This window comes from Trichogramma pretiosum, unplaced genomic scaffold (genome assembly GCF_000599845.2).
Source record: "Trichogramma pretiosum strain Unisexual culture from Peru unplaced genomic scaffold, Tpre_2.0 scaffold78, whole genome shotgun sequence".
NCBI lineage: Eukaryota > Metazoa > Arthropoda > Insecta > Hymenoptera > Trichogrammatidae > Trichogramma > Trichogramma pretiosum.
Window position 1 is genome coordinate 108,665 of NW_019641605.1, and position 123,316 is coordinate 231,980.

The window sequence follows — 123,316 nt, forward strand, 5'->3', positions numbered from 1 at the left end:
TTGATTTAAACTCCATTTTTCCGCTTTTTGATTTTTGATATTCAAATATAAAATTACAACTGAAAAATTAAAATGAATTTAATGCTTTGTTAATCATTTTCAGGATTTACACAAACACTAATCTGTTTCATAGATTATTAATGTCCTCAGATCCTTTAGTTTTAATGTGCAGGAGTTTGAAAAAAAGAAAACAACATGTTTACTCGCAAGAGATGAAAAATTTAATCATAGATACTAATGTTAATGACATTTTTGAATACGAGTCTGAAAATGACGTAGATGATTCTGGAGAGGAGGATTAAAATAAAGATTACCATTTTATATTCCCTTAAAGAAAATTGTTATGTAAAAAGTCCTTATTTATTAATAATTCATTGATGAATTTATTCTGCTTCTGAAGATTTTTTTCGTTTTCACTCTTCATATTTACCTATTTACACGAATAGGAATATTTTTAAGATATTTCAAGCAGTTTTTCAACAAAATTGACGCTGAAATTGACGAATGGAAAAAATCTATTATCATTTATAAAACGCATGGATATTTTTTTCTAATTTTTTTGATCATTATTCATCACATTGACCTTCAAATGACCTAGAAAATGAGCGAACCAAGAAAACTGAGGTCGGATTCGGATTCAGAGACCCCAAAAACATGAAATACACTGAGCATGATGAATTTTTCTTCATTTCGTGTCATTTTCAAAAAAGTCGATTTTTATTATTCATCATTTGTTCATTTATGCTGTTAATAAATATTTGAGGTGCGGCGAAATTGACGTAGGTGTAAAGAGACTGTAAAAAGCTTCTCTAAGAATGTTTTGGACTTGATTTAGCGACGTTTTTAAAAGCATAATTGAACTTTAAACTTCATCAGCTCTTTGGACATTTACGCGAAATGACGAAAATATGATTGACGGGCAATAATTGAGTGGAGGTAATGTGTTAGCACTATTTTTTGCGCATCGGGTCGCGGATTCTCTTAAATGAGGTCCATATCTATTCAAAGTAATCGCTACAACAACGTTTTTCATCACTTTACTATTGCACACATAATTTTGATCATTTTCTGCCTATCCCGGCCAGTGTGGGACACAGGGATCCACCAGTGTCGATGATGTGCCAGGCGGGCTGTCCAGCAACCGAAACAACCGCCCTCGTGGTATAAAACTGCTACGACACCCGTGGGGGCAGAAGCCTCATGCACAATGCTGTTACCTGCTCCATTGCAACGGCCCTTGAACTGAAAGGATGGCATGTGGTGCAAGAGCCACGGTTTATCACCAATGAAGGTTTACGGAATCCTGACATCTTGGCATACAATAATGAGGAGGCCGTCATCATCGACGCCCAGATCATCTCGGGCTCGGGTGACATCGAGGAAACGGCCAAGCGGAAGAAAGAGTACTACCGGAGAAACCACTCTCTCATTCGAGAAGTCGCCAGGCAATGCGATCTTCCTCAGGAACAAGTCACCGTCGAAGCCGTCACCATCACCTGGAGAGCGGTCTGGGCTCGATCATCAGAGAACATCCTGAAGTCGATGGGATGCGGCCAAACGGTGCTGGATGGTATATCCAAGAGGATTCTCCTGGGATCCTACCTGAACTTCTGGGCATTCAACAAAAGGCGTCGACTTGGACACCAGGCGTACTACATCAAGATAAGGCTGAAAGGCGTTGCTGGAAGTGTGTAAAGTGCAAATAAACAAGTTGACACTAAAAGTGAAGTGATTAGTCTGTGATCTGTTATGAGTTATACCTAGTCCATGATGTATTCAAATCACAAATTTAGTTAATAATGTGTAGAAATTAGCTTTATGGCACGCTAACCTAAAATTCGCAACTTCGCTGCTACTTTTAGGCTTTTGTACTATAAAATATTGTATGCAACTGATACGGATATGCTTTTCCAACGAAACTCGTTACAGCCCTCGCCTTCGGCTCGTGCTGCAACCCCTCGTTTCGCTGAAAAAGTATATCCGTACCCGTTGCATAAAGTACTATTATTGCACATATTTATAATTTATTTTTTTCATTATCTTTATAGACAGAGGCCTTGCCAAAGTCTAACGCTTTTTGATGTGTAACGTCTTATGGCTCGTTAGGTAGGCTAGTGAATCCGTGAAAAACGAGCGAGCGGTACTCGGCAGTCAGTACTCATGTCTATGAAACGTACAATGTAGCGTTGTGTATCTCTGTACCTGCGTCTCTGTCTCTCGCTCGCGCGTTGCGTTTTCATGCGTCTGGATCGGTCAAATAATAACTCGAGTTGTTTTGTTGTATAGCTTCGCGCACATGTCTACAATCGTAAATCATAAATCGTAGTGTTCTGGTAGACTAATTTTTATAAATTTACGTAAATATAACTACAAATTTGTTGGTGAAAGATGGTAATATGTCGAGGCCGCGGAGCCGCCTCGGCAACCCCAACCAAACCTTAAGCTCAAAATTATAAAAACTAAATCAAAAATTTGAATTAAACTTGAATTCGTTTTGAAACGGAACTAATGTAAGTAGAGGCCGCGCAAGCGGCCTCGCCACTCATTAAACGAAATCACAATTAATCGGAAAGTATTGACAACAGAATAAATCGAAAAATCAGTTTTATTAAAAATTGATTAAAATTACATAAAAAACAAAATCAGCTGTATAAGAATAGCCGTAAGATGTGTAACGTCTTTATGAACATTAAAAATAGAATTTAACATTAAACAATTTAAGTAATTCTATCTAAAATTGGTGATTTTTGTATAATATGCTTGGACACCGGAAGTGCAACGTGAAATACTTTTTCGTTTTATTTGATTTATTTTATTTGTTAATTTTTTAAATTTTTTACCTTTAAATGTGACTTTAGTTACACATCTTGCAGCGCTTCTTTTTTTTCTATTGTAAATTAATTTACTTCAATTTTTTAAATCGAATTACTCGAATTTTGTTTTAATTTTTTATTAATATGTTAGCTCTACCGGTGAGAAGGTGATCCGGCAATAAATAACATTTCTAGCCAAATGCCTCGTCATCTAATTAGTGACGCGCATGAATGGATTAACGAGATTTCCACTGTCCCTATCTATCATTTAGCGAAGCTACTGACACGGGTACCTTGTCGCGCGCAGCATTTGCAGGGTCGGGTTTTCCGGCCGCACGGATCAAGGTGCTTTATGGTAGCATGCGCGGAAGTACGAAAGTCCTCGGAGTCAGGGCGACTGCCAGTCGTCTTAGCGCGTGCTGAATGGAAACTGGCCGTTTTCTATCCCTGTTCCTTCAGGTGGAAGGTCCATGGCGGAAGGCGTAGTCGGGCTAATCGTACTACGCTTTGGAGCATCACACACCGCACTCTTTCACTTCTCAATGCTTGTTGGTTTTTCGTCGCGCCACGTCTTGCGTTACGCTGCATCTCTTGACGCAGCGCTAGTCTTGTGTTACGCCGCATCTTGGATGCCGCGCTTCTATTTGCGTCTTTTTGCGATAGCATTGTGGGGTGGGCGAGATGTGAGGTGTGTGACTCTGGCAGATCATGCGTACGGACTTAGTCGCGGGAGGCGCTGGTCGTGCGTTTCGCTTGCCCGGCCTAGGCAATGCGTACGGACTCAGAGCAGTGAGTGACGAAAGATGTCATCAGTAGGAGCTGGGAGTTCTGCGCCGCGTCTGGTGGGTCACGTGGTTGATTCACCAGGGCGTGCGGCTGGCACCATCTAGCGACGGGTTGGTGCAAATGACCGGCCACCAAAGTATGCGATGAGGCAGCGTACCATAAACTCAAAGGCCTCGCCACGCTATTGTCTGAGCTCGGAACTGCTCGGCTTCCGCGAGTTCTGCGCCACAAGCCAGTGTCGTGGAGCGAACGGATCAGGGAATGGCGTTGTCGCTCGCTACCGCCACTGTCATCTTGGCGGCCTCCAGAGCGGCAAAAATCAAAGTTCCCCGTGAGCGCTGCACCGCAAGCCAGCGGTGTCGTGCTCTCGGACTTGTGCGTGTTGAGACTACGCACGTGAAACAATGGACCGACCGCCAATCATAGACCGTATAGAGGTTGACATGATCAAGGTGGCATGTGGCGCAGGTTTTCTGCGGCCTCTAACCGTGCTGTTAAATGCCTGTCTGGGTCTGGGAAGATTTCCGTCGGGATGGAAGTTAGGCGCTATATGCGTCCTACTGAAGTCTCGGGACAAGGATCGCTCGGCCCTGAAGTCATACCGGTCTGTTTGTCTGTAACCGATTCTCAGTAAGGTGCTAGAGAGATTGGTAAGATGGCGCCTTGCGCCGACGATTATGGATAACGACCATGCATCACATCGGCAGTTTGGCTTCAGGGCCGAGCGATCGACGGCTGATGCGATTGAACTCGCCAGATCAATTGTGTCTGGCAGCGATAGGTCCTTGGCATTTGGGATTCTCTTCGATGTCACAGGCGCCTTCGACAATCTGAGGTGGGATTCTGTTCTCGAGGAAATCAAGCGTAGACGCTGCCCGGGTAACCTCGGGCGGCTGATCACCGACTACCTCGACGACAGAACGGTTGCGCTTGCCTGCGAGGGCATTCGCGTGTGTAAGAAGGTGAAGAAAGGCGCACCGCAGGGCTCTATACTCGGGCCGGATCTATGGAATATTTGCATGGATCCGGTTCTCCGAGAGGTCCAAGACAGAGGTGGTGAGATTGTGGCATACGCAGATGACCTGCTGCTAATCGTCATGGGTGGCAGCTGGGAGGCATGCGAGTTTGGGGACTTGTCTCCCCGGCACTTGGTAGGCCAGCTCGGGTGCGCGGGACCGCCAGACCCGAAGGTGCCCAAGGACACCTCCTGCGTCTTACACCCTTCCTAACTCTAATTCCAACTACATTCTACTACCACAACATTCTACTACCAAAGAAGATATATGTTATGAATAGAAGTATTTTTCTATAGGAATAAATGGGACGAGTGAAATGAGCTCTGTACCCAAGAGGCAGGCGGCGACACCGTCGCTGGGTACAGATAAAATTAAAAGAAGTTTTGACTTGACGGGGTTTTGAACCCGCGACGTCCGCGTGTCTGGCGGGCGGGCTAGCCGCATCCCCAAGCAGACATATTACCTCTGACAACCCAAGCTGTCCATAAAGATTACACTCACCTATTTGCTAAAATAATTCGAATTCAATGCAGACAGACATGTAATTATAATAAACATTCCTTATATTATAAAATATTATGTTCTCTGCTAATTCCAGCTGTCTGTCTGAAATATACAGGGTGTCCCAAAAGTATGGAAACCTCTGAAAAGCGACGAAAAAAAAATCGATAACCCTAAATTCGACGTATTTTTTTACAGGGAATCCCATGGTGACCTCGGATTTGACCTTGAACTTAACCTCAAAGCTGCAGCGACTCAAAAATCAATTTTTCACATGTAACCTCCATTTTTTATTGCAGATTTGAAAAGAGCGAAAAATTTCACGTCAAAATGTATGTTTTGTTTTTTTTTCAAAGATCATTTTAAGGGTCCTACAGGCTCAAATGAAACCCCGATTTAACCTAAAATTAAGCTCAGAAGAACTTAATTTTCTAACTGTAGCGCCTCCAAAAATTATATTGGAAAAAAAAACATAAAGGCCTATTCAAACGTAAAATTTTTCGCTCTTTTCAAATCTGAAATAAAAAATTGCGGTTGCCGTGTAAAAACTCGACTTTGAGTTGCTGCAGCTTTTAGGTTATGTTCTAGGTCAAATTTAAGGTCACCATTGAAAAGAACGAAAAATTTTACGTTTGAGTAGCCCCTTATGTTTTTTTTCCAGTATCATTTTTGGGGGCGCTACAGTTAGAAAATAAAGTTCTTCTGAACTTAATTTTAGGTTACATCGGGGTTTCATTTGAGCCTGTAGGACCCTTAAAATGGTCTTTGAAAAAAAAAACAAAACATACATTTTGGCGTGAAATTTTCCGCTCTTTTCAAATCTGCAATAAAAAAATGGGGGTTACAATTGAAAAATCGATTTTTGAGTCGCTGCAGCTTTGAGGTTATGTTCAAGGTCAAATCCGAGGTCACCATTGGATTCCCCGTGAAAAAATACGTCGAATATAGGGTTATCGATTTTTTTTTCCCGCTTATTTTGGTCGCTTTTCAGAGGTTTCCATACTTTTGGGACACCCTGTATATATTTTTATTCTTATATTAGCAGATTGAAATCATTTAATTTTAGTAAATAATTGCTGAAACTGCTTGAAAACAGTAATTAGGTAAGTAATATTTATATTTAGTTTTTGCAAAACAAAAGTACTTTTTGAACAATTATGAAAATTCTTGTGCAAATCTTCAAAAATGCATAAACAAAAATGAATTCAAAACAATGAATACTTAAAATGTTGTTTGAATCATTAATACTACTATCATTTATATATGTGTAGCATTTCATGAGCTCTTTAAATCGGTTTATGTAAAGTCGAGTTTATATTTGAGTTGTGCGTTCACTCAATATGCCTGTAGTCTTCGATATGTTTACGTGCGTCTGCGATGAGCAAGTGCAGCAAGCAGAGAACCAATGTAGATTTGGCGCGCTTTCCGCGAGACTTTTTCGCGCGATCGTAAACAATCCGCTATCGATACGTGCATAAGTAGTCAACTGCTGATTTCCGGTCGTGATCGAACGTGCATCATTTTCTCGTGTGGTTATAATCCTTTTTTCAGTACTTCATTGGTCTTTCCTTTCATCGTTGAATTAGTGAAGTGATTTAGTGCTGTGTAACTGTGATTATAGTTTATTAGTACTTGAAAAACGTTTACAATGGCTCGACACAACTGTTGTTTTTCTGGGTGCAACAGTCGGAAGAATCGTAATCCCGACCTGACATTTCATCGTTTTTTCGTGCAACCACCCGATACGTAAGCAGTTAAAAATGTATTAATTGTAATCTGTAGAATCAAACAATAATCAAGTTTAAAGTGCATACATGTTAAAATAAATAAACGTGTCGTGTTCGTGTGTATTTACGTTTCCAAGAAGTGCTCTATTCTTGAAAACACAGTCGCACATCGTTGTTGTCGGACCATTTTTAGTATTTTTATTCGTATTTCAGAACTACGAACGTACTTTTTATAAACAATTATGAGCGTTGTGTCGATAAAGACCGGTGTCATTGTGTGATTTAAAAAAATCATAATATACCAACGCGTGAATGGCTGCAATGAGTAATCGTAGATGTATCTACTGCATTTTGAGTTTGAGAATTCGTTTCGATTTATTTTTTTTTTTAAATGCGCTACCCGACATCCCATAGATTAATGATGACAGGCCAGCAATTCATGATTTATTATGTAAAGCTCGCATTTAAATTTAAATCACGTAAGTGCATTATAATTACAAATGTTTAAAATGAATTTTGATAATATAGCTTCAGCTTGAATTGATATTTTTAAATTTTTCGTAGCATGACAGTTACTGGGAATGTTTGTGATGTTTTGCGAATATAACTTTGGTTTTTTTTCGTGACGTCCGATTTTTTGCTAATTGGCTTTTATTTTTGTGATTGAATAATTAAGATTGGTTATTAATGATTGAGTGCATATTTAAAAAATTGAAGTTGGTTTTGCTTTATTAATTCATGAAATTTTAATACTTTTCGAAACATAAAAACGAAAAACGACGAACTTTATTAAATAACTTTCGCTTGCTTATACTTATCACGATTTTCTTGTAAATTTTTTTGGCATTTTCATGTGTTTGTGTGGTCTTTTTTGCATACTATTTTATTTCTTTACAGTATGAAGGCATGGATTGCAGCGAGCGGTAACGCAGAGCTTGCAAATCTTAGTATCGAAGTAGTGATAGGGTAGCATAGAGAGACAGGCTCCCCCCCACTCTACCGTCCTTTTAGCTAGGCTTATAGCGCGCTTGGCGCCCCACACGCGCCTGCCTACGCACACGCACACGCACATACACGCACACGCACACATACACACACTGTAAAAAAAATCCCAAAAAGTCGATCCGAGCTGGGGTTCGAACTCGGATCGTCCGGATGGTAGGCTAGTGCCTTAGCCGCAACACCACTTAACAGAGGTTACACCCGAAGGCCTGAGCAGCTTTACAATCGTGTGCATGCGTGCATGCGTGCGTGCGTAACCACGCACGCACATGCATGCATGCTATAACGTACACACGCTATAACGTACACACATGCACTCGTACACATGAGCTCACACCTCGCACCACATGCACAGATATCTCGCGCCACATGCACATATACCTCGCACACGCACATACCCACACAAACACACACGCACATACCCACACAAACACACACGCACAAACGAGATTCACATACACATACACACACACACACACATACCCACACAAACACACACGCACAAACGAGATTCACATTCACGTAAGCACGCACGCACACGCACACGCATGCACACACACACACACATACCCACACAAACACACACGCACAAACGAGATTCACATGCACATACACTAGGAAATGAAAAATACTCTTGGTCCACTTTCACGAAAAAAACATTTTTATTCGCACTTATTGAACGTACACTTTTTTAATTCACAAAAAAAATGTTTTTATATCCACTATAGCTGTTGAAGAGCCTCCGCGACTTTATCCTTGCTTCTGGCATATGTAATGCCGTACCTGTTAAATCAAAAAGAATAGTATTAGTATGTCATTTTTACATTTGAAAATAGAAAAAAAAAAAAAAGAAAAACTCCCTTATCGTATACGCCCGGTAAAGCGAGCGTATTTCGTTTTCTTTTTGGCTGATCACCCGGTGATCCAAATGACCAGCCAATATTTCGGGGCTAAAGTTCGCTAAGAACTCGACCCCATGCCTGTAACAAGTAAATAATATATTATATATATTTATATTTTCTCTTTTAATAATTATTAAAAATAAAAATTTCCTGATTTAAAATGCTCTCTTTAGCTTGTTCAGCTCCTTCCCAAGTATGAGGATTGCGTGGCGCTCCCTTTGAGCAGCCACGCACCCGTCGATGAACTCGCGGGGGTACATATCCCATTATAAAAGAAAAAAAAAATGTTAATTTAATAAAAACACAAAGATAAATAAATTATTATAAATTACTATAAATAAATTACTTACCCCACCGTTATAAACGCGCAGGCTTAAGCCATGCGCGTCAACGTAGGTAGTGTAGTAGTTGTACTGTGCCATGCTTACTCTGCGGTAGTTCGTGAATAAATGACCAGCGAACTATTTTTCGTTGATCCGAAAATCGTCGACAAAGGCACATAAACAGTGCGCACGACGCTCGTTTATTAAAAGACGCCGTTGCACGAAATCGTAAAATCTTGCCTGAGAAAAAGGAATATGAGACTTACTGCAGACCCAAGTACGTATAAAGAGTCATATCGTAAAAACGCTGGTCTGTTCGCTAAGATATACTTAGCTATTGCTTCATTGGAAAAAAACGTTGAGTATTGTGCGCTTGAAAAAAATGTTGGTCATATATGTTTTGTTACGCTGATAACTTGCAAATATTAATATCATAGAAAGCATCAAATGAACATAGGGATCAAGCATCGAAGTATAAAAAACGGAGGAGTCGATTTGCAAGAGAACGGTGGATAGCAAAACGTCAACGCGCAAGCGGAACTGTAAATATTAAGTTTCGAGTTCGTATGAGAAATAAACAATATGTGAATTTGATACATGCAGGATAAAATTTGCACGATACAGACTTACGCTTGGAGAGGGTTTTTGCGTGATAACGCTTCTCCTTGTATTATAAATAGCGTTTTTACCCATGAGGACGCCAGTATTCTGCAGCACCTCTGTAGCTGAACTTTGCATTTTTTGTGCGTCAAAATGTGCGCGTCAATCCATTCCGAGTTTAAACGAGCTGTTTTATCAATTTCTCATTATTTAAATAACGGTACAGATGAGTTGCGTAGGCGAGTGCGTACCATGAGTGAAAATCAATTGAAAAGAGAAATTACACGCCTGATTTCGCGTTGCGGTGTGCGGAAGATCGTGAAAATATATAATAAATTTTTTAAAAGGTCCGATTCCGTGCTCGTTGTATTCTACAATTTTTTCAAGCAGCGAGGTTTGATACACCTGCATCACGCCTAGGCAATAAGAGACGATTACATCTCGCGTATCGGTAAGTAAATTTTTTTTTTTTTATTGATGAATATTCGATTAAATATTTCATCGTTGAATTCATTCGATTAAAGGAGAAGATGTCGACTCCGGCAGAGCTATAAGGATTTTTTCCAGCACGCAAAGGAATTTCGAAAGTGAGTTTAAAATTATTGTTTCCGCGTATCGTAGTTTTGTATATCTGTTAACGCTCGCTAACGACACGTTTTATTAATTAGACGCCGATCATCAGGAAGCCTCGACAAATCAGCAAGCAGGTGGTTCGGGCAATCGACGATTCGCAATCGAGGGAGAATCGGACGTTTTCTCGAGGAGATTTCAAGCGCGAACGAAGGAAATAGCGATAAAGGTCCTTCCACCTGCAAAAGACTGCGACATTTTGTCTTGGCTCGAACTCGCTGTAAAGGATATTTTTACGTCTGTTACTGGGCCGAGTGCATCGGAAAATTTTCGTGTAGGCATCAGTATAAGTAGCAGACATCTTTTAAACGGTAGCGCAGGCCTCTCCATACAACCGTTGAAAAATTTGGTGGTGAAAGATCTTGTTGATTGATCATGGGCCTGGCGCAGTCCAATACATCGTTTTACGTGGACGAGTCCTTCAATTTGAACGCTACTTTCATCGATGTACCTCACGGATACGGGCGTAAGAGGTAACCGGTGGATATAAATACAGCCACCAAGCGCTCTATCGTGGCGATAAATAACAACGAAGATCTCTGTCTGCCAAGAGCTTTGGTCGTGGGCGAGGCATATCTAAAGTTTCGATCGAATATAACTAGCGAAGCGCAGAAAGAGTGGACCTGCGCGTGAGATGCGCGACGTAGTCTATAGCGTGAATTAGCGACGCAGCTTATGCGAGACGCCGGCGTTACCATAGCCGGGCGTGGAGGCGGTTACGAAGAACTCGTAAAATTTCAACGACATTACGACGGGAAGCAAATTAGTATCGTGGCTTACGAAAAAATTACTTACGGTCAGGGGTTGGAGGCATTTTTCGACGGAAGAAAATCGAGGAACGATAAGATAATATATCTCTTGTACGACGGTCGCAAGAAACATTTCGACGCTATTATTAATCCTGTTGGGGTAGTGAAAGATCCGTATTTTTGCACCTTTTGTAACGTTCGCTATAGGAATATAAATTCTCATGTTTGCGATAAAATTTGCGACGCGTGCTTTCAACAAGGAAAATGCGATTCAACCGCTGAAAAAATATTATGCGATAAATGCTATCGCGGCTTTTACGGTGTAAATTGTCTGGCCAAATATACGGGCAAAGCGAAAGGTAGTAAATATTCGTTGTGCGATGTCGTTAAAATCTGCCAAAAATGTTTCGCAGTGATCAATACTCAACGTGGCTTGCACGAGTGCGGTCTTCATTACTGCGAGCACTGCCGAACGAAACATAGCCCGAACGAATTGTGTTTTATGCAACCGATAAAGGAGTCCGCGCAAGGCAATCCTAAATACATGTATATTTTTTTCGATTTCGAGACTCGCCAAGATTCCGCGTACAAAAACCACGCCTCTACGAAAGAGCATATCCCCACTTTGTGTGTAGCTCATCAAATCTTCACCGATTGCATGCAGGACGACGATATGAAAAACATATGCGGCACTTGCGGTATTCGCAAGTACGTCTTTAAAATAGATCCGGTTGGCCAGCTACTGGATATCGCTATACGGGAGAAGACAAAATTTAAAAAAATCGTGTGTGTCTCCCACAATGGAGCTCGCTACGATACACAACTGATTTTTAGGCGTCTAGTAGAGCAATCAAATTTAAAACGAGCGCCGAACCTTATTCTCAACGGGCATAACATAATTTTGTTCCAGTGCGGGCGCACCGTGTTTATCGAAAGCTTGAATTACTTTCACATGAAATTATCGGCTCTACCTCGTGTCTTTGGTCTGCCCAAAAGCAGTAAAAAAGGTTATTTTCCACACTTTTTCAACACCCTGGAAAATAAAGAATACATAGGCCCGATGCCTGCACCCTCGTTCTACGGGCCCGATACAATGACGACTAGCGAGAGAGAAAAGTTTTTAGCGTGGTACGAAACAGCCCGCACGCAGATTTTTGATATACGCACAGAAGAAATCGAATACTGTCGGATGGACGTGGAAATATTGCGGCGAGCCTGTCTGGAATTTCGTAAAATAATGATCGATCTCGTGGAAATCGATCCGTTCGTGCAAGCCACAACGATTGCTTCGGCCTGCTCTTACATGTTTAGAAAAAAATTTTTTAAAGAAAACACAGTAGCTCTGATCCCCTCCAACGGGTACAGACGTAGCGATACGCACTCACAGATCACTATCGAATAGTTGCTTCTTTGCGAACACGAGCTCGGGCGCGAAATCATCCATGCGGGGCGTTCGCGCGAATACTGTCTTATAGAGGGATATCGGGTGGATGGATATCTAGGACCGTCCGAGGACAACCCTAGAGGCATCGTCTTCAAGTTTCAAGGGTGTTTTTACCACGCGTGCTTAAAATATTATCCGTCCGGCCGTGACAGAGTCATGTTCGGTAATCGCACGCTCAACGAATATTACGAGCGGACAAAAGTCAAAATTGAGCGCTTAAAATCGCTCGGGTACACGGTGCGATCAATTTGGGAATGCGAATTTGAAAAAATTAAGCAAAACGTCGCTGGTGTTTTGCAGATCATTAACAAGCATCCCCTTATTTCCAAAATAAAGATAGATCCACGCGATGCTTTTTTCGGCGGTAGAACCGAGAATTTTGTAACTCATTACGACGTAAAGCCGGGCGAAAAGATAAGATACTGTGACGTTGTAGTCGTACAGCGGCCTGCCGTGACGCGCCGAGTCAACACAGAGTCGAGCTCACATTCGGAGCAAGGCTCTCGCTTGAGCTCGGTGGGTCTGCGGGCCGAAGGAGTGACTCGCTAGTCGGTCGCGAAGAGAGGGAAGCACAAGCGGCCACACGCGAAGCCACGATGCGTGTCAAGAGACGAGTCTGCGAGAGACAGTCGAGTAGTCGACCGATTGTGCAAACAATCGGACCTCAGCTCAGTCGAAGCGTATAGCTACGATAATAGCTCTCCTCGTGCGATTTCGTGTGAGAGAAGTAGAGCGATTTGGTGAGTAGAATTTGCTCGTGTTGTTGTGTGTGTGAGTCGAGTGCAGACCATATCACCGCTGTGATACGTGTGTGTTTGCGTGGCGCATAGGTGTGCCAGCAAACAGCCTCGTCGGGTGTGTGGGTCTGCGAGCACTTTCACTTGCAAGTGTAAGCGTGAGTGAGTGTGTGAGTGTTAGAGAGGACGTGGTGATTGACCTCGTCGTCTGGGTTCGGCGCGACGCGGCCTCAAGGCCCTCAGGCGACCCGTGCTTCGGCACGACCGGCCTCTTGGCCTCGCGAACGCGAGTAAATTCGTCCGGATTTAGGTGCGAGAGATATCGGGACGCGGAGATAGGCGCGATACATCGGCGCGTGCGAGCTGACCTAGCGCTGCATCGAATTCGCGGAGCCCTGAGCGAGTTGCGGGGTACCGGGGCTAGCCGGTCAGGTACTCGAGTAGGAGCGAGTGTTTGTGGCGCTCGTCGGTGACGACCTGTCGGTCGTCTGGCGCTCCGCACGTGCGGTAAAGCCGACGAGCACACCGAGACGCAAAAGCCAAATTGCGGCGCATCTACGAGCACAAAGCGAGGCGTACGTCGCCAGCGCGGATGCGCCGTCATAATACATAGTGCGACGGACGGCTGACCCCGGGTAGGAGAAAGCAGCAAATCACCTGCCGTCGAATAAATTTCTATAGGACCACCTTACCTGGTCGAGTACTCCCAGAGGGGATATTGGGCCCGTCGTCAGTGCGAGCTCGCTGTAGACTCGCTGGCTTACCGTTGACCTCCTGCAACTGATGCTGAAATCCGCGAAAAAGATCGGTCGCGAAATAACTAGGCTATGATGTCGATTAAATTTAATGCTTTATTTAATCCAAGGCCCAACTGGCCGAAAAACCACTTCAAATTGCCCAACGGGCGATATCTTACAATGATACGCGACGAGGCACAAGTTCGACTCAACTTTCCTTCCGACTTTGCTCACCAGGGGCGCGCTCGGCGCTCGCGTCTATCGTATCTCGTGATACGAGTTTAATCGGCCGAGCCAATATGGCCGCTGCGCGCGCGATCTATGCGACGATCTCGAGTGCACGTGTACCGACGCGACGTGGCACTCGAGCCGTGGTCTCGATGATGCGGCTTATACTTTGTCGCGGGTGATCCGCACTGATGTTACCGGCACGGATGTTGACGTACTCACGCACACCAATACGATGCTGGCTGCGTATCGCCGCTGCGATACTCGTCAGCCGAGCTCGAACACACACGCAATCACACGCTCGCGACCCGGCAGTCGCGTCGACCAATGACTCGCAGATAATCTTAAGAACTAACCCCAATTCTTCGGCGCCTCGGCGTTGGATCAGCTCCTTTCCTTACTGGCGTTCGGCCCTCGTCCGGGCGTCGCTGATCACGTGCGACGGAGCTGTGCGTTCTTGCGCCCACGTCTGGGCGACGATGTCCAATGACGTATACACGTGCGCACTCACTTGCACGAGCCCTACTGGGCGACACTCACACGGGTGCACTGACTTGCACGGGCCCGGCTGGGCGAGATTTGCCTTACTGCGGCCGACTGCTTCGCGAACACACACAATAACTAGCCCTCTTGGGCGAAATCACACACGTATCTTTGCGTCGGCTTTTTGTACGTGTCGTCTTCCACGAGCACAATCCGCGGCGACTTTTTACTTATCTGCTCTCGCACTTCTGACTTGGCGATAACCTCGAAACTCGTTATGGCTGCCGTATCTCTCACGTGTCTCCGTGTTGCTTGCTCGAGCTATTCTGCCGCGATCTATTGCGCGTCGGCACGTCTGCTCACGCGCAGCAGTCCGTCTCTCTCGCACGCGTACGCAGCCGCACGTGCCGAAACGTCGTTGCTTGCTGCTGCCGTTGCTGCTGTTCTTCTCGACCTGTAAGTCGCGAAAACATACACGCACACACACACGCTCGCGCGACTTATGCTAAAATACACAGCGCGACGCTTACATGCCTTGTGCCTTGTCACAATAGACGTTTGCTCTTTCTATCCGTACGTATGCAAATACGGTAAATACCCCCGTGGGCACCCCATCATATACGGGGGCGAAGAATGCGCTCAATTAACGGGCGACGAAGCAAATAATCTGTCGAACGTCGAAGGGCTCGTAAAGTGTAAAGTTCTGCCTCCCAGAGACTTGACAATAATCGTAATATGCGTAAGTACAGTGGTAGAGGTGACGATCGAACAGGTAGGAGAGGTGACGAACAATGGGTGAGTCCCCTCGGTAGCTAAGATGTTTTGGCTTCGACAGCTTCGATGTTTTGAGTTGCTGGTCCATTGTTCTTCGCACTCGCATTCGCACTCTCAGTCGCGCTTGCAATTATTAATGTGTATTAATCTTTGCAGGTCAGCGACAGCCACGCAGGTTGGTAAACTGGTGTTCATATAACTGCTCCCCGCCGAAGTTCAAGGCATTGGTCATATTGGTGAGTTCTTTTGATTTTGCTTGTTTTCTTGGTTGTCTTTTCTTGATATATATATATAACCAATGTATCCGCATATGAGGATTACTAGTCCAGCCATCAATGTTAAATTGCTTATAAAGATGTGAGATGTTTCGCTTTGCGGTTATTCAAATTTTGATATTGTTTTTAAAGTAGGTATTGTAAGCGTTTTTAGCAGTTCAAACCTGAGACGGTGATTGTCTATAAGAATTGGTTGTGTTTCCAATGGTTTTACATCTCCTATTACGTGTTGGATGCTGTGGCCTTGTATTTGAATATCTGTTCCTTTAAATGTTGCTGTACCATGTAACGAGGTGATGTTGTTATTTACCATGATGCTGATATCGTGATTGCATGATACAAGTGTTGTATCTGGTTCTAATGGGTAAGCCAGTATTAAAGGTGTATTGATTGTTACAATTACTGGCTCCGTTTCCTGTGTTGTAATTTGATAACACAAATAATTATCCTTAAATATTGTTTTACATTTATTAGCGTATAACTGTAACAAAGAGCAAACTAGTTTCCATGGTGTTAGTACTATTTCTGTTTGATTATATGAATTTATAGTAGCAAGTCTTTGAAAAAGGGAAAATTCGATTGGATTCAGGATTGGAATTTTAAGTGTATAAATAATGGCATTATAGGTGGAGACAATTGACCCTTTTGAAAATCTAAAATCTAGTAGATTATGATAGTGCATAATGAGTTGTCTTGGAGAGTAAACATTCGTCAAAATTTGTTTAATTTTCGTCAGTTGTTCTAACGTCAGAATTTCAAGATTAAAGATATAGTCATCAAATGAAAAGGATCGTTTAATTTTCCCTAGTAAAGAGAGAAAGCTCAACTCTTGAGTTATTAGTGTAGATATTGATTCTAGGTAATCAAAATTTTCATTTTGTTTTTCTATTGCAAGTCTTAGTTTTTTGTTAATAATATTTGTATTAATGTTAATATTTTCGTTAATTTTATTTATGGCTATTATCGAATTGTTGATCGCTATTCCATCTTTTTCTGCGTATTTTTCCAAATTTTGAATATGATCATTTATTCTGTCCAGATCATCGGCATCGGGGTTGCCAAAGACATATTTGATTGATGTACCTACACCATTTATAAGGCTTCTTTTAAATCTTGGTTCCTCGGGTGATATTTGCCCTATGTCCTGTGCTATTTGTTCCCGGAGATCTTCTGCTTGTGCGAAGAGGGTTGAGTTTCTCATTTCTGGTTTTTGTGATATTTTTTCAAGTGATAAAACAATTCTGTTATAGGTTTTCTTAAAGTTTTTAAGATTAATAGTTAGGTGCAAATAATGATGTTTTTCAATTATTCTTCCTACTCCCTGGTGGTGGTTTTCATGTGTCTTTTCTAGGTGTTCGCTTCTCATTGGGGGTGGCGCTAGTGCTAGGAATAGGCTCGTTATGATTATCAGAATTTTCTTCCCCATCCTCCTGTAACGGCTGTCGAGCCGCTACTTATTTTAAATAATAAGAGATCTTAATCTGGCGGGGAGAATGTGCAGGTAATAAATAAAAGGTCGTCTGCCTTCTACTAAGTATAACAATTATTTATTGCCCTACCCTTAGAAACTAATTACAAAGAATATCTTAGACTACTTAACATACAGCTATGGACGATTCTCGGCGTAGATCGTGGCTCACTCTGCGACTGGTTGGCTGGCGTTCCTGGTTCGCTGCACTGTACTAACTGCACTAGTCCCGATTAAAAATTACACTCCGCCTTAGACTCGCGGGACAATTTAATACAATACAAATACAATAATACGATACAAGTCTGAATGCTATAATGATATAAGTTTGAATATGAAGTCGCGGTACAAACTGACGTGAGCTCCGCACACCGTATAAGTTGATAATAGAATCGCGCAGAGGCCTCCGTGGGTCCTCAATATATACTGTGACGGGGCACAAGGCACATAAGCGTCGCGCCGTGAATTTGAGAATAAGTCGCGCGAGCATGTGTGTGTGTGTGTGTATGTTTTTGCGACTTACAGGTTGAGAAGAACAGCAGCAGCGGCAGCAGCGGCAGCAGCAAGCAACGACGTTTCGGCACGTGCGGCTGCGTACGCGTGCGAGAGAGACGGACTGCTGCGCGTGAGCAGACGTGCCGACGCGCAATAGATCGCGGGAGAATAGCTCGAGGAAGCAACACGAAGACACGTGAGATACGGCAGCCATAAAAAAAGTTTCGAGGTTATCGCAAGTGACGAGTGCGAGATTAGAAAAGTAGAAAGCCACCGCGGTCTGTGCTCGTGGAAGACGGCACCAATAAAGCCGACGCAGAAGTACAAGTGCGAGTTCGCCCAGGAGGGCTAGTTGTAGTGTGTGCCCGTGTGAGTGTCGCCCAGTAGGGCTCGTGCAAGTGAGTGTGCACGTGTGTACGCCGTCGAACATCGTTGCCCAGACGTGGGCGTAAGGACGCACAGCTCCGTCGCACGTAACCATCGACGCCCGGACGAGGGCCGAACGCCAGTCAGGAAAGGAGCCGATCCAACGCCGAGGCGCCGAAGAATTGGGGTTAGTTTTTAAGGTTATTTGCGAGTCATTGGTCGACGCGATTGCCGGGTCGTGAGCGTGTGATTGCGTGTGTGTTCGAGCTCGGCCGTCGAGTATCGCAGCGGCGATACGCAGCCAGCATCGTATTGGTGTGCGGGAGTACGTGAAAATCCGTGCCGGTAACATCAGAGCGGATCGCCCGCGACAAAGTATCAAACGCATCATCGAGACCACAGTGCGAGTGCCACGTCGCGCCGGTACACGTGCACTCGACATCGTCGCATAGATCGCGCGCGCAGCGGCCATATTGACTCGGCCGATTAAGCTCGCATCACGAGATACGGTAGACGCGAGCGCCGAGCGCGCCCCTGGTGGGCAAAGTCGGAAGTAAAGTCGAGTCGAACTGGTGCCTCGTCGCGTATTATTGTAAGATATCGCCCGTTGGGCAATTTGAAGTGGTTTTCGGCCAGTTGGGCATTGGATTAAATAAAGAAGTACATTTAATCGACACCATAGCCTAGTTATTTCGCGACCGTTCCTTTTCGCGGATTTTAGCATCAGTCATAGGAGGTCAACGGTAAGCCAGCGAGTCTACAGCAAGCTCGCACTGACGACGGGCCCAATATCCCCTCTGGGAGTACTCGACCAGGTAAGGTGGTCCTATAGAAATTTATTCGACGGCAGGTGATTTGCTGCTTTCTCCCACCCCGGGGTCAGCCGTCCGTCGCAATACCACTAGATTTCGCATACAAAAATAGGAGAAAGTACCTGTCAGCACCTGCTCATCCGTGAGAATCTGACGACAGCTTTTACTAATTTTTACGAGTTTATTGGTCTTCCTGTTAAACCGACATCGCCTCAAATTTAATCAATGCTTTGCATGGCGTGTCTATTTCACACCTTTGTAATAGGTGTCGATTTCGATGTTCTTTTCATAGAACTCGATGTTTTTACCAATTTTATAGCTTTGTTTTCTACTTAGCTTGATGTCGTCAGATCCCGTAGATCGAGGCTGGCGTGTCCGCTCGCAGAGTGAAATCTCATGAATATCGCTAATTGTTTATAATAATTGAGTGGAATGTGACATTTCCCTGCTTATTCTTAAGTACCGTCCCGGTACTTATCGGTGCCCTTTAGACCTTATTTCGAATTTTATCTTTGCTTCGTACGATTGGTTTTTACAATTTTATCTTAAGATTATGTGCAGCGGGCTTCAAAACAGTCACTCTTCCACAACAACAAATTTAAAAAAAATTTTGTATAGCTTCCTTATAACTTACACTATTTTTACGCAAAAGAGTTACATATATATTTTTTTGTTTCTTTTTAAATTTTTGATTTTTACAATTTCAAGTGAGAATGATTGCAATATGAGATTTTCATACTGCTTGCGAAATCCTTATTGAATACAGGGTTTTTCAATATACATTTTAGGGAAAGGAATGGGTGAGAGGGAGTCAACTAGTTTTCTTTTTGACTTTTCGCATTCTGCATTTCATGACTTATGGTTATTGATTGACATTCTTATATGCTAGTGCTTAAACTAATATTGCTAATTCTAAAATTTTACATGTATAATTTTTGTTGTACAATGCTGTTATTATATAAATATATTTTTTTTTGTTTTTTTTTTTGGTAAAGATGACTTATAAATAATATAACATAATATANTATAATAATAAGATACACATTTTTTTTTTTTTTTTTTATGAAGGCATATCGAAACTTCTCGACTTTAACGGACCTTGAAATGACTTTCTAACACTTTATTGCTGCGTATAGATGTATCGTGTTTGTGTTTGTAATTTAGAAAATTTTTTATGTTTGCGGAGAAACAAACGAGACCCCTACCCCCCTCGATTTAAGTCCGACTCCGTTCGGACGGGTATAAAACAAGTGAGATTGACCTGGACTATTCATTTGTGTTTCGGATTTTTAACGGCGTTCAACTATTTTCTATCACAATGGAGGATTTTATCTTTCAAGTAAGTCGATGCTTTTACTCTATATTATTTTTTTTTTTTTTTTTTTTTTTTTTTTTTAATTTCTAAGATTTTTGTCTTGCTATAATTAATAATATTTTGATTTTACTTTAATTTTTAGGATGAAAAACAAGCGTGGATCAACTGTCTACTCGCAACGCGTGCAATAATGTGGCACGACGAGGTGCCGCAAAAGCTCCAAGAGCTTGTGTGGAAGTCAATAAGTACTCTTTTAAGTACGCACGATGGTGTCTACGCCGGCCCTCAATGTCACGAGGAAACATGGGAACCGGAGGAAGAAGGAATTTGTTCTATCTGCCACCGTCTTTTTTAGTCACCGCCACCACCCGTTAGACTGTAACGTTCCACTCAATTATTATAAACAATTAGCGATATTCATGAGATTTCACTCTGCGAGCGAACGCGCTAGCCTCGATCTACGGGATCTGACGACATCAAGCTAAGTAGAAAACAAAGATATAAAAATGGTAAAGACATCGAGTTCTATGAAAAGAACATCGAAATTTACACCTCTTACAAAGGTGTGAAATAGACACGCCATATCAAGCATTGATTAAATGTGAGGCGATGTCAGTTTAGCAGGAAGATCAATGAACTCGTAAAAATTAGCAAAAGGCTGTCGTCAGGTTCTCACGGATGAGCAGGTGCTGACAGGTACTTTCTCTTAATTTTGCATGCGAAATTTAGCAGTATATATTGAGGACCCACGGAGGCCTCTGGGCGATTCTATTATCAACTTTTACGGTGCGCGGAGCTCTTGTCAGTCTGATTTGTAATATTAGCTATCAGTACGCAGTCTTGAATTATAAAATTTGTCAAGTAAGAATTATTTGCGTATGTTAAAATAAATTGCGAGTGAGTGCGCTAGCGACAAGTAAGGACTGCCATTTACTAAAAGGGCCCAGGTGCAGGAGGAGACCCATCCGCCACGAGAGCCAGCGCCTACATCATCATCGAGACTGTCACGAATCGTCCGTAGCTGTATGTTAAGTAATTTAAGATCTATCACCTTTGTAATTAGCATTTAAGTGTCGCGTAAATAAATGTATAATTGTTGTGATCAGGAGAAGGTATACGGCTTTTATTTGCCACCCATTCGTTCTCCCTTGCCAGATTAAGATCCCCTATTATTTAAAATAAGTAGCGGCTCGACAGCCGTTACAGGACCTTGGTTTTTGGCTGGTCCCTGGGACTGAGTTTATCCACTCAATGTTCTTGTTTAAAATGTTAATATAAGTTAAAATAAAGTTATAAATAATTCTTATATTGACCATCTTTTTATTTAATAATTCCTTTTCTTATTTTAAAATTTAACAATTCTTTATCTTTTATAATTATCAATTGAAGCATAGTTTCTCTAATGGTTTTTTCTTTAAAATTTTATAAAAGCGATAATAAGATAAATTCTTTTGCATTTATTATGACTTTACTATAAATGATTTTCGGTCTTTTATTTATTAGAATTTGTAACGATGTTACGGGCGACGGGCGCGAGCCGTGACGCCGGAATGCCATGTGTATGCGTGTGACGCGCGACCGACCAACTGACCGTGCAGGGTGAAGGAAGAGCCGAGCGCTTATAACCTCCGTGCGCCGCGGCAGCGTAGGCACGTGCTCGACGGTTACCGACTGAGCGAGCGGCGCGGCGACGAGCCGCAACTCGAGCAGCAGCAGCGGCAGCAGCACGGAAGACGAAGCGAGGAAGACGAAGGCACGTGAAGCGACGCCATTACGACTACGACTGCGTATCGTGCGAGTGCGAACGACAGAGTCCGAGGCTAAAAAGCAAGTTAAGTAGTAAAGAAGCCGACATAAAAACGAGTGATCGTCGCGTAGCGAGCGAGTGTGTTGGAGAGAGAACGAGAGTGAGAAACGCGAAAGAGAAGCTGTGTACGAGGCGAGTTCGCGAAAGATAGAAACCAAGTCGTGTGCGAGCGAGGTTAAGTCGGCCGAGTGCGCGACGACGACGAGCATCGCGACTCGCATACCAAGTGCTGTGCGATCACCGGCGTGGCCCCAGAGGCCCAACACGAGTCGACGAGTGAGCAGCGGCCAACCCACCACATCGGGACTCGGACAAGTTGCAGCGTGCCGCGAGCGGACAACGGCATGACGTCGTCGGACCGAGTCGAAGAGATTGTAAGCGTTTAATCTGTACTTGTTAATCTTGGTCGGTCGTGTGTGTGCGTCAGTGTGCTGTGTGTCGCATGACGTGTAACGAGCGAAGAGTCGGTCGCGTAATAAATAAGTCGAGTCAAGAATTGTCATCGTGTGTGTGTGTGTGATTGGTCCGAGGCGAACAAGTCGCAATTACGTCGCGCGCGTTTCGAGTTTGTAAGCGGCCATTTTGCAGTCCGTCGTCCCGCTCGCGCGAAAGCAGCGAAGCCGTCGCAGGCCGAGCCACGTGAAGTCAAGTCCGCGTGTTATTAAGGTCGCGTCACGAAACGGGACTCGAACCGGGCACGTGTTGTGACTCGGCGAGTCCCCTTGGACTTTTGCGAGCGAACTCACGCGACATAAGGCTTCGTGCATAGCGAGTCAGAGACGCGCGAGTGCAGGTGCGCGGCACGATATCGGGATTCGAACCGAGCTCGTATTGTGACTCGACGTTTTCCCCCTTGGACCTTATTGCACGAAACCCGTATGGTATTGTGACGTCACTAAAGTAATTGTCAGACTTTCCTTTGTCATTTATCTACATTTGCGTAATAATTCGACGAGGATCTCTTAATTAATAGAATAAATAGTAACTTAACGTAAGACAATAAACGATTGATTTGGATTTAAACTAACTCCCTCTGGTGGTCATTTCGCGAACCTTTCCGACTTTTCAGCACACAATCGCCGACGCTCGAGGCACATTTGGTGGAGGGCTCGACCCCCTTTGAGGTAAGACGACCAGTTAGGCTAACCGGAGCCTCCGAAATAAATAATTAGACGGCAGGGCGAGCACAGGCTGCTGCCTAGACCCTCGCACGTTACAAATTATTTAATACCTTATTGTTGTACTTTTATTTTTAGACTAAAGTTAGAACGAAAATTTGAGTGCCTAAAAGGTAATATGTTAGTTAAATTGAGTAAAATGAGAATGTTTACCATCACCTAAGAGTTTTAACTAAAACGATTTATTATTATTTTATTCTAAGTTACGACGATAATTAAGAGAAATATATTTTAATTGAGCTAAATTGTGTGAAGTGTGTCAAATGTTTTTATTTTGTTTAAACAGTGGGTCTCATTTTATAGCATACTCATGCGAATGGGTGGGTAAATAGGTGCTGTAGGTATCTGGGGAGCCGGTCGCTTTTTTCGTAATAATGGCTCTTCGGTTTCTTCAGATTCTGTAGATTCTGTGGACTTCGCCTGCTGCGCTCGTAAACGAGCTTCTCCTCTTTTCCTTTCTAGTCTGCGGTGCTCTTCTTCTCGCTCTCTTTCTCTCCTGCGTTGTCCAAAGTGTAGTAGCAGTTGTGTAACCGAATTCCATATCGCACCGACAAGTGCTATACTAAATCCGTATATATCGTATAAAGCTATGCCATGAACTACTGAATCTACAAGTAATTTTATTAGGCGGCAAATTAATATCACCCCAATTATACCTGCAGACGCATTTCCGAATATCATAAATCCTGACCAGAAAGAATCCCATGTCTTCTCGACAATTGCATTGATGTTGTTTTGGTCAAGGAAATTTGTTAATGACAATTGTCCGTCGTTCATTTCTTTACCCGTGATTGTTTTAGCAACTTTATTTAATATACTTGTGGATTCTATCGGGAAAAGTAGCAAGTCACGTAAACGATCCGTATCTTTTAATGAGTAAATGCCTCCAATCGCGAGCGATTGTGGCGATATGTACTTGAACCTTGGGGGCTTTTCCGGTTGTAATACGTCTGGTGCAAAGGTTCGCTCTAGAGAGGGTGTAGCTTTGTACCATTCGTTTCCGATTTTGTACATAGGAGGTAATCTCTTGTCACATAGAATAGTTTTTGCTGTTCGCACAAGTGTGCGTGTTCGAGGTTGTAAAAACATATTCCAGTCCCCGAATTTTACAGGTAACTGTTCATAGCATTGATCTATTGCTCTTATTTCGACGTCGACACGCATACACTTCAAGACGTACAAAACTTGACCGATGACCCTTCCGTAATAACCTTCAGATTTCATAATCTGCCTGCCAATTTCATCGGGGGCTATCGTGGCAATAGCTAGGGTGTTCATGCGTACCTTCCTCTCTAGTTCGCACCTATTTTTCATTATATCATAGTACATTTTTTTGAACTGGTTTCTCATAAATTTTTCTATGTATAAGAATTTCGCGTTTACATAAGCAAATAGATCTATATTTTCTCGTGCTATTCCACCCTTTTGAATCCAGGAGTTTTTGTTTGCATTCTCAATGACGAGTAGACGTGGATGTTCTGTTAATTGTAGGGGTGCGCCGCATACTACTTCTTGATCTGTTCTTACCAATGCGAAATTATGATCTTTTGACTCAAGCATGTAAAGAACTTTACCTTCTTCTACTTCTTCGATCTCGTCCATGTACCCTTCATATAGAACTGAATACTTGGCTGCATTACTTCTATCTTTTTGTAGTAGATCCCAAAAAACATTTGCACCGTCGTTATTGATGCATTTTCTGGCGCCCATTTGACAACGTACCCCATCATCCAATATGATTTTTTCTGTGTCGATCGAAATTTTTGCATCGTAATCTCTGACGATGATGTCTACATACCCATCGACTACAACGTTATCGAACGTGCCATACACGGAGAAAAAAAATTCATTGATTCAATGAAACGTTTAATTGAATACAATCTATGAAATAATTTCATTGAAATAATCTTTTTTTATTTCATCCAACAAAATATTTAATTGTTTTTACCAAAGTTTCATGAAAACAATTAAATATTTTGTCGGATGAATGAATTATTTCATAGATTGTATTCAATTAAACGTTTCATTGAATCAATGAATTTTTTTTCTCAGTGTATGCGTCTGAATATTTGCCTGCGTTGGTGCAAGCGCCTGTGCTGTCTTATGTTCCTGCGAAGGTCATTGGTAGACTTTTAGTACCATTTCTCGGTATGTCTCGTACTATTGTATTTGTATGGTATTTAGTTTGTATGGTATGTATTTGTATGGTAATTTGTATCCTGAATATGATGTTGTGTGGTGAATCCCCAGGCATTCGTCATGTGATAGCTCCTTATAATAGCTTATCATTCCATCCTTAACGACTGATGCATCACATGTTACTACGTATGGTAATTTCGGGTCAGCTATTTGTAATATTGGTTTTTCACACAACTTTGCTTTTAGCGTATCAAATGCAATTTGTCTCTCTTCATTCCAACAAAATTCTGTATCTTTCTTTTGTAATTCTGATAAGGGTTTAGCAATTCCTGCAAAATTCTTGATAAAACGTCGATAATAACCGCAAAGTCCAAGAAATTGTCTGATATTTTTAACATTTTTAGGCGTAGGAAAATTTTTTACTGCTTCAAGCTTTTTCGGATCGCACTGTACTCCTTCACTATTTGAAACATGTCCTAAATAAACAACTTCATTTTCAAAGAATTTGCATTTTTCTGGTTGCAATTTTAAATTTACTTCACGTGTACGTTGAAAATATCGTTTTAATTCGTCAAAATGTTCTTCTTCAGACTTAGCGAAGATCACACAATCATCTAAGTATAAAAATAGGTCGTGCCCTTGAAGCCCTTTGAAAGCCCTATCCATGGCCCTTTGAAAAGTCGCTGGGGAGTTGCATAATCCCATTGGTATTTTGCGAAATTGAAATAACCAAAAATTTGTCGAAAAAGCTATCTATCTATGTCTATCTTCTGGCCGTAGCATGCATTGGTAAAAACCGCTTGACAAATCTAGCGTCGAGAAGTATTTTGACCCACCTACTTGGTCTATTATGTCAAGTATATTAGGTAATGGATACCGATCTGGTATAGTTTTTTCATTTAATTGTCTAAAATCAACGACTTATCTGTACCTTTTATTTCCTTCCTTATCAGGTGGTTTAGCCCTACTGAAAGGATCCATATGAAATTCACGTAAATTTCACATGAACGATTTACGTGAAATATGCAAGGATTTTACATGAAATCTATGTAAAATTTACATGAATATTGTCCAATTTCATTACGTGAATTTCATATAGATTTCATGAAAAGTTCAAGTAAAATTCATGTAAATTTCACGTGTATCTAACGTCAAATATTTTGAGGGGAATTTGATGAAAAATTTTTACGTGAAATTGACGTATAATATGCGTAAAATTTATCAAATAGTACAGATGAAATTCTCGTAAAATATGCATGAAATTCCTGTGGAGCATAAGTGAATTTTATATAAAATATATGTGAATTTCACGAGTTTTTTGTTTCGTTTTTTGTTACCAAGAGAATGAGTGATAATGTCTTTACATGAAATTTACGTCAAATATATGTAATATCGATATAAAATATACATAAACTTTACGTAAAATATACATGAAATTCATATGAAATAATTGTTGCTAAAATGGTCGGAAGATGATAATAAAAAATAATTATTCGCCTGTAATGCGCGTTAGAATCATCGCAGATAGTTCGATAGGTTTTCTAGAGCAACTTTGCGTCGGAAAAAAGTTCACTTTTTTTTCCGAAGCTGGGGCGCGAACCGGTGATCAGTCGGTTACTAGCCCAGCTCCCTAGCCATTGAGCTATGCATCGATAATACTGACATCACCAATTTTAAAGTACTAAAAAAATGAGCAAGGATAACGTATTTAAAGTTTAACAAAATAATTAGTAATCTAATTATAAAAATAAGATTCTGAACGTATGAATATATTTTATGTTTATTTAAGTATAATTAGAAAATGAGCCTTATGATTGAGCATGTATATATATTTTATTTGTACTTTAAAATTGGTGATGTCCGTATTATCGATGCATAGCTCAATGGGTAGGGAGCTGGGCTAGTAACCGACTGATCACCGGTTCGCGCCCCAGCTTCGGAAAAAAAGTGAACTTTTTTCCGACGCGAAGTTGCTCTAGAAAACTTATCGAACTATCTGCGATGATTCTAACGCGCATTACAGGCGAATAATTATTTTTTATTATCATCTTCCGACCATTTTAGCAACAATTATTTCATATGAATTTCATGTATATTTTACGTAAAGTTTATGTATATTTTATATCGATATTACATATATTTGACGTAAATTTCATGTAAAGACATTATCACTCATTCTCTTGGTAACAAAAAATGAAACAAAAAACTCGTGAAATTCACATATATTTTATATAAAATTCACTTATGCTCCACAGGAATTTCATGCATATTTTACGAGAATTTCATCTGTACTATTTGATAAATTTTACGCATATTATACGTCAATTTCACGTAAAAATTTTTCATCAAATTCCCCTCAAAATATTTGACGTTAGATACACGTGAAATTTACATGAATTTTATTTGAACTTTTCATGAAATCTATATGAAATTCACGTAATGAAATTGGACAATATTCATGTAAATTTTACATAGATTTCATGTAAAATCCTTGCATATTTCACGTAAATCGTTCATGTGAAATTTACGTGAATTTCATATGGATCCTTTCAGTAGGGAGGGACAAGGAAAATGTTCGATCTTTATGAAGATTCTGAAGTCTCAACTATGCCTGTTTCTAACATTTCGTTAACTTGCCTATGCAATTCTTCTCGTAGGGCTGCAGGGAATCTATATGGTCTCGCATTTATGGGTGCGTCATCTTTTGTGTGTATCGCGTGTTCTATTATGTGAGTGGCACTGAGCGTTTCGCCTTTTAAGTGAAAAATATCTACGTATTTGCGACTTAGATCAATAATTTTATTTAACTCTTTACTCTGATTATATTAAATTCCAAGTGCTTTCAATAGCTTATCAAATCTTTCATTTTCATCAATACTTCTATGATCACGACTATTATTAACATTTACTTCATGTGAATCATTAATATGCATTATACTTTCATTTACAAAACTCAATTCATTATCATCAAAATCCTCAAAAGATACTACTTCTTTGCGTAAATCATTTTCTAGCAATGTTCGAATCATAAATAATTCTTTTCTTTCATCTTTTTCATAATTTTCATTGTTTATCTCTTCAATATTTTCTTCGATATTTTTATCATGATTTTTATCAAACAATATTATTTCATTATTTTTCTCAACACGATTGTCACGTCACCCTTATTTTACTATAAACAATTATAATATTCTTAAAAATAATGTACATTCAAATAACGATAAACATGAAATTTCACTCTACGAACGGACGCACCAGCCTCGATCTACGGGATATGACGACATCAAGCTAAGTGGAAAACAAAACTATAAAATTGGTAAAAACATCGAGTTCTATGAAAAGAACATCGAAATCTACACCTCTTACAAAGGTGTGAAATAGACACGCCATGCAAAGCATTGATTAAATTTGAGGCGATGTCGGTTTAACAGGAAGACCAATAAACTCGTAAAAATTAGTAAAAGATGTCGTCAGGTTCTCACGGATGAGCAGGTGCTGACAAATACTTTCTTCTATTTTTGTATGCGAAATCTAGTAGTATATATTGAGGACCCTCGGAGGCCTCTGTGCGATTCGACTATCAACTTATTCGGTGGGCAGAGCTCACGTCACTTTGTACCGCGATTTTATATCATTCAGACTTGTATTAAATTGTGCCGCGAGTCCAATGCGGAGTGTAATTTGTAATCGAGACTAGTGCAGTTAGTGCAGTACAGCTAACCAGGAACGCCAGCCAACCAGTTGCAGAGTGAGCCATGATCTACACCGAGAATCGTCCACCAGGCTTATGAATATTATTTTTAATTAGTTGAGTAAGCCTAGGCGTAAGTTAAACTTTTGTATCTGAATGGATGAATAATATTGCATTGTAATTTATTATAACAAATAATAACGACTACTATCACTCCAAATCAAATAAACAACATCGAGGAGCGCGTGTCGCGCTCCGAATGGCAAGTATGGCAGACGAGAGCAGCGTCACTCCACGCTCCTCATATACGCGAGAATCGCGATTTCGGGACCCGCGAAAACAACCTAACGTTATTATTTGAAATCTATAAAACATACGGTAATTCTGATTCGGTAAATCGATTCCTCGTAAAAAGTGACCAAAAATAGTGCATTCATAGTCTCCGAAAAACGCAGTATTAACTAAATATGAATGATAAAAGAAAAAATCCCCGACGAAAAAACGGTCTCACGCAAAACGCGGTCTCACGTGGTCTTCCGGCCAACTTCATATCATCGATTTAATCGATTAATAAGGCTAACTGTATCTATGTATAGATGCTGCGCATCGATTTGATATGTATGAGTTTTAAACGATACATGTAGATTTTTCTCTCGACATCAAGATTCTCGCAATTATCCTGGGTAACCCGGTCGGGGCACCAGGTCGAACTCGAAACTCGAACATGACTTTCTCCACGCAATTACAGGTTATACGCGAAAATATTTCCCTAGAATGACCGCTCGGAGCATCAGGTTCATATCGGTCCGAAATCGACGACGACTTTCTCTAGGAAGCTGCGATTTTGCCGCGGAAATATCATTTCGCGTAACCCGCTCGGCGCACTAGGTCAAAATCCGGGCTCGGCGATGACAGTCTCCGGGAAGTCGCGATGTTTTTGCACAAGTATCGTCCCGGGTAGCGAGCTCGACGCACTAGTTCGGGATCCGAACTCGGCAATGACTTTATTCGCGAAGTTGCGATGTTACCGCGAGACTATATTATTTCGGGCGGCCCGCTCGACGCACTAGATCGGGATACGGACTCGACGATGACTTTCTTCGGAAAGTCGAGATGTTTTCGCTCAAATATCGTCCTCGGTAACCCCCTCACGCACTAGGTCGAAATTCGAACTCGGCGATGACTTTGACCGAAAGTTGCGGTGTTACTGTACATAAATCACCCCGGGCGTCAAGAAAATAAAAAAATTAAATTAAAATAGTGTTATATTCAAAAGTCAACCAAAATATAGTCTGAGTTCCGAAGAAAAATTATTTGAATTTGAAAATGAGTTGCAAAGCTTTGAAGCTTCTCCTCGAAACAAAAGTAAAAAAATTAGTGAATATCAAAAAAATCGGAAACACATAATTATTCCAATAACTGTATAAAATTGAAGCTGCGCTGGCACGGGCCATATTTTAATTTTTTACTCGTGTGCGGTGCATGTGGGTCTGGAAAAATATTGCGCTTATGCATTTCGATGATACCACTATTGAAAAGAGAAGACAAAAATCTGTCAAAATGCACAAGCGCAATATTTTTCCAGACTTTTCTCCGCTTTGCGACTATTGCTCCGCGCGAGCGCATCTTCAATTTTATACAGTTTTAGAGTAAAATAATTAACTTACCTATGTTTACCTATGAACCTATGATTACCTATGATATTAATGAAATCAGAAACTTTTTGACAAGTACACAAGCAAACCAAGATATTATATAAAATTAGAAACAACTGAGATTTTAAATAATCCTTTAGTGGTAATTCTTTTTTTCAAAAAGATTATTAGAAGCAAGTATGTCAGTTTGGACCCTACAGTAAGAATTAAACTTACCTATGTTTACCTATGAACCTATGATTACCTATGATGTTAATGAAATCAGAAACTTTTTGACAAGTACACAAGCAAACCAAGATATTATATAAAATTAGAAACAACTGAGATTTTAAATAATCCTTTAGTGGTAATTCTTTTTTTCAAAAAGATTATTAGAAGCAAGTATGTCAGTTTGGACCCTACAGTAAGAATTAAACTTACCTATGTTTACCTATGAATCTATGATTACCTATGATGTTAATGAAATCAGAAACTTTTTGACAAGTACACAAGCAATTAAAAACTATTGTTGAAGACATAAGATTATGAATAAACTCAAAATTAATTATAAATATTATTATTCATCAGCTATGAAAAAAATAACCATTATAAGTTTTTTCAAGTCTATTGATAATATTCATAAAAACTATGATAAAATTTTCATAAATATTTCTGAATTGAATGATAAGTGGATGAGAGCACGCTAGTTAGCTATAGTATATGAAAAAAAACCGTAATTCTATGACTTTACTTGCCCGGCCGTCTAGATTAAATACAAAACGCTTACACCTACTTCAATAGAAAAAATTTCATGTATGCAAAATGGAAATGAAGTTTTTGATTAAAACATTAGGTCAATTAATGAATTACTTATTTTTATTTATTTATTTTATTTATTTATTTATTTATTTTTTTTTTTTTATAGATGATCACCCAATTAGTGATGATTTTTAAAGTAATATTCCTATTTATCGGAAGCTAAAATATGATGTAACAATTGTAGTTATTTAAATAAAAAATATTTTTCTGTAGTTAAAAAAAATATATATTAATAAAATAATAATTTTTGAATTTTCAGTGTTTTTTTTAACATTATGTCTTTAGATAGTTCGCATCGTTTTTCATCTAGACGGCCGGGCAAGTAAAGTCATAGAATTACGGTTTTTTTTCATATAGTATAGCTAACTAGCGTGCTCTCATCCACTTATCATTCAATTCTGAATTATTTATGAAAATGTTATCATAGTTTTTATGAATATTATCAATAGACTTGAAAAAACTTATAATGGTTATTTTTTTCATAGCTGATGAATAATAATATTTATAATTAATTTTTCATATATACTTTCCTCGTTGTCACCAGCCAGAATAAAATCAATATATATTATTTATTATAAATTGGCTCTCCAGCCGTAACACGATTTTCAAATTCAAAATTTTGTCGCTCGATTCTATGCGGCGATTTAATAACTTTTATATCTTTAATATTTTCTCTTTTTTCTTCAGATTCAACTTTTATATTATTTTCATAACAAATATCATTATTATTTTTACTCAAATCAACATTATCAGCTTCGTTCAAATCAACCTTATCAATCCCATCTAAATCAATATTATCAATTTCATTTAACTCAACGTTATCAATTTCATTCAAATCGACATTTTCAACTGTTTTAATTTCATATAAATTAGCATTAACAAACTTTTCAGTATTATCGGAAACAACTTTTTTACTCTCAATTGCACACGATGATTCTACATCTGTTATTTTATTTTTAACAATTTCATAAACTTCATTAATTTTTTTCCAAAATAGCTTCTTTACATGGAGCATTTAGTATAACTTTTAACTTTTTATTTAATTCATCATTTTCAATACTCGATTCTATCGCTATTTCGGGTAGCTCGAAACTTTCACTTATCTGGCTCGTGCTCGTGCTTGTATAAGGTGTCTGATTTCTATTTATTCTTTCTATGTCTTCATTTGAACATAATTTATGAGATGTCGTGTGTATAGGCTCTCGGTCGCGTGCCATCTCGAGTTCCGACGGCTTACTCGATAATTGACATGATGTTTCGAACGGTAACATTTGCGTATCCAATCTGATCGTATTAGATAGATAATCTATGTTGCTTCGACACTCTTGTAGCGATTTAGTACCTAATAACCCGTCTTGAAGGATTGGAAAATTGTCGTGAACTACTTGAATTTTTACTAATGTTATTCCATTTATCCATGCCGAAATTTCTCCAAGGTGTAATGACCGAGTCACAAGGGTCATAGCATCCCTACGAGTAGATAAAGCACCGGGGCAGCAAACCAGCCCGGTGCAACACCAAGTCCCGAACGGGCATGCTAGTGTACAGCCGCACATGTACACCGCGGCACGTAATTGTGTGAGCGCGCATACACATAAGAACAACGAACGTCAGTGCGCGCCTGCACACGTACACCACGGCGCGCACCGATGTAAGTGCGCACACGGACAGAGCCGTGAACGCTAGTGTGCGACTGCACACGTACACCGCAGCGCGCACTGGTGTGAGTGCGCACACGGACAGAGCCGTGAACGCTAGTGTGCGACTATACACGTACGCCGCAGCGCGTGCTGGTGTGAGTGCGCACACGGATAGAGCAGCAAACGTTAGTGTGCGCCCACTCACGTACGCCGCAGCGCGTACTGGTGTGAGTGCGCACACGGATAGAGCAGCAAACGCTAGTGTGCGCCCAGTCACGTACGCCGCGGTACGCACTGGTGTGAGTGCGCACACTCATGGAGCAGCAAGCGCTTGTGGGAAACATAACTCGCGCTTGCAAGCTACAAGTCGAAATTTATGATGCCTCCGACACCAGGAATGCGATGGGGTAACCGGCTCGGGCAGAAAAACGGATGTTGGCAAAAATCAGGTCACAACTTGCGAGCAAAGAAACTAAGGGGACGGCTCAAGCATTCGCTAAAATTCCCAGACACGACGGATGGGAAAAAACGCGCAGCCCGCAAGCTCTAGAGGACACATAAAGTTCACGGTGACCCTAACTCAGACAAAGAGGGTACGGCAGCAACAAACAGTATATAAACTGAGACTCAGAGAGTCTCGGGGCTCATTCGTAGTTTTCGGTTTGAGGCGTATACATCGACGCTCGTAGGCCAGTGTTCATTCTCGGTTCGAGGCGTACGCATCGACGCTCGTCGGTTCGGTATTCACGTACATCTTTACTTCTCGAGTCAAAGTTCGCAGTTTACTTGAAAGCCAGCCTGTTGCTCGGCTCCGAACAGATAAAATCAGTGCGAGTTACTTATTCGAAAAGTACGCGAGCTCGTCCAGCTGCAACCTCCGACGCTGCCCAGCACGCCGACACCGAGAACACCCTCATCGACACCGAGGACACCCTCGTCGACACCGATCTCCTCGACGCCGATCTCGCCGACGCCGATCACCCTCACCGACACCGCACCAGCCACGGCCAGACCGTCACGGGCCCGCCCTACAACAGCCACCACATAGTGCGCCTTCAGTCGCCGCACCGAACGTCGCCGCCGAAGATAAGAACACCGGTACATAGTAAGCAACATTTATGTAACTAGGATTAAGGTTAAATAAACAGTATCGTATGTGTGAATCCAAGTCCTTGTGTTATTCATTTCTCCACCACGCCCCACCCAAGAGACATAGAGTCGAGTCATTAGCTTTCAGTCAGCTGGCATATTTTATTAATAATAAATAGATGGTCAAACGAACCATCACAAAGGGTCATTATTAAGTCAGGCGCAATACCTTTCAAATATGCTCTATTATCATTAATGAATGCGTGATTAGCAACTTTCGACTTTTTTATTAAATTTACGCTCGCGCCCGTGTCTATCATTAATTTTACCGATCCTAAAAATTCATTCGCTCCTACCGTGATTGTTGGTGAAGGGTTTTTTGTATTAACATTGACTGTGTAAATTGGTAATTTTATTGAGTCGTTTGTTGTCGTGTCTGGCCCTGCCCTGAAGGCGCTGCTTGTGTATTGGGTATTAATAAAAAACAATTTCTTGAAATATGACCTGGTTGGTGGCAGCGATAGCAAACTCTATTATCACCGTTATTATTATTTTGATATCCCGGACCGCTATTATTATTGAAATTGCCATTGTTAGTATTATAATTCCCATTATTGAAATTTTGATTGTTATTTGGATTATTATTTGGATTGAAATTTTGATTATTATTTGGGTTGTAATTTTGATTGTTATTTGGGTTGTAATTCTGATTGTTATTTGGATTGAAATTTTGATTATAATTTTGATTGTTATTATAGTTATTATTATAGTTTTTGCGATTACGATTATTATTGTAATTATTATTTCGATTATTATTATTGAAATTTTGATTGTTATGATAATTGTTATTATGATTATTTTTGTTTTGTGAATTTCCTTTATTTGAGTTTTTGTTATTAAATTTGTTTTTACTGTTTCTTCTTCATCAAAAATCGCGTCTGTAACCGATTTGTTAATAACGTCTTCGTCAACTTGATTTTCTCTTTTCATTTCTTCTACTTGCTCCGGTATAGTTTTTAAAAATTTATCGACGCGTGATACAACTTTTTCTTTAACCTCGGGTGTGCTAGTGTATAATTTAAGTGTGGCTGGTTTTAGTGAAAATTTGAGCTTATCAGTGTTAGTATTTTCGATGATTGAAATATCAGCGTCTTCCGCTTCCAACTGTTTTTCAACAATAGTTTTAGGGGCTAATTCTCTTAAAATTTGTTTTTCCTGATCTCTCAATTTTTTAAGTTCCTGCCGATTATTCTTTTTATTTAACGCAGCTAAAATTTGTCTATCAGTTTCGTAAAGTTTTTTCAAGGTCACGTTTTCGAACAGTTCCGAATACGACATTCTATCTACAACCCTTCATTCTCCTGCCAGAAAAATCACTAAATTTTTGCAAAGGTCGTCCAATAGGAGCCCTTAGGCCGTATGCACCATTTTTGTAACGGCTGTCGAGCCGCTACTTATTTTAAATAATATGAGATTTTAATCTGGCGGGGAGAATGTACAGGTAATAAATAAAAGGTCGTCTGCCTTCTACGAAGTACAACAATTATTTATTACACTACCCTTAGATACTAATTACAAAGAATATCTTAGACTACTTAACATACAGCTACGGACGATTCTCGGCGTAGATCGTGGCTCACTCTGCGACTGGTTGGCTGGCGTTCCTGGTTGGCTGCGCTGCACTAACTGCACTAGTCCCGATTACAAATTACACTCCGCCTTAGACTCGCGGGACAATTTAATACGATACAAGTCTGAATGATATAATAATATAAGTCGGAAAATGAAATCGCGGTACAAACTGACGTGAGCTCCGCACACCGTATCAGATGATAGTAGAATCGCCCAGAGGCCTCCGTGGGTCCTCAATATATACCACTAGATTTCGCATACAAAAATAGGAGAAAGTACCTGTCAGCACCTGCTCATCCGTGAGAATCTGACGACAGCTTTTACTAATTTTTACGAGTTTATTGGTCTTCCTGTTAAACCGACATCGCCTCAAATTTAATCAATGCTTTGCATGGCGTGTCTATTTCACACCTTTGTAATAGGTGTCAATTTCGATGTTCTTTTCATAGAACTCGATGTTTTTACCAATTTTATAGTTTTATTTTCTACTTAGCTTGATGTCGTCAGATCCCGTAGATCGAGGCTGGCGCGTCCGCTCGCAGAGTGAAATCTCATGAATATCGCTAATTGTTTATAATATTTGAGTGGAACGTGACAATCCATTGGATCGTTGTAATCCTAGGTAAAAATATGCTATTAAAATTAAATCGGCACAATCATCCTTATTTTGTAGTTGAAAAAGTAACGTGAGATTTCGTTTAATTCGGATTTGTATTACATTATGATTCATTTCACAGAAGTGAGATTAATTATGTAGTGGAAAAGCCAAACGACTAACGACGTCCAAATTTCTACTCCATATCATCACTATGTTTGGACTTAATGTAAAATGCGTTTTTCTGAAAAACACAAAAATTGGACTTAAGGGCCAACAACTGTATCTCAGTGAATAAACAAAATTTTTACGTTTTGAAAAATGCATTAAAAACAGATCAAAAAATACTATTGGAAAAAAGAAAATTTCATGTCAATGTCAATGTTAACCAGTATTATAATTTATTTATGATCTTTGCGGTAATGCAAATTTTAATTTTTTTCAATTTTAATCCCCCTGTTAGCCCTTAAGTCGTTTTGCCTTTTTCCTGGGGAATTTAAAAAATGGAATTTTCTTTGTCATTATTAATTACGTACCAATTCTTCCGAAACACGTTCATGTACGGGAAGATTCTCATCATCACTATCGATATCATTCGTTTGTAATTCATGGGTGTCGGAGTTATTGGTAAAACAAGGATATCTGTCGACGAGTAGTCGGGTAGCAAGCCGTGTGTGCGAGAAATGAAGGAAGATGGCGTGGATGTGGCGATGACACGAGCGCACGAGTCACCTCTCCTTACATCTCTCTACACACGCTCTGCCGCTTATTACGTTCGAGCCCGTCTCCTGCTTAACAAGCATAACTGCCTCGCGCCCTTTTACCTTATTCATTCTCTTAAAAATTTGTTTTCTCTTAATTTCATCTCTTAATTATTTGTCTTGAAAAGATTTTCACTAAATATATCCTACTGTAATAATACAGAGTGCGCAGTGAGGTGTAAGATTAGATTATGGCCCCAAACCATGGCCTCAACCAACCCATTCCATCAGGTTATGGGCCCTAGCACTAGGGTGTCCGTTATTTCCCGACTTTTTTGTATTGCTTCTCCCCCCACCTAGATGTCTTCTATTTGATAAGACAATGAGAAAGCCGGGTTATAGAGTTCGAAAAAATGATTTTAAGGTGGCCCCCAAGCGGCTTGAAGCTTACATGTATTTTAAATGGGAAAAACTTAAAAATTTGATTCTCAGCGATAAAAATGATGAAAAAATTCAGCAACCCATGTATTTTATGTATTTTTTGACGAGGAATCGATTGGTGACCTTGAATTTGATCTTGAACATAACCTCAAAGCTACAGCGAACAAAATATTGAGAAAAATCGTTTTTTTTTGCGGTAACCCCCACTTTTTATTGCAGATTCGAAAAGAGCGGAAAATTTCAAGTCAAATTATGTCTTTTGATTTTTTTTCAAGGGCATTATAAAGATGCTACAGATACAAATAAAATCCTAATTTTAGCGTGCAATTTTCGAGTTTTTACTAGTTAGGGCTTTATCTATATCTGCAGCGCCTTTTGAATACCCTTGAAAAAAAATCGAAAGACATAATCAGACATGAAATTTTCCGCTCTTTTCGAATCTGCAATAAAAAATGGGGGTCACTGTGAAAAAAACGATTTTTGGTTCTCTGTAGCTTTGAGGTTATGTTCAAGGTCAAATTCAAGGTCACCAATCGATTCCTCGTCAAAAAATACATAAAATACATGGGTTGCTGAATTTTTTCAAATTTTTTCATCATTTTTATCGCTGAGAATCAAATTTTTAAGTTCTTCCCATTTAAAATACATGTAAGCTTCAAGCCGCTTGGGGGCCACCTTAAAATCATTTTTTCGAACTTTATAACCCGGCTTTCTCATTGTCTTATCAAATAGAAGACATCTAGGTGGGGGGAGAAGCAATACAAAAAAGTCGGGAAATAACGGACACCCTACCTAGCACGCAAGTGAGTGGAAATCAAATGGATAAAGTGTCTAAGAGTAAGTAAATTTTTCCGAGTACCTATACAAAATGAGATCAAATACCGAGTCGAATTTTTTTTTTCTCTTTATTATTTCTTTTCATCTCTCGTCAAGCAATCGCGAACGTAAAAAAATTTGGAAGTGTCGGAAAAAAAAAGGAAAAAATAATAATTTCCACGAATGCCGAGCATATATATATTTTTTTTCTCTCCTTTTAGTCTTTTTTTTTGTCTCCTCTCTCACGCGTTTAACATCCCGCGATTGCAAATTAGCAGAGCTCTTCAGAGTCTACGAGTAAAATGTACAATGAGTGTACGACATTGCGACACGATAAAATTCGTTGGGTGTAAGACGGCCATGATTTTCTTTTGCTGTGCAAAATTCTCATCGGTCAAATTCGCTCAGCGAGACTCATCGTCGTGTCGTGACAAGTCGTTTCCGGCGCGGCGCACGTGTTACACACACAGACATACATGTACATGGCGGGCAGCGGGAGAAACCAGCGAGAAGAACAACGTGTTTTCTGTCTCTCTTCTTTTGCGCGCGCGCTCCTTCTTCCCCGTTGTGTTCGTGAACATACATTGCCATTTTTGAAACCCGTGAAATACGACAGCTGCTGTGCAGACTAGTATCTCGCGACGCCCAGACGTAAGCTTCATACAATTAGATGTACTGCCTTATAGACTTCAAAATAACGACGTACCGCCGTGCGGTCATTCGAATTTTTTTTCTCCTTTCTTTCCTTGTTTAATGAACCGTTACTAAATATTAAGAATGCTATCAAACTAACTACGTGTGATAGTGTGTCAAGCAAAATTCCCCTTGAATTTTTTTTCTGAATGAACTTTTTTCTCTCCAAAAGGTAGAATAATTTTTTTTCTTTCTCTTCTCTAAAGATTACAATTTTTTTGCTTGCTGAGAAATTTTTTTTCAGATTACTTGAACACTACAGAATTACCTTTTTTTACATAAAATAGTAGGTACACGGTAAATGCAAAAGGTGCTAGTTTTGGTAATGCTACCCGGCAGTGTGTATTTGGCAAACTCCACCCACAAGTAACGATACACAGCTGTGCAGTGTAATCGGTTTGGGAGGGAGCACACATGCTCGGATCAGCGCCGCTTCACCTAAATTTGATACACACTATACACATGCAAAAAAAAAAAAATGTGCCTATGTTTTGCAGTACAAACATACTCATTTTTTTTCTCTCCTTTTTCTCTTTTGATTTAATAGGAAACGCGGAGCAGCTCAATGAATTGATTGGAAAAAATGTCCATTTTGAAAAAGATATTGTCGAGGACCCGAAGGTGCCGAAAATTTATTGTCCCTGAGAAAATTCGCGGATGCGGGATGCGGGGTATACTTGGACAACACTGAGCTCAAAATTTTTGATGAGTCGAACAATGAAATTTTCATTAAAGGTGTTTATAGAAAACCAAACTGGATAGTTACGATAAATTCTTCGGATCTACATGAAAATAGAGAATCAAACTATGAATTCAAAGCGCGTCTAACAGATATCGATCTCGAACAAGCCGCTGAAAAATCGGATGTTTCAGAGCTTGGGAGGGAGGATTTACCGAGAGAAGAGATCGATACACGAGTCCCGAGAAAAGTTACTGATTTAAATATAGAAATTACCGAAAATGAGGCTGAAAAATTGTCGTGGAATATTCCCGAAAACCTAAAATTTGAAAAAGAGGAAATAGGCATGTTATGGCATAGACGGTTAGGTCACGCGTCCAGAGATTATTTGATAAAATTACAAAAAGAAATTGAAATACTGAGAAAAATAAAATTCGGGCAAGAGATCGTAGAATGTGATATAAGTGTCCGTGCGAAAATGGAAAGACTCCCCTTTAAGAACAATAGGACCAGATCAGATAGACCCCTCCACACCGTACATACAGACACGATGGGACCTATAAGTCCTAATTCTTTCCCGGGTAACAATCGGTGGATTATAGTATTCATTGATGATTTCTCTAGATACGCGAGAGTATATTGCGTTAAAAATAAAACCAAATCCGGAGATTGTTTGGAAGACTTTCTAAAACACGCGAGAAACTTAAGAGGAAAAGATGAAAAATTATGCTATATAAGGTGTGATAACGGTACTGAGTTCACTGGCGGAAAATTCGCGGAAATTATTAATTCAGAGAAAGCAAACTTTGACTTTGCACCCCCACACACTCCCCAATTAAATGGAACTGCCGAAAGATTTAATAAAACAATTTAAAACAAAATGACCGCATTAATGATTGATTCAGGATTGCCGGAATCTATGTGGAGTCTTGCAGCTGAAGCTGCTACATATATATAATGGAGTAAATGCAGTTGAATAAAAACTAAACGTGTTGCTCTGAAATTACAAGAGTTTTATTTACAATATTTACAACTTACAATCTAAATAACAAATTAATCTAAAAATTACCTGAAATTACAAGAGAAACAACATTTCAAGCCTTTATCTCGCTTACTAAACGCTCTTCTCTCGTTCATTCAATCGTACACTCATACCTCCCCTCTCCACACTCTATTTACCATCACTCATACTACTTTCAGTACGCGGTAGGGAAACCGTTAAAGGAAAGTCCTGACAAATACACACTTGTCAGGCTTTTCTTTACATCTCCCCCCCTCGAAGAAAAACAATTGCATATATACAATTGTTTAATTTACACCCGCAACAGGACTTAACTTTGTAATATGAAATTTGTTTGATTCAGGTTTCTTGTGTCCTGTATCTATTTCATATATCGATTTTGATATTCGTTTGAGTACCTTATATGGTCCAATTCTCAATTCTTCCAATTTTTTCCTGTTTAACTTATTTCCATTTTCAACATATACTTGATCTCCAACCTTAAGTTCCAATATTTTCCTGTTTTTGTCAAATCTTTCCTTGTTGCTATTATGTGATTTAATTGTATTTAAAAACGCTATTTCTCTATCTTTTTCTAAATTTTCACCTGAGAATATAGGCTCTAACTCCGGTGGTAAAATTTCCAACTGTTTTCCTTCCAACAAATATCTAGGTGTAAACTTTGTAACCGTGTGTTCTGTATTGTTATACATTTCTACGCATTGTTTCGCTATCGTTGTCCAAGCCAATTTCTGGTCCTTTTCATTAATCTTACACCTAATTTTATTCACTAGTGTTTGGTTTAGCCTTTCATTTATGCCATTTGAAAACGGTGCATCCACAGCAGTAAAAATTAATTCTATTCCCTCACTATTCACATATTCCTTGAATTCCTTAGAATTTATACCTGGGTATTGATCTGTTAAAATTGTTTGTATTTTATAGCTTGTTAATACTTTGTTAATTAATTTTTTTAAANAGATTAAAAATTAAGAAACTTAAGCAACACAATCTTGTGATAAAGATTACTATCTATAAAATCAAACAGTATTGAGATGTAAACTTAATTAAGGGTTTGAAAATACAAACCGAATCATTAACCAATGTGATAAAAAATAACCCAATTGATACAATTTTGTTGTAAATATAATTTTGATAAAATTTGAATTTATTATTGCATTCTGTATCAAGGTATAGTAAACATTTTCAGAAGTTTGAATAAAAACTTGATGATTGATAAGGGAGTATAACAGAATTTGTATCAATGAGTTATTTTATAGATTAAAAAAAGTTAAAAGACCAAATGGTATTGGATTGTTTACTTACTTCGTTTGTCGTAAGTTTGGAAAGTTGGCAAAGTTTAATAATAATATTGACCAATTCAAATGTTCTTGTTTGTTTTTGAATAAAGATTAATAATCGATCATTGTTTTATTATCAACATTTTATTTTATGAGTTCCTATGCAGTATCCTTCATAAATGTAACGCGAATTAAAATATTCTGAAGATAAATTGTTGAATTTTAGATATAAATTTCACACTATTTTTACGTACATTTTACGTAAAAAACTTTTCAACGGATTTTTCTCGAAAAATTGTTCGGTACTTATATATAAAATTTTTGTAAAATCCATATATATTTTATATGAAATATATGCATACTTGACGTCAATTGCATGTGCATTTCATATAAATTTTGCGCTAATTTCATGATATTTTTATGTAAAAATTTTTTCACCAAATTTTGATCGTACATTAAAAAAATAATTTTACATGAAATTTATATAAAATATAAATAAAATTTGCGTGCATTTCATGAAATATGGATGCCTATCACATATAAATTTTGCGTGAATTTTAAAAAAATTTCACATAAATTTCTCGAAAAAATAATGGTCACTGAATTCTCCTTGTAAAATCTTACATTTATTTTACATGTAATATACGTAAAATACACGTATATTTCATATACAATTTATACATACTTTACGTAAATTTCACATGTATTTCATATAAATTTTGCTCACATTTTACGTCAATTTCACGCAAAAAATTTTTTATCAAATTCCCCACGAGATATTTAGCTTTAGATAGACGTGAAATTCACATGAATTTTATATGAACCCTTCATGAAATCTATATAAAATTCACGTAACGAAATTGGACAATCTTCATGTGAATTTTACATACATTTCATGAAAAATCCTTGTATATTTCACGTAAATCGTTCATGTGAAATTCACGTGAATTTCATATGGATCCTTTCAGTAGGGTATATCCCTAATTGACTTGCATTAAATTAAATTTTTTTAAATGCCATAAAAAATATTATTTACCGATGAATTAATCCTATTAACAATTATTATATTAAATTATTACTATTATCAAAATTATTCATTATATTTTACTAATTTTGTGCGTTTAATACTTGAGTAGCTAGATAAGTATAACAATAAGCTTATTTTTGATTTTTGACCATTTATCATTCTCTATACATGAAATGGTCGAAAATTTAATTTTAGGTAGCATCTTAACGGTTCGTGCAATTAAAAACGAGAAAAGTGATCAGAAAATAAAATTATATTAGTTGTTCACTTGCTTTTAACAATATTTTTGAAATATATGACGATTAAAGTAAAAGATATATTTAAATAAATATTGCACCGGATAATTTTACAAGTGAGATAATTAGTATGATTAATAATGTGTTTAATAATCGATTCATATTACTTAACATTCACAAATAAGTGTCAAAATTTTGTATGGTTACACTAAAATAAAATATAAAAATGAACGTACTAACACTAGAAAAAAAATTAGATAACAACTACATTATGCAGGTTTACATTTTATGAAAACATGGTATTCAAATTTATAAATTAATTTTTTACTATTTTAAATTTATTTGCAAGGTTATAAGCTCATGAGAGTCTAGAATAATTTATTAAATTGATATTTTGAAAATTTATTTTGAGACTCTATTTATATAAGCATAGAGTTTTTACATTAAAATGAGTAAATCATTAAAAAAATTAAAGAAAAGCTGTCATCAAAGAATTTTATTTGCAGCACAAAAATTAAGCTTATTTTACACTTTAACACAGCAAGTATGACAGTAGAGATTATCTATTTTAGAATAAAAAATTGTACGACTAATTAAGTACGTTCTACTCCCAAAAATGCATGTCACAACCATATTTATTTAGCTTCATTTCAGAAGTAATATATTTTTTGGCGCTTATGTCTTGTAAATGTTAAGAAAAGTTTAAAAATTGAAAGATCTTAAAGAGTTCAGTATTCAATAGTGAATTAAATTTGAGATTTACATATTTAAATGAAAAAAAAATTATCATTATCGTATTAAATCTGTTAAATCGTGTATAATTTTTTTTGAAAAAAATTCATGTGGGTCAGTTTCACAATTTTTATAAATAGCCCTGTACACAAGCTTACAGATTTTGACCAAAATTCATTGTCAGTATCTTTTGTAGATCAAAATGGAGCAAAATCTATAGTATTACTCCTTAATTTGTTGACGCGATGAACGCATTCTTAACTTAATTTTCAATCAAATATCTTTATCATTAAGAATTTTCCTATTAATGTTAAAGCTAAAAGTTAAAGATAAAAATTTATAAGCAATTAAACAAAAATAACATGAATGTAAAATAATAAAATTTGTTCGGCCCGAATTGCAAAACGGAAAGAGACTTGATTCATAGGTCTAACCCATATTTCTGGCGTCCATGGAAAGTAGACTTCATATTTCAATTGTTATAATATCGATATTCAATATAGTAGACAAACAAATGGCTCCTCGTAGAAAACAAACTATATATAAGCAAAGTCAATTTTTTTATATGGTAAAAACGCACCTAGGGTAAAAACTCAAAAGTATCTTTTGCATTTCTGAATGAAAAAATTATATTATAAAATTACACCTTTTGAATTGTTTTGTTATTTTTATTTTATTCATGCAAAGAAGCAAAATTTTCTAAAAACTGATTGCACTATTGGAAATTGTGGAATAAGTAAATGTAACATGTGTTTTTTCATTTTTATGGTGAAAGTCTAATGCGTGAAAGATAAAGAAACGTAAAGAGTACCAAAACGCTCGAAAACTGCATACCACATGCTCTTCACCGAAAACAAAATCGAAAAAGTTCCTTTTTTTATGATGTTGATTCTAAAATAAAATTGCTAGATCTTTCGATCTAGCTACTTAGAAAGACAATTGGAGTTGAACTGTAGAAGTTACAACATGTTTGAGCTTGTAGTCCATTGCATGAGGTTATGGAGGCATATTTTTGCATTTTTGACCTTACCACTAAAGCTGAGATGTAAACCTATCGAAAATCTATTTTTGATTATTTTTCTGAATTTTATTTAAGTCTTTTTGAGTAATCAGGATGTTTTGATTGCGTGTGGCGCTGGGGCATTATTCATATTTTGACCCATATCAGAAACTGAAGTATTCTTTCTTTTTTTACTATTATCAAAAAAAATAAATAAGATATTCTTTCTACAGATTAATTCCAACTTCAAAACTTATTGCATGTCGTTGGAAAATTACACTCATTATTCGTCATGTCTCAGAATTTAAGTAAAAGATTTTACCGCTCAGATAGTACCCAAGATCCATGGGTTAATACAGATACGCAGGATTCTTCACAGTCCAACTTTAAATGGTGTTTTGAAGTTTCTTGGGAAGCTGCTAATAAAGGTTAATTTTATTTTTACCAATAAATATTTCTTATACAGTTTTTATATGTGTGTAACTCACATGTTTCAGTTGGCGGTATATATACCGTTATAAGATCAAAAGCTTCTATTTCAACTGACGATATGGGAGATCAATACTGTTTGCTGGGCCCTTACGACGAAAATTCAGCAAAAACCGAAGTTGAGGAAATTGATTTTCCTGTTAATAGTCCTTTCAATGTTGCGGTTGAATTATTACGAAAAAAAGGAATAAAAGTAGGTTACTTGTTATACGATAACAATTAATTATTTTTCTTAAGGGCTCAAAGGAGGTTTAAAATAGAAAATTGTTTTTATATATAACATCTTATGATTCGTTGGGTAGCTTCTGCTGTGACACGCACAGCAAAATAGTTTTATCATTCTTTAATGTCTTCAGAAACATCTTCCGAATTTCGCATTAATCTTTGTGATGCTCTAGATTGAGCTAGAAAGCTTCAATTGAAAACGTGAAACGGTCAAAATTTATTAAAATTTGACAAGGAATTCAAAAAAAATATTTCTATAAATTTTTTTTTTACCGGAACCATCGGGTTCTAGGAACCTTTTTTGTTAAAAAGCATGATAAAAAAATTTTTTCAGATTTTTTGAGGCTCCGTACCGTCATAAAAAAATTATTTTCGTTAAAAAAAGCGGTTTCTTTGCTTCAAATCAACTTTTCACACAAATATACACAATCTCACATTAGAACTTGAACTCAGTCCTCTACTTATTCACTCACATTCATAAAACATTGGATCTATAGTTGGAAAAAAATCACTCAAAATTGATCAATTATCACTAATCTTGTTCATCACATTCAACAATATACATGAATAATGTACATGATACAGTCATATACACATACATAAAGTACAGTGACATACATATATACTGATGTCAAGTTGCAAGGATATAACTTCACTGTACATGTACTTTTTTCACTTTCAAAAAAATGTAATTTTTAGCCATTGGAAAATCAAGAAACAGTCAGCAGACTGTTATTGACATTTGATCCGGGCTCGCGCACGAAACAGAGAGCGACAGAAGATATGCCGAAACCCACGTGCTGCGAGTGGTGGCGTTAGTGTACACCTATAGTCATATAAACAAACAAATTTCTGCTAGTGTAATGTAATAGACTGCCCAGTCAGCACAACGCTTGCAAAGAACCCGAAACACACACACACACACACACACACACACACACACACACACACACACACACATACACATACAACTTACCCACAGCCTCCGTTGGTCTAGTGGGTAGAGGCGTTGGGCCATCTATCTGCTAAACCAACGCTGTGCTGAGGGAGTGGTTTCGATCCCCACTGAGGGAAATTTCATTCGTGATTTTTCGCTCGGTGAGGTCGAGCCCGAGCCCGAAGTGGTTCGGATTCCACTATAAACTGTAGGTCCACGGCTGTAGGCAGCCTCCTGGAGGGTGAAATATCCTCCAATCACCCTGCGGCCAAAGCTGAGAAGAATTCCCGCAAGATGGAGCCCGAAAGCCAGAACTCCTAGTGCTGATGTTGGCCAATGGATTGCATCATTCAAGAGGAAGAGCGCCAACACAAGGAAGAGCACCGACCCTTCGGCTCCAACATCGTATCCTAAGAGATGGAGCCCGATATCAGAACTTCTAGTGCTGGCGCTGACCGACGGAGTTTCCACTCATCATGGAGGAAGCCAGAAAAAGCGAGAGGTGCTCGCAAGAGGCGGAAAAGCGGGACGGTGCCGTGGGTGAGACCCGGACCTCTATCACAAGGACGGTTACTAGTTTAGCTTCCGGCGAGTTCAGACGAACGTACCAAGAGGAAAAACATCAACACAAGGGAGAGCACCGACAAAGACGGCTCCGGAAGGCAGGAATGCCGCTGGATGAGGGCTCCGCGGGGCGAGCGGGGGATCACCAACGAGTTGACACGGTTCCTGAACCCCTGATCACCGCGCCTTGGCGTGCAGTGGATGGGGGATGTAGGGAAATGACCAAATACATCGATGCAGCAGCACTGCTAAAAGGCACCCACCAAAGTAATGTCTAACAATGGTTCCGGTGGGAATCATGCCGGAGTTCGGAAGGGCCACTGGTGCAAGGGTTTACCCTGCCCACGTCCTCTCCATAAAAAAAACATACAACTTACCTACCTTACCACTCAGAGAGAATGACCGGAGATCGATAAAATAGAAAAGCAGACGCCTGCGTATCAAAAAAGCCCCGCGAGATAAAAGGACACAGCCAAACGGGCATCTCTCCGAACGCGAGATGAAAGACGCCGCCGCAATTTTCCAAACCCACGATGAAAGGTGCCGCCACAAATTCTCCGCACTCGCGATGAAAGACGCCGCCGCAATTTTCCGAAACCACGATGAAAGGTGCGGCTGCCAAATGCATACCAAGATAGGCAACTTCCCCGAACTCTCGCAACCACCAAAAAGCTCCAACGACATTTCAATGCAACTCCGCCTACCGAACAATCATTGGCGCTCCCTCCCTTGCCCTCTAGCCACCAAAAACCGGCGGCTTGATCACCCGACCGGCGGCTCCCCTCCTTTTTCCTCCTCGCGCCGTCAATATCCCGTCGAGTAAATAAGGAGTGCAGCCCTTTGACGCTTCGTCATTCATTCTTGAACAACCACCTGAGCATCCCCCAAAGCTCTTGGCTGGTCGACTTGCGAAATAGTTGCATAGACAACCTCTGTTGGACTTGAGCTTTGATTGGAGAATATCCGTGAAGAACTTGACCACGGAGCTGTCTCGCGGACTTGATCTTGAGACCGATCATCGAACTTAGTCTCAGAACTAATTAACGGACATAGTCCATCGAACGAGAATATCTCAGTGCAAGGTACCGATACCAAGCACCGATATTCCCTCTTCCCCCTTTGGTGATCGACCCGGTGTTCGAGTTTCAACCCGGGCAAGCGCCCCGCCGACCCGTAACTCGGGCCAGATTGCCTAAAGGAAAGAGTCGCGAGCTGAGTCTCACGACTCGCGGGTCATTGACCTACCCTTGCAAGCTCCGAATTGCCGTCGAACGAGCGGAGCACGCACATGCAAATATCAACAAGTCTGTTGTATTCTATTGGCTTGACCTCCCCCGACGCAAGTCCTCCTCGCGAGGGTCGAGGCAACGTCGACCCACCTCTCTGAGGTCATTATTTTTCATCGTTTCGTGCCATCGATACCAGGAGTGCATCTACGACTTCTTCGCGTTTCAACGCGTTTATCGGGAATCGAACCCACATCAGCAGCCAAGCAGAAGATCGCCTCCGTACTGACTTGCATCTCCGTCGGCTACGCGCTTGCGCAGAAGCCCGTGCAAGGAAAACCAAGTTCGGTACATAACACTAGATATACTCTAACCAAAGAATAAAACGAGTATCAATAGATGGCGCTACCGACTTATGAAAGTTTCGAGATTCATGAGAGAATGACAACGATATACCTATGAGTTGTTTCATTCATTTTTTCTAAATAATCGTAAAAGTAACGGGACTAAATAGGCTGTGCATCACGATACAGTTAAATTTCAAAATTCCGATCATGGCACTGGGAAACCGAAGAAAAATTCTATCAAAAAAGTCAATAAAAAAAAATTTTTTTTTGGAGATTTTAGGTACCTTTTCCCCTTAAATAACTGAATTATCTGATTTCTTAGTGTCTGGTGAAAGAACACCATAAACCAAATTGAGAATAGTATTCCAAATGTGCTTGCATACCTGTGGAAATTCGTTGTAAGAAACTTAAACAAATTGTAAGCAAATATCAAACGCCAAAGATGGTGAATCTACCTGGTGCATATATTACAACACATGTAATATATCTTATTGCCGATAGATGTAACAATCTTGACGCGATATTTGTCTAACAAGTGAAACGTGAATCTGATTAACTCAGAATTATACGGTGACGTTACGATGACATGTTTTTAATCACTAGGCAATACATTCCCATTATTACAATCATCACGTCTGCGCTTCAGACAATGCATACGTTTATAAATGAATTTATCAACAAATTGATCGTGGTAGTCATTTACTCGAAAAATCCTGCGTATCCTTCCTACATTCTGCCGATGGAATCTTGAATCTGACAAGAGTAACGCTCTATTAACTAACAAGGAGACCTTCTCACCTTCGGGTCATGGATTTGGCCCAAACTTTTTCTGGTCATTCAGGACAGTTAGAAAATATGCCCTGTTATGTTAGGTTGTATGAATATGCTCTAGAAGCCTTACGTAAAAAATAATAAAAATAAGCATATAAAGTGCAATAAATATTCATTTCTTATCCTCAAACTATTTTGGTTACTTATTTTAGACACCTGGATCTTGAAAACATTACAATTCATTTTTAAAAAGTTGTTGGATCTCACTCGTGACTCAAAACATTGCAATATTGCTCAAAAGCATGGCATGAGATCATGGTAAATAGTAGCCTTACGTGCAAATATGGCAAGGTATCATTCATACACATGAAACTTGTACACGGGCGTTTCTGTACACAAGTAAAAGGAGTCCAATATTTGTACACATAATCGAACTTTTTTTTTAAATTCAAAAAATTTAAAAAAACATCGTAATCTTAATTTATTGAATTTAAAAAAAAGTTTGGTTATGTGTACAAATATTGGACACATTTTACTTCTGTAATGAAATGCCCGTGTACTTCTTAATCGTAACTTCTTAACAATGATATGTAATGTTTTCAAGAACCAGGTGTCTAAAATGAGTAACCAACATAGTTTGAGGGTAGTAAATGAATATTTATTGCACTTTATATGCTTATTTTTATTATTTTGAATTTCATTTTTTATCTAACGCTTCTAGGGCATATTCACACAACCTAACATAACAGGGCATATTTTCTGACTGTCCTGAATGACCAGAAAAATTTTGGGTCAAATCCATGACCCGAAGGTGACAAGGTCTCCTTGTAAGTTATAGACAGTATTGATCTTTAATTTCAACGGATGATTAGATAAGAAATTAATAGTTCTTTGTGACGAAATCTCTTCCATATACCAATCAGTAACAATGTTCGTCCCACTTCGAGTAAATTTCACATCCAAAAAATTCAAAGAGCCATCAACTTCTACCTCATGAGTAAACTTTATGTGTCTATTGTGACTGTTAAACACTCCAAGAATGGTGTAAATATGCTCAACATTCATATAGGCAAAGCCGTCGTCTACATACCTATATGAAAACCACGGTACAATACCAAAATCTCTTTGTAACTCATGCCAACACTGTGACTCCAAATCTGATAATAAAAGATCAGCAAAAAATGGCGAAATATTTGATTCCATAGGAAAACAGAGTTCATTATTGACCTTCATATTTGTCAAGAATAGAGGAAATGTAGAAAAAAATCATGTTTTATAGGATAGGAAGGCCAATTATGAAGTCTGTTTGTCTGCCGATGACAAAAATTTATCAGAAGTTGTATTTTGGTGTATCGATGAACATATTACAATATTGGCCATATCGCTGGATACGAACATATTTATTTTTGCCACTGAAGCTGAAATTAAGAAATTAAGGTACTTGGAGTTTATGAATATGATTTTTGACATCAAATTTGAATTCCTTATAAAATTTTACATAAAAAATCATGTTTCAATCATTTTTTCATATTCACTCTTGGAAAGCAGAATAAAATATAAAAAATCAAATTACAACTCTAATCCAAGGGGGGNGGGGGGGGGACAGTTGACGCGATGTAGCCCAAATATATATAATAAACGAGCTGAGAAAATAAATGATGAAAATAGATTTTTTTATTTTTTTTTTCAACCGGTAATAGTACATTAAAACAATATCGGCTATATGATGCGCCAGGTCTATGGGATCCGGGTTATTTGGAGTTGCAGTTGACTCTGCTTCAGACATTTTCAGAGATCGAATCTTCTAGGTCGATCCCAGAATGGAAAAATAATTCTGACAGCGTGAAAAATTTTACCAAGTCCTCTATGCTTCTGATTTGCTCTTAGTTTTTGGTTAAAACCTTTTCTACAATGCATCTGATCGAAAAATTAGGATTTCCATTAAAAAGTTCCCCTGCATGCAGTTATATCAATATTATCCCTCGATTCTTGGGCACCATATATTTCACTCATTTCAATTTTTCTTTGCAGATATTAACTGGAACTTGGTTAGTCGATGGAAATCCTCAAGTTATCTTATTTGATATTAAAAATACAACTTGGAAGTTGGAAGAATACCGTCAAGAACTTTGGAATACTTGCAATATTGGAGTACCTCTACTTGATGCAGAGTCAAATAACTCAATTTTATTTGGCTATCTCGTGTGCGAATTTATTTCTGAATTTAGGTACGTATGCACTAGACTGGACCTTAATGAATTTTTTTCTTCTTTCCATGAGTGCTGGGTGCACCTCAAGTTTAAAATGTAATTTACATGTAAAAATCATGAAAATATGATCAAGGCTTATGAAAACCATGAATATCGTCCATTGAAGTGGTCGTAGAGTTAATTTTTTTTCGAATACTCTTATTCCCATGCACTTTGATCCGCTGAATCGAATGCAATTATTATTTTTTGCTTAGAAAATAAAGCGGATTATAATTGATCTAATATACGGGTTACATGACGAAAAATTTAAAGTTTATTTAATTCTCTTTCGACGTTCGGCTTTTGACATGCGTGGATTCTCCGCATTCTTGCTTTGACAACTCTTACACAGGGAGAGTAAAAGTATAGTGAAGTGAGTGCGCGCTATAACGGGTATGCCTTAAAGCGTAATAGCTGAGCCAAACGAAGTCAAACTTCTGCGCTGACCTAAACACAATCAGCGCGCACAACATTATAGTCAATGGGCTGTTCTGCGAACTCACAACGAGACTACGCCAGCTCCGAGTCATAGACTTGCTCCAAAAATTTTTTTCGGTCTTCTGGTACCTAATACTAAAACTCCTTGTGCTTAGTTTGATCTCATGGGCTTTAAGGTAAATTTTTTAGAGGTTTTTCACATTTTAAAAAAATCGTTGTTATTTTCTATATTTATATAGAAGTACTCAAACGAAAAAATGCAACGATCAAAAGTTTTAAAATTTTTTAAAGAATCTGCTTGAATTTTTTCAGAATTTTTGGGACCATCTACCACTCTCTTTAAAGTGGCTCGTCAGCAATCATAACAATAGTACAGCGAATCGTCTGACAGTCTTTTTCTCGCATTAGGCAGGCGACTGCTCACACAATTCAAAATTAATGATTTTACACACATTTTGTTTAATTACTCTTAAGTTAGTTCGGTAAGGGGTACTTTTTAACATACCAATCACTACTAAGAGGTAGTGACTTGAAGCATAACATATTCGTTTTTGGTTAAGATCTGTTGTTTAATAAAAAAGCTATGGCGTAAAATGTATGAAATTATGATGGCCTCCCATAAGAGCCCATGTTAAATTATTCTATTTTCAACGGCTTCGTTCTCAAAAATTATTTGGGTAACCCATGCTGAAATTTCTACAGCATTTCAAGGGCACTTTAGAAGAATTCAAGACGGAGCAATCTTCTCGATCGGGAGGGTGCGTATGTGATGATAGTTCTGGACCTTGAAGTATCTCGACGTTGTCCGTTCCATGTACAGGAATCGTAATAGCTCGAGCTCTACACTCTCGACTTCGAAGCTTATTACAGTCCCAATATGTCATACTTTTCACTACTTTTGAACGCAAATAAACGAAGCCACGAATTATGAATTTAGTGCCTAAATTGACGGGAGTATCTACCATTTTAGCAAATTGTTAGCATTAATCGTTACCTGATGTCGAATAAGCGTCAATGGATACTAATAAGTATGTTACAATAGTGATGTAGGCACAATAAATAAACATAATCTGTGTTTACTAATTTGAGAAAATGTATGTTCGGGAAAATTTATAATCGGGAAAAATATTTTCGTGAAAATGTATATTCCGGAAAAACATATTCGGAAAAATATATGATCGGGAAAGAGGTTTTCGATAAAAGTGGTTCGGGAAGTTTTCATTCGGGAAAATGGATTCGGGAAAATGACCGGCAACGCTTTAAATAACATTTTTGCAAAGTTTCATAAACATCTGTTGTAGACCTGTTTTAATGATGAGCCACCTTAAGAAGTCCTAAATCTATAAAAAAAGCGTCAAATTTGGGCCTCTTGAATTAAGTTATAGATGGTCCCAAAACATTCTGAAAAAATTCAAGCAGATTCTTTGAAAAATTTTAAAACTTTTGTTTGTTGCATTTTTTCGTTCAAGTACTTTCATATCGATATAGAAAATAAGAAAGATTTTTTTATAATGTGGAAAATCCTGTAAAAAATGGACCCTAATGCCCATGAGATCCAACTAAGCACAGTGAGCTTCATATGGCATTGGGTACCAGGAGACCCCGAAAAATTTTGGAGCAAATCCATGACTCGGAGCTGGGGTGGTCTCCTTGTCAGTATAGAAGCCCAGCTGCTATGTCACGAGTTGGCGAAGTCACTACCCGTTTACTCTCTAAGTGCAGTCACACACTTCGATATAACGACGTTCGATCAGATACTTTGAGTCTTTGTTTTTAGTTTAGAATTTAGATCGCTTAACCAAATAAATGGTTTGCGAACTTCGTGAAAAAAAATCCGTATGACAAAAAAAATTGATTTTTTTGATTATTTATTTGTTGAAAACAATTGGTGAATAAATGATTGAACATTATTATTATTCATTTATCTGTAAAGTGCTTGTAAAGACCTTTTAAATGGTATTTTGAAAATCTTGATCCTACCTTTATTGACTGAGCTAGGAAACTTTGAAGTTTACTCACGTTTTACTTTGATAATAGTGAAAGTGATTGCAGGGCAGTGCATAAGAAGTAAAAATTAATAAAAAAAAAAAAAATAAAAATTGTTGGGATGAATAGTCGCCCGGGATGAAATGTCAGAGATGGATAATACTGGATGAGCTTTCGTAGGATGAAAATGTTAATGATGACTAGTCCGGCTGCTGTTAGAAATTGTTCGATTTCGCGCGGGTGAGCCATTCGAGACTTTATGTAAAATTTGACGCTCATTTACATCACAAAAATAAAGACATTTCAGCTTTTAAATCAATTAATTTTTAATAAAAATAATTTCTATTACAATATTCATATTATCTTTTTCAGCAATGCTGCCAATTCTATATTTAATACGAAACCTAAAATTGTTGTTCATTGTCATGAATGGCAAGCTGGAATTGCAATAATTGCACTGAAAACAAGAAACATTGAGGTTGCCACAGTATTTACAACACACGCAACATTATTGGGTCGATATTTATGTGCTGGTAAAACCGATTTCTATAACAATCTTGATAAGGTATGTTACGCTTTTTTCAGTTATGCTAAATATAAATCAGATAATGTTGTAGATCGGCACTTGCACGAATTAAAAAGTCTTGCGTTACGCGTGTTATTAGTTGATGTAATTTTATCCCTAGAATTAATTACACAGTCACACAAAAAAAAATTTTTAAATCCACCGACCGGACCTAGTGGACTTTATGTTTTTGGGGTCGCTGAATCCGAATCCGGGGTCGGTTTTTCAAGGTTGGCTCATTTTAGAGGTCATTTGAAAGTCAAATAATGAGAAAGTGGTAAAAAATCTAAAAAAAATCATAGGGTACTTATACCATTGATTGACCGCTTTCGACCAGTAAAATGACCACTTTTGGATGTGCGATAACTATTGTTTTTCCTTGTTAAATTATGATCGAACATCGAAAACAAGATGCATCGTTTACTTAAGAATTGAATAATGTACATACAAATATATTTTTAATTGTTTTTCATATGATATTTTCCAAAATGGTCATTCACTGGTACTCGGTCATTGATTGGTCTCATTACTCTACATGGATTTTTGAGGATGCTGAATCCAAATCCGAGGTCAGGTCACGTTCAAGGTCATTTGAAGGTCAAACTACGAGAATTCAATAAAAATATCTGAAAAATCACACTTATGTTTTGAGGGTCACTCAATCTGAATCAGAGGTCATTTTGACAGTATCCGGCCGTGTAAAAGTCATTTGAAGGTCATTTTAAGGTCAAATCATGAAAAAAGGTTGACAAATCTGAAAATACTCATTCATAGGTTTTTAAGGATGCTCAATTCAAGTCTAAAGTCAGATGACCTCTATGAAGTCACCTTCAAGGTCGTTTCAATGTTAGATTAATACAAGAAAGAAAAAAATTAAAAAAATATTTTTAATTTTGCATGCGTTTTTCCTTTTTTGTTTTCGTAACAAATCTTTTTTTCTTCAAATGATCGGCGTAATGGTTGAAGTTCGCGTTTTTTGCCTCTCTTATTTTGACTCTCTCTTCAACATCCAGCCATCATCGCAAATCCTATCTACCTTGATATCGCTGCTTCATATGTTTTATGTCTTGATGGAACCATTCTACTTGCTCGTCGCCAAAATCTTCACAGTTTTCTGGGAATTAATATGTATAGCTATACAGGAACTACAGTTTATAAAACATATTACATTCTATTTCGCCGAAATCCCATGATGAATGCTTCAAATATTGAGAATCTATTTTTTGTCATAGATCCGATGAAAAATTGTAACATGTAATATTAGATGGACCATGGTGCATGGATTACTTGAAAAATTTTCAAGGTAATCACAGAAGCGATCATAGAAAAATTTTAATATCAGCGATGATAAAACATTTCGACAAAATGGAATGTAATATGTCTTATAGACTGCATTCCCTGCATAACTATACGCAGATTAATTCCCAGAAAACTGTGGAGATTATAGCGAATGACAAGGAGAATGCTTCCATTAAGACATAAAACATATGAGCAGCGATATCACGGTAGATGGGATGTTGTACAGATGGCTGATTACTGCTGGATGTTGAAGAGAAAGAGCCAACATAGAGGAAGTAAATGCAAACAGAAACCTTTACGCCGATCGTTTGAAGAAAAAAAGCTGCGTTTCAAATGAAAAAAGTGAAAGGGCATGCAAAACAACCTTGATCTTGACAATAAAATATCTGAATTCCTCAGCTCCAAAAACCTATACACAATCTTTTTCTATTATTTTATCGCGTTCACTAGATAACCTTTGACCTGACCTTTAAATGGCCAGGTGTAGTCAATATGAACTATGATTGAGATTCAGCAACCTTCAAAATAGGAATGTCATTTTTCTCGGATTTTTATATTGAATTCTCTAAGTTTGACATTCAAATGACCTTGAAGTCAAGGTCGTAGGGGTCACCTAACTTTATATTTGAATTCAGCATCCTCGAAAACCTATATATGAGAATTTTCTGTTTTTTTAATTTTTTTTCATGATTTGACATTGAAATGACCTTCAAATGACCTTTACATGGCCGAATAGAGTCAAATTGATCTCTGATTCAGATTGAGCCACCCTCAAAACAAAAGTGTGATTTTTTCGGATATTTTTATTGAATTCTCGTAGTTTGACCTTCAAATGGCCTTGAAGGTGACCTCCTGTAGGTCATCCAACCTCGGATTTGGATTCAGCATCCTCGAAAACCCATGTAGGAATTTTTTCAGATTTTTTACCACTTTCCCATTATTTGAACTTCAAATGACCTCTAAAATGAACCAGCCTTGGAAAACCGACCCCGGATTCGAGTTCAGCAACCCCGAAAACATAAAGTCCACTAGGTCTGGTCAGTGGATTCGAAAATTTTTTTTTTATGTGGCTGTGTTATAGTTTCATTGAAAAAAGTTAATTTCAAATCTATTAGAATCAAAGAAAATCTTCACACATTACCTGTTCCCTAGTTAAACTAGAACTGTTTCATTTCTCACTTTACTATCTTCTGAAAAAAATTCAAACATATTCATAATTTATTAACCATATTTGCTCAAATGCTATGAATGAAGGATCTACAGATGCCTGAACATTATTTGTTGTTTTTTTTTGTTCATTTTCCTTTTTGACTGCAAAATTTTAAGTTCTCACAGCTTATTAGGTAATTTTAATCGTCTTAATTTCATATTTAGTCTTTTCTTCGGAGTCTTTTCACGAACACTTGAGTTTTTCATATTACTAGTGTTATATTGTTTTTTTATATTATTTCTATAACTACAAAGCATTTATAACTAAGCGTTCATGACTTAAAAACTTATTTTCTTAATTTGAGAAAAATAACAACGATAGTTTCAATATTGAAATTCAATATGCCATCTCAAATGTACCAGCACCTAAAAAAAATATAGAAAGTCAATGTAAAGTTGGTTAATTTAACATGGGCTTTAATGGGAACATCTGAATTTAATCAAATTTTCATCTCTCACGATCATAAACCGTAAGTTAATATGTTAATGTGTTAATTTGTTCATGAAAAGCATTAAAATCTGAAATTCATCTACTTCATAAATAAAAAAAATTATTGCGGTTTTTATAATGTGATTTATTTCGCATTTTTTGAAACCATTCATTCCCTAGATGGTTAACCCTAGTCTTCTTTCCAATAACTCGAGTCTACGTCGTTTTACAAAGGAGACCGACATCTCATTTACCGTTAAGGTATTTACTGGTTTTTTCTAAAATTTCAATTTTGCGTATATGCTCCTACATGACTTTGAAATACGGTAACAGAAGCAATGAACGTTCTCGTTTTGCTTCTGTTGAATTGACGCCCTATTCCCAATATATATATCGAAATTTAGAGAGAATATCGAATAGAAATAGAATTATTCGAAAGATATTCGAAAGATATTCGAATAGAACATTAGAGAGAATATCGAATACGCAACAATTCCAGAGTTATTGTACGTTAATTCGGCAGACTCGAAATGATCGGTTTATTCAAGGCCAAATATACGAAATAATTGTGTTACCATAATTATTTACGTTACAAGCAAAATGCTAAAAAATAGGTTAGAATACTAATAACTTCAAAATTGTCCTTATTATATAGTGCGAGCACTATAATCATACTTATCATAATATACTATAAAAATAATAAACTTTTTACCACTGTTTTATTTAGTTTAATGTGGATGAAGAAGCTGGAAAAAGACAGATATATCATAGATATTGTATTGAGCGAGCTGCTACCCACTTGGCTCATACTTTTACGACAGTGTCTGATATAACAGGACTAGAAGCTGAACATTTATTAAAAAGAAAGCCAGATATTATAACGCCAAATGGTTTGAATGTAAAAAAATTTTCCGCATTGCATGAATTTCAAAATCTGCATGCTGTCAATAAAGAAAAGATAAACGAGTTTGTCAGAGGGCACTTCTATGGGTAAGTACTTTATTATATACTATAAAAAAATATCTCATTATAGTTTTGTATAATCGAATGACGAGACCGATAAAAAGCTGGACTAGAAGGTGATGAATTCAGGTACATTTTGAAAATAGAAGGCACACAAACAATCGTCATTTATTTACTCTGTAATTTTCCGAGGTATTTCATTACGCTAGTTCGGCCAACCTGCCTGACCCCTACTATGATCTCAGTACTCTGAGAGACACTGTTTGCTTAGCAGCCGAAAGGGATGTTCCGTTTTAGTAATATTTAAAGTTAGTTCATTTTTAACAAACCAGTCGTTTAGTGCCTTCAGTTTAACATTCATACTTCGTTGAGCCTGTTCCCATGTTACGCGATAGTCAAGCACAATAGTATCATCAGCAAAAGCATACATCCTCACGTACATCAAAAATATCATTTACATAAACTAAGAAAAGTAGTGGTCCCAGGACAGTACCCCGGGGAGCCCCTATTTCAACTCTCCTAGACAGACTAGTGGCGCTACCAATTTTAACTCGGTGGGTCCTATTTGATAGATATTGCTTAAAAATATCAAAAGTGACTCCTCTTATGCCCTCACTCTCTAGTTTTTCCAACAGTATCGTGTGATTGACTGTATCTAAAGCTTTGCTTAGATCAATGAAGGTAGCTATAACGGCATTATCCTTATCAATATTTTCATAGATGCTATTCAAAATTTTCTCTAATGCTTCAGATGTACCTTATTTTTTAATAAAACCGAACTGTTTTTTATTAATTCGATTATATTTAATTAGGAAATCATATATTCTGGTATGAATCAGTTTTTTAAACACTTTTTCAATGTTTGATATCAAAGATATTGGTCTATATTTAGTCACTAGAATGTCAACACCAGATTTAAAAATAGGTACAACATCGGCTTGTTTTAATGAAGAGGGCCAAAAACCCATCTCTATGCAGTCATTAACTATCTCAGTAAGAACAGGACTGATAATGTGATTGATAATTTTTCACACTCGAGATTGTATATTATCTGAACCACCATTTTTATTTTTCATATCTATATATTACGCGTTGAATGAATCTCGCGCTAAAGTTCTGGCCTCCCCAAAAAATCTGGAAAATCGATGACTAAAAAGTGTAAGTATGGTGAATATCTTCAGAATTTCGCATTAATCTTTGTTATGCTCTAGAATGAGCTAGGAAGCTTCAATCAAAAACTTGAAATGGTCAAATTTTATTAAAATTTGACAAGGTATTCAAAAAAATATTTTCAAATTTTTTTACCGGAACCATCGGGTTCCAGGAACCTTTTTTGTTAAAAATAACGTTTTTCGGCTCCGGACGCTATCGCCTTCACTAAATTAATCTGAAAAAATTTAAGATCATGTATTTTGATGAAGAAAAAAATAAAAAAATATATCCAGATTTTTGGAGGCTCCATTACATGTTGTACCTATTTTAGTGGAAAAAAGGGGGTTTTCAGCTCTAGGCTTTATCGGCATGAATGAAAAATTCTGAAAAAACTCAAGGAATCGTTTTTTGGTCTCAGAATTAAGAAAAAAACACTCCGGTCTGGTATATTGAACCATTTCACCGAAAATAAAACAATTGTAATTTTCAATGATTTTTTCTGAAGGCTGAAGCACTCAAATCTGGAAAAATTCAAGATTGTTTGAATTGTTAAAAAGTACCTTCATGAATTTTTTCAGATTTTTCAATTACTTCAGGGCTTCAGAATAAATATAAATAGAAAATAGACGTTTATAGCGGGGGTGGGGAGTAGGAGCGGGGAAGGGGTCTAAAATTTTGGTTTTGGGACCCTTTTTCAATGCACGATAACATACCAGGAAAACATTTCAGGAAAATCCGTGAACCTTGCCTGCAGGTGTAATGTACAGACCGACTCGTCAGCACAACGCACGCAGCAGCGACCTTGGACATGCAAGTGCAATCTGCCTCACCGACCGTGGGTAAGACCGAGGGTCGAGCTAGTAGGTAGCAGGCACGAAGAAATACGCCGCTTGGGTAGATGCATACCACACCGCACACCGCATGCACGCATCAAAGAACCAACCGTCTCGAGCACGCTTGGACGCGCAGAGTACCGCCGACGCACAGGCGCTCAGATGAAAGAGCAGCCGCCGATGCACATACGTTCAGATGAAAGAGCACCGCAAGCACCAGCGCAACCGACAGCCTCAAATCCCCGCAAGCACGCATGAACCAATGGGCCATTAATAGATGAAACGGCGCCGCCGGATGCAGGTTCAGATGCGTAACCGAACTCTGCAGCGGCACCGACGCAGCCGTTACTCCGCCTACTGCACGACCATTGGCGCTCCCCTTCTCTTACTCCCTCAAAGCCTACAGCCACAGTGCGTTTGAGCTATCTGAACCGGTGGCTTGATCACCCGTCCAGCGGCTATCCCTTCCCTCCTCCCTCGCGCTGCCGATTTTCCGACGAGTATATATTGAGCGCAGTTTTTCGCTGCAGTATCATTCATTCTTGAACGACCAACCAAGCACTACCCCAGCTCTTGCTAATTGACTTGCGAACCGATTATATTGACGAACCTCTGTTGGACTTTAACTTTGTTAGGATCATATCCGTGAAGGACTCAGCCGCAGAGCTAGTTAGTGGACTTAGTCTCGTGAGCAATTGGCGAACTTAGCCTCTGAGTTATTTAGCGAACTTAGTCTCTGAGTTATTTTGCGATCTTAGTTTCTGAGTTGATTAGTGAACTTAGTCTCTGAAGTGATTAGCGAACTTAGCCTCCGAGCTAATTACCGGACATAGTCCATCAAACGAGAGTGTCACAGTCGCTCGTCGCCACGGCTTCGTGCACTGGAGAATATCCCGGTGCGAGATTCTGACGTTCGAGTGCCGATACTCCCTCTTCCCCTCTCTTCAATCAACCTCGTGCTCAGGTATCAACATGGGCGGATGTCCTTTTGATTCTCGGCACGGGCAAGATTGTCCAGAGGAAAGAGTTGCGTTACCGGAGTCTCACGACCCGCAGGTCATCGACCTCTCCCTGCAAGCTCGGACTTGCTGTTCCAACGAGCGGAGCACTTGCGCGACGAGTAGCAATAAGTCCGTTGCACTCCGTCGACGTGACCTCCCCTGACGTAAGCCCTCCTCGCGAGAGTCGAGGCAACGTCGGCCCACCTCTTTGAGGTCATTATTTTGTCCTCGTACGTACCATCACCACCAGGAGTGCGCGTGTGTCTTCCTCACGTTTCAAAGTGTTAATTGAGAACCGAACCTACCTCCACGGCCGATCAGGATCATCGCTACTGTACCGACTCCATCTGCGTCGTCTGCGCGCTTGCGCATCAGCCCCTGCAACCAATCGACGATCGAATGTATATATATTTATATGTAATAAATACCTTGCATTTAAAATGTATATGGGTCAAAATAATTGATACCTTGTATTTACAATATATATAAATAATAAATACCTTATATTATTTTATTATTTACAAATACCTTACATTATTTTTTACATTACCTTACATTACCTTACATTACCTTACATTATTTACAATACCTTATATTATTTTATTATATTATTTACAACGTATATATATTGTGACGATGTCACTGGCGACGAACGCCACTCGTTTGTGTATGAATGCCGCGCGTATGCACGTGTGAGAGTTGCGACCGACCTACCGTATAGGATGAAGGAGGAGCTAAGCGCTCCTAACTTTCACGCGCCGCGGCAGTGTAGGCACGTGCCTGTTACCGGCCGAGCGAGCGGCAAGTCGAAACAGCAGCAGCAGTAGAGCAACGAGCAACGAGGAGGAAAACGAAGGCGAGCCAAAACGACACGTGAAACGACGCCATTATTACACGTTACCGCTCGATCGAGTACGCACCACAACGTGGCAGAGTTTTTGTTGAGTTCGCGAGAGAAGCTAGTGAGCTGAGTACGGCGAGTCCGAGGCGAAGTACGTAGAGAGAGTGAGCTAGTCGTGTGTGGAACCAGTGGAGAGGTTAGGAGCGTGTCGAGCTCGACGATAACGAGTGCGAGCTACGCGTTACGTAGTGCTGTGTGTGCCGCGTCACGCACGAACAACATCGTCGCGAAGACCGAGGTGGCATCGTGAGAGAAATGGGAGCAGTGCGAGTGCTACCGCGTACACTTTGCCAACAAGAAACGGCGCCGATCCACGATCCATCGGCGAGGCTACATCGACGAGTGAGAAGTGGCGCAGATCCGATCCAAATCGACTCGGACACAACCTCGCGCCTGCATCAACGAGTCGACAGCGGCATGGCATCGCAAGATCGCGCCGAGGACTTCGTAAGCGTTTAGTTTCTTTGTAATTGGTAATCGTTCTTGGTCGGTCGTGTGTGTGTGAAGGGCGTGCATATTGTATGTCGATGTGTGTGTGTGTGTGTGAAATAGTACGTCGCGTCGTAAAGTAAATCTAGTAGCGTGTAGTTGTAATTGCGTAGTAAGTCGTCCGAGGCGAGAAAGTCGCTTTTGAGTCGCGCGCGATCGGGTGCCAAGAATCGGCCACATTTGGATTTCGCCGTATCCGTCAGCACGTCGTCGCAGAGCCGTCGTAGGCCGAGTCGTGCGAAGTCATTGCCGAGTAGTGAGTAAGTACGCGTCACGAAATCGGGAACCGAGCAGGGCACGTGTTGTGACTCTGTGATTCCCCTTGGACTTTCGCGGGCGAATTCACGTGGTATTAGGCTTCGCGTAAAGTGACGCAGAGACGCGCGAGTGCAAGTGCGCGGCACGAGATTGGGATTCGAGCCGAGAGCGCGTTGTGACTCGACGGTTTCCCCTTGGACTCTCTTGCGTGTACCCTTATGGTACTCTGACGTCACACTTAAGTAATAATTGAGATTCTCTTGTCAATTAAACGCGATTGAGTAGTAATTTAAGAATATTTGCGAATTATTAGAATACGAATAACTTGGACATTAATTGAATAAATAAGTGACTTTTCGATTTAACCAAACTCCCTCTTGTGATCATTTCGCGAACCTTTTTCTAACCTTTTCAGCACGGAATTGCCGACGCTCGAGGCACGCTTGGTGGAAGGCTCGACCCCCTTTTGAGGTAAGACGACCTGATAGGCTAGCCGGAGCCTCAGTAACAAATAATTAGACTGCAGGGCGAGCACAGGCTACGGCCCAGACCCTCGCACTTCACAGTATATATTATAAGGTAAACCACCCAGTCGCTGGACAGTTAGTAGCGGCGTGGCGGAATATTGATGTTTTAAGCCTCTTAGTGAGCATATAGACATGAATGAATACCTAGAATGGATCATTTATGTCTTAATCAATCATTTAAAACCACTTACAGTAACTTTTGAGCTGTAATTTATGAGAAATTAGAATAAAAAGATAACATCTTCGTGAGCCTATAACTGGACATGCAAAATGCGACTTGTGCCTCTGTTCCGAATACTGTATATAATCCCAGTAGCTGGACAGCATCGATCGAGACGCGCTCGCACAATTCATTCAAAATCAACGATTATTTTACGATTTTATATTTAATAGAGAAGACCAATGAGATAAATGCACGATACTTTTTTTTACATACTGTTGATTATTTTATTAGTTTATTCTATAGTTGATAAGTAAGTAATTTAATAGAAAAAATGTATCAATTTATAAGAATATGTGAACGCGATTTTCGCGTATTCACTTGATGCTCAATAGATAGATTAAAATTTATTGTACATATAATTTTACCAAGTAAATTTCAATTGTATAATCACAAAGGATGGCGGATGGCAATTTGAGATCAGGAAATGATACATGTAATTAGAAATAAAAGAATTTTTTAAATTTAGTCAATTTTTATTGATAACAATATAATAAAAAAGTTGAATTAAAAATTAATCATTCATTTTTTTTCTCTAAACATTTTTTTTCGGTTTTAATTTTTAGTTTTAACGACTTTTTTTATGCCATAAATTCCTTTATTTTCGCATCAATAGCTTTTTTTTTGTCATCACCAGCATTTTACTGTGCTCGAGCAGCTTTTTCTTCTTGAATTTTTTTTATTTTATTTTCTTCTCTGGTTTTTTTCTATTATCTTTTTCCATAATCTTTCTTCGTTCTTCTTCTTCTTTTTCTCTATGAAATCTTTCGAAATCTTCTGATGTCAAAATGAGTGATGCTTTATTTCAATTTTCATTCTTTTATTAGGTATTTTTAGTGGTATCGCCAATGCTCTTTTAAATGGTACAGGCAATGAAGCCTCAAAATCATCACCAGGTTTCATTACCTGCTCTGCGTTTAGAGATATCTGACGTTGACTTAAATCTGACAACTCAGTTTTAGATTGATTCCCCAAGTTATTATCGTTTATGACTGGTGACAATCCTATTTCATTTTCACCTTCAATCTCAGTAGACTCTGAAAATTTGTGTTATTGTAAAAAAGTTTACTTATCATCATCAAGAAACTTTATTTTCAACTTCTTACCTGTTATGATCAACTTAATTGCAGTAGTATCAGTTGGAGTAGAAGCTATTGCTATCTTGCTGGATACTTCAATGTCCTCATTGAGTACTTCATTGATATTACCATTTCCTACTCAAAATTTATCAAATTTTAAAAAATTTTATATAGAACACAATCATACAAAATCAAATACATAATAAATGTTTTTCATAACTTGAATGCTATTCATCCTGCTGCCAATGATGTATAGCTTGAACGCTATTAATTGATTTTCTTCTATCAATGATGTATAGCTTGAACACTATTATTCAGATTTCAGTTGCCAATGATGTATAGCTCGAACGCTATTATTCATATTTCAGTTGCCAATGATGTATAGCTTGAACGCTATTATTCGGATTTCAGTTGCCAATGATGTATAGCTTGAACGCTATTAATCATATTTCAGCTGCTAATGATGTATAGCTTGAACGCTATTATTCATATTTCAGCTGCCAATGATATATAGTGTGACGAAGCACATGCCTGCGAGCTCAAACGTCGCGCCTGACCGAGGGCAGCCCGTACACCGGCACCACGCGAGATCTCTTCGTCGCGAGAATGCACGAGTGAATGATTTCGCGTATATTTCTCGTAGCCTAGGTTTCAGGCCAAGAAGAAGATGAGCAGAGCAGACCGAGGACGCAACACCGACGCCAAGACAACAAGCCGCACTTCGAGATTCTACGAGCCTAGGCCGAGCAGAAGCACGCAGGCCGCACAAGAGCAGTAGCCGAGTCACGTGACTACTGCGCAATCTACTACGCCGCAGACAACGCCACGCAAGGCAGATTACCACGAGCCAAGCAAGTGTGTGCACATGCGAAGCCAACAAAGGAAAAGTTAGTTGTTTTTCGCTGTGTTTTAGCTGTTTTACGATAACAACAGTAGTTCGCGACAGTGCCAGTTCGGTGTTAAAGAACTCGCCGACAAGTAAAGGTTGGTCGGAGTACGAGTGTCGTGCGAGAAACACAGAGTGAGTGCCAGGGACGACCGCCAGAAAGTGAGGCTAGTTTTGCCTCGAGACACGCGGTGCCGATACGTACTCGAAAGCCACCTAGGCCAAGAAACAGGAATTTTGCCACGGAGTGCAGGCGACGGAGGCCACGACAGCAAAGGAGTTTGCCAGGGCATCATCTACTGAAAAGCCGGCGAAGAGGTTAGCTTTAAGATTATTTAGGTGGTCGGTCGCTTGGCCGTGTGCACGATTGCGTCATCGTGCTCGCGCGTGTATCGAGATTGTGTGTGTGCGTGTGAGTGTTACCGCAGCGGCGGCAAGCTCAGTGTGTGTGTGCGAATCGACGGCACACTGCCGTGTTGCGTAATTAGGATAACACGCAGGTGTAAGGCGCGGCGTAGACGCGGTCTCGCGGAGTTAGCCACGTGGCTACAGGTCGACGAGCGAAGCACGCGCGCGTCGGCCGAGCTCGTTCGACCACGCGTACGTAGCGACGGCCATTTTGGCCAAGTAAAATAAGAGAGTCACGACGTAACCTATTGCTGCGGAGCAAAGGTTCGGCCACGGAAGGCAAACAAGAACGCCACCAGCGCACCCGGTGGCCAATGTTAAAAGTGAAATAAAGTGACTAGATTTTTGAAATTGAATCTCGCGAGTCATTATTAATTCGTTATTTTGTTGTAAATTTCCTAGACTCCCTCTTTTCAGCGCGTAGAGCAATTATGCAAAATTACAAGGATTTTCGCGGAGTTCGCGACAAATTGAGATTTCCTCGGCCGATTCGAAAGGTGAGTCGCTGGGGCCAACAGCTCGGCCCAAACTCGGCGGAAGGCCCAGAACCTCCTCGGAGAAATCAGCGTGAGTACAAGAGGTCCCACCTAATAAAATTCTTGACGACGGCATTTGAGCTGGACCTTATTTGATAAGGCCAATTTGCAGCGTCGCAATAGCTTGAACGCTATTAAATTTTCATAAAGGACCAATAGCTTTAACGCTATTAAATCATTTTCATCTGCAACTTAAATAGTGTTATAGTATTTCTGATGTAAATTAAAGTTGAAGCCAAAAATCATATGTTAAATTTGTTTAACTCTAAACAATCTTATTTAATAAGTACTATAAGCATATAATATTTAGTCTAAAAGCCAAAGGTATGTTTTTGGAATACTGTAAGACAGACTTATCAACATCAACTTTGCAAAACATTGAATAATTAATTAATTACCTTGCACTGCTAACTTTAGAATTTTAATATCTGTATTTGCAGTCAAAGTTTAGTATGATAAACTTGAATCAAGTTCAATATCAGCCGTTACTAATTCTAAAATGTTATTTGATGACACACTTGTACCCAATGGCGTTTCATTTATAATCTGATCAATATTACTATATCCACCTATATAACATACAAATTTATAAACATTCAAAATAAACAACGGCACTGATTAAATGAAAATTTATAAATTTCATTAGTCACATAATATAAATAAAAACAAACAAACCATTTGTAAGAGTGGAATGATCAACAGTATGAATTGCATCTGACTGCAGTGTATCCTGATTACTGTCATTACCTACATATACAACACATAAATTAATAAACTTTTTAAATACACAGATACACTTGTTATTAAAATTATAAATTTCACAAGTCACATAATATAAATAAAAACAATCTAACCATTTGTTATATTGTCATGATCCAACGTATACATTTCATCAAACTGTCCATCTTGACTGCTGTTATCAATACCTGACAGGTGTAGCCAATATTCGAATAAACTTTGTTAGAATTATTGCTCAGGTGCAAATTTGAGTTTTTATTGCTCACAGCACTTTTAAATTCTTCCAAGGTTTCTTGACTCAAAAATTTTTCCAAATGTATCAGGTGATATTGATTTTCTAAAATAACTTTTCTTTGAGAAGATGCAGCTTCAAATATGTATTCATACTCATGAAAAATATCAAACAGTAACAAAAAAACAGTAATTTTACTTTAAACAGGTTTGTACTTATGGGAAATCCCTTGGTATAGATCACGTTTGCAGGTAGAAAAATATGGGTTCTCCAGTAGGCTTTTTGACTATCCTCAGATAGTCAATTTTCTTGATATTATTCCTAAGAATCTCCAAATATGTTTCACATCTGTTTTTATCGTCAACCTTGTGTTTGGTATCTATTGTTTTATTACATACGGCAATACAGTTGCAACACTTTATATTTTCTTCATTATTACAATCTTTGGTAGAGTTCGTTCCGGCACATGTTCCACATACAAAAGTTGCAGAGGTGCATTTCTTTGAACTGTAAGAGTGATTTAAGTGATAATAAAGAAAATAGTGAAAATCAAAATTAATGTCACCTATGCAGAGTTTTTATGTGAGACCTACCCATGCGTCCATCCCATCAATTATTATATTATTTGTGTAATTCTCAAACACATTTAAAATAAAGAAAAGTTAAATATAATCCAAGAAAGAAAATTCAACGAGGAAAAGGACTCTGAAGTTCCACTTCCACTTGTAGTGCTTTTATATAGTACATTTTTTTGGGTTCCATTTCGAATTCTAGTAACTAGATACATTTTATACCTAAAGTTTCGAATAAACGTTTAAACATAATTTTTACGAGAGACTTGAGTTTTCACATAGTAGTATTTTTCACGAAAATAATAAAAAATAGTAGTTTCCGATACAAGGGCCACAAGTAACACTTTTTGTCACGGCGTAGTTTAGGGCTTGAGCGCAGCTAGGGTCCTAATAGCTGGGCCGAAAAGTGTCCCCTATGGCCCGAGTATCGAACAACATTTTATAGCACTGTGCCAAGTTCACATTTATGCCACCTTTTCCGAGCCATGATTCGCACTTCTGGTAGCGCGAAGTGAGGTTAGCGCACGAGCGTATGCGAGTGCGATGCACGAGACTTAAGGAGATGCACGAGACTTTCGCAGTGATATTACCACTGGCTGTGGCTTACGCTCACGTCAACTCATCAGTCATTGACGGAGTGGTAATGGTACAGTCCGTTTGGTGGTCAAAAACTGCACATATCAACAACAACAAAAGTCTGTTAGAAATCGTGACGTAAAATATTTTCATAAGAAAAATATTAATAAGTAGTTGATTGCTTTTTAATAAATCTTTCCACTCTGACTATGCACTGATTTACAATTTTATAACTAAATTTTCTTTAATAAAATTTAATATAATTTTTTCATTTCATTACTTTATTATTTTTCAGGCATTTTGATTTTAATCTTGATAAGACATTATATTTTTTTATTGCTGGCCGATACGAGTTTGGAAACAAAGGAGCAGACATATTTATTGAAGCATTGGCTCGACTTAATCATTATCTCAAATCATCTAAGCTTGATGTGACAGTAGTTGCATTCCTAATTTTTCCTGCAAAAACCAATAATTTCAATGTTGAGTCCTTACGTGGACATGCAGTAAGTAATTTTTTATTAAAACGGTATCAATTACATTCTAGAAAATTTCATTTAACATTATGGAAAGTAATCAAAATGGTATCTTATAGTACTGTAACTTATGAACTCTCAAACGTTGGTGAAAATGGAAGTTTTATGACCGACGGTTGAACATATGCTTTTAACATCCTTCTGCTTGGTTGTTTCCTTTGTTATTGAACACTTTTGTATATCAACCAATGCAACCCTGCGAATGAGCATGCTTGAATATTATCATTAATAATAGTTTATTTGATATAACTGCACGCAGAAAATAAAATAAATACGACTACGACTACGACTACGTACAATTGTATAAGTAACCCGTATATAGGAAGCGCCTACTCTGTGCTACCACCGTCACCACTACAAAGGGGACAAAAAATCCTACTCAAAAATGAAACAAAATTTTTTTCGATTTTAAGCCCCCTGTTACCCCTTAAGCTTATAGGCCTTGAGTGCCTGCCGACTTACTCGCGGCCTAGAGGACGATGTAGTCGGATGGAAGGAGGCGTGTTGAATAAAGGCAGACTAGTATGATTAGGTAGTGAAACAATGAGTTTTATTGTGTGGATCGGAGCGCCGGTAAAGCGGCCGATCTCTGTGCTCGCTCGAATTGATCTGGTCGTGCTTAAGCTATCGTCGTTGCGCGAAGGCGCCGTCGGCGCTTACACAAGTATGTACGTATAGCGTCCTCTGACGCGTCTATAACGGTGCCTATCGCCACATAGCCCCCCCCCCCCCCCCCNCGTATCGCCACATAGCCCCCCCCAATGTTTGCGAGGGTAGCGAGGAAACATGACGGACCAACAAAACAAAATGTGCGAACGCACTTAAGACAATGTTTCCGCATACGCGTATATAACATACCATATTACTGCTTGGAACCAAGTGAACAGCTTATCTGTTACTGAAGTTAGATATACTTCTTACAAAAAAAACAACAATATATACACATATGCTTCCCGCAGTTATTGCTTTTAAACAAAAATAAATTCATGCACTCACGTAGTTATTGTTTTTAAACAAACAAAAAAAATATACATTAATATGTACGCATGCGCCGTTACATGTCCAATTTCTTTTACATTCGTAAAATTTAAATTAACTTTGACTCTATAATTACGTGTGCAATACATACAAAAAAGAAAAAAGGAATGTTTGGCCAACGCACTTAAGATTATGCAGTTATACAGTTTCACAATAAAAAATAATTCTAATTATTTCATACGGATTGAATATCCGAATAACATCCGAGAACACCTGGAATATAATCAAACTTATTTATAAACGCACTTATGAATGCAATTATTATACCAAAGATATTAGGTGTACATTTCACTTAAGCTCGGTTACGCTTTTATAAAGATTCACTTATCTCTATAAATAAAGTGCTAATTTGATGAAGTCAAGCAATCCATTTCGTTTAAGAATTTAAAATTTCTGTCTTTAATTTTTCTTTCCAGCGAAGCTGGTATCATAGTTTTACATTTTACAAATTTAAAAGTGAATATTTTATCTACACAAATGAGTTGCTCGATGTAACCTAAATCCAACTTTTTTGTTTTTTTCTTACCTAGCTTGTTAACAACTTCAATATATTTTATGATTTGCGCGTTTAGCTACGACAAGGAGTACATTAGATATTCAGTGTAACAAATGTGGAGCGACTCGATGCACCACAACTCCGACATGTCAATGTAGTCAAAGCACGACACGCCCGACAGGTTTAAAACTTTAACGTTATTAATATTGGACACAATTTGCGGAATAAACAGTGCCATGTACAAATTATTACTAATATTACATTCTCTGATGGTGAGACTATTTGATAAATCGATTAGACGCCCGTCGGGTGTGTCGTGCCCCGTCTGTTCGCTGAACGATATCGTCAATTTCTCCACGTAGGAGTTTTCATTAATTACCGCTTCAAGCAGCAACACGTACACGTCACACTGGTCATTTGACAGAAAATCACAGTCACACAAGCTCAAATCCCTAAAAATAAGATTATACACAAAAACAAGCACAGGTTGATACGCAATCTGACCACATTCGGTCAATGATAAAATCTCCAAACGGTTTTTCAAATTCTGGAGGAAATCTCCTTGGAGATATTTGTTTCCGGTAACGAGCAGCTGTCTCGCCCTCACCCTAGAAAAGGCTACGCTCAAAACGCCGCAAGACTCAGCGATGACCAGTCTTACAACAGAATACATGTTCAGGATAAGCTCGATGAGCTGAGCATTTATCCTAATACCCGACACGTAGAGCGTGTGAAACGTCACCGTAAGACCCCCAGGGCTGTGGTCGAGCACCGAACATGCCGTGGTTGCGTCGCGAACGATGCCCCGATTGGAAAATCTGATTTCTCTTGGACGAAATCGCGAAATGTACTCCTTAATCATGTGCGTAGCGTTTTGCCCCACGAAACCGGGCCAAGCAGCGTCGACCTTTCTTTTCATCATCAACCGCACGAGATTCCTGTTGCGGCAAATAAGCCATATATTACACAAATCTCCGTACGAAAGCTCACCGCTGATGTACTCGAGTACATCGATCCTTTCCATGACTCGAAACAATAGAGAGCTCAGGTCCGACTGCCGCGGCTCTCAGGCTCACGAAATCGGTGTAGGTTGCGCTGCATGACTCAGTATTGGCCGTACTGCAGCGAACTTTTCGCTCTCTTCAAGGGTACGCGAGTACCACGTTCAAATGATGCGTTTTAACGCAGCGGCGAGTTGTAGCCTACACGAGGAGGCCAGCGACAAACAAGTAAGCTTAGCCGTAGTCAAATGCGCCGAAGATCTAATGCCCGATATGTTTCAATCGCGAATGCCCAAGTTGGCGATCATGCGCTCAAGCTGCTCTCGCCTCAATAGTCCGTGCACTCCGTAGAGCTTAAGGACCCTCACTGGATTACCGTTGTGGAACAGCGATGGAAAACGAAAATTCACCGATGTCGCCGGCACGTTGATGCCGTTACGCATACGACTCCTGTTCCTACTATTCACCGCCATCGTGGTAATTCTCGCGACCTCCGACCGAAACTCGTTCAAGCAGATCTCGGTGTTACAAAGATCGCTCGCCCACACCGGGTCCTGCGCCAGCTCTCTCTGAGTGCGCAGCGCACCGTATAGTGCCGCGTATGTATCCATCGTCCCTATACAACAAACAGAAACAAATTGCTAGTGAGCAAACTCAACCACGTGACAAAGAATTACGCGTTGGCATACAAAAATAGCGAGTACCAACGTCGGTCCTACGGAATTCGCGTTTCTTTTGGACGTCAATCAGACATTGCCAGGCTCGCACTTCTTCGCACGACTCTTACGCAATATGTGCGGGACCAATTTCTCCCCACGCGGCAGCACAGCGTTTACGCTCGGCACGAAATGCGCGGGCTTAAGTTTGTCGACTGACACCACAACCTCGCGACTATTGATGTCAATTTTGAAGGTGTTGAACGCGGGATCGCGCAATAAAACTTTATGTGGGCCGGTATACGGAGGCACGAGAGGAGACCTGACTTTCTTTACGACTTTGAGTACGTGCGAGCACGTTTTCAAGTCCGCGGTAACGAACGCGTTTCGCTTTGTTTTGTGCGTAACCGGGACCGGACGTACCTGACTCATGTGAGCTCTGAATTTATTTAGAAAAACCCTCGGGTCGATCTCTGCTTCCGTATTTACGCAGAGATCACCGGGAATTTGCAACGGGCTTCTGTAAAGCATATCGGCCGGTCTTGCATCGCACGAGCTTAAAATTCGCGTTCTCAGGCCGAGCATCACTGACGGCAGCAGCTCTGTCCACGTCTTGGACTTGGCGTGGCACATAATAGCCGCTTTAAGGGATCTATGCCATCGTTCGATCATGCGGTTCCCGTACGGATGGTAGCTAGTAGTGCGACAACGCTTTATGCCAAGGGCTCGTAAAAGCTCCGAGAATACCGCCGACTCGAATTGCCTTCCCTGATCCGTCGTGATCACAATTGGAGAACCGAAACGTGCTATCCAGCACCTGCGGAACTCGCTCGCCACAGTCTCGGCCCTGATATCGCGCATGGGTACGGCCTCGGGCCACCTCGTATATCTGTCAATCATGGTGAAAAGATAACGGTATCCATCGCTCACCGGTAACGGCCCTACGATATCTATATGTACGTGATAAAATCGCGCGTCCGGGGTGTCAAAGCGTAACGGTGTCGGCGACGTATGTCAACCGACCTTAGCCAATTGACAATTCATACAAGATTTACACCAGCGCGCGATGTCTCTGTCTATGTTCGGCCAGACAAAATGCTCCTTGACGCGAAGCTTCATGGCTCTCGCGCTCGGATGCGCGTCACCGTGATACAGGGCAAAGCTCTCTCTTCTCAAAGACGCGGGCAAGTACGGCCTATTTACGCCCTCTCGCGACTCACAATAAATTTTCAGATTCTCGAGGCCCAAGGCAATGATTTTTAATTTAAGTTTGTGACTCGAGTCTTTCAATATATTGGAAAGCTCGGAATCTTCGTCTTGCGCAGACAAAATGTCTGGTAAGTCAATGCGTGGGGGTATAATAATACTATCTATGCTAAGGAGAAAATCACCACTTGCCGGATCGTTCCCGGGTTCGATCAGCGGCGATTCGATTCGCGACAAAGCGTCTGCGACATCGTTAGATTTTCCCGGTAAATACTCATAACTCATTTCGAATTGTGCCAAGTATATGAGCTGGCGCAAACGACGCAGTGGAGCTTTATCGTGAGACTGATTTTGCGCGTAAATGAGCGGCTTGTGATCCGTTACCAGCTTGAACCTCCGATCCTCGAGATAATAATCGAAATATTTAACAGACTCCGCCATCGCAGTGAGTTCGCGATCGGAAGTCGAATAACGCGTCTGTGCCGAATTAAATTTACGCGAAAAGAACGCAAGAGGCCTCTAAGTCTCCTCGACTCGCTGCTCGAGAGCACCTCCCATAGCTGTGTCCGAGGCGTCCATTACTACTCTAATCGGAGCATCGGGCCGCGGAAAATCCAGCAATGCGACGTCGACAAGACTCTGTTTACACTTCTCAAATGCCGTAGTGGCCCCGTCGTCCCAATCAACGGGTCTCTTATCATTTTTTCGCGAGTCGGATAAAAATTTGTTTAACTGAGCTTGCATCTCCGCCGCGTGCGGTACGCTATTTCTATAAAAATTAATAATACCTAGAAACCTACTTAATTCCTCAATTGTATTGGGTCGTGGAAACTTGACAATCGACTCGACCTTTCTCGACAAAGGCTTGTAACCCTCGGATGAGACAAGATAACCTAAGAACTCCACTTTCTCTTCTCCAAATACACATTTACCATAATTCAGCTGTAAAGATACCTGCTGAAGCCTTTCGAGCAATATACCGAGATGAAACTCGTGCTCCTGCATGTTGGACGATGACACCAATATATCATCGAGGTAAACAAACACGAAGTCAAGGCCTCTCAGAGCCGAGTCTATGTATCTCTGGAACGACTGCGCTGAATTACGCAAGCCGAAAGTCATGACCGTATACTCAGAGAGACCGAACGGCGTAATCACCGCCATTGTTGGTGCGTCGTCCGCATTTAACGGTATTTGGTTAAAAGCTTTTTTGAGATCCAGCGTAGAAAACACTGTTTTACCCGCGAGCATCACTGTGAAGTCAAACAGTCTCGGAATTGGGTAAGAATCGAACTTTGTAACTGCATTGAGACGCCTGTAATCGCCACAGATGCACCGTGTCCTGTCCTTCTTACTCACCATATGGATAGGTGAAGCCCAGGGGCTTTTTGAAGGTTTGATTTGGCCGGCCTTTTCGAAACGAGAGAATTCTTCTCGGGCCGCCAACAACTTATGCGGAGGCAGCCTAAGCGCTTTTTGAGCAAGTGGCTTGCCTTCCGTTTCGATATAGTGAAAAACATCACTATTCGCTAAAGGCTTCGAAGGAGCCAATCCCATAACCTCGGGATATTTTATAAAAATATGAGAAAACTTCGTATTGTAACTGATTGACGTACTGCAGATAGTCAAATCAGCGCTGTTGACGCGGATAAAAAACCCCTCGCCAAACACCTCGCCAAACACCTCGCCCGAAGCGTGAACTAGACGCTTAGAAGTCAAATCGGGCAGCAGGTGAAAGCGAGACAAAATATCGCCTCCCACCAATGGATGAGGAACATCCGCGACAACAAACTTTAACCATTTAATCGGCTTGCCTTTAATAAACTCAATTTCTAATTCTTTCATACCAAAAACATTCATTGGCAGCTGATTCGCTGCTGTAATGACGAAATTAACCGGTCTCGCAACCCTATTAATCGGTCGTGGGATAGCCAAGACCTCTGCACCAGAGTCGATCATGAAAATTAAACCCGATTTCAAGTCCTGTATGTGGAGACGGACTGAACCTCCTGACGCAGCGGTCTCCGACGCTACGCCGGTTTCGAGTTTTTTGACGATGACGGCTTATCGGGGTTATCTCTCTTATTATTACTATTATTATCATTTTTGTGCCTGCGACCACCCTGCCCATTCTCTGTCTCTTCGTCGTCAAAATTCTTCCACGAGCATTGATCCGGGCTCGAACACCCGCGCGCTGACTTTTTGAATCTATAGTGCTCACGACACAGCCTACCGTGTCCAACACACCGATGTCCGCCCGAGCCGCGGCGTCGATCGACATTCGCGCCCGAGTCGCGTCCGTGACCATCAAAGCGCGATTCAAAAGCATTTAGTACCTGATCCAATTTCCTCTCCAATACGTCCATATACCAAGGCTCGTCTCAACGCTGGGCACCCCCGATACTATCGATCTCAAAAGAATTACCGGCATTACTATCACGCTTGTACGACTTATAAATGTAATCAGCTCTTTGGATGTTTTGCGCCTCGTTAGCACTATTTATATCCCGATCCAACAGCACAGCGACGTTCGCCTGCAACGTCTCTCGCCAAATGCGTAAGACTGCGTCTCTACTCAAAATACTTCCCGATTCAGACACTAAAAATTCCAAATACTCCGAAAGTGATCGTGTACCTATATTTATATTTCCCAAAATATTTTTAAAATTCTCAGATTTACTGAGAGAAAGTTTATCGACTACCGTATTTTTCAATTTGCAATATCGCCGGCAGATAGGTGCCGACGTAACCGCGACCGACACCATTCTGACCAGATCCTCGTCGAGGTAACACATGGCATTGTAATACATCTCACTGTCGTCCGCAATATTTCTCTGCGTGAATCGCTCCTCGAGAATCGAAAACCACAGAGCTGGAACGCTCCGCCGAAACGATTGAAATACAATCTCGGTACGCTGGGGTCCACGCGGCGCACCGCCCGGAGCCGTAACCCCATCGAGCGCGGAAGCGTGCCCCCATCGCTGCTCGTCTGAGCGCGATAACTCGCCAAAAAGGTCTCTAAGCGCGACATCATCTCGTCCTTGAACCTCTCCAAATCGGCAGGAGAAACACCACCCTCGGTCGCGGGAGGTGACGAGCCTCCAGACGCCATGACCTCCGTCTCGCTATTCGTTAATTGAAAATTTAAGAATTTAAGAAAGTGAAAGAATTTAAGAAAGTTTTAGGCTACTTTTACGATTTTAAGGTTTACTTTACGTAACTAATAATAATTCCTCTTATTTAAAAGATCTAAAAATGATATTTTTTTAAATTATTATTTTAGGTTGTCAAATCACTTCGTTCAACAATTCAAGATATTCAACAAAGTATTGGTAAGAGAATGTATGAGTCCTGTTTAGCGGGGCATATGCCAGAAAATGAAAATTTGTGCCTGAAAGAGGATTCTTTAAAAATTAAAAGGTATATAAGATAAACATTTATTTTCTATTCTTAGTTTTTATAAATGAACTAAATAAATGACTATTAAATGCGCGAGCTAGTGTTAAAATTTAAATTTGACAATAGTATTTCAAAATCAACCATTAAATTTGATTGAACTAGATTGATACATTAAACTATGTTCGATTTCATCGTACCTCACTGAACAATTAATAGTATTTTATAATAGTAATTTATCATCCGAGGCGAAGCCGATAAATATAAAATCTTGTATTTGCGTCAGTTTTATTTTTCTTTATTAGTTTTTGTGGGTGCTAAACTTAAATACTGTACCGATTTTTTTTTCATCAGTTTTTATTGGTTCCTTTCATTCCGGTAGATAGCCAATCTGGAAATATGGTTCATTATTTCAAAAACACATCATTTCGAGTGAGTAAAATGGAGAATATTAGAAAAACTGAAAAACTTACTTTCTTCTATTTTAATTTTAATTTTTCCGGACCATAGTTTCTGACATTCGATTCTTTCTTTTTTCATAGAATATTTACTTTTTATCGACCATCATCTAATGCGCTTATTTCCTTGTTGCAAATGTTATAACACAACTGCCGCGTGATAAGTCTTCAAAAGAAGCGCCTATAATTAGGCCACCAGATCTATGACCTGACATACGTGATCCCAATAGTCTGTCACACGCAGATGACACGCCCAAGTCACGCACATGCATGCGCGAGGAACCACGATATAGGTGAAATTATGTAACGACGCATCGAACGGTTACACGCGGAGGCGGCCGAGAACAATGCAGCGTACAAGTTGGGATCCCTTGCGGACCAATAAGACTCGGTCACTTCGAGCAGAATAAATAGCTAAGTAGATATTCAACGGTAAAAAGTCATGCATACGTGGCTTCTGTAATCCACGGATTTAGGTACCGACATTTTGTCGTTCTTAACGACTAAACTGCGAGGACTAACTTTGAAATTGCTTGATATTGAATTTTTAAGCCAGGATAAAAGGCGCGCGCGGGCAGTCGGACGCGAAAATACCACGTTTTTTCTTCTTTCTCTCTCTATATCTCGCTAAAATCAAAAAACGCCTCTCTGAAAAATGTCTATATCGATGAAAAATTTCCTGATCTTTCGATGTAGACTATTTAAAAAATCTTAAAAATGAAGTTTTTGAGATAATCGACTTTAAAGTTTTCCCAGCAATTTTCCCGGGTAAAGCGGAAAATTTCGGAAAATCTGACCTCCCCATCAGAAAGCCGAGGCAATTTCCACTCGAAATCAGCTGTTCGTTTTTTTCTCTAGGTGCATTTTAGCACTTTTACAGCGATTTACAAATTTAGTGATTTGACTTGATTCTGCCGCTCCGCGCTGCACTGGGAGAGTTGACGTGAAATGCCACATATGTATATATTATTAATAAAAATAAAATATTACAATGGAATAAGTTGGAAACTGCATACCTTTCACTTCGACATCCCAGCGCTCTTCGTCTTATGAGTAAGAAAATATACTTATTTGAGAGTGTTATGACTTGGACTGGGATCAAATCGATCCAAAGTCAGTTCTGATCTGTCAAATTCCATTCAGATAGTACGCAAGCTATTATTACGTCATTTGGAAGTTAGTGCTCATAAATTTCTTTTACCTTATGAATAAATGATACAAAATTATATTTAAAATTAAGTGCAATTTACTCCTGTGAGAAGAGTTTAATTTTTGTAATATTATTTTTTTAAGGTGTCTCTATGCACTTCAACGAAATGGTCTCCCACCGATCACGACTCATAATATTATCGATGATTGGAATGATCCAGTACTGAATTCTTTGAGAAGGTGCAGCTTATTCAATACAGTTTCTGATCGAGTAAAAGTAAGTATCTTTTTCCAAAATATCTTTTTATTTATAACTTATGATATACGTTATTATATGTTATAATTGTTTGTTGTTTTAAAAGATTATTGTTCAGGCCTTGGGTGTTAGCACAAACAGCCAAAGAGTTATTATTATTATTATTATTATTATTATTATTATTATTTATTACCAATAAGTCCTACAGGGGGCATGAGCCCCACGTAGGTGGCACTTACAAACTAAATAAAAATAACCATTGTAACGGGGGAAGTTACGAGTGAAGGGGGTAATTAGTATTATTACATAAAATAACAATTACTGCGTTGGTCGCGTTAACGGCCGGGTCCGGTTGGTTAAAAAGTAATAAGAGTGGAGAGTACACAGGAAAACAATCGACGCATAAGAATTAGATTAAAGGAAAAATAATTATTATTGATAAACGAGTAAATCAGGGAATTACAGCCGTGCTCAGAACGGCAATTTGGTGCAGTACCACGGCGCGCGAGTGTTCGCCTAAACCAGCGAATGCGAGTCGCAATGCAAATGAGAGAGAGAAAGTCGGTAAGCTGGCACTTACAATAGCTGCCTCCGGTTGTGATTTCCGCTGCCCAATCCACGACGCTGGATTCCGGGTCGCTCACACACTCGCTCACAATGCACTCAAAAATGCACGCATTGCCATCACTCAAACTCGCGACGCGATTTACAGCGGGCTTACAATGCTCGTTGATTTCGACTTGCGCGTGTCGCTCGAAATCGGGCCCAGACTGTACTACTGTGTAGCTCCTCTGTTCGTACGCGTAAATCTTCGTGACGCGCTCGCGAGGTTCGCGCAGTCTTTTCCGCGAACGTGAATTTATGTCTCTTTCTCTCTCGTGCGATCTGCCGTGGTCGCGCTTTTGCACCTGTAACAAATCTCATAATGAGTATAACATATTCGAATATTGGCTTTGGGGGAGAGAGACGATATCCTGTCTGGATTCTCGTCACGCCATCTACAATAGTAGTTTAATATAGAAAAATGACATGTGGTTCGTATGAATATACATATATTCATGTAATGTTGTGTAATGTTTTTGTGTCATGTTGGTCATTTGGTTTATTCCAATGTGGTTGAACTCTTTAGGTACTTTTATTATTAGTGTCTTGCTGAATTCTTCAGACAGTATAATTTTACCTTTTCTTAAATGTAAATTTCGCTCATTGCACGTTGCTTTTTGAATTTTTCATTTTTGTCTTGGTCTTCTTTGATGCTTTCAAGACTTATTATATTTACCGTTTTCAGCACATTCTCTTCGTTTTCACTAGCTTCCAATACTGGATTTCTGCTTAAACAATCCTCTTCTATATCGAACTTTCCTGGGTTATATATCACATTAAAATCTAATTGAGACATATAATAAGTTAAATCACCCAATTCTTCGTCTAGTCTGGCTTTCATGTTTAAGTCCTTCAAAGGTTTGTGATCCGAATATACTTCAAAAGATCTGCCCATCAACTAGTATTGCCAAAAAGTAATAGCCTCTTTAATAGCTGATGCTTCTAAGTATTTTGCTCTCTTCTTACTCTGTGCACTCGTTAATTTTTTTGAGAAATATGCTACCGGTTTTTCGTTTCCGTCTGATTGAGATTGTTTTAACACTGCTCTTAATCCTACAATACTTCCATCAGTATAAATTTTGATTGCCAAGTTTGGATCATAGATAGTTAAAATCGGCGCTTTACATGAATACTTTTTTAAATGAAGGACTCTTCGGCATCTTGTGATCATGTAAATTTTTGGTCTTTCCTTAGTAGTTTATGTAATGGTTCTAAAATAGTTGCAATTCTCGGCACATATTCACGATAAAATTTAATTTTACCTAAGAATTGGCGAAAATTTTTTGTGTTGATGGTGTTGGGAAGTCCATTATTGATTTTAAAATGTCTGTCATAGGTTTTTCTGTATTATGGCTTATTACGTGACCCAAGTAATCCACTGTGTCTGTTACGAAAAGACATTTTGATAATTTTAATTTGAAACCTTCTTTTGTTATAGCGTTGTAAATTCGTGAAGGAACGGGGAGCAGGGTATGTGAAAATATTAGCTTTGCCTGTTACTCTTCTCTAGAATCTTTGCCGTCGAATCGTGGTATGAATTTAGACTCGGTTTTTTAAGAATAACAATAACAAAGTTACAAGGGAATTGATTGAGTTATACTTGAAAATGTGTTAAGTCTGTCACCAGAAAAAAATAAAGAGAAGGAGGGGGCTGGTATCCAAACCAATTTTGCATTCAGAAATGAATAGTAGATGCCAGGTGGACTTAATTGACTTTCAATCATCAAGTGTCGATGAGTTTGAGTGGATAATGGTATACCAGGACCATTTTACGAAATTTGTAGTTCTGAATGCATTATTTATTTGAATACAAAACTTTTGTATTCAAATAAATGCGTATTTTTTCACTTTACATTAATTTTTTACTTAAAATTATTAGCTCACAGTAAAACTTTACAGTAAACATTTACCTAAAATTGTTCAGGCATTGCGGGTTTTGCCTAAAAAATTTTAGGCATTGCGGGCAATTTTTGGTATTTTTGATTTCTGACGATTTTCAAAAATCCAAAAATTTCCCCGGAAAATTCTGACAAAATTCAGGGGTCTTTTTTGAACAATTCGAAGAACTTTTTCTACGTAAAGTTTTTTTCTTAGATGCTTGGTTAGCTTAAAAAAAATTAACCAAGTTTATACATGGATTTTTTTTACGAGGTGCCATTTTGTTGTTCACCATGTTGAATTTCGATATTGTGACTATTGGACTTTTATGTTTACACCCCATAAATATATGTTAGAACTAAATATATGTTAGAACCACGGATCAAGTCTCGTTTGATTTGAAAATTGAGGTTGAATCAAAATTATTTTCAAAAAAATCGTGTTTTTTGTTGTTTAATTGTTCATAACTTTTTCTCCTCAACTTTTTTGACAATTCTGACACCAGATTCGAAAAGTTCATAAAATTTCACGTCAGAAATGACTATTTAAGGGGGTAAGGTACCTTAAACCTACATTTATAAAAAATTTATTAAAAATGAAGAAAAAATTTTTTTTGGGAATATACAGAGAAAACTCTGTTTTCTTCACTCTTTTTTCAAAGTTTTTCACTCTGGAATATAAAAATTGAGGTCCCAGTCACCATAGAACCCTCCTCGATGAAGCAAGCCCACAGTCCTGACAGGTACCCCTGTGCCGTAGGATCCAGCTAGAACCGATGGTTCAATCATGGTCCTTGGGGTCTCATTTTGATCATTAGATGTGTGGTTACAAACGCAAGCACTTTCAGATTTTTTAATTAGTTATACACAATTTGCCAGCCACATATATACATTTATTCATTAATATATATGATAAAATGACAGATTATGCTACATCATAGCCTGAAAAAAGTGCTCATTTGTCCCAATACCTTTGAAAGTGCTTGCGTTTGTAGCCATTCTCATGTAGAACAATCCCTGAAAATTTCAGCTCATTTGCTCAAACGGTTTACATGGAAAGTTACGGCAACAAAGCAATTTTGAGATAAAACGTTCCTGCCCAAGAGTTGAAAAAAACCAAAATACATCAATATATGTCATAATGATACTCTCATGTCACTGAGGCTGCTTTAAACTTTTTGGACAATAAAAAACAGTAATTCAACTTGAAATTTCAACATATTAGACCCACAAGGACAATGTTCAATAATCCCAGACAGACACACAAAGCCAAATTATAAGTTTTACTAAAATGTTAGCATACGCTAATATGGGTTTTATGTGGAAACTGGTAACTAAGTTGATTATGTCCAAATCAACTTTTCACACTAATATACACAATCTCACATTAGAACTTGAACTCAGCCCTCTACCTATATTCACTCACATTCATAAAACAACAATCATTGGATCTATAGTTGGAAATAAAATCACTCAAAATTGATCAATTATCACTAATCTTGGTTATCACATGCAACATACAATAATATACATGATACAGTTATATACACATACATAAAGTACAGTGACATACATGTACACTGATGTATATATGTCAATTTACATATGTACTGCTGTATTTCTTGAATTTGAACTGCTAAAAATGTAACATTTTTATAACAAGCTATTGAAGCATCTTCATAGCTTTATTATAAATCACTATGTCAAGTTGCAAAGATATAACTTCACTGTACATGTACTTTTTTCACTTTCAAAAAAATGTAATTTTTAGCCATTGGAAAATCAAGATGCAGTCAGCAGACTGTTATTGACATTTGATCAGGGCTCGCGCACGAAACAGAGAGAGACAGAAGATATGCCGAAACCCACGTGCTGCGAGTGGTGGCGTTACTGTACACCTATAGCCATGTAAACAAACAAATTTCTGCTAGATGTACTCTAACCAAAGAATAAAATGAGTATCAATAGACGGCGCTACCGACTCATGAAAGTCTCGAGATTCATGAGAGAATGGCAACGATATATTTTTAAATAATCGTAAAAGTATCGGTACTGAATAGGCTGTACATCACGGTACAGTTAAAATTTTTAAATTCCGATCACGGCACTGGAAAGCTGAGGAAAACTCCTATTAAAAAAGTCAATAAAACAAAATTTTTTTTTTTTGAGATTTTAGGTACCTTTCCCCCCTTAAACATTTTCCAGATATTTTTTTTAACAAAGTTTATAGCACCGGAAAAAATGTGGGAAATTTCGTCCGTTTGGCCCGAAACGGTTTAAGGCTTGGAATGTTGAAGGTGAATTCTTGAGGCCCATTGGTATCCACTTGAGCTGTAAATGATGGAAGGGAATGGAGAAAGCAGTTTTGTGTACGTCAGAAGGGTCTTTCGGTACCTGATAAAATTTGGATTGTAAGTCGAGGGTGGAAAAATATTTCCTGCTTCCGAGTAGGTCTAGAATTTCAGTGATATTTGGCAGGGAGTACACGGAGGCGATAGTTTTCTTGTTCAAAGTACGATAGTACGATCACTAGCCTCCATTTTTTCTCACCGTTAGGCCCTGCATTTTTGGGTATTATCTATAACAGCGAGTTGTAAGGAGAGTCAGATTTTTCAAATATATCGTTGTCGATGGGTTCCGCGATCTGTTTTTGTATCTCGTCACGTAAATATGGAGGATGTCTGTGTTGTTTGACATTAATCGATTTATTGTCTGTGGTGATGATTTTATGGGTTACCGTTTTGGTCATGCTGATGCGGTCGGACGACAACTGGAATTGATATGGGAATTTGGGGATCAGGTAATGGATGTGAGAACGCTCCTCTGAACTTAAGGAGTCGAAATCCAGATATTTTCATATAGCTTCGATTCTCCCCGTGTCCGAGTCATGCTGTGAATGGGTTGCGGTCCGCGCGAGGCGCACCTGAGTGCTGGTCTCGAACTCGTGTCTTTTGATTGGAGGAAGGGTGAAGTTTATGTCGTAGGATGTTGCGTTAACGATGAACAGGGGGGGGGGGGGGNGGGGGGGGCAGGGTGATCGTAAGCCTTTACGATGCGTTCTCCGGCAAAAATATCAGGCCTGCCTTGATGTGGGAGACGTAACTGCTGCCTTCTCCGAACTTGCAACTGAGGTTTACGAGTGTTTAGGCACGAGCACCCAGAAAGTACGTTTTGTACTGTATGAGGGGTAGCTCTCAGGAGGATTGGCCACTGATAGTGATGCGATTATCCGCGAAGAATAAGATGGCTTTCTGTTTTCTTAAAAACTCTATTCCCAATATGCCATCATATTCAATGGGAAAAATTAAAATTAAAATTTTTGACAACAAATTAAACACTTAATTATTCCTCGTCTTTACATTGTTAACCGGTACTTTTTCCAAAGGAAGAGTCATTTAAAAAAAAATTAAAAATTTTTTTTTTAATTTATGCGCAAAAAAAGGTTAACTTTGAGCGAAAAAACTGCGAATACGAAAACAAAATACCGCGAATACTGATGTTGGGTCACAAACAGGGGTACCGTGAATACGGAAAATTGCAAATACGGAATCTGCGAATAGCGGGGTTTGCCTGTACTTCCATTCTCATCATTGCGTTCATTTCATATGCGTGTGCGAGTACTCGCATGGTACGCGTGTTTACGCGCTCGTTGACTTATCAGCAGCCATAAAACAAGCCAAGTTCCTTTACAATATAGTCAGAAAACTTGTGCGTGGTCCACGCTAGCAGCTGCTTCTGTTGCAGAGTTTTAGGGGCGCATCTACTGCAACGCGATCGGTGTTCATGTCTACGCAACGTCTACGCAGCATTGTGTAATTTTTTCTCTCGTGCGTGCTGTGCGTATTTGAGCATGTCACTTGACCAACAACAACACATTATAGGAATCTCATATGGCTGGCGCTTCACGAACATGTGTATCCTCACGAGTTGCGGTAAATGATATATGTGTGCTTGCGTGAAATAAGATTCTGTTCAAAAGCGTTTGATCGTTGACGTGGATCCGAATTTTTAATCAGTTAAAAAGTATTGATGACAATTTAATTCATTAATATTTTAATAAATCAAATTTATTAGCAAATTGAACTAGCGGCCTCAAAACTCACTACTGAATTTTATAACTAACTGAAGTGTATATGTTACCAGCAAAACTCGCTTATAGGCAAAAGTGACTTTTGCCTAGGCAAAAAAAGAAATGCCTAAGATTTTAGGACGTACCCGCAAAAATATATGAACTTCCTAAATCTTAGGCATTGCCCGCAATGCCTAAAATTTTTTAGGCAAAACCCGCAATGCCTGAACAATTTTAGGTAAATGTTTACTGTAAAGTTTTACTGTGAGCTAATAATTTTAAGTAAAAAATTAATGTAAAGTGAAAAAATACGCATTTATTTGAATACAAAAGTTTTGTATTCAAATAAATAATGCATTCAGAACTACAAATTTCGTAAAATGGTCCTGGTATACCATTATCCACTCAAACCCATCGACACTTGATGATTGAAAGTCAATTAAGTCCACCTGGCATCTACTATTCATTTCTGAATGCAAAATTGGTTTGGATACCAGCCCCGTCACCGATAACAGCCCCCAGGACAAAGATTAATGCAAAATTCTGAAGACGTTTCTGAAGACACATTAAGAAATAATGAAACTATTTTGATGCTCTAGATTGAGCTAGGAGGCTTCAATCAGAATTTGGCGACGGTCAAAATTTATTAAAATTTGACAAGGAATTCGAAAAAAATATTTTCAAATTTTTTCACCGGAACCATCGGGTTCTAGGAACCTTTTTTTGTTAAAAATAGCATTTTTCGGCTCTAGAAGCTATCGCCTTCAATTAAAAAATCTGAAAAAATTTGACGTTATGTATTTTGATGGAAAAAACAAGAAAAAAATTTTTCCAGATTTTTCAAGGCTCCGCACCGTCCTAAAAAAATTATTTTCGTCAAAAAAAGCGGTTTTTTGCTTCAAAAGGTGCGTTAGGTCATCTGAAAAAGTCTGAAAAAAATTGAGGTTATGTTTCTCAATGCAATAAAAAACTGAAAAAATTTCCGTTTACTATATCGGCTCATACAGCCGTATTTCGATTTTCAGAATTTTCAATGATTTTTTCTGAAGGCCTGAAGCACTTGAAAAATCTGAAAAAATTCAAGGTTGTCTGGATTGTTGAAAAGTATTTTTGTGAATTTTTTCAGATTTTTTAATTGCTTCATGTCCTCAGAAAAAATATCAATCGAAAATGGACGTTTATACCGGAAGTGGGGGGTAGGAGGGGGGAGGGGGTCTAAAAATTTTTTTTTGAGACCTTTTTACCATGTACTATAACATACCAAAAGCGCGTCAAGATCGGTGATATACGTGCGCACGGTTTTGTAAAAAAGTATTATTTTGACCCATATGTACAAGTCCTCAAGCAAAATTATAAACTTTATTGGAAAGAAACACAATTTTGTTGACATGACATGGGTTACTTAGGCAAACTTTCTGAGCCCCGCTGGGTGACTATACACACGATTATTCTACACTCGTCACTCTGGGTGACTTAACACACACATACAAAGAATGAAGGTGATCGTAGCTTGACACTTGATTGAGCTGTCACTTCTTATTGCCCCCATATCCTTACTTTTCTTTTGCTGCGCGGACTCGTCACTTGCCTCATGTAGCTTCTCTTCTGGCTTAACGTAATCTACCATTCCACGATTTATTGCGCAGCGCTAAATTCAGCTGTTTTGACACGCCGCTCTCTGTCTTTCTCGAATGTGTATGCCGCTGTTGTTGTCTCTCGCTCACTGCTGCTGCTACTTGCACAGAACTGGAAATCGTGGAAACATACACAAACGCACGCATGCCCGCGCGCTATCACAAGAATTATCCAGCCTGTTGGCTGCTCGAGCCCTCGCCTCTTGTGTCCCGTAACATTTGTTTTCTTGTGTGACGTCCATCACCGCCACTAATATCATATGTTTTTTTTTCTTTCCCGCCTACAATCATGATCGATCGATAATCACTCCATTACCCACATTAGAAAAATATCAATCCTAGATCATAGAGTTCCTAAGTTACCGACCCGATTAACGAATCTCATTTTAACAAATGATTAATTATTCTTATATGATTTCTAAATATTTTAACTCACTATGTTTAATTATTATGTTTAATGAATTCAATTTTTATTATAACTCAATGATGTCAATTAAATAGAAAATAACTCCATAGAAGTATAAATACACGTGGCTGTATTAACGACTCAAAATGATTATTTACAAACACAACATTACATTAAGCTTAAAGCCGAGTGCAAGAATATCAAACAATACCAATTGTCACTATACCACAGATATCAAACTCAAGTAATCTATCAATTAATTAAATAATAATGAAATCAATAGCACTTCACGAACGAACACTGAGTCATCATAAATATGCACTGTTTGGTATCGTTGCACTCGTCTCAACTCACTGATTTTAAACAATTCACTGTATCACACTTTTGTCAACAATTATGTCTAATATTTTATAATAAAGATTTGGCCCGTGGGACGTGGAAAGATCGAGAATCTGAGGACGGTTGGTTTGTTCAGCCCACTCGTAAATTTTACGACATTAGGTCAAATCAAATTCCAGCATGTACTTAGCCCACCTAAAACAATAGAGATTCTGAGAGTATAAAAAGCCGATGAACAAACCAACAGACCTCGCATTCTCCCTTGAATCTCCAGTTGTAAAACGCAGCACATGGAGCCGTTATAAAACATAACGAGTAAGTTCAAAAATTCATTTTCATTCCTTCACTTTCCTACTCTGCAAGCCCATGAACAACTCATGGCAAAGAGCTTAAAACAAGCTCGTCTGCTGCTCTCAAACTCTCCAGCTGTATAACACGGCCCACGGAGACGTTATACAACATAACGTATGTGTTTGAATTCCTTTTCTTCCTCTGCGAGCCCGTGAACAACTCACGGCAAAAAGAACTTAAAACAAGTTCGACAGTTTCGCTTTAAAACAAAGCGAAACTAGCGCTAGAATAGCGGACACCCGTCAAGCACGTGTGCTTGACAGATATACAGGTGTTTTCATAACACCGGAGAGCCGTGACTCGTTGCCTGTTGTGTGTGCGGCGGCTGCTACAACAGCAGAAGTATACTCAGTCCCGGGACTTACAATACAAGCCCGCGCCGACGCGAACTCATATACGCCGTATTCATATACTTAGCAGACACACACGAGTCGCTCTCGCCAACAGTCATACACCCACGCTACACCGCGGCTACTACAATAACACGCATACACTCCGTGCCGGGCCCTACAATAGAAGCCCGCGCCGACACAACTCATATACGCCGTGCGCATATACATAGCAGACGCACACAAGTCACTTTCTCCAACAGTCATACACCCACGCTACACCGCGGCTACTACAATAACACGCATACGCTCAGCCCCAGGACTTATAATATAAGCCCGCGCCGACGCGAACTCATATACGCCATACGCATATACCTAACAGACATATACACGACGTGTTCCATCTATTATTCCAACCTACTCATAAGCAACAGTTTCGAATATAACAAAAATGAACTCCTAGACTATTTGAGGTAAAACTCAAGGTCTGAACAATTGAATAAATAACTACAATTAGTTATAACACTTGCTAATTGCTGAGTCACTTGAACACTGCTAGACAAAAGAGAGAGAGAGAGAAATACCACGGACACACTGTAGAGTTAATACAAATATTAAAATCTCATACGACTAATTCATATTTTATTAACGTTTTTTATGATATCAAAGCATGTACATTTAACTAAATAATTTTATTTTATAAATTATGTAGGTGGTTTTTCACCCAGAATTTTTATCTTCTACCAATCCTTTATTTGGCCTGGATTATGAAGAATTCGTGCGTGGATGTCATCTAGGAGTATTTCCTTCGTATTATGAACCGTGGGGCTATACACCTGCTGAATGTACGGTAATGGGAATACCAAGCATAACGACAAATTTATCAGGATTTGGTTGTTTTATGCAGGAGCATATTGTAGACCCAATGAGTTACGGAATTTATATTGTTGATCGAAGATTCATTAGTTTGGAAGGTAGTGTTCGACAACTAGCTCAATATATGTTTGATTTTTGTCGTCTTAACAGACGTCAACGTATAATCCAAAGAAATAGAACAGAACGTTTGAGTGATTTGTTAGATTGGCGCAATTTAGGAGTGGTAAGTTACTTTTTTATATTTTTTCATTTCAACTATTTAATTTCGTTACCCCCACTCGTTAAAATAGATCGCTGCATGCGTCCCCTCTTAAAAGATGCACTCGGGGTCAGAACGAACTAACTCCTGAGAGTTTCGACCTTGGGCAACTTCTTATTACTGAACTTTGTCGAATTACAAATAATCACCTCATCATTTCACCACCTTCCCGACTTTTCTACTAGTATAAGTACTAGTGTCAGGGCCTCCTGGCCAAAGTCACTCCGCTGTTCAATGTTCGACTTTTTACAAAAGTAAGAACAAAAAAGTGATTGGACTCTTGTCCCTTAACTCCCGCTAGTCAAGTGACATAGTAGTGGAGGAAATAAAGCGTCCAATTTTTTAACAGTAAGTCGAGATCGAGATGCAGTTTTCGGCATTCGATTTGGGAAAGCGTCTAGAAATTTTGTGAACAAAATTTATGAGGGAGAAATGAAAAATTGCATCCGTGGATGAGAAAAATGGATTTTAGAAATGCATCTTGAACTCCCGGTTTTGTCAATATGTGTATTTCACTAAATATCGGTAAAAATGAGTCTAATTTCTACGTCCGGGAGTTTTTGGGATCGCTGCAAACGAATATCCCAACGAAAATGTACTACGATGTACCTGGGGCCCAGGGTGACCCTTATATACCTCGTATTCTAAAGTTTTATGGGAACATTCAACATATCTCGTTGAAACTCGTTACTCAGGGGTTTTTGGGGTCGCTGAAAAGGAATATCACAACGAAAATGTTCTACTGTGTACCTTGGGCCCAGGACGGGCCCCTATATACCTCGACTCCTAGGGTTTTTTGGGATTATTTAATTTATTTCGTTTGGTTGTTTGTCTGTAAGTTCTAAAAACAAAAAGAACTTTTACTTTTGAAAGTAGGTTTTGATGATTTCATTCGTAATAACAATAACAAAGAGAATAACAGTATAAGTTCTCATCAGCAGGCGTTCAAAATAAAATGAAGCAGTTAATGGAAAAAATATTTAATTTTTTTGATGATCACAAGAACGACCAATTTATAATGAACGATTTTCATGAAGTTTTACGTGAAAATAATATGTTTATTACAAGCAATGAAACAATATTTAATACATTTCACAATCATTATCAAGATGATGTAATCACAGTTAATAAAATGGGTGCACCAGTATAATTCTGTTTTAAAAACAAAGTATCCGACATTATGCGCAAAAGCCATCAAGAAACAGAGAAAGATCCTCAACATTATCAACTTATCGATAAAGTTGTAAAGGTTTTATTTGATTATATCATAGAATATACTACGGATGATTTCACTGAATATTTAGCGAGTGATACAATGTTTACTAAAGCTCGAAATATACCAAAGAAGCTTATATACTTTGATCAATAAATAGATGAGTACATAGAGGAAGAAAATGTGGAAAACTTGTAAATTAATTAAGAAATAATTATAAACACTTGAAAGATACTTGCACATTTTTGAAAATTTTTTTGAAAACAAAATTTATGGCATGGCACCAGATACTTTGAAAACCATTTTCACTGTGATATTCATTTTCAGAGACCTTGAAAACTCCCAAGTAACGAGTTTCGACGAGATATCTAAAATATTCCCATAAAACTCCAGGTTTTCAGCGATCCCAAAAACCCCCTAGTGTATTCAATCCGCTGTGACGGGGCACAAGGCACGTAAGCGTCGCGCCGCGAATTTTCGCATATCTTGAGCGAGCTTGTGTGTGTGCGTGTAGGTTTTTCGCGACTTGCAGGTCGACAAGAACAGCAGCAGTGGCAGCAGCAGGCAACGACGCTTCGGCACGTGCGGCAGCGTGCGCGTGCGAGAGAGACAGACAGCTGCGCGTGAGCAGACGTGCCGGCGCGCAATAGATCGTGGCAGAATAGCTCGAGTAAGCAAGACGTCGAGACACGTGAGTTACACACGGCAGCCATTGAACGCGCAGAGTTTCGAGGTTATTGCCGATGAAGTGGGAAAGTAAGAAAGTCAAAAGTCACCGCGTGTTGTGCTCGTAGGAGACGGCAGATATAGAAAGCCGACGCAAACATACGTGTGTGAGATCGCCCAGGAGGGCTAATTGTCGTGTGTGTGCTCGTGTGGAAGTTCGCCGGTAAGGCAAGTTCCGCCCAACCAGGCCTGTGCAAGCCAGTGCACCAGTGTAAGTTTCGCCCAGTTGGGCCTTTGCCAGTGACTGCACACGTGCAGACCAGATTGGACATCACCGCCCAGACGTGGGCGTAAGAGCGTACATCGTCGCCGCACGTGCCCACCGACGCCCGGACGAGAGCCGAGAGTCAGCTGAGAAACGGAGCCGATCCTACGTCGAGGCGCCGAAGATTTGGGGCTAGTTCTTAAGAGTATTTGCGAGTTATTGGTCGACGCGACTGCGGGGTCGCGGGCGTGTGATTGTGGGTGTGCGAGCTTGGCTGACGAGTATCGCAGCGGCGATACACAGCAAGCCGAGTATTGGTGTGCGTGTGTGTACGTCGACATCCGGGCCGGTCGCATCAGGGCGGATCGCCCGCGGCCAAGTACGAAACGCATCGTCGAGATCAACGTGCGAGTACCACGTCGCGTCGGTACACGTGCACTCGATATCGTCACATAGATCGCGCGTGCAGTGGCCATATTAACTCGGCTGATTAGGCTCGTATCACGAGATACGACAGACGCGAACGCCGAGCGTGCCCCTGGTGGGCAAAGTCGGAAGTAAAGTTAAGTCGAACTTGTGCCTCGTCGCGTATCATTGTAAGTTATCGCCCGTTGGGCAATTTGAAGTGGTTTTTCGGCCAATTGGGCCTTGAATTAAATAAAGCATCACATTTAATCGACATCATAGCCTAGTTATTTCGCGACCGTTCTTTTTCGCGGATTTCAGCACCAGTTGCAGAAGGTCTACCGTGAGTAGGCGAGTCTTCAGTAAGCTCGCACTGACGACGGGCCCAATATCCCCTCTGGGAGTACTCGACCAGGTAAGGTGGTCCTATAGAAAATTTATTCGACGGCAGGTGATTTGCTGTTTTCCCCCACCTCGGGGTCAGCCGTCCGTCGAACTGTAAGTCCAAAATTTTAAAATTGACGATACAGCCATCGTAAATGGGCTTTTTCAGCCACGACGAGCAAAGTAGCATGCGTCGAGCTATGTCAAAAACGTCAATGCAGACCAATCGCACACCCAGGCGAAGTCCGAAAAAATTTAAAACACAATTAACCAGCACACGAGCACCAAACACCGGGAGCGATCCGACACACGACCGTTCTACACTACAGAGAGAAAGAGGCCGAGCTATAAGAGCGAGAGAGAGAGAGAGAGAGAGAGAGAGAGAGAGACAGTTAAAACGTAAGTCTCATACACGTGCATAGGGCAATTTGAAGGGGAAATAGACGGTACTTTCCTTTCGACTTGGATATTTGTGTACGTGCATTACGCGAGAAATTGCTGTGCTGACAGCTATCAAAAGCCTTAGCTGGCTTACACAGATTTTGCTTAAATATCGTTTAGACTAGAGCTACCTTTGCTAAATTTCTTCATCGTCAGGTGGTGCCTACTCGAGGTGTCACCGTTCTTGCAAAATAGAAAATCAAGCCACTGACATATACGCTAGTGTGCTCTGTCATTGATCATTCGTTTCCTGGGATCAAATTAACTTGCTAAGGTGAGTTGTTCTGTCTGGTGAGCGAGACTTGGTCGGGGATGTATACTCCAGTTCACCGCACAACTTCGTGATAGCTTGGTCAGGAGATTTTCATCTTTCCGAATTTCCGATTTTCGGCTTGCCGACATATCTCCTAGAGTTAGATGGTTAGGAAGTCTGGCTTTCAGTTGCCGACACTTGAATTAGCTGTGCAGTAACCAAACTGACTTGCAGTTATTCAACTGAAAACAAGCACACACTTGCGCTGAATTACCCAAATCCACCGATTGACGAACTTCATCGTCGTGGTTACGACACTATCTGTCCCGGCCGTACTTAAGAACGTAGCTCGTAAGCCGAGGTCTGATCGTCCCTGACAACTTGACAGGTCATCTACCTACAGTCTCACCCCTCTTTATCCCACTATACTCAAACTAAGCGCGACGGGTAAATCGGCCTTATCGGGTAAGACCCAGCTCAAATGCCGTCGACAAGAATTTATTATCGGGACCTCTCGTACTCACGCTGACCTCTCCGAGGAGGGCCGAGCTGTTGGCCCAAGTAACTCACCTTTCGATTTTGGGCGAGGAAATCTTAATTTGTCATGAACTCCGCAAAAGTCAGTGCAATTCAGCGAAATTACTTTATTCTCTGAAAAATAAGAAATCTGGGCAATTTATAACACGATGATGAATTAATGATGACTCGCGATATTCAAATTCAAAATATAGTCACTTCATTGAGCTTTCAACATTGGCCACCAGGTGCCAACTGCGATGGACAACCTACCTTGGGGAGGTAATTCAGCTCAGCTGCCGTGCTACCTTTATTTCTGCGTACCCACTTTGCTTGACTCTAGTACCAGAAGGGATACTAGATCCATCACTTCTTTTTAATATTTTTTACCACTTTTCCTTTATTTGACCTTCAAATGATCATGAAAATGAGTCAACCTAGAGAAACCAACAATGGATTCGGGTTTACAAAATTACAAAAATAAAGTCAAGTCAGTCAACCAAAAAAAAAATTACAGAAGGAAGTCAATCATACCATGTTACCATATTAAATAATTATACAATGTTAATAATAATTTGAATCAGCCTGTAGAAGACTTTGAAACATGCAACTTAATTATATATTAAAGTCAGTGTGAGTCCTTTCTGACTCATTTGTTTAAAAAATTCTTTAGTATTGTGATTACTTCTGTGACATGCGACAGAGTTTTTTTCTAAAGTAAGTTGCATATTGACCAAAGCCAGGAATACGTTTTATTTTTATCCTCAAGTAGTGATGAAAACGATTGGGAGCAGAAATATTTGAAACAATTTTTTTTCTTGGCACCTTCATTAAATTGTTACATGTAACTTGTTTGGCGATTTTATGGACAGAAAAATTTTATCAAACTTTTTTTTCATATTCATTGAGTCCTTTTTTTTTAAGTATGTACTGCCTTTGTAAAAATGAAATTTATTCGTCTAGTATGGTACTTATGATTTTAAGCCTTGAGAAAAAGTTAAATTTTATAAATTTTCGTTGGCCATCACCAAAGCTCACCTGCAGGGGCCAGTTAATTTCCAGATTAACTTGGTCATTTTTAATCGAATTTTGCACACAATATCAATCACTCAATTATGAATAATTATTTTTCTTCGGCAAATAATTTTATATGTTTTTAAATGTTTTTTGTTATATAAAATAATAAAGTAGTGAGTGAAATTTGGTTAGGATCGGCTGAGGGGATCTAGAATTCACTGTTGAATTTCAATACCAAATTTTTGGAAATGATTCATAAAAGTATAAACAACTTAAAAATGCAATAAACGAATTAACTTTTCGATACTTCATTTTCATAGCAAATAAAAACAAAATTATAAATTGTAATTTCAGTACTACCAGCAAGCTCGCAATAAAGCTATGATACAAGTTTTTCCTGAACTAGAAATGGAGTTATCGAAAGGAAAAGTCAAACATTTCAAGTATCCGAAGCCGATAAGTGAGCCATCTTCGCCATCATCTTCTCGACATACTACTCCAGCCAATTCTTTGCATGGATCTGACGATGAACAAGAAATCGATGAAAAAAAAGAGGTGAATTCTCATGCGTTTTCGTTATATCTTAATTTTGAATGTCACATGAAAAAATTTAGGCTTTTGTACTTTTATAAAGCACAAGAATTAAAATATCAAAATAGAAATTTATTATTTTTTCCTCTTATTTAACGTCTGTGTATTAAATATAATTTTATTACTTTAAATGACTGACAATAGATCAAATACTTTATGTTGAAAAATGCTCAACTTTTTTGGACATTGCTTTCCGCGAGTTATCTTCAGGAGCTATTGAATAGGATCATCTAAACGATGATTTTCCATATTCATTCATAATACTAAATAACTTTAATTATTGTACGCCGAACGAAAAATATGGACCTAGGTCGGAGTCGAACCGACGACACCTCGCCTTTAACCTGCGAGTGCTCTACCATCTGAGCTACTGAGACCCTTGCCCATATCATCGTTATTTGGTGTACTAGAACACACTGTGTCCGAATTTACAGCAATTACTGTCAATTTACTAAAATGTTATTTCCAATTTTTGTTCGGTGCACAATAATTAAAGTTATTTAGTATTATGAATGAGTATGGAAAATCATCGTTTAAATGCTCCTATTCAATAGCTCCTGAAGATGAGTTGCGGAAAGCAATGTCCAAAAAAGTTGAGCAATTTTCAACATAAGGTATTTGGTCTGTTGTCAGTCATTTAAGGTGATGCCTTGGCCACAATTTTTACCGACCGAGCACAAAAAATGTATATTTTCGTAACTTTTTTTCCAAGCTGATTTTGGAAAAACGGCTCTGTGGAGCCTTCCGTATTGTTGCTGCGAACAACGACGACAAATTTCAGTCAACTTCAACGGATAGTTTTCCCGGAAAACAGGATCAAAGTTTTTTATCCTGCAAACAATAGTCAAAAATTTCGATCCTGTTTTCCAGGAAAACTACCCGATGAAATTGGCTGAAATTTGGTACAGTTGTTCACAGCAACAATACGGAGGGCTCCACAGAGCCTTTTTACGAAAATCAGCCTGGAAAAAAAGTTACGAAAATATACATTTTCTGAGCTCGGTCGGTAAAAATTGTGGCCTAGGCATCACCTTAAAGTAATAAAGACATTATGGCTAATGAATAGTTCAGGACGATAATGATAAATATCTTAGTCATACAAGTAAAAAATTAGAAAGTTTAGTGCCAGAGATTAGATTAACAGTTCATTGAAGCCAAATCACAACGGGACAGTTTGGCTGGAAAAATTATATTTACAAAGTAAAACAAAAATAATTTTAGCTGTCTCTAACAGCTTCACAAAATTGCAATGAACAACAACAAAAACATTTTTCGACTATAAGTTCGGTACGAAAGTGGGGGGTAGAAGGGGGGAAGGGGTCTAAAAATTTTTTTTTGGGACCTTTTTACCATGTACTATAACATACCAAAAGCGCGTCAAGATCGGTGACATACGTGCGCATGGTTTTGTAAAAAAGTATTATTTTGACCCTAATATATTGATTGGATACGTTGACTTATCTTTGATGTCTGTTGGAGTATCTGAAAAATCAAATACTCTATGATATTTTTTTATCTCACCTTTAAAAATTTAGTGAATATTCATATGGATCATCCACGTCAATTCCACGTAGATTCTGCGTAGAAAATGCTATCTGAAAAGTACATAGATTCTATGTGAAATCTACATGGATCATTTATGTAAGGACTTGCGTATATTTTTTGGTTATGTTTTGAACACGCTAGTATTAACAATCAAAGTAAATAAAAGATATCTGAGATAAATGAGCGTAATCTTAAGTTTTTTTTTTCTTCTTTTCATTTGCGGAGTTCTGCAGGCGGCATAGACCATGAGCAGGGTTACCGACTTCAAATCTTTTGGACAACTCAACTCTACAACTCAACTTCGACAAATCATCTTTTGGACAAATCATCTTACGACATTTTGCCGTCGCGACATTTCATCCTGGAAAAAAAAAAATTGTACAATGACCGTGAAAAAAAGTAAAGTCGTATTTAATGGGACAGAAAACAACGATTTATTAAGGGGACACATACACCTTAAACTCGAAAAATTTTTTATTGCTTTATTGAGTAGGATTTTTCCGTCCCTTTCCATTGCTTTTTTCGAAATTCCAAAATTTAGATTTTGCCCTGAGATACAGCTGTTTCCGTGAACCCTTTTCCTATACTTTACGTGTTAAATTTTTTCTTCTTTTGCGTTTTCTGGCGAGTAGTGTTTTTGGTCATCTATCGTAACTTTCAGTGGGTACGGATTGAGCTTCAGCACTAGGGTCGCGTACACTTCTTCAGAACATCAATGGTTACGGTCACTACCTCGGATGAGACGATCGAATGGGCAGATCGCTCTGCTTGAACAGTTAAGCACACATTTTTTTCCATTTTTCGTATTTACCGAAATTTAAGTCGTAAAAGTACTGTATGAGAGCGACCTATTGGTTCGATCGTCTCATCCGAGGTAGTGACCGTAACCATTGATGTTCTGAAGAAGTGTACGCGACCCTAGTGCTGAAGCTCAATCCGTACCCACTGAAAGTTACGATAGATGACCAAAAACACTATTCGCCAGAAAACGCAAAAGAAGAAAAAGTTTAACACGTAAAGTATAGGAAAAGGGTTCACGGAAACAGCTGTATCTCAGGGCAAAATCTAAATTTTGGAATTTCGAAAAGAGCAATGGAAAGGGACGGAAAAATCCTACTCAATAAAGCAATAAAAAAATTTTCGAGTTTAAGGTGTATGTGTCCCCTTAAGACGCAATACCTAACGCGTAAAAACATTGTAACAAATAGAATCAATATTACGATAAAACAAAAATAACAATGAAAGATTTAACCAGATCGCTTAAACGATAGAAAAAAGACGCAAACAGCGATGGAACGTAAATACTCTAAAACATTCTTTTTAAGATACGAAGATACAATAGTTATTAAATGTTCATCAAATTCTACTGAACGACGTTTTCGCTTACGCACAATCTTGCCACACTGAATATCACTTATCACATTTTCCTGCATGCCCCGCTCGACTTGTATGCATTTGAGAAATTTCCAAATCGTCTCGTGACTCTTGTGCATCTTGTGGCTAAATCCACGGTGACATGCCTCAACACCGTCAATTGTCCGATTATTGTCGGTCAGGACTATGTCGTAATTATTCCAAAGCGTTGGAGGATACAGAAGTAATTTCTTAGTGCGTCCATTGGTATAACCAATCCATGATTTTTCAAAATAAGTCAGAAACTTTTTGAGTTCAGAGGCGTTTTTTTTTGAAGTTAGAGGTCTTGACTAATTTAGCATATGCAAATGGAACATCAGCAGTAGGTACAAAGCCAAGAGCAATTAAATGTCTAATTTGCAGGGCAAATTCTTAATCACTTTGATATTTAATCTGTAAGTTACATTTCTGAACGTGTCTCCAAATGCATTGGGCAAAATGAAAGTAACACCCGTGTATGGTAGCTTCAGGGAAAACGTCACTAAATGCACTAATGTAGGACTGTTCAAAATCGATGATCATTCTAGTCGGCTGTAATCTTCTGCACAAATTAAGCAATGCCTGTAATACATGTTTATATACAGTGGTAGTGCGATGAGTGCTTAGTACATAAACGAGCGGTATCAAGTGATCTTTGTATCGGCCATGTATGGTATATAACTGATCAAAAATGACAGGAACAACGACAAAAGTGCCATCACCTTGCCATATATCGCAATGGCGTAAGATTTTCAAATTAGCAGCCGTGGTAAATGTTAATATCATCAGCGACGTAATCATCCAGCAAAAATGTATCACCGCGTATAGGGTTAGTAAACATATCGGACACACTCAAGTCAATAGCACTTGTAGGTAAAGCTGGGGCATTTAAAACTTTGACACGTTCACGCTGAATCGTACGTCACATAGACTTCGGATTCGGCAGGAGATAAGAGGTAGAAGCATGAATGTTATGAGCACGTTTATCGATAATAGTTGATGGATTGTCTGAAGACTTTAGCGCGTCCTTCTTAATTTTCTCCTTCACTCTGAGTGCATTTATTTCAGTGACTTCAACTATGTGAGTAGGATCAAAATCACTCTCCTACAAAATTACACCATGTTTATCGGCAGTACTGGTATGTACTCTACACATGCACTTGACGGAACGGGTATATGCAATACAACGCCATATAACTTTGGCGTCCGAGCATGATTGCATATTATATAAATAATTATTGTGCAGCAGTAGCTGCTTATTTCGCTGACTAGTCACAAATTTCAACACCATATTGACACAGTACACAAAACTGTACACACAGATCGACACACGATACGAAACTGATCGCGTACAATAGCGAGTCAACAATTGTATACGCATAGACGGAGCAGATTAACCCATTAACGACCAAACTGCTTGATTTTTTTATTGGTTTTCGCAGCGATTTTTTTTGTAGTTTGAGGCCTTTAAAAAGTTTCGTATGAACCTATTTCGATGTAAAATTTAATGCCCTTTCAGAGACTGAGCTCAAAATTTCGATTCTTTGGGTGATAAAAAAGTTATAGCTACTTATACGAAAAAAAACGTAAAATTTTTTGCAAAAAATCAAGTTGTTGATTTTTTTTCACCATGTTACCGTTAGGGAATCACGATATAAATATGATCAGGGGTGATCACGACTGTTAAAGTATCTCAGGGAATTTTTATGGAATTTTCTAACCACTACTTCAAACAAAAAATAACTTATATTCACATAAAGCATAACTCATTTTTACTCGAAAACTACTGAATTTAGAGAAAAAGTGCACAAAACCAAAGTTTTAAAAAGAGTTCAAAAATTCCACAAAAATTTTCTGAGATACCTTGATAGTTGTGATCACCCCTGATAATATTTATATCGTGATTCTCTAACGGTAACATGGTGAAAAAAAATCAAAAACCTGATTTTTTGCAAAAAATTTTACGTTTTTTTTCGTGTAAGTAGCCATAACTTTTTTATTACGCAAATAATCGAAATTTTGAGCTCAGTTTCTGAAAGGACATTAAATTTTACATCGAAATAGGTCCATACGAAACTTTTTAGAGGCCTCAAACCACAAAAAAAATAGCTGCGGAAAAAATCAAGCAGTTTGGTCGTTAATGGGTTAATAATACAATTAATGAGTGGGGCGAGCTGCAAACACGACTACACATATATACATACATGCAAAAATGAAATAAAGTGCAAAAAGTGATGAAGATGAATAGTCGCCAGGATGAATTGTCCGAGTTGAATTGTCCAAAGATGATTTGTCCGAAGATGAGTTGTCCGGCTCCCAGCAGGAGAGACTTGTATCCCCTCCCACTGTCTCACATTTCTCCAGGCCCGAAGACCTTTGGGCCAAGGGAAACCTGGAGGTGTTCAAAGCATAACCAAATGTGAACGAAAGTTTTTTAGCAAAATGATCTATACTCTTACAACGTAGAATCTGTTACTTCGTGGAATCCACACGGAATCAACGAAGATAATAAAATTAGAAATTTAAGCAAATTTTTCAACCGAGGTCCCGTTTTTAATCTTTGTGATTTTCTATTTAAAAAAAATCTTAAACAAAAAAAACTACGAAGATCAAAAAAGTTTTTAAATTAGTCAAAAACCACTTGTAAATTTATTCAGACTTTTTGGAGAATTCTTTTTAAATGTGAAAATAACCTCTTTCAAAATGGGCAAAGGTTAGGGACTATATTTGGGATTTGTACCGACGGAAAAAATGTAGGTTATTAAAAGATGATGAGATTGAGTCAGCATTAGTACAACATACATGCCCCTCTTGCAACACTATCAAGGTATAGTAATCAGATCTGATATTCATGAAATCTTCCTTACAATAAAACAAGTGCTTTCTATTAATTTTTGTTATAAAAAATGAATCAGAATTTATTAGTATCTTTTGAGACAAGCATTAGTTGGGGAAATGACTCAAAGTAAATAAATTGACATTATCCATTAATATTATATTCATATCATAAATGAATGAAAAATGATAACACGTCGTATATCTCATTTTATGTTTCAGCTTCAGGAACTCAAATTGGAATAATGACTAGAACGAATATCAATTATTGACATTAAAAGCTAAATATTTAGTTGAGTATTTTGCTGCAATATTTATTGAAAATCCTTGAGATGTTTTTAGAAAAAATAAAATTAAAGTAAAATAATCGATTGACTCTAAGTTATTATTTGATTGTAAAATAAAAATGTCTAACAAGTAAACTGTTCCAATATTGAACAATATTTCAATAACCACATCAAAGAGGAGGATAAAAATTATACTATGTGTGAATTTCCATAATTTATTTATTTTTTTTTATAGAAGAGATTAGTTTGACAAAAACTATCCAACGAGTCGACATGAGTAATACTAATTGATGAGACAGATATATATGCTGAATATATACCTCGAGCATCTGAGGTTTGAAGCCCAACATATGAGCAATAGAGCTTTTTGGGGGAAAATCTATATTTTTATTGCAATAAAGAATACTTCTTGATGTGTTCATATCAGCCCTCGGCAGGAATGAAATATTATTTCTCTGCAAGATTTTTTTCAAGTTCTGATTGATGTCAGTAATTTCATAGCTACCACTCGCTAATTTTTATCGGATCTGTATCATCCACATGTAATTTATTATAAAATGTGAAGCGTTAGTCGTCGCCAGGTCGACGATTAATTGCTGATCAGAAGGGGTAGCTTCGTACCCGCGTGAAGGTAAAGGGTAGAGAGAGAGAGAGAGAGAGACACACAGACACGAGTAGAGGTTAAGAGGCAGAGAGACGTTTATTGCTTCCAGAAGCGTACAGCTCAACGGTCGGAGCGAGAGTAAGTGGCATGGTGCAGCGTGCGAGGCGACAGGCGTCGCTTACAATGATGAGGCGCTTGCGTGCGCGGCGCTAGGGTGCGCGTCGGTGAGTAATAGTCGCCACAAATGTACCAATATTGGAAATTAAGTTAAATGTTAAAAGTCCAATCTCGTAACTTCTATTTTTATATAGTTCAATAACTGGAAAATATTGGGCTTCGAGAATATATGATTCATTTCACGTCAAGTCTCTAGCGGTGCGTGCGAGCGGCCTTATTAAGGGCAGGCTCTCATGAGACTCGATCAAAAAATCGATTTTTTTTTGCTTACTTAGATAGCAAATGTCCCATAGAATACACCCCCGGAACCCTTTTTATCAAAATCGATTTAGTCAAAAAGTTATAGGCAAAAAACCGAAGCTGCCTTTTTACGAGGGAACGATGTATGTATGTATGTACATTCACTTTCTAAAACTTTAAACGCGTTTTTCTCGAAACTATGTTTTCTGAATCGGGCAGCAAGATATTTCGAAAAGTACTGCACTTAGAGATACGCTTTTTTTTTTTATTTTAAAGCTAATTAAATTGTCTGGAGGTTGAACCTATAAAATTTTAAATTTTTTCATTATTATTACTTTTTACAGCCCTTAAAAGAGCCAAAAAAGGGCAAAAAAAAAAAATTTTTTTTCCGAAGTCCGCCATTATATCAATTTTTAATTTTTTTGCAATTATTTAGGTTCAACCTCCAGCAAATGTCATCGAGTTTAAGAGGAACTTCGCATTTTTAGTTTCGGGCAAAAACTGAAGGCGCTAGCTTGCCGCCCGTTGAGGTACCTTTTTTTAACACGACCTCCATCAAACGCTGCTAGGCGATAAATAATTTGATATTTTGGTCTGAAAAAATTTGTAAATATAGTTGAATACATACTTTATAAGTACCAAAAAAATTTGACTGCATTATTCACTTCCTTCCACGAAAAAAAAATCACGAAAAACATGTCATTTTTGAAGCGCTAGATGAGAGCCTCCCCTTAAGGCAAATTGCTCAATTTGTAACTCGTCAGAAAAGCATCTAAATGCACCTAAAAAAAATATAAGCCACATGATTTTCATGGAAAATTACCTCAGCTTTCCGATGGTGAGGTCAGATTTCCATAAATTTTCATTTTCCCTGAGAAAATTGCCGGAAAACCTTCAAAGTCGAATATCTCAAAAAGGGCATTTTTGAGATTTTTCTATGCAAATTTGCAATTTTTCTTTGGAAATTTTCATAGAGTGGTCTCGATTATTACTCAATGAAATACAGCGATGAATGTTGGCCGGACGGCCGCGCGCCCGCCCGCACGTCAGACACTGCGCGAACCGCCACTAGTCATCCCGAGCTAATCGCTTCGTGCTTTAGTAAATATGCCAATAGATGTCATGTTTCAACTCACAATCATATCGTCCCCAATTGCGCTTAATACCGTCCTTTTTTTGTGCAAAATATCTTCATTGTACTTTGCATATCAATACTACTCTGAATACGATTTATCGTTCATCGCTTGGAGAAATTTCTCATCGCCTACATACATCATGACTTCTATTAAATTTAGATGCTGTAATCCTTTGAATAATGCAAATCATAAGAAATCTTCAAAGAACTTAACGAGTTTTCCTACTTCATTTCGAGAGAGTTACCCGCAGGTTCTTGATGGCGCAAGAATTTGTTCATTACGCAAAAAGAAATTATATGAAAATCGCGCTTACCAAATTCACGCACAAACGGCAGGTATGGCAATTCTTCAGCAAATTAAAGAAAAATTTGCCGCATATGGTAATAAAGATGAGAGAATTCTTCTTCTCACTCTGTCCCCAAAATTTTGGAGTCGGGCTGAGATGGTTAGAGAATTTAATTGTACCGATTGGGAAGCAAGAACGGCAAAAAACTTAGTGTCCAAACACGGCATTTTAACTTATCCTCCTAAGAAAAAAGGTAAAACACTACCAATTGAGACAGAAAATTTAGTCAAAAACTTTCACAATGCCCGGAATGAAGGAATTTATTTCGGTTAAAAATAACGACGGCCAAAGAATTCATATACAGAAACGACTTCTTCTCGGTGACTTAAGTGACTTATATCGTAAATTCAAAACTGAACATGAAACGGTTCAGATAAGATTTACAAAATTTACTCTTCTTAGGCCAAGCCATTGCACAAAAATGTTAACCTGATGCTGGAAGCTACTGAATTATCTCAGCTGAAATTTACTGGAAATAAGCATCTGCGTTCAGATGATTATCGTGAATTCATAAAGGCTGTCGTATGTTCTAAGCCTTCTTCCAAAAGCAGCTGATTAATATTTTCACTGATAGTAATATTTACGAAATAACTTTTAATAACTGGTTACACACAGATAGATGTAACATTGCAAAACAAACATTAAATACTCATGAGTTTACAGATTTTTTATGTGAAAAACTAATTAAATTAAAAACTCATGATTATTTTTCGAAAAACCAATCACAGTACTGTGAACATCTCAAGGAAAATCTAAAGGATGGTGAATTTCTCGTGACTTGCGATTTTGCAGAAAACTACGCTTTTGTTATGCAAAATTCAGCTCAATCGTTTCACTGGAACAACAACCAGACTACCATTTTTACGGTTGTTGTTTACTACAGAGAAAGTAACGAGGAAAAACACAAAAGTATTGCAATCATTTTTGATAATCTAGCACATGGCACGGCGGCAGTGTACGTGTATCAAAAAATCATAATAAATTACTTAAAAAAAAAATTTGTGATCGAACGAACTTATTATTTTACTGATGGCGACGCTCAACTCTTTAAAAATAAAAATAATTTTCAAAATCTATTACACCACGAAAAAGATTTTGGAGTTCCAGCCGAGTAGCATTTTTCGGCCGAGGCTCATGGTAAAGGAGCTTGTGATGGAGTCGGAGCCAACATAAAAAATTGTAGGCATTGCGGGCAATGCCTAAGATTTAGGAAGTTCATATATTTTTGTGGGTATGTCCTAAAATCTTAGGCATTTCTGCCCCAAACCCCAAAAAAAAATAATTTCTGCAAAATTTCAGCTTATAAAACCCCGTGCCACAAGACGAGTGTTGATTTACATCAAATGAAATGGAAAAGTTTTTTCCTCGCGTACAAACAATAAAACAATTTTTTTATTATTAGTCTAATATATGGGGCAAAATTCCTGAACTGTCCTAGCGACCCGGCCGAGCGGCCATTTTAAGCAAAATCACTCAATTTCTAACTCGCCAGAAAAGCCACTAAACATCCTTAGAAAAAATATGTGACATAGGTTTTCGATGGGAAATTACCTCAGCTTTTCGATGGTGGGGTCCAATTTTCCGAAATTTTCCATTTTCCAGGAAAAAACTGAAAAATATATTTCAAAGTTGATTATCTTAAAAAACAACGTTTTTTCCCTTTTTTATGTTTCCAATCGAAAGAACATGTCTTTTTACGTCGAAAACACTATTTTTCAGCGTCTGCAACAACTGAAAATTTCGAGCTACAAGAGAGGTTATAGTCGGCGCTCGACCGCCCGGCCGCGGCCAGCACGCGCCGTAGCCGCTACGTTCGCGTTTTGTGCCAATAACAGTAACCAATTTATCTCAAAAAATTTAACAAAAATATGTTTTCGATGTAGTTTTTTCTCACCTTTCCAATGGTGCTATCCAATTTTCCGAAATTTTCCATTTTCATCGGAAAAATCGAGAATTCAAATGTTTTTATTACTGACGAAACAGATTCTTATGAGGGATCTTCTGACGGTCTTTTTCGTTTAACAGCTTTTTTCACGGAGTTACTTATTGGCTTTTCTATTTTTATTTTTGGAAAAGTAATGCTACTTGAAGATAGAGATGTATATTTCAAACTAAATGACTTATTATTTATAGGTATAAACGCGTGGTATTGCATTGTACCTGGAATAAGTTTACAACCCTCTAGCCTTGATTTTAACTGTAAGACCGTTTGTTCATAGCTGTCTTTACTGCTAAAAAGAAAATTCGTTTCTCTACAGTATTTTTTCGCCCAGTTATATAAACTTTCAGCTGAAAGAATGCGATTTTTTGAATTTGCCTGCAAACTTACCCTTTTTGCTCCCCGTTTCAAATTAGCTCCGATTCCATCGCAACCTCCTTTTCCATGAGAAGATGCAAAGAAATGCCACTCAGCCTTAATTTTTAAAATCATGCTCATGATGCAATAAATTTTGAAAATTCGTTTTATTCTTGAAGCGCTGAGCAGCTCCATCGGTAAGGTAATGTATTTTTTTCGGTTCAAAATGTTTATTCAAAAATTCAACTATTATTTTCTGATATTCATACACTGCAATTGTATCATGATTCAGATTATCAGAAATAATTACTAAATTTTTATGTTTTATCTCTTTTTTATCCCTATAATAAATTACAACCGTGAAAATTGTCGCTTGATTGTTGTTCCAGTGAAAAGCTTGGGTGGCATTTTGCACTACAAACGCATAGTTTTCGGCGAAATCACATTGGACTACAAATTCTCCCTTTTTTAAATTATCTTTGAGTTTATAAACGAATCGTGCTGGTTGTTTTGCAAAATAATCGTGACTTTTTAACTTCATCAATTTTTCACAAAAAAGATCTATAAACTCGGTAGTATTCATTTTTTGTAGAGATATAGTGTAAAGATCAACGTTTGTCCAATTTTCGAACGTTACTTCATGAATATTTTTATTTTCCAAAATCTTTCGAAATTTTATTTTAAAATCATTCGTATTCGGGCAATCTAAACAATTTCCTACGAAACAATTCTTACTCGGGCGTTTACATACAATCGCAGAAAGACAAGCTTTATAGTTTTCATATTTTTTTTTGACCAATTTCGAAACACTTTCAAACATCAGGTTAACATTTTCATGATGTGGACACTCACAAACGTTGTGTGTACCTTTTTCTCCAGCTAAAGAGCACTGAGCGGGACGAAGCTTAGTAAATTTATCAATGCCTATCTTTACTTCATCATTTTCAAGTATAAATTTTTCGTTCAATTCTTTCAAATCACCGAGTAACAAGCGTCTTTGAACGAGTTCTCGTTTACCATTGCTTTTTTTTACAGAGACATAGTCTTTGAGACCCGGCATCATGCGACTAATATCGTCTCGAAGATAGAACTGTTCAACAAGAACTTTAGTATCCTCTGAAAGCGATCTTCCTTTTTTTTATCAGAACATTCTAAGATTTTCCCATCGTTTATTAAATTTTTTGCATTCCTCGCTTCTCGTTCAGTGCACTTAAATTCTCTTATCATATCATTACGACTCCAAAATTTAGGAGATAAGGTGAGAAGCCGAATTCTCTCTTGCTTATCAGAAGTTTTAGAAAACATTCCTTCAATTTGGTCTAAAACTGCCACAGCTGCTTTGTGATATTCAATATCACAAGCTTGAACGTAATTTTGTTTGTCGTACAACATTCGTCTGCACCATCGGAAAGCTGAGGTAATTTCCCATCGATAACTTACGTCACATATTTTTTCTAAGGATGTTTAGTGGCTTTTCTGGCGAGTTAGAAATTGAGTGATTTTGCTTAAAAAGGCCGCTCGGCCGGGTCGCTAGGACAGTTCAGGAATTTTGCCCCATATATGGGTAAAAACGCGAGTAATGCCCCAGCGCCACGCAAACAGACTTTATTATTGAGCATCATATGAGTCAAGAATCAAGGAAAATTAGAGACAAACCATGTTCATTTTTGGTCTTTGGACTATTTGTTATAATTTAGGGATTTCGAGGGTATGAATATGATTTTGAATGACAAATTTGAATTACTCATCAAATTTCACGTAAACAATCATGTTTTAACAATTTTTCATATTTACTCTTGGGAAGCAGAATAAGATATGAAAAATGAAATTCCCAATTTGGATCTAAGAAGGGGGACAGTTGACGTGATATAGCCCATTTATATATAAAAATTAACTTTTCTCCTGGAAATAAGGCAAGTAGTCATAGCAAGATCATAGAAGTTGTATAATAATTAATTTGAATTATTTCAAGTAGGAAATAATCGTTCTTTAAAAACCTCACAAAAATAAAGTTTTTACATTAATATTTTATTGCTTAATATTATATAAACTTCTATCAACCATCAATCTTTTATAAGCTTTTGTAAAACGGTGAATTTTTGACTCATATAAAAGTGAGTAAAGTCTATTGAAGTTTTGAAAATTTTTAAATGTTTTGTTTTTGTTCAAAACTTAGAAAAATCATCGATTTCTGACTGAAATTATCAGTTTTTGTTTAAGTTAAAAAAAAGAAAATTTTTTGATAATCATGTTAGTGTTGCGTCGGATAAGCAATAAAATTGAAATATTTTCATAAAAATAAATGTGTTTATAAACTAACCTTTTTATTTAAACTTTCGAAAATTTTTAGAAGTTTATAAAAGTTATATATACTAACTCGATTATCGTCGAGAAAATAATAAAATTTAGTATGATAAGATACATTTTATACGAAGAAGATGAAAAATCTTTTCTGAAATCCATAAAATTATTCAATTAATAAATATGTACATTTAATATGAACATAACAAAATAAGCGTTAGAATTATACTGAGAAAATTCAATAAAAAAAAAATTATGTATCAAAATATAAATTGTGAGTATAGAATGGGAAGAAAATAGGGTGAGTAATTTTTCTACGTCCTACGTCCTATAAATTATTCTTATTTAAGTTCACAATGCATCACTTCAGCATTACAAAGTAAAGTGCATCTACAATTTCAAGTTCAATCAAATTGATCGCCATAATTTGAAGCTGTTTTAATGATGCAACTTTCAATTTACTATAAGTGGATTGTACTAAGCTGCATACATAGTGAGATTTTTTGTTTGGTGGACATAAATGAATCTCAAAAGGTATTGATGATTATTTATTCATATTGATCTGTTTTTTATCATTTTAGTACCGTTTAGAAAAAAAATTTTCATAGTACCTTTTCCAGACGGAAATAATAAATCTTGAGCATTATCAACGAGAGGCTTCTCGCTTTATTCGCAAGATTAGGGACAAACTTTTTTCACAATTTAAAAAAAATCTTTGTAAGAAAAAAGCTGACGAAACAGAACAGATTTAGCGCAATGGATTTTGGTATTATCAATAAACTCATAATAATCACAACTATTCTGAGAATCGAAATGTTATATTTTTAGCATAATAAATTATTATTAAAAATATTTTGAAAATTATTATGAAAAAACAGAGATATTACTTTGACTAAAAAGTTCTGTTTTTTTTTAATATTAATATCGACAAAATATGTTGCTAAACCTTAAATTTGAGATGAGAAAAAAAATTTTTAATTGATTAAATTTTCACGTGAGTAGGTTTAAAATTTTAAATTCAAAAAAATTTACATGTAAAGAATGCGACAAAAGTATTACAACCCCTGGGAACCTAAAACCTGACCTTAAATTTGACCCTTAACTTAACTCCAATCAACTACATCAGACCAAACATCGATTTTTTTACCCTGCAAACCCAATATATCATTGCAAATTTGAAAAAGCTAAAAATTTTTCTTCGAATACGTCTATTTTTCCAAGGTTACTTCAAGTGCACTACAGGAGAAAATAAATTCCTTATTTGAGCTGCATTTTGGGTTATATAAAAATAAGAAAGATTCAAGTGCCTAAATATGTCACTTTCGATTGAATAAAATTACCTTTAATAATATAAGTAACTATTTTGTAAATGATGTGATGATTCACTGATAGTTACTGAATAAAATTATCTTAGGCATGAGATAAATGACTACAAATTATTTTTCTTTAACTTAATGTTATTATATATCTTGGATATAATACTTGTGGATTTCGTGCAGGAATCCTTCAGGTAAGCGCTAAATTTCTATGTGTAATTCTAATTGAAGTAAACGTAAAATTTTTATGAGCAATCCTTCAGAAACTCGTGGACTCCTGCAGGTTTCCTTCAGGTAAACAATTAATTCCTGTGGTTAATTCTTGATAAAAGCACGGAATTATTATAGGTGAACATTAAGGAATAAGCAAAATTGAGAATTCTAGAAAGATCCGTCAGAAAAAAAGAAAATTATTTTTATAAATCCGATAGAAAACGTGGATTTCCTGTGGGAATAATCTAAAAAAAGAGCGAAACTACTGTGGAAATTCCGAAAGATATGAGCGAAATTTCCATCGATTTTCTGCAGGAACCCTTTAATGCTGAACTGGGACAAATTTATCTGTGGCTGTAGTCTTCGTGATTTTTCAAGAATCTTGCTTTTAATTATCAGTGCTTTTATTGCATTGATTAGTCGCTTATATAGGTCATAATCGAGCGCTTGCATAGCGCTCTCTCTCCAAGTCATGCCACCAAAATTTCCTACTTGTTCGGGGTCACTGGTTGCGCGCGCTGATTATCAAATTAGCAAGACAAGAAAAGTGTCTTGCACTTCGCGTTGATTGCTTGATCTATTGTAGTGTGTGTGACGTCACATCGCTGCGGATGCTACGTGGGGTCCAGCGTGCGCTCTCTCTCTCTCTCTCCCAGTTTCTCTCTCTCTCTCTCTCTCTCTCTCTTGGTAAGTGTGAACACGCACATCTTTTCGAGCTCCTGCCTTTGAACCTATTACTGCTGCTTTTTGTGCCCGCGGGCGCCTTTTTTTCTTCTTCAGATCTTTCTTGCACGCTTCTTTTGCAAGGTGTGACCGCAAGCTCTGAGCTTAGCCACTCTTGCACTCTCAAAAAAACAGGAATTATCTGCATGGATTACCACCTTCGGGGTTAGAAAAATAATTATCATCAACTGTCGACGTCGGCGAGACCTGCGCAGATCACCTGCAGAGCTAAAGAGGAGGACCTCTCTTCAAGAAATAAGGAATAGTGCCTTTGTTTACTTTCTCTCCGCATGGCTTCTTGAGTGCTGTGTTGTTGACATTTGACTTTGTGGTGAAAGTGACTATACAGTGTCCGAGTCGCGGCATAGTAACATTGTGTGGTTGATTTAAATTGAAGAGTTGAACGTCGCAACGGTTTGTGTGGTGCTTTGACCGTTGGCCAATGGTGTCGTGCGGACGTTGCAAAAGGATAAGAGATATTACCGGTGCTTTAGCAACTGCTTTCTGCCCCCAGTGTGGGAAATTATACCACCCCAGGTGTCTTGTACGTCTAATAGAAGACAAGCCACTTCTTTGCTGCTCCCGACTCGCCGGTGAGCCCCTTGACGAATCGTGTAGTGCTCGGACGGAGGCACGTCGTGCCGGTACCGCCTGTGCTGTTGTTGCTGGCAGGGCTGAGTCTCGCTCTCTTGCTCTGGACGCGCGTAGAGGTGTTGCTGACCCTCCAATATGGCAAGCGCCACTGAGCAGAAAGCCCAACACGACGCATTAATGCGCGTCATGACAACTAGATTTGACACAGTGGAAGCGCTCATCGCGACCACCAACAGGAAGATTGACGAGCACCAGTCTGTGCTGACCTTGGTGTCGTCCGAGATCAGCCACATCAAGACGATCGTTACAGCGGCCCGTCCCAGCACTGAGCTGCGCATACGGGGCGTGCTCGACGCGGCGGTCGAGCGCACACCTGAGGCTTTTCGAGAATTTTTTGGATCGGCGATAGACCGGCTTGGAACACCCAGGTACTCGATGACGTCCTCGAATTCAGAGTCTTCGGCGACGACCGGCGGCCCCGTGACGCTTCCGGCGATGCACATGCACCTACATTCTCCTTTGTAGCGACATTCAAGCAGCCGGCCTCGCGAGCCTTCGTTATGAGACGTAAGCACCACCACGGAAAACTCAAAGTCTCCGATATCATTTCGGGAGGATCAAGTGACGAGATTCGCTTCATTAAGCTGCTGCCTGGACCCGTGTTTGAGCTGTTTCAGGCTGCATGTGAGCGTGGTAGGGAACACAAATATGCATCGGTATGGACTGATGACGGGCGATTGTTCGCGCGAAAGGTGGCCAACGGAGAGCGCATCGAGATCGTCACCTGGGCCGACCTGGCCAATATTTCATGACTGCAGGCCAAGCTTCGGCACTTGCAGTCCAGCGTTCCCACTCTCAACTTCGTGTGATGCAGGTCAACGCATTCTCCCTGCGCAAGCAAATGGCGGTTGTCAAGGACAAGATGCTCGAGTTGCTGGTCGATGTGCTGTCTGTCTGCGAGACCTGGCTCACGCCGAATGTCAACTCGCGAGCGGTGGAGGTGCCTCGATACAAATTATTTCGTAACGACCGAGGCTTGCCCTCACCGAATCCCAACCAGGATTATGTGTTCGGTGGTGGTGTGGCTTGTTATGTGCATAGCGATCTACCAGCCAGGATCGTCTACAGCCCTAAGATTTCCTGCATCGATGAGAATGAGGTCCTGGCAATTGAACTGAAGTTCAGAGCTAAGAAATTATTGCTTACCTCCGTCTACCGCCATGGTACTACACATGGTAATTACTGCACTGAGCTATTTGACTACTACCAATCGATTTGTCAATCATTTGACCACTTTGTATTTGTTGGCGACTTCAATGCAAATATGCTCACGCAGAGTGATGAGGCCAGGAACTTGAGAGCGCTCACCAGTGAATGCTCATTGGAGCTGGTCCCGTCCGAGCCGACGCATCACACCGCTTTCACCGACACTTGGATTGACCTGGCGTTCGTGGACTCCCTTTCAAGAGTCCGGAATTATACAAAGTCCTCTGCACCGTTCATCCATGGGCATGACTATTTTTGTTTTGATTATTTTGTGGGCTCACCTGCCGTGGTGCTTGAGCCCCGCCTGTCGCGTAATTTCTCAAAATTCAATAAATTATTGTTCAATTGCCAATTAAGCACTCGCCTCTCGACTCTCTCAGTGTCTCTCTCCCACTGTGACAACCCGGATGTACTGCTTCACGAGTTCAATTCTTCTGTACTCGAATTGCTCGATGAGCATGCTCCCATTGGCCTGTCTCGGAAACGAAGAGCATCAGCCCCGTGGTTCACGCCTGCACTGCGTGCGAGGTGTAATGAGCGTGATAGAATGTACAGGGACGCAAGGCGGCGGGGCAGCCGAGACCTGCTTTATCGATATCGCTGTCTGCGAAAGGAGCTTAAGCGCGATATCGAGCTCGCCAGAGAGCACTACCTGCGCGATGCCTGTGCTCTCGAGTGCGAGTTTCGGCTCATCGAGGTGACAGAGGCGCGGGTACTCAAGGCTCTGCTGCACGTGGGACATGGCGCTCGTGGTAGCAGCTGCGATGGTGTGTCCTTGAGATACCTGGAGCATTCGTACACTATAATTGCGCCTTTCCTGTCGCGCATTTTTAATGCTTCTATTGCCGCCGGCAAGTATCCCACGCTTTGGAAGCGATCAACAATTGTTCCGCTCAGCAAAGTGCCCCGGCCGCTTTCGCCCGCGCAGACACGACCGATAGCCAACCTGCCCCACTTGGCCAGGGCTTGTGATAGGCTTATCACCGAGCAGATGGTCGCCTACCTGGAGGATAACCGGCTGTTGTCAACAAGGCAATCCGGATTCAGAAGGGGCTACAGCACCCAGACGGCACTGTTGAGGGTCGTCGAGGACGCCCGAAGAGCGGTCGAGGATGGGCATGTGACGATCATTGTGCTATTCGATTTCAAGTGCGCATTCGACACGCTTGATCACACTGTGCTTTTGAGGAGGCTTCGTGAGTTGGGCTTCACGGCTGATGCACTGCGCTTTGCACACTCCTACCTCAGCGACCGATCTCAAGCCGTGGCTGGTCTTGATGGCCCCGCCTCCGACTTCCTGCCTTTGACGTCTGGTGTACCATAAGGATCATCTCCAGCGCCGATTTTCTTTGCTGCCTTCATCGACTCAGTCATCGGTGCGTTGCGGCACTGTGGCTCGTCCTGCATGCTCTTCGCGGACGACCTGCAGATCTACCTGTCCGGCCCACCCGAGGACCTGGATCTCATTGCAGCCAGGATAAACAGCGACGTTCAGGCCGTTGCTGAGTGGGCGACACGCTGTGGCCTGTTGCTTAGCGTGCCAAAAACCCAGGCTATGATCATTGCCTCTGATCAGCGACGAATGCGCTTCCCGTACGGCCCACGTGTGCCGATTGTTTTGAGCGGTGAAGTTGTGCCATACCAGAGCAGGATCCGCAATTTGGGCCTCATGATTCAGCAGAATCTGTCTTGGGACAGCCAGATTGGTGCGGTGTCTTCTCGCGTCCACGGCGTCTTCTGGCCTCTGCGTTGGTGCTGCCGCAGTTCGATTACGCCTGCGCTGTTTTTCCGGTCCTGACAGATGAACTGGAAACTAAAATGCGCCGCCTGCTGAACACTGCCATTCGATTTGTGTTCGGCCTTCGTCGCGACGCCCGAATGCTGCCATATCAACGGACCCTAGGATGGCTCACCCCGTCCTCGAGACGAGGTTACTTCGTCGCCGTGCAGATGCATCGAGTATTGCGCCAAGAGAACCCGAGCTATTTGCGTGAGCTTTTCACTAGACGAGCGCCGACGAGTCGCGCACTGAGGAGCGCTGCGCGCGAGGTGCTGGAAGTTCCACACGCGGATAAAGAAACCTACAAGCGCGGCTTCGTCGTCTGGGGGTCGCATCATTGGAATAGCCTGCCAGCCAGCATAACGAGCCTTATGAGCACCCCTGCATTCAAGTTGGCCCTCAAAGGATACTTGCTCAGCCAACTCGACCCGTAACGACTGACGAGGATGGCTCATGACTTACCTTCGGGATCTGCTCTTCCGCTGCTAGCGTGTTCAAGCTTCACTATCATCACTACTACTATTATACTACTATCTATCTATTACTATTAATCTAATGCTTGTTTAACATACTTAATTCATCAACCTATTGTATTCAAGCCACTATTAATGCTATTTTCAAAAAACTACTAAATTTGTAACCTCTAACTGTATAACTGAACTGCGCCTTACGGTGTTTACACCTAGGCGAAATAAATTTCATTTCAATCAATCAATCCGNTGTAAACAAACAAATTTCTGCTGGATGTACTCTAACCAAAGAATAAAACGAGTATCAATAGATGGCGCTACGGACTTATGAAAGTCTCGAGATTCATGAAAGATTGGCCACGATATATCTTTGAGTCGTTTCATTCATTTTTTCTAAATAATCGTAAAAGTATCGGTACTAAATAACCTGTACGTCACGGTACAGTTAACATTTTAAAATTCCGATCACGGCACTGGAAAGCCAAGGAAAAATCCTATCAAAAAAGTCAATAAAAAAAAATTTTTTTTTTTTAGATTTTAGGTGCCTTTCCCCCCTTAAAGGCGCAAGCCGTAAAATACGTTGCACGATAGACGCTGCGCATCGACATGATATGTATGTGTTCATTGAATTAAACAATATGCATATAGATTTTTCTCTCGATAGCAACATCTAGATACTCGCAATCATCCTGTGTAGCCCGGTCAGGGTTCCATGTTGAACTCAAAACTCAAAGATGACTTTCTCCTCGAAGTAACGGTTTTTACGCGTTGGATGGCCGCTCGATGCATCAGATCGATATCTGGACTTGACGACAACTTTCTCCAGGAAGCCGCGGTTTTGACGCGAAAATATCACCCAACATAATCCGCTTGGCTCACCAATTGAAATCTAAACTCAGAGATGACTTTCTCTGGGTAGTAAATAATTTTCCGAGGGAATATAATCCTGGGTGGCTCGCTTGAGACACCAGGTTAAAAAATGTTGAAATTCAGTTTAAATTTTCTACGTGTATCATGAACATACTTAACATTTTACTCATGAGATCATCAAAATTCTTTTTAATTTTTTTTTAAAGTACATTTAGGAGTAAGTACGTTAGATGTGTCCTCATAATTAAATGCTAACTTTACAATTTTTTCCTCGAGTATTAAATAAGTAATCTCAACTTGTACACCATTAACGATTCCTCGACTATGATGTTATTGCAATCAAATTAATTTTGTCAAGTATTCGTCAAACTGACATGTTTTGTTTTAGACTGTAAGGCAACTGGAACATTTGATTGAATGATTCAAAACCGTATCTTAATACTTTTTTCAAAAGGATAAATAGGGGAAAATATGACAGTCTGATCCATATAATTTGAGCCTAACTTCCGAATTCTTTATTTTTCAAATTGTTGAAATTTTTAATCTTAGTTCACCTTCACTTAATTACTTAGCTATGATAGTGATGAAATCAAATTATTGCGACAATTATTCAGCATAACTAAAATTTTCATTTTTTAAACTATAAACCCACTGTAAGTTTGTAATACAATAATTGATAATATCACGCGTAAGAGTCACAGTAAACCTAACTTTACTTATGATTTACTTGCCCGACCGTCTCAATCAAATTCTATGTGAACCTTACAATATCACGTAGTTTATGATTTTCACAAAATTTTTTGGGTGAATAGCTAAATGTTTTCATTTGCGATCATTAACTTAATTGTAAATTTTTGATGTAAAAAATCTTTATCGGCGTTTGGTATAAGGAGTGAGCCTGTGAAAAACAAGCGTCACTCCGTCCATCCGTTCGTCCGAGCGAGCGCAACTTTGGTAGTAAGAATGCCTGTACAGCGTCGGTTTGCGCTGTGCTCTGTGATTGGCTGCTGCACTAGCTACATCGAACTCGCTGACGGCTTATTGCTGCTGCCGAGACTTGCCATGCGTATTTCTTTCTCTCTCGCTCTCACACGCGTGCGTATGACTGTGTTTACGTATACCCCTGAGTCAAAGGAAGAGCATAAGCTAAGGCAGTCAGCGTAGCTCACGGACTTGACTACAACGACTACGTTGTCTTTCTCTCTCTTGCTAATGCCTGTAAGTATAGAAAACGTATGTGCTGTCAATGCGTTTATGATGTAAGACTCTACGCCCTATCATGCATGTTTTCAAATCTGTTATTGATCAATGCTTGTATGTAAACGTATTTATGAGTATGTGTCTTCTTAAGGGAAGTCGACATTTTTATTGGGATACATTAACACACAACGATTTAGTGTATGTATTACGAACGACACAACGAAAAATTAAATTATCATACAAATCAATTAAAAATCAAATAATTAAGCATCATACAAATTTGAAAAGAAATGAATAAATTTGATAAAACGATGATAAAAATTAGAAAAATTTAAAAAAATATGAATGAAAAAATCAGCTGCTAAGAGACCTGTACGTCTTGGAGCGGCGTCCGTCCGTACTTTACGACGCGCTACTGTGGCCTCAATGATCCTCAAACATTTTGCGCAAGGCCCATCGAGCCTATAAGTTCAATTCTCGAATAGGCTTAAAAACTAGAGCTTAAAACTAGAATAAATATTAAAGTCAAAACGCTACAGCCGGGCAAATGGAGTCATAAGTAAAGTTAAGTTAACTATGATTCTTTCCAATGAAATAATTTACCCTGGCACACACAAAAATGCTCAGTACCAGAAACCAGACCCAGTAGACTTTAAGGCCCATTGGATCAAACTAAACATAGAGGGCTTCATTATAAGGTACCGGGAGACCATACAAAAATTTTAGGACAATTGGTGACCCGCGCCTCATGTCGACGTGCCATTGCTGGAAGATGATGCTCCACAGAGCAAAGCAGAAAGATGCCACTTCATTATGGCTATGTCAAATTTTTAAATGCCAATAAAAACCTACTAATACTATAAAAAAAAAAAAAAGATGCCACTTCACGATCCGAGCAGAAAGATGCCATTTCGCATTAGAGCTGAAAGACGCACCTTCGCTGCTTAATTCTAAAAGATGGTTTTTTCTGCGTTTCAAGTAACACCATTTTAATGTTTTTGTTTAACAATTTTAGAATTAGGCTCAAATTATATACGGATCAGACTATCATTACTTACCTGTATTTATACTTTTAAAAAAAGTATTAAGATACAGTTTTGAATTATTCAATCAAACATTTCAGCTGGCTTACAGTCTGAAAAAATTTTTTTTTCTACCCATTTATTTACAATCTGTCTAGAACATATGTACAATTGGTAAATGTTATACAAATATTATAAGAAAAAATATCATGTGTGAGATTATGTCCAGCGACAGGCACTCAGAAATACGTTAACAGAATATTGCGTGGTTGTTTTAGATTAGTTAGTCCGCTTTATGAATGAAAATATTAAAATTCTCTACAGCCGATTCGATTTTATCGGTTGTTTTTAGCGAGATTTGACAAGACAGATTATCAACCAAAAAATCTCTATAAACCGTCCAGTTTGTTTTTTTATTTCCTAGGGGAAATGGTTTTTACATTTTTACGCTGTCATCGGCCTCCTTGGCTCAGTGGGTATAGTTCTTGCCTGCTGATACAAGGATGTACCGTAGGGCGTGGGTTCGATCCCCACCGGGCGAATTTTCGAGGTTCGTTTTTTCGCCTGGTGTGGTCAAGCCCGTGCCCGAGGTGGAGCGGGTACCACTCAAAAAGAAGACCCGGGCTACATCATCAGCCTCCAAAGCGGTAAAAAACCCCGATCACTGTGCGAGCTGGAAGCGAAAAGGATAACCGTAAGTAGGAGCCCGAGGCGAGGACTCACAAGGCTGGCAATAGATGGAGCACAACACTCCCATGATGAAGTCAGAAGCGAGAACCACACTCATAAGATGGCACTAGACAGCGAGTTCTAAAAGATGTCTAACTCAGGAGGAGATGCCAGCAATGTGTGGCCACGCAGTAGATGGCTCTGAAAAAGGGGATACGACAATCGACGATGGCATGGCGCAGGATCGGAGGTTCACCAAGTAGAAAAAATATGAGTCCCTGAACCCCTAATCGTCGCATATCACTACGCGACGGATGGGGGATGTATGGAAAAACAACGACTAACATAGAAGTAGCAGAAATGCTCAAATAACCTCGGCCTAACTGAAGCAATGCCTAGCGGCGGATACCGGTGAGTGTCTGAATGGGGTGGAGTAAAAAAAGAAAAAAAAATATGTTTGTTTTATTAAAACTGGAGAATGATCTGAAGATAGTTCAAGGCATAAAGCGACAGAGTACGTATGTGGTGTAATTCCCTTAGAGAGCGAGAAGTTGATCAGATCAGGTAGTTTAGATAGGTCAGAAGGCCAGTAAGATGGTTTGCCAGCTGAGATGGGTGTGAATTTTTCCTTTTGAATTGTTCCATACAACAGCCTGACACGTGGCGTCGGGGTAATAAATCTTGAGCTCCAGAGCGGATGTTTTGCGTTGTAGTCACCACCTGCTATAAAACGATGACCCTGGAGTTTGAAAAAGGCAGTGAATTGTTCTTCCTTAATGGTACGCCCTGGAGGACAGTAGATAGCAGAGAGAGTAACAGGGCCCCTCGCATCCTCCACGGAAACACTGGTAGCCTGCAGATAGTCCGTTGAACTCTTTTCCAGTTCAGAGTGCTTTATGCGCGATTTTATTATGAGTACTGTACCTCCATGAGCCCTGACACTCGGATGTAGCGTGTGGTAGATAATGTACTTTGGAATTTTCATGTATGTTTTATTAGTGAAGTTGGTTTCTGAGATTAGGATGACGTCAATGTCATGGAGTTTAAGAAATGTTTTTAATTCTAGGCTTCTTTTGGCTAGGCCGTTTGCGTTTCATATCGCGATATTAATTTCTTCCATTATTCTTTATTTATTAGCGTTTTATTTATGAGTGTTGTAGCAAGTTGAGCATCGTATTTATACAAGACATCAGCTTATTCATAGAATAAATCATATTATCAAGTTTGTTCATTACTAGAGTATTAATGTTGTTATTGAAGTTATTGCTACCAGTATTATTAATATTGTTATTATACGAGGCGTTATGTGTCAGTCTCATAGAATGGTTGTTGTGGTACCCACTCATTTATTGGACCAGCCGTAGCGTGCGCGTACTAAAGTCTAAAAAATAAACATTAATTATTTCTCTAAAAAAATTATTCTTTGTATTATTAATATTTTGATTTATTCCAAAATTTTTTAGCTTCTAGAGCTTTCTGAGTCACTCAGGTTGGTAGGTTATCTATAAATTGCGACTATCTCGACAAAAATGTTGCCAAGTCCGAATTTATACCTGGGGAACCCACCTGGAGGAATGACTAAGGCCTGAGGCTCTAGGCGGACCACTCTGGTTGATAGTCAAATGAAAAAACCTTAACCTTCTCGCAAAAATCTTCACTTAATTCAAAATTCGGCCTTGCATACTGAACAGCCTACCGTCTATTTAATTGGAAAATAGTATATTCAGGGAATTTTTTTGTTGTTTTTTGTTGTAATGAAATAATAATCGATTAGAAAATATATTTCTTCGTTCTTACATTAAGTTAGCTAATCTGCAAATGAGTAAATCTCGTGAAATTTTAATATTTTGACATCAAAAAAAATTTTTTTTAAAGTATACCCGTGAAATTTTTTTTGGGACTTACAAGTGATTCAAAAACCTGAAAAAATAGTGCCGAAAAAATAAAGCACAGTTTTTAGGGATTGTTTGGTAATGATTTGGATAAAAAAGCTCAATGGGCCTATCAGGGATCAGAATTTGAAAATTAAAAATAGGATGAGTTAAATTTCTAAACGCATAAAAAACACCATGAAATGCATTTTTTTATTGAATTCAAGTTCGGATCCCACTGGAAGTTGTTTTAAAGAAAAGAAAAATTATAAAACTTCACATAAACTATGTGAATATTGTGGAGTTGACACAAATATTAGAGAGACATAATTGCATGATGCAGCTTAGACGTTACAAAGACATAAGCATCGAGCGCGTAACCATGGACGTGAACCTAAGACTTGGCATTCCGTGCTAATTTTAATTTTATATGCATCAATTGAAAATGATTAATCAATAATTATATTTTTTCAGCTTTTAAATTGGGATTCGAATAACTTTATTGTTGAAAATGATGAAGGAATAAAATTTAACAAAAGTAAGTGAAAGTACTATCATTATTGTCATATTTGAGCAACGAATGATTAAAAATACAAATTAAATTTTTTTATCATGAATATTGCTTTTTTATTCTCTTTGCTTAATAAACAACTAATTTATAAAATTGTTTAAGTCTCATTTTTTCTGTCAATGATTGAAGATTTACTTATTATGATATAGGATCAGTGAAGGCTTGACATTTTTTAATTATTACTCTAAAATCATTTATGGTTAATTAATGAAAAAGTCAGCATATGTAATTTTTACACACAAATTTTAGATGCACTTTCTTATTTATAGTTTTTTGAATTAACATCCACATCCCAAATTTTTTAAGTACAAATAAGGCTGAAGTCGAAAAAAATGAAAAAGTATACATTTTGCACCGAGGCCAAATCATGAGCAGAGTCCCGAGCTACGACAAGCGTAGGCTGAGTATTTCGCAAACGCGAAATCAGGCCACCCAACAACAGCTGTATAGCAGCACCTTGACTACGCCATCTACCGCGAGACCAACAAACAAGGCACCGCACTAGACAGATTACCACGAGCCGTGGAAATTCGGACACACGCGAAAAGCAAGTCGCAGGGAAAATTGCAATTTTTAAGTACAAAGTAATGGTTCTCTGCTGAGTCAAGTGTGCCGTGGCGAAGTCACCGACGAAAAGTGCATGCCAGTGTGCAGAAAAAGTGTTGCGATGCAGTACGAATCGATAAACTGCTGAGACCGAGAGTAATAGTGCCAGAGATAGGTTAGGTTTTGCCAAGCAGCACACGTTTGTGGTATTGTGTGCGAGAGCCACCTAGGCTAAAGTTACAGATTATTTCCTACCTAGAGCAATATGTTGTAAAGGCTAGAAAATCAGACAAACGCGAGAGAGGCCAAGGATCGCTGAGCAAAGTAGCTTCAGACAAGGACATCGACGCCAAGAAGAGCTGGCGAAGAGGTTAGAGGTTAAGTTTTTCTCTTAGGTGGTCGATCGTTTGCATAGACATAATAGATATGGACTGCGGGTTAGCCGTAGCGGCGTGGGTCTCGGTGAGAAAGAGACATATGCTGCAATGTGACTCTCTGTCTCTTTCTAGTGGGAGGCTTCGAGCGTCGAGCATGCTCACTGACCACACCACCCTTGCAAACCAAAGCCACCAACCACAGCAAATGTATTATTTCTAAACAAATGCTTCTATTGCGTACGTCCCAGGATTGGAGTCAGAAGGGTGCAATATCAATTAATTTGCGTATTCGCAGATTGTGTTAACTGGCTCAGTTTATTAATTTGCAACTCGCGGCTCGCTATCGCCAACACTCTCGCCACGCACGTAAGGACTCTAAGTAGGTTCAAGTTATTCTAATTCTGCTGGCCACAAGTGTGTCCGCAGGCACGCACACGCAGCTTCAGTCCCACCGCCGTGGGGGAACATACGACACGCTGCTGCTGCGATACAGCCTAGGCAGGCCGCGCGCACACATGCTTGCACCCACACACACCCACACACACACACCCACACACACACGCACACACACACACACACACACACACACACACACACACACTCTATCGGCCTCCTTGGCTCAGTGGGTATAGTTCTTGCCTGCTGATACAAGGTACGCCGTAGGGCGTGGGTTCGGTCCCCACCAGACGAATTTTCGAGGTTCGTTTTTTCGCCTGGTGTGGTCGAGCCTGTGCCTGAGGTGGAGCGGGTACCACTCAAAAAGAAGACCCGGGCTATGTCATCAGCCTCCGAAGCGGTAAAAAACCCCGATCACTGTGCGAGCTGGAAGCGATAGGAAAACCAT

General features: G+C 39.0%; 3 protein-coding genes across 5 annotated transcripts; 2 read left to right on the top strand and 1 right to left on the bottom strand.

The window, feature by feature from the left end:
* Window positions 1–40,694: 40,694 nt before the first annotated feature.
* Window positions 40,695–41,659, bottom strand: LOC111693555. The gene is made up of 2 exons (XM_023458370.1): window positions 40,807–41,659; window positions 40,695–40,734 (listed from the first exon to the last, which is right to left on the bottom strand). Exon 1 carries the CDS (start codon window positions 41,448–41,450, stop codon window positions 41,046–41,048), a length of 405 nt encoding a protein of 134 aa, XP_023314138.1. The 5' UTR covers window positions 41,451–41,659; the 3' UTR covers window positions 40,695–40,734; window positions 40,807–41,045.
* A 1,673-nt stretch (window positions 41,660–43,332) lies between these two features.
* Window positions 43,333–101,866, top strand: LOC106657935 (glycogen [starch] synthase). 3 transcript variants are annotated; one of them, XM_023458367.1, is made up of 12 exons: window positions 43,333–43,417; window positions 45,267–45,461; window positions 45,531–45,715; window positions 51,624–51,820; window positions 54,638–54,830; window positions 58,496–58,758; window positions 69,435–69,645; window positions 77,356–77,492; window positions 79,220–79,352; window positions 89,652–90,038; window positions 95,589–95,789; window positions 101,820–101,866. In XM_023458367.1, exons 2-12 carry the CDS (start codon window positions 45,326–45,328, stop codon window positions 101,841–101,843), a joined length of 2,067 nt encoding a protein of 688 aa, XP_023314135.1. In that variant the 5' UTR covers window positions 43,333–43,417; window positions 45,267–45,325; the 3' UTR covers window positions 101,844–101,866. The 3 variants fall into 3 exon arrangements, with proteins under 3 accessions (XP_023314135.1, XP_023314137.1, XP_023314136.1); XM_023458369.1 differs by lacking the exon at window positions 43,333–43,417 and adding an exon at window positions 44,979–45,028; XM_023458368.1 differs by lacking the exon at window positions 43,333–43,417 and adding an exon at window positions 45,071–45,209.
* A 10,832-nt stretch (window positions 101,867–112,698) lies between these two features.
* Window positions 112,699–114,420, top strand: LOC111693558. Its single transcript, XM_023458374.1, has one exon. The coding sequence runs from the start codon at window positions 112,699–112,701 to the stop codon at window positions 114,418–114,420; it is 1,722 nt and encodes a 573-aa protein (XP_023314142.1).
* The last annotated feature ends 8,896 nt before the right edge of the window (window positions 114,421–123,316 follow it).

Bases quoted from the DNA above. Each gene is read 5' to 3' on its own strand.
- LOC111693555 (XM_023458370.1), bottom strand. From the start codon at position 41,450: ATGTATAACAATACAGAACACACGGTTACAAAGTTTACACCTAGATAT.
- LOC106657935 (XM_023458367.1), top strand. From the start codon at position 45,326: ATGTCTCAGAATTTAAGTAAAAGATTTTACCGCTCAGATAGTACCCAA. The intron at 51,821-54,637 runs GTACGTATGCAC...TATCTTTTTCAG, and splicing joins GAATTTATTTCTGAATTTAG to CAATGCTGCCAATTCTATAT. The intron at 58,759-69,434 runs GTAAGTACTTTA...ATTATTTTTCAG, and splicing joins GTCAGAGGGCACTTCTATGG to GCATTTTGATTTTAATCTTG.
- LOC111693558 (XM_023458374.1), top strand. From the start codon at position 112,699: ATGCAGGTCAACGCATTCTCCCTGCGCAAGCAAATGGCGGTTGTCAAG.